Consider the following 144,179-nt stretch of genomic DNA (forward strand, 5'->3'; position numbering starts at 1 on the left):
TCTAAATGGCAGTTGCATCTGGCAGGGCAACAGAACATTTCACCTCAGTAGCCCAACAGAGAGGGATATTTATTGTGATTTGAACATGCAATCATGGAAAACTTGTGAGCCTACCTCTGCACAAACCTCTCTGTAGACATTAGACAACCAATTTCCATCTGCTAAAGCACTTAGTGCTCTGATAGCTCCAGTGCCTTTGCGTTGATCTCGCTCTTGAGACACACAGAGAGAGATATCCGTACCACAAATGCAAGGTATCGGCCTGTTAATGATTTTGACTTGCGTTTGGCCTCACCATCATGTTAATATTTCCAACACGACTTCCTCAGCAGGCTAGAAAAACTCAGTGGATGTGACCGCTGCCTCACTCTCAAACCCTCTGGACCTATTATGACGATTAACATCTGTGACAATACCATCTTAGATGACATTACAAAGTGATCTGCAGGCTGTGCAGCGAAGAGCAAAGCTGTAATCTGACGGGCTTGAGAAGGTTACAGAATTAGATCATGTCTTCATAAGCATCCAGCAACATAACTGTGGTGAGTCTGAGGAGCTCATTAATAAACATTTGAAGCCTTCTCAGTGGCCAGGTTGTCTCCAACACGTCATGTCTGTGGTTCGCAGACTACTTCACAGTGGCTGTTTGTGAGTTTGCTTGAAGTCGCCTGTCAGCCTCATTCAAACCAATGCGGGCCTGCTGTTTTTCATTTTGTGGTTACTATAACAGGATTTTGATAAAAGACACCACATGTGAACTATATGTGCCCCGCAACCAGCTCGGGGAAGACTATGGATTGTTCTCCCTCTGTAGTCACAATAATATTACATCAGACAAAAGGGAAAAGCATTTCAATATATGTGCAGGTCCAGATCACAGGGTGATAGCTCCTTATCTGTTATTCCGTTCCTCACAAAAAAAACAACATATGCTTTGCTGATCAGCCTGTTCACAGAGGACGGATTCTTGCCTTTTGTCTGGTTCTCTGTTTAGCAGAGACATTTTCATTTCAACTATAGCAGATATCAATGATGGCAATGTCATTAACCTCATGATGCTCTTCAACAATCATATGAATGTGATTGAAGCTGCGTTATGTAATATTTTTATACATAAGGGATGAAATTACTGCGTGTAATTAGTCCCAATTGTGACCTTAGCTTTCCGTGTGTTACTCCATGATTTAGTATAGCATTCACGCAAATCTTTGTGGAAAGATCGAAACGTTTTTTTTCATCCATTATCCAGCAGCTGATTGTATCTTAAAAGGTATTTTTGTGATCTCACAGATGTCTACTTTCTGCCCGGGAATGATAAAGTGCTTGCCCTCAATGAAACCAAAGTTTACTTTATGTATCTAGCATCTTTCATCCAAACAGGCAGCCCAAAGTAAAGCCCAAAGTACAGTATTTCCACAGACTCTGCCAGATACTACTGCAGCCTGCACAGCAAACCAAACTTATGTTGGATTTAAAGGATGGTTTCACCCTGGGCAAACATGCTATCATTCTGGGCAGAAAATATTTATGTGAGATCACAAAAATACCTTTGAAGACACCATCCACTGCTGGGTAATAGGTGAATAAAAAGTATTCCTTTCTCCTTAAGACTGAGGGAGTGTACACATAGCGGAATGCTAATGTGAAAGTTTCCAGACTATTCAGTTTCTTTCAGGTCTGTGGAGGTTTTTAGCATCTTTCAGCTTATTTTACGGCCTGCAACTTTACTGTTTTGGGTCAGTTTCACTGGTCTCATTGACCTTTTCCAGCCGGCAGCAGGACAAATTTTAGCTACAACCTGGTGAACACAGTGGAGTTTTTGGCAGCTAAAGAGCCAGTTGGTGACTCCAAACTCCAACTCCAAATAGGTGCTAATGTTTCCCCGAACCTGCTGAATGTGTAAACAGCAACTGTTTGCTAACAAGTTAGACTTAAAATGCCATAATTTGAAAAAAGTTATATTTGTTCGCTTAATCCACAAAAAAGCTAAAGAATGAGAATAGCCCTTTTGTAGGGGTTGTGTGACTACTTCTTGGCCAGGAGCCAGCAGTGACTCCAGGAAGTCACTGTACTCTCAGCAAGATACCATGAGAAGATCAGTCATTCCTTTAAAATTACATAACTATGTTAATTTCATTGCAAACATCTTGTCCTAGTGATGCATAGTCCAGATGTGTACCATGTAATTGCAACGTCCCTGGTGCAAATTGGCCATGGACCTTTGTGCACGTAGTTCTCTGTCTCTCTCCCACATGAACTCTTATCCAAACAGACCTTTTTAGATTAATAAAAATGTATTTAATAAAAATCTGTATTTTCAGATGTTATAGGGCTATGTTCATATTTTTCTTAAAGCTCACATCATTTAGACACACATCAAGTGTTTATAACAGTATATTCTTTATAATATGTGTCTTTTCTCTGTACGTTAAAGTATACTATCCCTCCAAAGTTTCAGTATTCTGTAAGAGAAGTAAAAAATGACAAACTTCAAAGACATCAGACCAAAATGATGGAGAGCCGACCTGTATAGAAGCAGTTTCATATTGAAAGGGCCACGGTATTATCCTTTTATTGCCTAGCGACACAAGCACAACAGTGTCTGTCTGTGAAAAGGAGTATTTTATTCAAATATCCACATTAATCACACAAGCAGTGAATAAAATCAATGCATTTGGTCACCAACTGGTCCCAGTATGAACCCCTGTCCCTGGAGTTTGCCCTCATGTAGCACTGAACATGAGTAAAAGGAATAAATTAAAACGTTCTTTTCAATTTAGAATTTGTAAACCATAGTGATTTTCCGGGAAAATATTTTTTTGTACATAAAATACAAGTGTTGCGTTACAGAAATAAAAATGCCTCAGAGGCACTTGTTACTCAATACTCTGTTCAATGAAATATTGACCTTTCAAAGCCAAAACAAAGTCTGTAATACCTTTTGGAATAACGGTCTATTCAGTAGCAGAAGATGTGATCCTCAAAGGACCAGAAACTGAATTTTGATACTAAATACATTCAGAACAAACTTTATTTTGTGAAAAGAGAAATGTCTTCATTTGTGAAGTTGAATACCACCACCCAAAGGGACAAATGACTCATGCAAAGCTGCATCAAAGCATACATTGCACTAGTGATAAAGAATATTTACAGAAGACAGTGCTCGTCTGTCTGTCTGTCCAAGACTTTAGTACAGACTAAAATATCATAGATTCAAGTTTTCACACATACAGTGAAACATATCCACATCTATCAGGTGGACTCGAACTACATTTTGTACCAACACTCATGTTTTCCAGACAATTAATCCCTCTGACTTTGGTGATCTCCTAACTTTTCATCTAGTGTCACCAGGAGATTTTTGGAGTTAAATATCTACACAAATACTGAATAAATTGCCATGAAATTTGGTGTGTTCGTGTTCCCTTGAAATGGTAATCCTCTTTTCCTGCACAATACCTGCAAAACGACATTCCCATCAGCTTTAGCTGTTTGTGTTTAGTGATGATTAGCAAATGTTAGCATGCTAGCACGTTAAAAGGTGTGTAAATGCATGGGCAACCGAGCAATGGAGCAAGTGGAACAATTACATCCTCATTGTTCAACTGGGGAGCAAACTTATGGTTCAGCTATCCCACTTTCTAAGGTGATTATATTTAAGCAGCCTATATCATTTATCATTTTACTATGTTTAAGCAACTGACAAAAACAAGTACTTAAAACAATCACATTCTTTTGAACCACCCTTTGAGTTGGCTCAGTCAAACCAGTCGCTGGTCGTTTGGCACAGCATGAATTGGCTGTCAACTGCATTCTGTCAATCTACACAGGAGTCTGATAAGCCATTTAGCCTATGATCATGGACTGAAAATTCAACATAGGAAAAGACTCCAGCCAAACTTTAAACGAGCTAAAAGTAGAAATCAAATAGGATCTGGACATTTGATCGACTCGAGACTGTCCAGAACTGAGCTGCCAGGCTTTTAACCAGAACAAAGAAATATGACCACATTTTTAGCTTCATTACACTGGCTCCCAGTATGTTTTAGAATTGCCTTTAAAATTTTAGTGATCACTTTTAAAGCTCTTCATGGCCTCTCGCCTTGTTATATTTCTGACCTTTTAGTCCCATACGCACCAGCACGTACCTTGAGATCCTCGGGCAGAGGTCTGTTGTCTGTTCCAGAGTCTCGACTGAAAACTAAAGGGGACAGAGCGTTTGCTGTCAGGGCCCGAGGCTCTGGAACAGCCTGCCCGAGGAAATCAGGTCGGCTGAGTCAGTGAACTCTTTTAAGTCCCTTCTTAAAACATACTTTTATAGGAGAGCCTTTCCCGATCTTATTTGATTTTATTTTATCCCTTTTATTTTATTATTTCTATTTTATTTCTTACAAATAAAGATTATTATTTTTATTATTTGGAGATGTTCACGAAGGAGCCAAAGAGTCTGCTCTTTTAAGTGTAACGTGGCATTTAATATTTTGCATTATCCCTGTTAATTTTATTATTTGGAATGTACTGTAGGGTAAATACACATAAACACAGTTTACCCACCTTTTTCAAATGCAACATAGTGTTTACTTACCTTTTTATGAGCTCACCATTATGTAACATTGGACAGTTTAGCCAGCGGACATTTATAGTTTACCTACCTTTTATTTTACCATTACATCTACTCTGTCATTTTGTCCAATTACTGCTAATATCTCAGGCTAATTTGCTGCCCTCTCTCCCTCGCTTCACACAAAAGCAAACTCTATTAGAGCATGCGCTCACTGTCCAGCATGTTTCCCATCCAACCCTGCTTTAACCACAAATGGCTCAAATGAGATTTTATGAGCCATGCAGTTACATTCAACAAACTGTAAGTAATTGAGTAGGCCTATACAATATCATGACTATTTTATGTTGGGGAATTATCCTCTGTTGTTTCCACAAGTCAGATTAGGTGGTGTAGAAATGCAGGAAATTTGTTATAAATTAGCTCAGACCTCCCACCAATTATGTATCTTTCCAAGTTTGCTCCCCCATTTTAAAACATAAACAGGCAATCATGTATAAATGTATATGCTGTAAAGTGCCACAGATTCCACAATGGAACGAACAATGCTTTCTACTAATGATTACACAAAAAAACAGTTGTGCGACTTTACAGCTGCTTATGATGACGCAAAATGATGATGATAAGCAAGTATCCAAAATCCCAATTTACTGGTCACTATAAAGTAAACTATTATGTGTTTGTTGTATAGAGAGTGGTGAATGTGCAATATGAATCTGGTGAAGAAATAAGGGAGCTTTAGGCTTAAGTTGGCTTGCCCTTGTTCAATCATTCAGTACCTTACCCTTAATTCCCTCATTGCTTTACTATATTTAAATTTAAAAAAGGAGGAATGTTTTGATATATACATATAATGTATATGTGTGTGTGTGTGTGTGTGTGTGTGTGTGTGTGTGTGTGTGTGTGTGTGTGTGAAATAATTTGAAATTAGTTTTATTTGCCCACAAATAGCACATAAGGTTTCAGATAGCATATCCTCTTTGACATTTATTAGCGCATCACACACCAGGAATCAAAAACCACACCATCTTTAAAATCAAGGCGTGTCACACCACCAGGATTTATTTTTCCCCAAATGCTCCCTTTAATGGAGCTATAATTATAGAATTCTCATTTCCATAAATCCATCGTAAAACCAAGCTAAACTTCGATGTGGAACAAAAGCTTTGTAGTCTGATCCTCACTGTGATGAATCAGTGCTGGAATTATTACTAATAGTTCGTCAGCTTTTGCATTATTCACTGGGATTAAATATTCTGACTTTCCTTCACTCAAATATAAGCAATTTAACTTTGCACCACTTCTTTTGTGGCTGAATGGTATAGTCATCTGGACAAATTGAATAATTATTTAGGTGTCTGTCTCCTACTGCAGCTTGAATAGAAGCAGGTATGACTAAGATGGTATCTGTGTCAGGAATGCTGCGGTTAACCACAGCCATGGATGGAGAGAAGCTTCACATAAACACAGTTGCCTTGTTTTCATCCAGCTTTATATAATTTAAACAAGGCAGCTTTAGCACTGTATATATATATATATATCATGTTAGGTTTCTCACTAGGCTCTGAGTCAACTGTCTGACTTTCCAACGTTTACAGGCAGACCCTCACAAATAGCAACCTGTCTGTTTTTTTCCCCTGGAAAATAGATCACTACACTTTTCATATCTTCAGATTAAATTTAAATTTTTAAAATCATTTTTCTACTCAATCATTCTTAGCTGAACTCTATGCAGTACAGTATGTGAGAACATCAGCTACCAGTCAAATTGTCTGAGTGAAAATAGTACCACCAGTCTTTAAGGACCCACCGGAGAGAAACTCTGAATTACAGCACTTCTCGCTCATTTATCACAGCCTGGGGTTCAAACTTCTGTTGGAGAGACCGTTCAGATCGCGGCCAAGATTCTTCTTAAGAAGAAACATTCTGCCAACAAGAACAGCCACAGCTGGAGAGGAACATAAAGCCTCTTTCTTCAACATTTTACTTTGCTTTTCTATGACTTGATGTAACATTTTGCTGCATTTATTTTCTAAAATAAGCACCTAGTTGAGCAGTTCCCTCTTCAGACCTAATACACAAAGTCACATCCCATGCTGAAAGCTATCTACACAAAATTATTTTCCAGTGTAAAAACCTGCGTAATAAACTGTATGTCAAAACAAAAACTGAAAACATTTCTTAAACAAGTGACTGTAATCATTAATTCTGTTTTAAATAATTTGTAATTCTCCATGCATTAAAAGTATGGAGATTAGTATCGGTGGTAATTTATATGGAGAGCCACACCAGAAATGACAGGACCATCTGACCAGAACAGGACCAGAATCTTGTGGGAAAAAACTGGTAGCCCATGTGCATCTGATTGTTCCTGGTTTCTTGATACATTGGTATATTCTTACCTTTTAAGTTGATGTGGCAACTTTTACACATCCAACACACATGGAATGATGTTTTCTGGCCACCTAGTGAATCTAAGTCCAATATTCACCCTGTTTTAGGTCTTTTTTGGTCTCTACCAACCCCTGAGGGAAATATCTGGTTCCTAGCTGCTAAATGCTACAATAGGTTCACCACACTAACTTAGTGTGTTTGTCGTTTGATGCTGGACAGGTAGTGTACAGATGTTTTAGGGCTTAAATGCTGAAAATGGCTGCCTTCTGCAGCAGGAGAGAACCCTGATGAGAGTAGAGAGGCGGAACGAAAACAGTAAATGTGCTGTTAAGAAAACCAGCAAGCAATGCAATGAGCTAAAATATACTCAAACACTCTGAGCTGAGAGGAACAGCAAAGTCAGACATATTTCTCTGTGGGTTCATCCCTACAAATGACCCCTATCTCATGTAATTCAGCACTTTGTAAGACTTATTAAAACTCTTATTCTTATTATACTCAACAACCATGCAACAATAACAATCCTATTAACGCTCCCGTAGAAGAACGCTCTGAACTTTTGGTGCTCCCTCACACAGCGGTTTTAGTTCAAGTGGATGGAGTTATAGAGAAGCAGTTCCGGTAATCAATGCTAAAATGACAAAAAGCCGGCCGTGCTCTCCCTTTCATCAAACTTTGGCAACTTTCATCAAACTTTGGAGTGACTTGCCCAATAAAAAGATGGAACATGTTTTTTAGTGAAACTCACTGTTGCGCAATCTGCATCCTGACCGGGAAACTTAACTTTCCATATCTTTTCAGGCCGCTGGCTACATAATGGTCTTTGAATGTAATTCATATTGTATGTTTAGTCAGTGTTGGAGCTCCTTAAATGTAAATAGCGACAGATTGCAAATTACCCAATGATTGGATCATTTAAAGTTGTCAGTCAGTGATGACCGACTGGCTTTGGAAAGCCTCAGGCTTTTATGTGTTTTGACATTTACTATCCTTAATGAAACAGATTTTTTTAAACCTGGATGCTTAATTAGATTTCAAATAAACTGTAAAAGTACCATTTTGTTTGTGTAATCTTATCACAGAACACAGGTCTATGATGTAAACAAGCGGAATCTGATGTAAGTCTCGATAAATAGTGTACATAGATACCTGAATAGCTGGAACAGCAGTTGTAATGTTTGAGGATTTTCTTCATTTATTGCATAGCAACCATGTTTACTCATGCCTATCAACACAGACTCTCAAAGGCCCCTCAGTGCTGCTAAAATGAATCTGGATTACTTTTTTTGGCTCTGTACTTATATGGCTAACTTGTTGCAGATGTGTGATAAGAAATGTAATTGTGAAGGGAAAAAAATCACACATTCTTCTCTCTGGTACTGAACAGAAAAACTTGCAATAAACAACATTTTCAGAAAGTTAGTATAATCAATTCTTGTATTTGGAATCAGCATCAATCTTGTTTTTACATCATTTATCATAAAATGACAAATCGCACTGTCAGTCCGGACATGTTGTTCCATATGGAGTGAATCAATCAGGTGCAAACACATAATCATAACAGGACGTTCATTTTTGAAAACCTCTGACTCATGGTGATTTCGGTAAACGAAACATCAGATAATCAAGATCCAAAGGGCCTCTTCAGATGTTGCAGGCAGGGTGGAAAAGCTTGATTGAACTTACTTTCCGAGATGTCAGTACACTGATTTTCGACTGCAGACGTCACGTCTTCACAGAATGATTATTGGTATCACTGTCGGAACAGTCTGGCATGTTCATTTATGTATATATGTCTTTTTGTTTGATTTGGTTACACAACCTCAATAATTCATTTTGGACAACAATAAAGGCTTGTTTGTTCTTTGCTGGATTAACAAATAGCAGATTGTTCTGATTCCTATGCTGGTGGTACCACCAGCCATACCAGACATTCCAGCCACCTCAATTGACAAATCCTGCACGGCTCAAGGTTTAAGTTTTTAGCATGCACTCTTTAGTCCTGCCAAGTCTGTTATGTAATTGAAGTCTGCTGTTTTGGAGACTTTCACAGTGGCTGTCCCTCTCAGCAGGACAGAGTATGAGGACAGCAGCCGCCATATAAGGGCAAGGCTACCGTGTCATCGCAGAGCTTCCCATAATCTCCAGAAAACACACTCCCTGGCAGGATGGTATGTCACGATTTCCACTTTCCAGCTGTCTTTTATCTGTGCTGGTATGTGTTTGATGTTTGCCATCTAGTGTTTTTGCATGTGTTTCAGTTATATCTGCGTATGTGTATTCACAAGATTTTGTCTGAAACTGTGAGAGCTGCGAGCCTGCAATTTGTTTATTTCAGAGGTTCTTTCCAGTGCAGTCACAGTTGATGTCATGGGGTTTCTGCTTACTTGCGAATGTACTGATTGATTGTTGCTCAAGTTGAGTCATATTCACTGTGGTAGCTGGAGATGTGCTACTGAGCCGCAGTGACATTTTATTGTATTGTCTAATGATGATTAAGGCATAGTATTTCAGGATGATCCCATCTTTGTGGTGGGAAGAGTTTAATAAAAAGCGACGTGTCTGTGATCACAGTCTCACTTTATTTAGGGGAAACAATGCGGAAAGGCCATGAAGTCAAGACTGTCATCAGCTGGAATAATCTTTAAAGATCCCGCACACACACTCACACGCCTCCCAGACTATCTGCGGTGAGGATTTGCCAATTAGGAGCTATGAAATAAAACATCTGGGACAAACGGCATCAAAGTGGAATCAGATCTTTAAGCCGTGTGATACTTCAATAATCCGCAAGTTTACAGGAGAAGATGCTTTTTTCCCGGATTTAAAAGGCAAAGAGGTCTGTGTCAAATTTGTGGTGTCAAACAATGTGTGAGTGTGTCGGAGGTGTGCCAGAGGTCATGCATTAGATTGAGCTCATCTGCTGTACCAGTGGATTTCATATGATGATATGATCTTTTCACTAGCAAGGACCACAATCAACAGATATGATTAATTGATTTATTGATAAACAAACAGAAAGATGTATGATGCTTGCAGTTGCTGAATAAACATTCGAAAGCCTTGTGGGGAAGCTACGATAGGGAAATTCGCCATAGCGCCCGGGCACGACGGACCCCTATATAACCCTATGGAGAGGAAGAAGGAAATGAGGAGACTGGACAAAGAAAGGGGTGGGTGGGAGGAGTGCGGAATGTAAGAGCGAAGAAGAGGATGTGTATTGTGTGGGTATTTATGGAAATGCCGGAAGTGACGTCATTTATGTGTGGTCACCACTGGTAGCACCACTTCACTAGCAAGGACCACAATCAACAGATATGATTAAATGATTTATCGATCAACAAACAGAAAGATGTATGATGCTTGCAGAAGCTACGATAGGGAAATCCACCATAGCGCCTGGGACCCCCAAAAGGCTTCCAGTTATTTGAGAGAACATTGCGTGATCTGGGATCTTAAGATCTGAAGTGGGTGAATCTTAGCTCAGATCCTGGAGGAGTGAACGAAGTAATGGATGGGAGAAATGCCTTACAAAAGAGTACTTTGGCTGAACTGCTTGCAGAACCAGAATAGAGTAGCTACTAGACCGGTCTCGAAGGTCAAGCAAAGAGGAGATGTAGTGAAATGAAACCGAAGAGAGCAAGTCAAGTGAGGGATGCTGTAACCAGCGCAGATCGTGTGGAAGCAGACGGACAGCGAGTCGGCTGTAAGAGGAAGGATACAGGGGTCTTAAGATGGCTCTTGACGTTGAAGACATCTAAGAAGTTGGGGTATCTGAGAATGCATTTGGAAGTTTGGAAAAGAAGCCAGTGCTTCCGCTAAGATGGACTTCAGTAGGGTGTGTTTTGTAAACAACTATGTCTCCTCATTCTGTCCAGTTAAATATGGTGTGCCTCAGGGGTCGGTCTTAGGACCCATTTTGTTTTCCTTGTATCTGCTTCCCCTTGGACATATTATCCATAAACTTGGCATTTCTTTTCATATTTATGCTGATGACACACAAATATACTTGCCCGTCAGATCCACAGACCCTGGAATGCTGAGTTCACTTAACAACTGCCTTTGTGAAGTTAAAAAATGGATGTCAAATATTTTCCTCCAGCTGAATTCAGATAAAACAGAAATCCTGGTCATCGGGTCTCTGGGAACCAGCAGATGGCAGTATTTGATTTGCCATCTGCTGGTTCCCTAGTAAATCACATTAAGCCTGTGGCAAAGAACCTTGGTGTTTGGTTTGATAGTAATTTAAATTTCGAGCAGCACACCACAAAGCTTGTTCAATCATGTTTTTATCAACTTAGAAATATAGCAAAAATTCGATCTATGTTAACTTTTAAGGACACCGAGACCATTTTACACGCCTTCATCTCATCACGCCTGGATTATTGCAACAGCCTTTTCACCTGTTTAACCCAAAAATCTATTGATCGACTCCAGACTGTCCAGAACTCAGCTGCCAGGCTTTTAACCAGAACAAAGAAATATGACCACATTACTCCTATTTTAGCTTCATTACACTGGCTCCCAGTATGTTTTAGAATTGACTTTAAAATTCTATTGATCACTTTTAAAGCTCTTCATGGCCTCTCGCCTTGTTATATTTCTGACCTTTTAGTCCCATACGCACCAGCACGTACCTTGAGATCCTCGGGCAGAGGTCTGTTGTCTGTTCCAGAGTCTCGACTGAAAACTAAAGGGGACAGAGCGTTTGCTGTCAGGGCCCCGAGGCTCTGGAACAGCCTGCCCGAGGAAATCAGGTCGGCTGAGTCAGTGAACTCTTTTAAGTCCCTTCTTAAAACATACTTTTATAGGAGAGCTTTTCCCAATCATATTTGACTTTATTTTATCCCTTTTATTTTACTGTATTTTACTAATTTTATATAAATTTTTCATGCTCTTATCTTGTTTTTTTGTATTATTGTTTACACTTGTTAAAGCACTTTGTAACTTGTTTTTGAAAAGTGCTCTACAAATAAGGATTATTATTATTATTATTTTGTAGCCACTGTGGGCGTGTTGATGAAATTAGACGTAGTGACGAGGAGGAATTGGCGATCGAATGTAAACCCAGAGATGACAGGGGGTGCCCAAAGCCTTTTCTGTTTTGAGGTTGTCAAAGAAACTTTCATTTGCACATTTTTTAAAAATCGCATGTATACATTTTTTTCCTCACTTAAAATAGTAGGCAGACTACTTAGTAGCAGGGCTGTAATGGTTCTGAAACAAAGACCAAAATCGCGACACATAAGTCCTTGATCTCGTGTTGCGGAGAAAGAACCGCGACAAACCCACTCATTGGACTGTTGACCTCTAATTAAGACAGAGCAACTGTGGCAGCGGCAGGTGGGCTTGGTAGCGGTGTATATTGTAGTCTATTTGTATTAACAGTAGGTTATTGTAGGTAATTTTCCACCTTATAGTTTAGTGTTTATTTACTTGAATCTGCTCCGCTGCGCTTCTCCCCACACTCTCACAACTGTTAGCTCAAGGTTAGCTCGAACGGCTGTTAGCTAGCTCAAAATGACTGTTAGCTCAAGGTTAGCTCCAACGGCTGTTAGGTCAAAGTTAGTAAAGTTAGCTCAAAACAACTGTTAGCTCAAGGTTAGCTCGAATGGCTCTCAGCTAGCTCAATCTTAGCTCAAAATGACTTTTAGCTCAAGGTTAGCTCGATCAGCTGTTAGCTCAAAGTTAGTAAAGTTAGCTCAAAACAACTGTTAGCTCAAAGTTAGTAAAGTTAGCTCAAAACAACTGTTAGCTCAATGTTAGCAAAGTTAGCTCGAAACGACTCTTAGCTCAAAGCTCGCAAAGTTAGCTCGAAACGACTCTTAGCTCAAGTTCGCTCAAAGTTAGTAAAGTTAGCTCGATACGTCTGTTAGCTCGAAACGACTCTTATCTAGCTCAAAGTTAGCTCGAAATGGCTCTTAGCTAGCTCAAAGTTAGCTCAAAATGACTTTTAGCTCAAGGTTAGCAAAGTTAGCTTGAAACGACTCTTAGCTCAAGTTCACTCAAACAGCTGTTAGCTCAAAGTTAGTAAAGTTAGCTCAAAACAACTGTTAGCTCAACACGACTACTAGCTCGACACGACTGTTAGTTCAAAGTTAGCAAAGTTAGCTCGATACGTCTGTTAGCTCAAAACGACTCTTATCTAGCTCAAAGTTAGCTCGAAACAACTCTTAGCTCAGTTAGCTCAAAACGGCTCTTAGCTCGAAGTTAGCCCGAAACGACTATTAGCTTGAAGTTAGCTCGAAACGACTGTTAGCTGTTAGCTTAAAATGACTCGTAATGATTGCGAACTCAAAACAATCTGTACTTAAGTGGTTAGCTTGTATGCTGCTAGCAACAGTCATAACATTTATAACCTTATGGAACTGACTGCTGTAGTTGCTGGAAGTGTCCAGCTGTGGCGCTGGCGTTCCAGTGCCAAAGGCCCCTAATGAAGCCTGCTGGTGTGGATGGTAGATGTAGATGGCTGGGGTGCTGGCATCCCAGAGCTGGGTACCTGAAGCCACCAGAGCTGGATGGCGGGATGCTGACGACTCAATGTGGTTTTCCTGTGTGATGTAGGCGGCTGGTGCGGTCAAATTCAATGAGAGGTGGAGGCCTTGGAATTCTGGTGTTAGTTGACGTCCTGTTTTGCTTTGGTATCGACTTTTCTGCTATCTTGAGATGGAGGTAATATGTGAACTGTCCCACAGTGGTGCTGACGTCACAGCGTGCGTAATGCGCCACCCGGAAAGGAGCTGGTGTTGACGGAACTGAATGCATGGCACGCTGAGATGACAGCTTGAAACGTTTGCTGTATTGTCTGTTGTCTAAATCAGGATTTTTTCATCTTTAACCGTTTTCTGAAGAGTGGCTATGGTTCGTGTCTAGATTGTTCGTGAAGACTGTTTGATTCGGGACCTCGCTAGCACGGGGTAATGCTGTGATCAGTTGTTTGATGAGAGGCGAAGGATTCTTCAGGTGCAATGTTTGAATCCTTCAAGTGGACCGTGGAAGGCAGATGGCGTTTAAGCTGGACTCACCCGCTTCCCGCCCGACTTTAGGACTGTAGAAAGAAGGGCCTCAAGCGTGGAGACGGAGGAGAGAATTCGGCTTCTGGTGCTGGGTCTGCTGAGATGAACATAGAAGATTTCGCGAATCTGTCTGAATAATTCATCGATGGGGATAGCTATGTGCCAACACTTCTCAAAGAAGTAAGTGGATGGAAGTAGCTTGTAATAATTCGCATTATAGAATGTTAATGTGGCGTGCTTGACACGATGTTGCTTGGTCTCGGTTCATGTGCGGAATGCGAGAGCGAAGAAGAGGACATGTGTTGTGTGGGTATTCATGGAAATGCCGGGAGTGACGTCGTTGATGTGTGGTCCTGCTCCTGAAACTCTGCTGGTAGCACCACATCTAGAGACTTGGTTACCTCCCAGAAGCATAATTAAATCTAGGAAGGTACTGTACCAGTTATTTAAAAGTTGCTGTAATTGAGTTTGTGTTGAATTGAGCTTTAACTACTTGTTGTACTGCTAAACAAGGGGGGAATTATACAGTAACCAAGTCTTCATCCATTTGGGATGATTAGGGACCTTTGACATGTCATAGCAGGAACAGCACAGGTGTAATTAATAACATTGACGATGGTTGGATTGCATTTAGGTGAGCCAGTTCCAAGTTCCTGTTATTGTTCATGCTGGTTCACTGGAACAGCTTACTGGGACACTTCCTGGAACAGAGCCATCATTGATGTTATTAGTTGACAAGTCAAACTGTCTGACCTGTCTTTTCTCTTTTAACTGAGCTTAACATTATTTTTTCCTCTTAAAAGAGATACCATATTGACAGCACCACTAAATGTAGTGGGACCTGTTGGTAGGATGTTTTCATCCTCAACATTTCTGGAACTAAGAAGCAGCCTTATTAAAATGGCAATAATATTTTTTTGGCCACTTAGGGGCAGCACAACAAGCTGTAAAAACAACAATAACACAATATCACCTTATAAAGTTGATATAGCTAACATGTTAGCAAACTAGCCTGCAATTATCATCAGGCACAGGACAGCATTAGCTTTCATTAGGAGTCATGTATCAGCCAACTTGATTACAATAAGGCCAGTAGTCACTCATCTTTTAGCTCTGCTTGGGTCTCCACCAACTCCTAATGGAAATATAAATTTTTCACCCGGCACCTACAATATATAACTGTGTGCAAAAGTTTGTTACAGTTGCCTACAAAAGAGAAATTACGAACTTTTGTTTGAACAATATAAGAATAAATGGTAATTAATCTTGTTTAATCCAAGTAATTTTACTTCTGCTTGAACAGTCTGTACCACTTATCTTTCTACCCCTGAATCTAAAGCCTGAATGCCAGGATGGAGAACCATGGATCCATTTTCATCGGTCAAAACATAGAATTATTGCTATTTCCAACAAAACAACACGGGCTTGCACACATAATTTTTGGAGCGAAACAGGGAAAGAGCGAGGAAAGAAAGAGAAAACAGATATTTGGGTTGCTGTCATTTAGCCACAAAGATAAAGACTACACGCAAAACCCTTCCTCCCAAGTTTCAGCTTTCAGTTATCCCACACTGATTACTGAAATAACTAAAAGATTAATACTTTAGCAATGATTGTTTTTGGCATATTTTGTTTATAAACCAAGTGGTTGCATTGCAACATGACTCAAGTGTGGTGCCAAAGGAAAAGGACGGTACAAACTCAAGACTTGAAATAGTTTGGCCACTCTCCCTGCTGGAGCTGGCTGTGTCTGTTCTTTGTCTGGGCAAGAGCTGCTGCTCACCCATTTCCGTCTCTCCTTCCCTCCTTCTCCCTACTGAGGTAAAAATGAGTCACTGAGTCAGCAGCTGGTCTCCGTCATCCCCAGTATCGCCCAGGATTCCACAGGAGACCAGCTGCCGAATCGCTACACTCTGACAACATCACTTCCCCTTTGCCTTTTTATGGATATGTTCACTGCCGGCAAAAAGGCCTGTAATGATAAGATCCATGGTGAGTTTTTGTTGATATAGGTCAATCTGTAATTTACATGTTTTGTTTAATGGCATTTTGTTTAAACAAGCCCTGTGTGTGCGACTTTGGAAAACACAATGCTAGAAGTTATTTATAATGCTGCCCCTGAAGAGTTTGTTTTCCCTATAGCAGCTACTGAAGATTTACATTTTAAAGATCAGTGCAATTTTTCTGTCAGAGGTCACCAACATCAGCATATACAGGCCGCAACAGCAAAGGCTGGGGTTTACAATAATACACACACTCTTAAGAAGCAAAAGCCTCAGTGACTCTTTTAGGACTTCTTTACAGTGACTTTGCATTTGCATCTCTTCAGTTGCCATGTGTTATATTAAGCATTACACTCATATTTCATAAGTTATGTGTAAAGGCCAAACACATAGAAGCATCGGAAACATTGTGGTTGTTACAGTCAGGTAGATGGGAACAATTGTCATATTGAAACATATTTATGTACAGCGGCGCTGTGAGCTAAATGTTTATTCTAGTGTTGATGTATAGCAGATATGTGCTTGTTCCCCACGTTCACCAACTTAGTTAGCATGCTAACATTTGTGAATTAGTACTAAAGACAAAGTACAGAGGGCTAGTTTTGCAGGTATTTAATCATAAACTAAAGTATTGGATAGATTTAAATTTTGACCTGATTATGACATTAGAGGAAAAATTAAGGGACTGTCAAATTTATTACAAGTATCCCTGGGAAGGGACATAATTGTCTATACCAAATATAAAGATAATCCATCGAGAAGTTGAGTAAAAGTCAAATAAGTCAAGAGGCTGGTGGTGCTAAAAGAAAAGTAACGGGGTTCTCCAAAGTCCAAAACCTTTGGAACTCTTTGGAAATAGATGTACTATTAATAGAACAAAAATTAATCCTAAAAACAAAAGGGAGGTCTCCAGTTTTGTCAGGGCTGTTGTTTATAGATGAGTGGATTCTGTCATTGAATGTTTAAACCAAGGTGTTTAGTTTTCCCATTCCACTGGCTGAAAGGACAGGCAGGTCTCTGTCTCGCTCCATCTCATCTTTCTTCCAGTTTTCCTCTGAAGGGAGGTGTCGTGCCGTGTGCTGCTTATTTGAGGAGTCGCTATGGAATTCCCTGTCCCTCCTATTTTGACCATGCAGCGGTGGAGATGAGAGCTGGATCTGTCACTGCCCACTGACAGTTCACTCTCAGACTGCCTGTTCTGCCTGATGTTTATCCACAGGACTCGGTGGAAAATACAGCCTGAATTCTTGGAGACATGCGGATGTTTCGCCATCCTTTCACCTGTTTTGCTTTCCAGGTGGAGTACTGTTAGACCTAGTCGAGGCCCTTTCTCCACTTCTTCTTGAGCAGTTTATCACTCCACCTCATCTATCCTCTGTTTTTTAAGAAAAACAAAAAGCCAGTGGAAACAAGCGAACGAGTTTCTTCTTCTGGAGAAAGGGAGATAAAATCTCTACAATGCATATTAATTTTTGCTTGGAGCCTCTTGTCTAGCTTTTAAAAATCTCGCTTTATTGACTTTGGCAAGCTGATGATGTTTCAGCATCCGAGGACAGTGCACCATTGTTTTTTAGCTCAATAGCGAGCCATGTTGCCTGAAGCAAAGACACTCATTGATCCAAAGCGTTAACTTTGAAGATGACTGGGCACAGTTTACTTCAACAGATCATTCCTTTCTGGTTGGAAGCAGTATCTAATGACTGAAAGCTTTGCAGAATTATCCCATAGCGAGTCAATATAGCCATTACTTCAAGTATAAGCATTATGCTTCAAAGAGGTAGCATTGTTCTTTATAATGCAAATCACTGTCTGAATATTTACACTACTGACTGCAGTTATAATCCTACATTCTGATAAAATCAAAATCCTGTTTTTGATGGGGATTACTGAAACTATTAACGCTTGAAGCCAAGTATGCCAAACTGAATGCACATTCTCTGCTTTGCACTCAGTTTGTAATTTTACAACACAGTTTTTGCAAAACTTTAAACACAACTCACTGCTTTACAGTCAGTTTTCAATTCAATAACGCACTTCTATTAAAACTGTAAACATTACTATATTTTTAGTTTGCATACCAATCAGAGCTTGAACACTACATGTAAATAGGCCACAGGTTAACATTTGTTTTGGCTTATAATGGAGGCTTTAGTGGGGGAAGAATTAGAGGAGTAAGAGGAGGACATGGATGAGGAGGTGAAGAAGTTATTTGCAATGACCATATTTACAATGTGGGTCTTTGTCGTGAACAGTCGACCTTTTCCACCAGACACCAGTTTTCTTGCAACTCTGTGAAAAACATTTGATTGGTTTTACAGTAGTGACACATCCTTGTCATTATAGTGCGTATCACTGAACCAGTACCAGTGCAGTACAACACTTAAGAGTTACTTACCGCTTCTCATTGCAAATAACCAGATGATACCTGCAACAGTAAAGTGGCTTAGATTTGGTGAAATCTGTTTCCCCGAGTTCCCCTAAGCTCAGCCCATGGTCTTCCTCTTTCTATTCCTGGTCCTCTCCTTTTCCCCCATCCTACTTGATCTCACTGTCTCCTATTCTTCTTTCTTCACCTCCTCGTCCATGTCTTCCTCTAATTCTCACCCCTCTAAAGCTTCCATTGTAAGCCAAAACAAATGTTTACCATTGGCCTATTACTATACGTACTAGTGTTCAAGCTCTGATTGGTATGTGAACTAAAAATCAAAAAGTGTTTTCACATGTGGAATGCCAATTAGCAAAATAGTGTAGCAAAATATAGTAATGTTTACAGTTTTAATAGAAGTGTGTTACTGAATTGCAAACTGAGTGTAAAGCTCAGAACGTGCATTCAGTTTGGCACACTTGGTTGATGATTTGACAAGTGTTAATGGTTTCAGAAATAGTGCTTCAAGAATGACTGTTAGTCTATAAGCATCAATCGACATTTATGATGGATTCAGAATCGTCCAAGTCCGCATCGCGATGCAGCTAAGAATAAATTATTTTCAACACCCCTAGCTCACTTTATTGACCGGTAACCTGTACGCACAGCCAAGTTGCCTTTTATGCACAGTGACATAAACAGTTGTTCCAAGTAGAACTGTAGCTGAATGAGCGAAATAGGCACAGGCACCTTGCAATTTTAGTAGCCCCACTTCGGATTCAAAATAATATGAATTCCATCAGATTATATTGCTTAACTCAACAACTGACCCACAGGAATGAAACGACATGGGTAACATGGGTATGTCAGAGTTCTTAGATAAATTGGAAACTGGAGAGGGAATTGACTAGCCACTTATAGACATTTCTGACTTTCATCATTAAAATGCAGAGTGGCAAGGGCCCTGGACAACCATCCTATAGAATTTTATTTAAAAAATGTAAAGGTAAATTAGCACCCCTTTTACTTGAAATGTTTAATGACTCTCTGGACTCTCTTTCTCTTGCTTCAAACTCTCACTGACACAACCATCAATTTCTTGCTAAAGCGAGGTAAGGATGCAACAGAGTGTAGTTCCTACTGCCCGATCACAGTATCACTAACCAAAACAGAAAAATGACTGGAAAGAGGAACTTGGAGTGGAGATTTCTGTCAGTATGTGGCTGCATGCCATGGACAGGGTAGACAGAAGTAGCTTTTGTGCTGTGTATAATTCAATTTAAAGTTCTCCACTTAATTCATTTGAGTAAAGTCAAACTATCTAAAACGTATATTGATGTAGATGAAACATGCAGCAGATGTCACAGTGCCCCCACCAATTTTATGCAGATGTTCTGGTCCTGATTTCAGTTATCTGGTTACTGGTCCACCATATCTAAGACCCTCTCTGAGGCAAATACTACCTTATCCTCAAATGGCCATCTTTGGGTCTATTAACCACTGACTAAAAGGTAAAAGGACATTATAGCTTTTGTGTCTTTGTTGGCCCATAGGAGGATTTAGCTCAAATGGAAGTCTGCCAGTCCACCCAATTTGTCAATACGGATACAGTTTACAGCCAGTCAATAGGTAAAACACTACAGAGCATTCTTTAGACTACATAAACATATTTTCCAATTTTAAATGTATAGTAATCACAACTTAGTACAGTAAATATATAGTATACTGTAAATACTGCAAGTAATACAGTATATCTATATCTAAGTATACAGAATATCTGTATATTCAAATACAGTAAGCCCAAAGAACAAAGAAAACTATAAATGAAAAGCACATTATACTCAAAAATGTTGTGCAACTGCAAAATCAAAGTCCATACAGTAAGCGACTTCATCCACATCACATGCAACCTTTGCAAGGTTGCAAGGTCCCTTGCCAAGCAAAGGAGGAAAACCCTTGGAATTGCTGGATGCAGCCTGACTGTAACAACACTCCACACCTGTCTCACCACAGGCCAATTCCATTGCCTGTAAGAGATTTTCCATAGTAAACAAGTTTCGGTCATAGACCTTCCACCATCAGGCAGAGAAAAATTCTTCTGTTGGACTAAAGTAAGGGCTGTAGGTTGAAGGTAAACATTTATGAATCACTGGTTGCTGGTTTACGTTGAACTACTAGCTTTGCAGAACACCACAGTAAAAGCTAACATTGTCCCATAGACAGGATGTACTGCTGGCTGATGATCCTGCTGCTCATGCTCAAACACAAAATTCCAACGACCACCCAGAAAAGTAACAAGAGGTTCAGTGTTGTATGGCCCCAAGGTTGAATGACAGTAGAGAACCTGTCCCTTACTTATAGCTTGGTCAAAGTGTGACATTGCCACCACACTGGCCAGGGACTTGACCACATTTTGGTTTGATCTCATCATTAGAAACAAGTGTGCAGAATTATGAGTTGTTGTGTGTAAAGATGACAGCTGTGTTGTAGTTGTGTTTAACTTTTGCCGCATGCATTTGCCATTTTGCCACACAAGTGCATCACAGTGCAAAATGTGTTTTAGTGAGTGAGAATGTGTTTAGAGTTTTGCAAAAAGAGTGGATGAGATTTGCAAACAGTGTCTTAACTACCTGAACCTGGTTAAGGTTTTGCCAAAAGAGTGACTGATTCGACAAATGGGTTTAGGCCATTGAGCATTGGGTTCAGAGAATGGGGTTTAGTGTTTTAGCAATTGTGAAAAACAATGTAAGTGGGGCACGTGGGGCTTTCCTGTGTGTTACTCTGCGCCAGGGCACAGTCACCAACTGTGCTTCTGATTGGCCTACGCATAATTAATATTTTTGCCTCCCCCCAGCATTGGAAATAGTTAAACTTCTTATGAATTTGATCTGATGGTGTTTCCCGAGATTATTTGTCTCACTGTCCGTCATAATTTAGCCTATCAGGCTACATGAGTCACTTAACGAGAAACGTTAACCAGGTGTGTTTTGGAGCAGCTGCTGGCAAAAGCCATCTCAGAGGTGAGCCAAACAGAGCACCAGCAAATTTCAAAGCTCAACTTAATTATCACTGTCAGTAAATGGTTAAACTGCTCACACACACAGTTGGTTGAGAAACAGCTGTGTATGGCACGCGCTCTCACACTGTGTCAACTGTAAACTCTGGTTTTATACGCAGCTGGTTTGGTGGTTTATGACCAGTGGGATATAAACCAAGCACTCAGTGTTTTGGTTACAGTTTGGCAAACTGTGAAAGAGCATATGATAAAGTGTGTACAGATTTTACTCATGGATAGGCGTTAGGCTGCTGTATGAATGAGCACTTTAGAGATATAGTGATTATAATTATATATATATGGTGGGTCTGGTAGTATACTCAGGAAAGATTGTGAAAATGGATGGATTTAGCCAGAGTAGTGGCTTAATCGAATATTGACAACATATTTCTGTGGTTTTTACATGGTTTGAATTTGGTTGTGGCTCCATGGGGCTTTATAGAACCATGATAGAGAAAGATCAAGAGGTGAATTTGTGCATTATACTTTGTCAATTAGAGCAAGTCAGGCAGCCTTCTGTGTTTGAGAACTGTGCTGTTTCTTTTTAAATCGCCCACTAGAGGGCTGCAGCGCCGCAATAACCAACCTGGTTAAAATAAACAAAATGAACGAAATGACACAAACAAAGATTAGTTCACTTTAATGAACGAGATTTGGTGACTCGAGTCTTTCAAAAGAGTGACTTTTACCATCACTACTATGGAGTGATGCATCTCACTTCTTCAAGATATTTGTTGGGAACTGCACATGTGCAGTACCTAGTTAAGGACTACTAGCCAATCATAAGCAGAGTAGGGTGGGCCCTGAAAAGCCGGTAAACACGGCTTCAGTTCAGCTGTACATGTTCCCCTTACCAGCTTAGCAACATGGACTGAAGCAAGAGTTTCAGAGTGGTGAGTTATTAATCTGTAGCAAAAGTGTCTTTCGTCCATAAAGTTTTAACTGAGCTCTGTCTCTACATCACAGTAATAACTTTATGTCCATTGAATGCCTGGAGGGTAGCTAGTGCTTGGAAGGGAGAGGAGCGGTGTGCTGCAGCTCAGTGTTTTGCCACCGGTGTTTTTGGTTTCTGTGGGAGATGGGAACTCCCTTTGGGGTGGACTTTGGGCGTTTTTTCACTTTGAAAACCTATTACATGCACAAGCTTTGTTATGTTTAGATCACACTATATTCAATCAACATAAGAAAGTTATGAATGAAGAATGATTTTATTTTAAGTAAATTTAGTCTGATCAATTTTATATAACAAAAATTATTTCTAATACAAAAGCAAGAGTTTAACAAATTAAAATCATATCTTGCATTCATGCAAACATCAATATTAAAAGGTTGCAAATGTAAAAGTTGTTTTGTATGACTTGAAGTCATTTTGTAACAGTAAATATATTGATGGAACCTATATGGGAACCCACTGTCCTAATTTGAGATCAGTAGAGTTCAGGTGCTGTGAACAAAGCAGTAATCTGCAAGATCTGGCAGGGCTACACTGGAAGCTGGGACTCTGGTGCTTCACATCTGGAATGATGCTGCCATCAGCTCCTCTGGCTCCTGTAAACACAACAATGTTAGAAAATTAGTGACAGATCCTTCTACTGCCATAAACCTACTGAAGTCTGAGATCGCCTCAGTATGATAATCTCTCTGGCATGTAACAGTAATTATGGCAATGTGAAATACACTGTGCAGTATTAATCTTGCTACTGAACACTTGAACAGTCAAGTTAGCTCTTATTGTATATTTATTAATTTTGCTCTTATGTGAAATTTACTGTTGAACTGGTACTGCTTGATATATATTTGTCGAGAATTTTAATGCACCTCAGGTTGTCACAATAGTAATCTGCTACACAATAACAAAAAAGGGCTTGAATCTTGAATGCAAGCAGGGCCTCACAGATTAAAAATACATGTAGCTGGAGAGTGTAGACAAACTCAGAAGCAGCTGTCAAACAGCTATTTTGTCTACATAACTAAATACTTGACCCAACTCAGGAACATGGCCATAGTTACAGCCCAGCTAACTTACCTGTCTTTATCGACAGAACAACCACCGTTGCTTCCCCCTCAACTCCGTCCCTCAGTCCAAGCAGAGCCACTTATTCTAGTGACACAGTGACTCCATTACAGTAACTTTAATGTTACTTATCCAAATCTAACAATGCCTGTTTGGCAAGTTTACCGTTAATATTGCATAACGTCAGCTAACTGACGAGGTGGGCCATTAACGTTAACTTACTTGACTTACCTACGCTTTTTGTTCCAAAGTTTTATCACCCTAAATTCAAACACTTCTCTAACACGTTTTGACTTGTGTGCACGCTTCTTTAAAAACTGCAGTTAGCACAATCCCGTTATTTTAGCATCATTACCAAAGCTTGAAGCTGGCTAATTAGTTTGTTAAGTAACGTTAGCTATGCTAACAAGCTAACGTTATGTACCCATAACGTAACCTGCTAATTATTATAGCAGATAATAAAATACCAGAATTTCACTCACCAACTGCAGCACAGGCTTCGTGGAAGTTCTCTTTCTCTCCAGTAAAAAACAGGGCAGAGGTACAGAGCTCCGTGACTGACTCTATTAGCTGAGCTAACAGACAGTTAGTCAGCTAGCAGTGACAGCGGCAGCAGTCACCTGTCAATAAAAGCGGCCACGCCTCTAATAATTCAGAAATTTAAGGCTTATTATAATTTAAACGAGTGAATTATAAAAAAATTCACCCTCCTCACAGTTGTCATGAAGGGCAAAAATATCTATTTAAACTAAAACCATTTTTTTTACCAGGCTGTAAACATTTTTTATTCTGCTGTAAAGTTGGGCATTTTAACATGGGGGTCAATGGAGATTGACTCCCTTTTGAAGCCAGCCTCAAATTGCAGTTTTAGGTCTTTCCGGATTCACATCACCCAGGAAACCGGAAGGTTGCTGCTCGGCTTTTTCAATTTGGATACCTATTACATGCACAAAAAGGTATAACTTAATAAAGGAGAGGGAAAAAGCCACAAATCATAAAATGACCTCTTTAAATAATTGGTTAATATTTTTATTTATGTTTATTATGATTGAATGGTTTGTGTTAATATGCTTTGGCAACTTTGCATTGTATGCAGTCCTGCTAATAAAGCCACTTGAATTGAAATTAAATGTAGATGGCGCAACTCTCTCTCTACATGGCTCTGGAACAACCGTAGTGACAGGGCAGGCTAAAGTAACTAGGGGTATGGCTTAGCCTATGGTGGAGAAACATGAAGTTTATGATGCGGAAGGTATAGTCAAAAAAAGAAAATGATAGCAAGGACAAACATGGTTACCAATTGGTGTAGCTTTTCCTTGTTGGAGAGCGCTGAGAGAATGGACTGGTGGCAGACATGGTTGTCGCATATTGCACAGATTGGTATATGTAAAATATTTGTAGTAGGCTATGTAGCTATTACATTTAATCTGCCTAAATAATGGTTTACTGTCTGAACGTGGTAATGTCTCTATTATGTCTGTATTATTGTAACTATTTCTGAACACAAGCCTGGGGCAAGCTCAGGCATACATGCGTCTACAGTGTTTGTGCAATTACCCTCACTGCCAGAGGGGCTGTACAGGATAGTGAAAAAGTGATGCACTCTTTATTTGACACATTCAATATTATTGTAACTAATAAGATCTGCATGTATTGTGTCTGTTTGTTGTCTTTTTTAATATACCATTTATATTTTTGGGGTTACATCAGACACGAACCAAGCCCAGAAGAATCTGTGTTGAGAGTTACTTAATAATAGCAATGTTAAACAAAAGTTTGACATCAGCATGGGTTTAATAATGAGGTCTGGTTTGATTTCCAAAGCTCTGTCATGCTCTGAGTGAATGCGGATTGCTCACAAATGTAATTGCTGATGCATTAACATAAATGAGTGGTGTAACTTTTGACTCTGGATGGCTGATTGTGTTGAGCTCTCCATTAACAACACTTACTGATAATCAAGATATTATTGTTGGATGTTGACTAGCATTGCACAGTATATCCTGAAGTTGGCTATTACAAATGTTAAAGGGGACTTTTCTGGTTCTTGTGGGATTTACAGATCCTGGACGCCCCTCCCCGTGTGAGAGCTGCACTGTGGTGTTTGGCTCCCAGGCCTACATGACACCATGACTCTGCATACTGGCCAGACTAACTTTCCCTCTCATTTGACTTCAGTGACTGCTTTTATTATAGTCCTACATTCTATTTTGGACAGCTCTGGTGAGAATGTGAAGAAATTTAGTTCAAAGCTCACTAGGAGAGGAGAAGGAAAGCTTTTTTTACAGCATCCTCACAAGTATCTCATTGGAAACTCCCAGAGCAAACTCTCCCTCTCTGGATTATGAGGTCATTTTGTTTCAACCTTGCCTCACCCTGGGTCTGTTCTGTCCAGGGGATCACTTAACACCCCATTTTAAATATGCTGCAGTGGTGAGTCCACTGAGATCAGTAAATAAAAGGAACCTCATCTTGCATAATCACCTTAAGCTAGTGCTCAATCTGAATTGATACTTACACAAATAAGACTCCAGGGCAGCCTCAACATCTGCAGCTCTGCTCCTCTTTTCCCATCCTCTCAGAAAATCGGAAACCCCATGGCTGAAAACACCTTCGCCCCATCATCTGGTCCTCTTTAAGAACCGGCAGTAGATCCGCCCGCTTGGGCCCAGTCTTTGTATGATACTTCAGCTGGACTTGGTAACTTTTTTTTTTTTTTTGTTGGACCAATTTGAAGGAATTTTTTTGTGACTGCCACCTCATGAAAGAGTCAGTTCTTCACTTTCCAAAGGCAACAATCTGCACGTGTTGATTCTCACTAGAGCTGACAGTGTTGGCCTGTATCAACTGATTTAGGGCCTTTCTTGGTTCGATATTGATTAAGAGTATATGGAGTCAATATGTAGAAAAGGGCAACCAATCATTTTATTTGGAAAAATGTAAATCACTCCACTTCCACAGCCATCTGTCTGTCATTATTGCATGTGTTTGCCTGATAGTGTGTCCACAAACTGTTGCTATGTAGAAATGCTGCATACAAGCCCACAGCTGACCATTGGGGGAGCATGTCCAAGTTTGCAGCCGGTCTAATGGCAAGTCCATGGAGGACAGTGGGAGTGAGGGGAGGACATGAAGAGGCAGGGAAGAGGGCTTTGAGTCACACAGCACAAAGGAGTGAATTAGGCCTCTCCGGGTGACTGACTGACTGGTGTTTGGATCCGTCACAGCCGTGGAAATGGCTGGAATCTAAGCCATGACTGGAGGACACTGCACATGTGTATACTTGACAGGAGTGCGCGCTGATGAGCCCACACACTCATTAAGTGAAAAGTCACATATGCACATGAGTAGACTGACACGTGCATCAAAAAGGTCTGAAAAAAAATTATAGGGTTATGCAAAGTCAAAATAATTAAAGATAAAGATGTGTGGCTTCTGGTTATGGGCTATTTGTAATTACTGCTCATCCAATGTTATAGAGTTTTGTGATCTTTGGATCTCAAGAAAGTGTATTTGTAGAGGAGAAAGAGAGCAAAAACCAGCTCAGTCTATGATGGTTTACATAACACAGAGGAGACAAATGATGTGGACACACAGCGCAGAGACAGGAAGTACTAAACCAAACACAAGAGGAATATCTCACCTTAATGCTAAACCCACACTGACCCCATGCCAGGTTCAGGTTGGGACCTCACAGAAAAAGCTAAAATTAGAATCTGATGGGAAATGAGAGGTCTGTGTTAGATGAGCTACTGACACTGTTTATTTCTCCCATCACTTCCTGTAGGCTGGGAAAAGAAAGCTCTTTCAGATATGTGTGTTTTACTTTCGCTGTGTAATGCTATCTGAAGTAGTTGCTTTCTGCTCACTGCTCCTCTTCATGTCTGATCCCTCATGTGCATCCCACATGATATACTGTGTCCTTGTTGCTTAAAGACAGCTGTATAACCAACCTGTTCCTTCCTTTACAATAACCAGATGTCCAGAAGTGAAGACAGACATCATATTATTAAACTTCTCATCTGAAGGCATATTTACTGAAGCGGGGGTCATACTGTTGCAGGCTGCTGAGTCTGGTACAACCGCTCATTGACCTTTGAGATAAAGCGAAACAGATTTCCATTGGCATAGGGAAACAGTTTCATCACAATAACCTTTGTGACTTTCTTTTGAAGGGCGATTGCGCTAACCACAGCAGGAAGGACAGCCAGCATCCCTCTCCAAAAGTATTTAATCTTTTTCTCTTATAGGCTGGAATGTGGAGGATAGGCATGATTATCCAGACTGGGAAGTCTTAAATCACCAACAGAAGCTTGCTTCTATTCTGCAGACTCACGCTTTCTCCTCTCCCTCCCATTTGTTCTAGCTCTTTCTCCAATGATGCCATGGCCTTACATTCTTCTGTTATGCAAAAAGCAGCTATGTTGTCACTAGCTTTAAAGCTGCTTGGATTAATATTTTTATATAAACAACGGTGTAAATGTAATGTGTAATGTAATGTAAAAGGTGAACCCACAGAGAGTTATGGCCCGACTGGAGCTTTTTAGCGTCTTTCAGCTCATTTATTTGGTTTAACATTTTAGTTCACTCTCGCCGCTTTCATTAACGTTTTTTCTAGATGAAGCAGACAGCTGTTTTATGGTGAAAAAGCTCAGGTAATGAAATGGCCGCTACCTGTCCAACACCAGACAAACAAAGTTAGCGACTAGCAGGTGAACATACATAGCATTTATTACCTAAAGAGGCAGGTGTTTCCCTCAGGAGTTGGTGGAAACCAAAACAGAGCTAAAAGGAGAGTAAATAATGGACCAACATTCATCAAGTGGCTAGAAACTTGACTCCAAGCTAAAGCTAACGTCAGTGTGTATTTACAGCTGTGCTGCACCCAAGTGGCCAATATAATAAATTATAGCAAATTTTAGTGTTCTATTTTCTCCCTACAGATTCTGTGCAGATTTCATAACTTGCACCAGTTATTGTTTTCACAAATGTTTGGTCAGAACCATGAAAAATTTAATTTCTTAATTAAATTATTTTAAGGCAAGATATATTCAAATTTGAACATATTTGTCTTGAATTTTATGATTCTGGCATAAACATTACTTTTGTTTTTTTGTTCATTTATCCATGAAGTCTACTTCGTGTGGCAGGTTGATGTTATACTGACTAGAGAGAAGACAATATCTTTTAAAAGTGAAAGTGTTTGGTTTTGTAACTACTGTATATACAGTGTGCCTGTATATAGATGAGGATCTTTTGAGAGCTTTTGATATCTGGATCCTCTTGTTTTCTTTGGCCTGGTCCACATCAGAGGGATCAAAATGTAGCAGCAGACCAAGTCTCTATCAGATAAAGAGGCCCAAAGACCTGAGGACATCTGCAGGGATAAAGGCTGGTGAATGACAGAATTTATGAAAAACAGTGTCTGAGATTATCAAGACATTTAAAGAATCTTTTAGGGTGAACATTCTGAATGTAGTTGATATAAATGTATATACACATTACCTGAATTCCTGATTGCAACAGTGCATCTTTTTCTAGAAAATGGAAAACAGTGGCAGCAAAGGTGGTGCAATTACAAAGAAGCAACTTCTAGACATTTTAAGAAATCTCAAAAAACTGTTTTCTCTACTTATGCACATCCATTGCTGGCCAGCACGTGTTAAGCACGTGTAAATAGCTCATGGGTTTTGTGGAATCAATCAAATCAGCAAAATGTACTCCAGACTATGAGCGATTATATTTAGGATGCAATCCAAACTCACCACTACCTTACAAAAACACAAACCTACTTTTAAGTCTGAGCTGTTCTCTGTCCACGTGCTGATGCTTAATTGAGATGACATTGGAGCAAATGGCAGAACACGTTTGAGGTGGCAGGAAAAACACAGCAGACTGCCATGGGACTGTATATCCTATATTCTGTTGGTTTAGGTTTGGTGGGAGAGCAAATATTGCATTTAAAAATGAATCTCAAGCGCCTCTTTTCTCTGGAGCTTACATAAAGAGACGGCAACCACAACATCCCTCCCTTTTTCTCTGCAGCTGTAGGACTCTCTCCCTCACAGCCACAGCACTCCAGCCTCACTAGACATCTCGAATGACTGCTGTCAGCACGGTCATTAAGTCTTTCAGTCTGGGTCTGTTTGAACAAGCTCTTCCAGCGGTCAGTGGCCACACAAAACTAGTTCCAAGCCATTGGATGATTTGCTTCTCTCTGCCCAAATTCAAGCCTTGGTCCATTTAATGGGTGGTCAAACATACTTATTGTAACATAGAACAACACTCCAAGTCATGGTTTTGTTAGCTTCCTTGGCTGCTTGGTTCAAAAACTGCAACCACCTGTTTCTGTTATCACCTAAGAAGAATGTAATCTGTTGTCAGTGTGTGGCTTACATTTGTTCTTCACTGAAAAATTCGAATCATTATATCATATCTGATTTAAAAAGTCTGAGAGACTACACAGCCACACTGCTATGTGAGGCTGTACTTAGCGCTAAATGCTAACAGGTACCAGGTATAATGTTTGCGATGCTCAGGAGGATCATAAAAGTCAGCAGTCGCCACCTCGTGAGGACCATGAGTATGTATCCAAAATGTCATGGCACTGTACTTTACTTGAGTATTTTCTTTTTAAGCCACTTTATACTTCTATTCCACTACATCCCAGAGGGAGAAAGCAGGTAATTTTGTACTTTGACCCAAGTAGAAATGTAAATTGAAGACTTTTAGTGGAGTAATATTTAGCAAGGGTAAGTTCAGGATTTGTGTACTTCGTCCACCATTTGTACTGACCGACATCGTGACCCTAGTCTCATACAGCTAACATGACTAAAACAGTGTATTAACAAATTGCTGCATACTTTGCAGGCTATTTTTTCACCAATAAATAGTGCTATGTCAATTTTTTTGGTTACATTATAACTCATCTATAGCAAGTGTCACCAAGCCTAATCCCTAGTTCCAAGCCAGATTCATCTAAATGACCTAGGTATAGAAAGATAAGGTATCCTCATGGGTCTAGACAGCGGACATATCTGTCTATCTGAGTCCACTTGTAGCATGATATCAGGCCAAGGACATGAATGTTCTCTATGGACAAAACCGCCTGCCATTGCTCGACAGATTCTCTGAATACATTCTATTCTGTGATGTGAGACATCTGTGTTTTTGCAGCAAGCCAGTCACTCGGTTCTAATCCAACAGGGTGGTGAAGAAAGGAGTTTTTTTTTTCAAGGTACACTGGAGATCTACATTGCCCATTCATTTGGATCTCCATAAACATTGAAAACCGCTTTAACGTCAGTAAGACAGTCTAGTATGACTCTTTCAAAAACAACACTGGATACTGTCTCCCCGGGATGATTACCTTTACAGCCTGAAATGTGGCTTTTAGGACAGAGACCGCTTTCATTGCTGCCCATCATCTATTTCTATTTTATCCCTTGCTCGGTTACAAGCAGCCCTCCTCCCTGACACGCACACATAGGCTTTAGGCTACGTTCCTGACCCCTTTTTGGCCAATGTGTCAGCCAGAACCAGGGGCCACACAGAGCACTCCTGAGTGCTCCAAACCAGGGGAGGTATTCTGTGTTGACACATGAACTTCAGGTCTTTTTGGTGAGTGCTGAAAGGTTCATCAGTGCTCGCCGCCCCAACAGTAGCATTGTGGCTGCCACTGGAGTTCCTACAGAAAAATCCTGCATAAACTCCCCATGGGAAATAAGGTGTTGAAATATTGTCTTATGTCTAGAGTCAGGTTATGCCCTTGTCATAACACTGTTAACAGAGCTAAATTATATCCTTTGGGCACTGCTGGAATTGCTTACTGCAATTGGGTGATTGTCATGTGAAATCGTAGCAGCAGGCATGTGTTTAAAATGCTTAGAAAGGCTTGCGGTTTCCACCCCTGTATTTGTTTCCCAATGCGAGGAGTGTGAAGTGTGGCCTCTACACGTGCCTAGAAGGTTGAGAACACTCGCAGAGTCCTCAGGCTGTCTTTGTGACATTTGTAAGGGGGCAAGAGTGGTTGAGTTTTGAATGCAAAATCCATATTCGTTAATCACCTCATTCCTATCTAAATGGTTTTAAAAGTAGAGCTTAAAAGGAGTTTTTGCACCGTTCCTGTAAAACACTTGACATGTATTGGAAACCACCCACTGACCTTTTCTTTGCTAGAGCTCAGATCTCAAGTGCTGACAGAGTGAAGCCTTTGTACCTGAAATGATAAAGGTGGGCTGTTCACCTCAACATAGCCTGTGCTCTACAGTAATGTGAAGTTCACAGTACAAGGATCAACAAGAACATTACATTGTTAGCAAAACTTCAAACAATGACAAGCCTCACTGATATTTGGAGCCAAGTGTGAGAACCTAACAGTAACCAAAGTTAAAGGAGACAGACTGTCTGGCATGCGCAACATTTAGGACACAGGGTAGGCATAATGAGCCTGGGATTGTTCTCAACAACATGCTGCATTCTGTGAGAGCATTTGGTCAGCAGTGCCAGCCTGTGAGAAAAGACAGCTCTACAGTGCAATTTGCCTTAATCAGGCAGGCATGACGGGACCCTGAGAGCATGTGCAGTAGTTAAATGAGTTGGATCTTTGTGGACTGACTTAGAGGACAGGGGTAAACATATTCAGCAGTAGTTGCTTTCGACAATAGGTGAGGTGTAATCACAAAACAAGTTGATGTTGTGACATCTAGGTGATAAGGAAGCCCACAACAAGACATAATTTCCATGAGACAATAACATCCCTTTGGAAAGTATACGAATGCATGCCACAATGCATACTCTTGCTCATTTCAGCATAGCAAGGCTTTCTTTGCAGTCACTGGCAAGAAGTCCAATGTCATATTGTCGACAGATCAGGCATGGCAAATTTAGTTTCCCTACACTAGGCAGGCTGCTGAATGAGAATTTTTTTAGGGGACATAACCCGAACACGGACTTCTTGAACCGAGTGACATGCCCCGGCTCTGCCTGCCAACAGCAGCCAATGTGGTATCTCTGTTGTCGCTCAGCTCTCAAGGCCCCTCAAGTGTTGAGGCTCAAAGTTAATGAGTTGAATCTCTGCCCCCTGGCACAAAGCTAGCACTTCCTGCAGACCGTGCGGAGTCTCAGGTTGGCCTGTTGTAGCTTTCAAAAACAACCCCGGCTGTATGCAGGACAACATAACCTGTGGATCCGGAGGTTCTTCTGCTTAGTGGGAAAGATTAATGACTTGAAAATGAGAAGATACACGGACACAAAAAATGTGGGGCCAAACCCTTTCACTGTTGCACGATGATGATGGTGGGTCTTATAGGCCCACTGCGTTCTTCTTGCTTGACTAAATAGTCTTCCTGATAAATTGCACCATTACTAATCAGGATGCATTACACCAGGAGCACTGCCACTGAAGGTTTCAAGCTACATATTTGGGTTGCCTGTTTATGTGCTTGTGTGGTCAGAACTGCATGGAAACATTCCATCTGTAATCACACATTGTACATTATAGGGGTGAAGGTTGAATGATATTACTATACAGTCTATTTAAAGTTAATTTATTACTATTTACTATCAGATTTATTTTAAGCTAACTATTTTAAGTATTTATTTATCACTTAAAGCTAACTATTTCAACCATTTGTCCATTAAGTAAAGTTAAAGCTTACTTTAAACGGCTATATATAGTTTTCATTGAAATCACTTATAAATTAATCATACACCTGTTTCTCTGTTGCTTCGACCAGCCACAATTCGCTTCTTATGTGAAGGAATCGGGTCTGGTTCTCTGCATGCGCACTCCCGAGCCTCTTGCCAATTACAGTGACAACACCGCAGCTAACGAAATTGCAGTCCACCAACACCAACGGCCAGCTTCCAGCACAACATAGACTACAACACAGACTCCAACACATTATCTGGTGCAAAATCTTTCAATATTACTTCGCCAGCTAACGTGATCCATGTTACTATCCTGTGTACCACCTGTAATATGTCAAATTGATTTTAGTCTGCAAAAAAAGGAAGTATTGTACAAAGCAAATGTGGAGTGATTTGTTTTTACTAGCCTATAGTAGTGCAAGGCACGGGCAGTCAGCTACTTCAGCACAGATCTGCCGCTGTTTGCTTCGTAACGTTCGATTTAGATTTATTTTGATTTTACCCATACTCAGGTACACAGCTTCTTCACCTGTCTCAGTTGCTGTAACTTACGTGACCCACATAATATACAATAATGCAAAATAACGGCACCGGACAACACCACAGTGGAAGACTCATTCACTATAGTAACGTTACTGCGGTCTAACTGTTAGAAAGTGTGGCAACAATCTCATTTATAAAATTCCATCTAGCTCACTAAACATTTTGTCATCGTCATCACATTGCTGAGCCTCCAGTGAAAAGTAAATAATAGCGTAAGTTACTGAAAAGCAGGCAGATGAGCTAATGTATCTCATCGGCGTAATCATAAACGTAATCATGTAATGAGCATGGATTACTTCAACCTCAAGCTCTTAAAAATATTTCTGTAATGTTGCAGTGGGAGTTTAAATGAGTTTCCAGCATGTTGTGTGTAGCTGTCTCCTGATGTTTCGGTCTAGGTGTGTCGGATTCTGCTTGCTCATGAGTTTGAGCACACGTACAAGCTCGCACTTGACTGTAATCTTAAAACCGCACCAATAGTGGCTGTTGAAAACTGCATATAGCCCCTTTATGCTAACTATTTCAACCATTTATCCATGAGCTACTATTTATCTTTATTTCCATTTTTTTTAATTAGTTGAACAACTCTACAATCCCTCCAAGTACTGCAGAGGTAACCCTTTAGGGTACAAGGAGCCTACCCTGGTTGGGAATCATTGCTCTAATTTATTCAGCTGGATCTAAAGGTTCACAGGGAGACTAACTGTAGCATTCAGTGTACTGACACTCGCTTAGTAACTTAAACAGCATCTGCTGTAGACCTTTTGGGTCTTACAAATGGTAACAACATACAGTACATGTGTTTATGGTAATCAAGCAAAACTGTGCACATTTAGAAAGTGGACATATCTCCCTGTTATACTAGTGTGATTTACACCTGTGTGGAGATGAGACACATGCCGTTTGACTCCCATTGGTGGTTCTTAGTAAGGATTCTTAAGACTTCACTTTCAGTGCTATTTCAACCCATGCAGCCTGCCGCCCATATCTCCAGAAATAATATACTGCTTTCATCAGATGCCCAGTCTTATCTATTGTGGTTTGCGCTTCTCTAATGGAGAAAATGTGTTTTGTATGTCCCTCAAACAATTTGTAAGCATAAAAAGCATAAAAACAAAACCCTGTTTCAGTGTGGGTGCTGTCATGTTTACCTCAGATTTACTGTGGCAATATACAGTGCACACGCTGTGTTTCTGTTGATGCCATATTCTGAAGCACTGTAAGTTATTGTGGTGTGGACGTTGAGAGTGGAATTATGGCAAGAATGTGCTGTGATGTTCCTAGGCAGACTGTACTTGGCTGTTTATTTTGCTGGTGGTCTGAGGCTGCTTAATAGTGGCGCTTTGGTTCTGGAAGAACACTGAGCTTCTGGATTGATGAAATATCCTCAAGATCCAGCATCTGAGGTCCTTGAATTCATTACATATGTCCCCCGTCTCCACAGTTTAACCCTGTGATCAAGTGCTGCCCCTTGATCACCCTTGGAAAGAAATACCACACAGAAGCAATCTCCTGTCTCCGTAGGGAGTTTGTTGTTGAATGTAAGAGCTACTAGAGACTCTCCAAAATAGATAAAAAATGTTGGTAAGCCACATAGTTTAACTGAAGGGGGTTCTGAGAGGTCTTATAGAGAGGCTTCATGGCTGTTTGGTGTAGAGAAAGAGACATCTGCTTCCCAATTTCACATGTGGTCTTAAGAGAGCTCATTACTTTTAGGGTTTACTGAGCCTTAATCTTGGGAAAGGATAAATAGCTGTTGATAGAAATTAGCCAGCTGCAATGAAGTTAACTAAAGTGGGAAGGCCTCGCGGTCATGTCAATGTCTCAGGAAGTTTAGTAGGCTTACCAGACAGCAGGTCATCAAGTGGCAATGGATTCCAATGTCAAACTAACCTTATGAGGACTAACAGGGAAAATTCCAGCCAAATGTTAACACATTAAACTGCCAGCAGGACTACTGATGTTATTTCAATTGGTTACCAGTCTGCTTCATGTATGAAAGAGTAAAGACAGAATTCCTCTTGAAGCAAACTAACAAATCACACTTGGTTGAGGGAGATAAATTGGCTAAAGGAAGTGCAAGAAAACCTGTAACCCCATTAAAGGCAAGAATCAATTTCTGTCAACAAAAGCCCTTAACCACACTACCACAGACCTGCTGTTCCTCTATCATAGGCACTAATAAGCACATCATATTTCAGCAAAAGGCATGCGATCTGAAGTGACATGTTATTTTCTTCTTGCTCTTGTTTTCCTGGATTGTGATCAATGTTTTTTTAATTCTGGATTTTTAGGAAATCACATGAACTAAATGATGGGGAACGTGCGTGCCACGTTACACGCTCATTATTTAAGGAAAGAACTTTCCAGCCATCCATTTTTGCATCATACATTGTACATAGATGACTAACTGGAAAACAACCAACTTTTATTAGACTATAAATGTGGTCACTGACAATTGCAAACAAATGCAGTGATTCAATCTAGGCTAAAATCTGGCAGCACATTCTCTTCGCTCCGGCCCCCCGCTGGTCTCTGCAGGCTGCACTTAGCGCCACTTTTATATTGTGTCTCTCACTCAGCGGGACACAACAATATACAAAGTACAGCATGAGCAGGTCAAAGGTTAAGGAACTCAGTGGTGTGGGCCCTTCTCCACAAATACAGATACTTTTACAACCATGAGGCTGTGCGTGAGTGGCATTTAGCAGTGGGAAGGCACACCAAGAGCATGTGAGTGTGAGGTGTGATCACTCTATGCTCGTGTCTCCTTCATCTGCTAGACACCACTGCGCTGCAGGGAATCGGGATCGGAGAGCGGTTCAACAAGTCCTTGGTTAGATTTACAGAAATACTACTGACGCCTGACTACACTTTCTACAAGAGCTTTCAGCTTCTTAGAGATTTGTCCAGATTTTACAGACTTGTCTGGCACATCTTGACAAAGTGTAAGCGGCTGTAATGTTTTGTCTTCTTAGCGTTTTTGGTCCTTCACTACAGTTTTTCCATCAGTGATTAACAAAACCTCTCATAGTATTGCATGCACTTAGGATAAAAAGGTCTGCCAAATAACCTGTGTGTTCAAATGTATTTTAACTCTGTGTTAACAAATCTTTTTGTATATGTAGACTACCGTTGTCTCAACAGAATTTTGCAGACAGACAATTAAACACAGACACATGCAGATCTGCGCTGGGTGTCTGCCAATATTCATCAGAGGAAGCATGCTGTTATAAGGAATTAATATCAACATAGTGGTGAGAGTCATGGCGTGAGCAACACTCCTCTGGAAGAAAGAGGGGGAAAGTCACAAGCATCCCTGAGTTACATAACAATTCTTTTGTTTTGGTGTACACTTCCATGTGCCTTTTTTGTCTCAGGTCCTGACGGCCACACAGACGGACATGGAAATGAGGTTCCAATATCGTGATAGGATTAGCCAAGGGAGAATCTGTCATCTTTATAGAATAACAGAAGGATGATCTGATCTGTGTAAGTGCATTTCCAGGTTTTTGAGATGAAAAATATACTCTGAATGGAATGGGGCCTGGTGTCTGCCAGACTCATGCGGTCTGTGTCTATTGTCAATAGTTTATTCAGCCAACATCCTACAGCTACCTGTTGATGAAAAGTCAAACTAAAAAAAGTAATGGTTTTCGAGGAAGGAATAATCCAGAGATCCACAAAAAGCAGAATTTATTCAAACAATAAAAAAAAATCATGTTTACAAAATACTGTCCTGTGACTTATATTGCATTCATTTGTAGTAGATGATTGTGAAGTGTTCTTAAAAACATAGTGGGAAAATGTTTGAAATCAAAAGATTCACTACTTTTTCATTTGAAAAGCTGAATGATGAGGAATGAACACTTTTCAACATCAGTGCATAACTGGTTTGATAAAGCAGCAAAAGTTCAAGTGCATTTATTAGCAGGTTTTTTTAAGGATGGCAGTCATCAAAACCAGGCAGAGAAGCCATGCTTTTCCTTCACCACCCATATGCTGTCAATCACCTTCCCATACTGGAACACACAAAAAAGTTTTTGTTATCACCTGAGCAATACCCTTTGACCTTTAAATGCATATGTTCACCTTTGCTGTGCTTGTGTGCGTGCTATTCCACGTGGGCTTACCTGGTCATCAGAGACCTGCTCCAAATAAATGTGGGTGGCGTTGACCACTTGCATGCGGGTGTAGCCATAGTCTGTGCTGCGGAAGGCACTCCATTCTTTGGGGTTTGGATTGAACCTATCGGTCTTCTCTCTGCAGCCCTGCAGACAATTGAGAACAATGATTAAACCAAATCTATTTGTGATGAGCTGAATGCCTCACTCTCTCTCTCTCGAGCTCTGTCCACAAAGCCCTGTGTGACATTTACAGCTGTGGCTGTGTTTCGGTGTGAGACTGGCCGCATTTTGATATGCCTATGACTAATCCCTCTGTGGTTGGATGACTAAGCATGCCCTGCTCTGCTCACCACCACATCAGAAAACACTTAACAGCTGGTACTAAACTCATGTGGCAGACCAACTGCTGCACAGAAAGGACTGTGTACAATGTATAACATTGTTTTTGTTGATGCCGCTGTCAATTTATGCATTCATCTGTGTGGAAAATGTTAACAGTGATGTGAAAGTACTTACAGCAGAGCCTGTAATAATGTGTACTGGAGCTTTTGGGTTCACATAAGGCTGCTCTTTGCTCCCATTGTACACCTAAAGAGAAAAACACAGCAAGTTTCTTTCACTGATTCAAAACAAAGACTATAGATGTAAGAATGATGGTGAATTAAGAATGCAGGGGCTGACCTTATCACCATAGACAGGCCAAAGCCTCTCATATGTGTGCTCATGTGCCCACAGCTCCAGATCAACTCCTGTGAAAGATATTTGATGATCAGCAAACCTTCCACAGAAAAAATAACTGCCCAAACAGCTCAATTAAACACATTCTGCTGTGTAATCGAATATTGCTCAGATCCTCTGCCATTTTAATTTTGAGATTTCTCAGCAATCAACAAAAGCTTAAGATCAGAGCAACCAAAACTCTCTATGCTCCACCACAAGTTAAATAATTAAATGCAACAAACAAAAGTCTGAGAAATGTAATACAGGAAAAACATTTGCAAATGGGCTGTTGGGATGTTAGCCAGACCAAAGGGCCTGCCTTTTTAATAAAAGATGTTTGTATTGCTGCGCTCTCTGCAACTGTGAGGACATTAGTCTGTCTGAGCACGCAAATTTGTGATCTTAAACACCCATTAGCAGCACACAGCTGGTTGTCAAATAGAGACCATACCGTAGTGGTAAAATAGATCCTCTAGACCAGGAGCTGGCGGTTTGGTGTCATTCCGTCCTAGTCGGACCTGAGATAAAACAGAAAGGAATAACGACAGCATGGACTGGCATTAGTGCCCGAAACACTACCTGCTACCTGAAACACTACCTGATAGAGCCCCATCATGCCCATGCCAGTCTCCCCTCAAATAGTGCCAAGTGCTGAGAGAAGTAAGTCTAAGTGGAAACCATTTGGTCCAAATTACAGTGATTATGACAGCATACCAAACTCAGTGTGCTTATGGGCTGCGATGTGGACTGGCCAGCTTGCAACATGCTTGACACGTCTTTTGCCAGGGGAAATCAAAATGTCAGGCAACACAGCAGAGAAGGAATCCTGCGAACGAGTCCTCTGTTGGCAATTTACAAAATAATGATAATGACAGAAGTTCTTTTGCTGCCCAAATCAAATAAAATGATGTTAGGTACACAGTCACATTACCAAAATGTTAATAATTATGCTTTGATAATAAAATGTCTGCCACCAAGAATGCAGCTAAGCTATAACAACAGGAATTTCCAAACTTGAGACCGAGCAGATGTGTGAGTGGCACCTTCCTCCTTCACTGAGCCAGACTTTAAAGTTTCTCTTGACTTCCTGTTCTATGTTCATGCTTGCTATAAAACTGTCAGTATGAGTTTGATCACAAGTAATCTTGAGGCCAATACTCTCTGGTAATGTGAAGAAACCAGTAGTTTAGGTTGCTGTGTACATTATAAAAGTGGTTTCTGTGGTTTACATACATAGGAGTCAAAGTTGGTACAGTCGTCCTGGTCGTCATCGGAGCAGTACATGGGTCTGTGCCCCATGGTGATGATCCACGGACGCAGTGCTCGGTTCTCTGGCTTGTTGGCCTCCTAGGTTTGGGAGAAGGAAGTGGTGAGCACATGCATACGTAAATGTTGTTGTCAGACTGGGATAGGAAGACAGAGGTGATGCAATTTGATGTAATGAAAAATCAATAGATTTACAATGGAGGAAGAGAGAATGGCTGTACGTTGAAAGACAACATTGTGCTCAAATGGAAAAGAAGAGAGAGTTAGAGAGCAAGTGTGGGAACAACGGAGAGCACTTAGCCATCATGAACACATGTAATTGGTGTGGTCGTTAACCTCCAGGTCTTTCTGCAGCCACTCATACTGCTTGAAGAGGAGCTCCAGGCCAAATTCGAGATAGAAATAAACCTCAGTGGAGAGGGAGATGATGTGCGCCGACCCCAGATTCCAGCTGTGGACACACGTCGTTAAAATGATACACAACCTTGAACCAGTCTAGGAAGCATGCTGAAAGTCGGCCCGTAAGCACGAACAGGCCTCACTTTAAACTCCAGATAGTGTGCAAAATACACCAAAATCCAGGCAACGCTTTGTCTCTGACATGTTGCTGGAGAATGCAGAGCCAGGTCCACTTTAGTGAATAAGGTCCTTAATGTACTGTGAGTGCTTACACATTCATCCTGCGGGGTTAATGGAAAAGTATGTGTTCTGTACATGTGCACTGTATGTTGAAACTGAACAGTTTCCAGTAGCAGTTGCAGGGTTTCAGATTACCTCTCCAGTGTTCCCCTAAGCCTCCCCTTGTTCCTAACCGTGCACATGAGGGAAGATCCATGGATTGAGGAGTGGGCAGCCGGCCTGTGGTCTAACAAGATATTATCTTACTGTCTGCGAAGAGGGGGTCTGTAGCGGGGTGTGAGTCCCCCAGTCAGATGTTTAGCTCCTTTGTGTAGTCCCTATGTCCCTGAGATAGGCGAGGCAAACTAAACTAAGAGAAGGGAGCTCTGCATTATCCTGCTGCCAATTCCTCTGGGCTGCTTCTTACAGCTCATTAATGCTTACTGAAATACAGTAGGAGGTTTGGTAAACCTTCACATGATACTTCACATGGGGCCCCTGTTGGAAAAGAAATGATTTCTCTTTCCTAGCTCTGTGTGTGTGGCTAGCATCCACTTTTGATTGGACGTTTTCTGTCCATAACTGCTTGTGGATCTTTCACATCCTCAAAGTCCACCTTAACTACAGTAACAACTGTTATTCCATAAGACCGAGATGTTTTCTTCTCCCTCACCTGTACCACAGGCTCTCAGTCTGGCCTGGCATGCTGAAGCGATTCCTGTAGTTGGAGAAGTTACTGTGAAGAAACAAGATAAGGAAAACCAGTTAGTTAGATGGACTGATCATACAAACTGCGTTCTTTGAATATCTAAGAAACAGCAATTATCACCTTCGACTTCTGCTCTCCCTTAGTTTCTGATGGCTACACAGGAGCTCAAAGAAAAGCTGAAACTGAATTTGCAATACACTGAAGAGAATTCTCATCTATGCTCTAAAAATCTTAAAATAACTGCCTATCTTTGGTGCTATTCTTTTGTTTTCTGCCACTTTTCAGTTTTCAGATGGACATCAAACTGTGGCACTGGCAACTGCTTCAAACATAAAAATATATGTATGTAGCTAGTTTTAGACATTCTGAGGAACCGTACACTTTGCTGCAGCCAGGCTATCAGTGGCTGCCTCTCCAAATTAAAGGCTACAGAAAACCATGGACGTAGCCTTTGCGACATCGCCCTATGCATTTCTGATGGGATATTTTGAAGCTTAGGATCATGGTCACTTTTTGGAGCCAGATAATCAAATTTTGGGCAACATGGGGGCGCCTGGGTGGAGCTGAGATGGGCTGAGCAAGTAGGAGCCACCATGGCTGAGTGTACTACACCTGTCAATTAAGAAAACACGCCTTTAAATATACCCCTCTTAAAACCATGACATCTTCTTTAAAGAACACTGTAATTTTAGATTTAGCGGCCATTAGAGGAATCACATCTTAAGGCCCTTCCACAGCTGGTTCAGAGTTGTGGCAGTTCCGACTTGATCCAGATATAGTAGGATGCTTGCAGTGATCAATCCGCCACTACACTTATCTGTCATTGCTAACACAATCGCCGCCACTAGTTTCTAAACTAGACTAGACTCTAAAAACGCACTGTAGCAGACTACAAAATCACACACAGACATGTCGATTTAAGACCAGTAATAATTAAAAATATTCTCTATATTAAACCAGTCCTCTCCAAATATTACAATGGCTGCACCGTGCAAGAGGGAAAAACTCTTTCATGGAAAGCTCTCACTAACGCCAACCCGCCAGTCTCTTTTAACGTTTTTTAATTTCAGCATGAAAGCAGGAGCCAATCTTCTCAACGGGCCATTAACTAAGTGAGGTGATGGGATTGATTATTTTCTTATCTTACATAAGGGGAAAAAAGGCGCTATTCCAGACTGCAGGGTTGGACGGTTCAGATCCCTGTGCTGACTGGGTTAATGTAGGGTTAGGGGTAATAACAGCGGGGTCAGAGGTCAAAGGTCAGCAGTTGGGACACAAATGGAAGATCACAGAAGCCTTTACTAATGCTTTACAAGTCTATGACTAATGAAAGTTTCTGTGGACACTGATTCAGGATTGACTTGTCAGGAGTTAATGGCCAAGGCCAGGGTTATCACCCAGCAGGAGCTAGTTTGTCCGAAGTGATCATTCCTCACAAAAGAGAATACTGTTTGACCTTCTCTCCGTCCATCCAACTTTGTTTAGGTGTCAATCAAATGATTATTACCGTAAATCAACATAATCCTTCACAAGATGTAGCTAAAACTTCAAATTTCATATTCAAGTGATGATTTTTTGGAAAAAAATTGAAACAGGTGCCACAGCATTTACAACAATGCATCAACTGAAATTTATAGCATATTTTCATCCAACCACCCCAGTAATGTAAGCCAAAGATACAGAGTGAGATCCGCTCCTGTGAAAATCAATCATGATATTGAAGTTCTCGGTCAAGGCGCTGAACCAGGCACAGTCATAAAATGGGCTCATACTCCCATCTTGTGGCTAGGAATTGTACCAGCAAACATGCAGAGGGATCTGGGAAGGCACTATCTAATTTGTAGAAATAAACAACCAATCTATTATTCTGTAAAATAATACATACACAATAATACACTTCTCTCTAGTAATCCAATCAGAGTGATATAACCAGACACGCCCTGAAGGAAAGGATTAGCCTGTAGAAATACAGTCAATCGCAGGCTCAAGTCTCTCGTTTTGTGGCTCAGTGGTGGAAAAAGTGATTGCATACAAATATGATATGATTATATTTGTTTCATTAATCTGCACTAGGAGTCCAACATAATTTGTGAGTCATCTTCTGTAACCCAAAGGACACTTTCCATGTTTCCATGTGCGCTTTGCCTTTCCATTAAAGGAACCAAGATAGAAATCTGCTGGCTGTCAAATTCAATGTGAACAACCTGACTCTTAAACTGACCCAACACGACTATCCGTCCGCATCAACTCTTCCCTTTCATCATCTGATGAGCTCAATCCAGGCCGATAGAGAAATTAAAAGGAACCAGTTGTAGTCTTCAGGAAGCATGTCAATGACTCCCATCGCAGAACACTGTCTTACATCCCTGTTCGTGTGACGGCCCTATGAACAGATTGTGTTTGGTGAACAAAGATGGTCTTGATTGGGGGCTCAGCATCTTCAGTGGATCCACTGTTCTCATCCTGCCGGAATGCTGACTGAAAACGTTTGTGGTCAGCCCTGTTTCAATTGCCTTTCACCCATTAGGTTTTGAGGTTGGAAAGTGAGAGGAACAGAGACGCACAGTGAGAGAGAGCACAACAGAGAGCGAGGGAGGAAAGTAGGGGCCAGCTGCTGGGAATATTTGGATTCTTAATAACACCGCAGAACAAAACACACATTTTGATATAGGAGAGGGAGAGAGTGGAGCTGGATTTCTGGTTATGTAATGCAGCAAGCTGGTTCTTGATATTAGGTTCTTATGTCAGGATGCAGCGCCAAGAAAAATTGACTGCTGTTTGCAGCTCCTTAATAAATAAAGACCAGGCAGTAGTCACATGACACACATGGCGAGGACTGTCTCACTATAGCAGCGGCAAGTAAATATTATGGTGCAAGATCAGGCACCTCTAAATGTTTCAAAATTCATGAACACACACAACTAATTCCAGCCAATGTGCATGAAATTCAGGGATCCGTTAGATGCTGATCTTCGCGATTAACAGCATCTGAAGCAGCTGAAGGTTTGCTCTCTCTACTTTGTACACCTCTTAAATCATCTTGTGACATCTTCAACAAAATAACACTGAACTGAACTCGGAAATTGGCTCTGAAATGGACAGAAAGCATTTGACTAACAAGGTGGTATTACAGTTGATTATATTACATAAGCGGGACAGATTATAGGCCATATTTCCTAGACAGTGGTACATTTTTGATCCATCTTACAAACCGCCCTAATTATGTATTCGATTATGTATTAGCAAACTCTGCTAACTGACTCAATCTAAAAATCAGCTAACAAGACAACACTGTTGGGAAAAATGGCCATGTGAATATGTCAAAATATCACTGTACAACTCAGTACAGTAGCACTGAAGGCTGCTACAACTTCATCTGCAGATTATTTTATTAATTAACCAATTAAACATTTTATCAATAAAATAACTGGCGGCCTGTCCAGGGTGTACCCCGCCTTTCGCCCGATGTCGGCTGGGATTGGCTCCAACCCCCCCTCCCACCCTACGCAGGATGGGCGGTTGACAATGGATGGATGAATGGATGGATCAATAAAATATAAATTGCGTGTATTGTCTGACCAAAAGTCCAGAACTAAAGATATTAAATTAACTATTATGTAACAAAAATAAAAGCATTAAATCCTCCTTTGAGATGTTGGAGCTAGCAGATGTTAGCAGGAGTTGCTGCATTGTTCTCTCCTTGCTCTCCCATGCCTCAGTCCAAAAAATTTACCCGGCTTAAATGCAATCAGTACATTCAGTGAAGATGAGTCAACCACCATGGGCCATCTCTGGGAACTCAAAAACAGATAGTGTGCTGATGACTCCCTGTCAGATAAATGTTTGTTTTGGAGAGCGTTGCCTTGTGTAGATGTTAGTGGTTCCTGACGCTGCTCCAGCCTTTAGAGACCAAAATAGTTCCCATCTGTTCAAATGGTACAGTGTTTTCGGCAGACCAAAGTGTGTTTATAGAGGAAAAACTGTGGCTGACCAGAAAGCCCCTCACCCACCCAAAGAACTGCACATACACACTTTACATTCACAGTAGCCAGTTCAGACTCCAATTTGTCATGGGGTGTCTGGCTAGTCTCTCTCACCAATATGGAATACAGCATGTAGCGCTGTTTTTGCCCCAAAACCCTGACCCTGTGCCCTAAGCAGAATTTGGTATAAAATGAAAACAAAAAGGAAAACAGTCAGACAGCTTCCATGTTGACTCACTTCTCTTGACATTGTCACTATTAAGAAACAACTATTCACTAATATCTGAGTTCTTTAATGAACAAATCCAAAAAGACTAAATGACCATTAGTCTTTTTGGATTTGTTCATCAATTAGAGTGGGGAAGAAATTCAATTCCACTTACTATGTGGCTTCGTGGTTTCCTGGACAGGTCATGTAGGGCACGTAGGCTGCTACAGACTGGACCTGCCTCATGAACTCATCTCCAATCCTGCCATTGTCCTGGAACAGTGTCATTCAGCTGTTAAACATGACGCCAAAGATTTTCCCATAAGAGAACAATATTTCATTTTTCTCCATTCACCAAAATTAGTTTAAAGAAGTATGTGGGCCCATTTTCCAGACAGCTTCAGGAATGTATCATCAGTCTACCAAACAAACCTAACTGAAAACAGAGGTATTTTTTATTTGCTTTTTTCTACCCATCTTTTTAAAACACCATGGCTGTACTGATTTTATGGCTTTTACCTGCCACAGCCATTAACGACCTCACAGACAAAATTCCCTTCCTCTGTTTTTCTATTTATAATATCAGTGAAGCCACAGCATGTACTTTCACATTCCAGCTTAAAAAAACAGCTTGCATGAATTATGTTTATTAATTTTTGCAGTAGCCTGCTGACTGCATTTAGCATTTCTCCATATTTGAATAATGCAGAAACACCATCCAAAAATAATATTAGCATCCAAGACAAGGTTAGGTCCACTAAATATCACAGATGACAGTAAAGGGGTTTTCGGATAAGCAAATTAAGACTTTGAATTGCGTAATCATGAGCTGCGTGTTTCAACCACAGCCGAGAGCCTTGTTATGCAATGATAATAAATAGTGGTGAGCATTGGGACGGGGCAGTGGAGAAAGGTAAAGGGGCTTATCTCATCTGTCATTATGGAATTAGAGGAATATCATCGCGGCTTTAAGAATATACAATATTGATCAAAGAAATTTACTGTCAGTGACCTCAACAGGGTAAGAAGTGCGATCAGAGTTCACAATACTGAAAAGAGTAAAATACCTCATGCATATCGTAGGCAAAGTCCCCTGTAAAACAAAAAAACTACTGATTAGAATGGATCTTTTAGAAAAGATTTTTTACTCTACCACAGTAAAGGGTAGGACTGGGCAATATGGCCAAAAATGTTAAATGTTTTTTTAAAAATCATATCATTCGATATTGATAATTATCACTATAAAAGTCAAATCGTTATTTCTTTCAAGTCTAAAAGGCAGGTTTTTGCTCCTGAGTGAAAGTTGAAGAAATCTGATGGTTGATTATGGTTCTACTATTCTTTATGGCCAGAACAAGACCAAACAGTGGATAACTGGCAGAACATTTAAAATTATTAATAAATATTTTATCAACAAATATGCACGAGTAAAATTAAGTAAAATCTTTTTTTAGTCCATTTTCCTCAACAAAAGAAATTTCTTAATAGAAAATTTAAGCGCTAATTTGTTCGTGATATAAATAAATCAAATCAAACATTTATTGAACATTTGTTGTATGTTTATTGAGGAAAGATATATCGCGATAATTATTATTATTGTTGTATTGCCCAGCCCTAGTACAGGGTAACAACAATATCTATGTTTGCTGCACTGTGCCAAAATTTGTTTCACCCGACAGATGTATTTACTTGGAAGTTAGACTATATTTAATTCTCGGTTTAATCATTTTGTCATGTAACACTGCACTTACAGTAGTAGTTCAAGATTTTGGGAAATACACTTAATCACTGTCTTGCAGAGTGTTAGATGAGAAGATCAATTCCACTCTCATGTTTGTATGCTATAATATGAAGCTAGAGCGAGCCGGCCGTTTTGGTTAGCTTAGCTTAATGACTGGAAACACAGGGATACTGGTAAATAAATCTTGCTACCAGCACCTCCAGAGCTCACTTATTAACATGTAATATCTTGTTTGTTTAAGCCTTACAAAAAAATGAAACGTATAAACAACAATATGTGAATTTTGCAGGGAGTTACAGGGAGTTTTCTTACACTAGCTGTTTCCCCTTACCTCGAGTCTGTTGAAGAATTATTGTGAGCCAGGTTCAGGTGTGAAGAAGTTTCAGAGACTGATGAAGACTTAACATAGGATGATTTATTGAGCCCATCCGTGGAGATACAGTGCCAGCATACAACATGTGAACACATCAAATGCCAACACCAAATCTGAAGGGTAACATCTTTTGGTCCATTTTATGTTTCTGTCTCCCCACTAATGCCGTAGGTTTGTAGGTATTAGGTCAACTTTAGCTGGTCTTAATCTGGAACACCAAATCTATCTGATGTTTAGACTCCAATGCTACGTCATATTGGAATCTATTACTACCCATGAGTTGTACTCTAATCTGTGGAGCTAGTGAGTTCTTGTAAACATTCTTTAAAAGCCCCAAACTTGAGAGATTCTACCAAGATCTGCTATCCTGACACCTGAGCTACTGTCTTTACCTTATCAGTCTAACCGTTGTCTCCCTATCAAGGACTGTTACATGTGAGAAATAACTAGAGCTTGAAGGTCAGCGAACACTTGTGGGGTCTCTAAGCTAGACCTGTCTGACCTTTCCCTGTTACATCAATTAAAGAGGTCATATTATGCTCATCTTCAGGTTCAAAATCTTATTTAGGAGTTGTACCAAAACAGGTTTACATGGTTTCATTTTCAAAAAACACCATATTTTTTGTCATACTGCACATTGCAGCAGCTCCTCTTTTCACCCTATGTGTTGAACGCTTCATTTTAGCTATGGAGTGGTACATCTCACCTCTACAAGACAGAGATGGGGACTCGAGTTAGAGACTCGGACTCGTCGCACACACAGTGACTTCAGACTCGACTTAAGACTCGTCCTCAAAAGAGTTCAGACTTGACTCGGACTCGAGGTGCGGGACTCGTGAACAATGTTTATTTTCAGGAAACGTCTGATGAGCTTGCTGTTATTCCCTGCGTCCGTTACCTATACCCTGCAAACGTAACACGTAACATCTGCTGCGCGCGGCCGCATGTGAGAGAGGACAGCAAACACCGGCAGCTGCTGAGCCATTCATCATAAACTTTGGCTTTAAAACTTCATACAGCAAGACCCAAACGCAAATAGGTTAGTAACCTGTGGTGAGTAAACATGTTAGCTCAGCATTGGCCATCTAACGTTAGCTTGCTTCTTGCTTCAGCTACGACCTACGAGAGGTTAACTCCGACTGTCGTTCCTTATGAAAAGACGAATGAGCGTTTGTTTACTTGCCAAACTTGTGGTGGTCAATAAACGTAATTATTTACGTCCCGCTGGCTGCCATAACGTTAATTATTGCCGTTGGCTAGAAAGAGGTTACAGGTTTATTGTTGAGTTACAGTAGTTTAAGCTGTCATTGATTGCATTGCACATTATAGTTGTGCTCTGTGAAAAACAGGTTACAGTTTATTGTTTTGAGAGTGGGGGATGTGTTGACTTACAGTAGTTTATAAGCTGTCATTAACTGCATTGCACATTACATGGTTGTGCTCTGTAAGTTAAAAACATGTTACAGCTTTATTGTTGACCATGTAACTTTACATTTTTATTTAGTTAACTTTACACTGGGTTTGAGAGTCAACAGGGTTTGTTGACTTACAGTAGTTTATAAGCTGTCATTAATTGTAGATGCATTGTACATTAGGCTACATGGTTGTGCTCTGGAAGTTAAAAACAGACAGGTTTATTGTTGATTATGCAACGTCACAGTTTTATTTAGTTAACGTTACACTGGGTTTAAGAGTCTAGAGAGTGTTCTGACTTACAGTATTTAATAAGCCGTCAATATTTGCATTGCACATTACATGGTTGTAATGGTTACAGTTACAGAATCCCTTATAGCTATGCAGTTTTATTAGCAACCTGGATTGAACGCAGCAGGTGATACAGCATTCATAATAACCACGAGAGACTTGAGACTTGACTTGGACTCTTGCTCAGAGACTTGTGAGCATCTCTGCTACAAGATCTTTGTTGGGAGTTCACATGCGCAGTTCCTAGGTAAGGACTACTAGCCAATCAGAAGCAGAGCACTTTTTGTTAATTCTAACTTCTTTCCCTATGTATTTACCCCATTGATGCGATATGTGCCATTAGCACTTACTAGTATTTATTGCTGCTTTTATTAATATGTATTGTCAGTTGTAGATCTCATGCTGTATTTTATGCTCTGTTAATGATCGTATGTTGTTCTTCAAATCTAAGTCGCTTTGGATAAATACGTCTGCCAAATGAGTAAATGTAAATGGTCATTCATAATGTTTTGACTGAGCACTGCTTCTTCATCACAGTAACAACATTACCATTGACCGCCTGGAGGGTAGTTAATGTTTGGAAGGGAGAGGTGCAGCTCAGTGTGTTTTTCCACCTGTGTTTTTGAGGGCGTTTCTGACTAGCCGCTTGGTGAACATTATAACATGCGTTTTGCTGTGTCGTCACAGGGATCAAAGGGAAAAGGCTGGACTACAAACAAGCTGTTTTCAGGCAGTACAGAGCAGTGTTTTCTGTGGGAGATGGGAACTCCCTTTGGGATGGACTTTGGGCTTTTTCAGCAACATGGACTGGAGCAAGAGCTTTTTCTTTGCAAACCTATTATATGCACAAAAAAGATATATAACTTAATAAAGGAGAGGATAAAGGCCAAAAAGCATAATACCACCTCTTTAAGACACCTAAGAATAGAATTCTTAGACACAGTCTTCATGTTAAACTAGGATAACTAGCTGCTGGATCTAACTTCATATTTAGGGTATAGTCATGCGTGTGGTATCAATCTTCTAATCTAACTTAGCAAGAAAACCATTGAGCATATTTCCCAAAATGTCAAACTATACATTCAAAGAATGACTAGAGGACTACGGTTAACCTCAAACTCATCTCACTCATGAGGCAGTCAATGAATTATATTCTTTGTGAACTTGTAAAGTATCTGTAAAACTGTTGTATTCATTTGACATGCCAACAACAGGAAAATAAACCTTATACTGTTTTAGACTTTATATACAGAGAGCCAGAGATTCAGTCTGATTTTTGGGAGAACACATTTTGGCACAACACAAAGCCATATTCTGTTTAGATTCTGCTCCCTGCCTACTCACACTTTCTACTGTAAAGTGATGGAGCAAGCGAGTGACCGGCATCCAACCCATATTGTTCAAAAGCAAAACATACAAATGGCAAATAGGTATTTGAATGTTGATTACAGTAATTACCATCATGATATATTACCTCTTCATTAGACATATCTGTCGGACCTAGCTAGCTTACTTGATTTGATTTATGTTAATACAGCCTGTTGCCAGGTATCTGTGGATGACTAATGCCTTGGACAACTCCTGATAAAACTTAATGCCTTTTTAATGCTTTTATAGTTCAAATTGTAATATTTCCATCAGTGTGAAGCTTACCAATGTGCAGGATGACATCGTACATGCCAAGCTGTGTCTCCTTTTGCAGTCGAGCCAGAGACTGAGGGTTCTCATTGCCCAGGTCACCATACAGAGCAAACCTGGGGCTAAAACTAGTGCTGTCATTCAGAGCAGTGAAGGAGAACAGATCGCTCCAGCCCTCATCACTCCCACAGTGGTAGACTGAAATTATATAGGAGGACAAAAAGCTTTTGAACATTCATATGGGAAAAAAAGTGAGTAATGTTAAAGTGTCAGCCTACCATAAGCAGCAGCAGGTTTGAGGTCTGTGAGCATGACTCTGTGGACGTACATCTTCCTCTTCTCCTCTCCTGAGTCCACAAACAGAGTAGTGTCCCCTCTGGCGCTCATCTCAAAGAGCCGACCACCCAGAAGGCCGTACTCCACCTCACTCTCAGTCTTATTGAAGGTGGTCCAGGTCACTACCATTGAACCTGGCACTCCTGTGATGAAAAGCCCAATTGTTGGAATCGTGATGTAGACTGATCTGACAGAACTACTGGATTCACTTAATGGTGCATTTATAAAAGAGATGTAGCCAACAGATACTTATGAAAAAGCTGACTTTGCACATGAGTACCACTTTTGATCTTGCCGCTGGCAACATATAACCACCAGAAAGCTGAGTTAAGCGGACGACTGGCCAGGTACTTATTACATCAAGACATCAATTCATTTAATGACTACCACATTTCACCTTCATAAGGAATGAACGAAAGAACCTTTATGCTGCATGAACCGAGAGTAACAGTTGTCTGGTGCCTTTAACCTAAATAACTTTCAGAGAGTATACAAGTAGTGTTTTAGTGCACTAGGAACAGGAAAATTTATTTTACATTACATTTACCTGACGCTTTTATCCAAAGCGACTTACAATTGCTATACATGTCAGAGGTCGCACACCTATGGAGCAACTAGGGGTTAAGTGTCTTGCTCAGGGACACAATGGTGGATGTCTCACAGTGGGAATCGAACCCACAATCATCTATGCGCCATCACCACTCTACTGAACTTCAGTGAACTTGGTGCAGGCCTCCAGAACAATAACAGAAAGTTCAGCTCCATAAATACACCAGCGCTATCAGTCATCATATTACTGAGTGATTTGTATAAAAACATCTGTAAATCTGAACTCCATATGATCTGGATTCTGGAATATATTACTAAGGGGAGAAAACATATCCCTAAATAAAAACACATGAGGCTGATGGGGAAAATTCAAACTTACCTGGATAAGAGAGGTGCACCTGCTCAGGTTGGGTGAAAATGGGAGGGACACCAAGCACCAGCAGGGGTGCAAGGCTGAACAAGACACAGGCAGCATGAACAAGAACCATTTTAACACTGGACTGCTGGACCAAAAGACTGGCTGAAGTTGCAACACACACCTAGAATATAAAACAATTGTGTAACTGTTATCACATGACTTTCAAAGCTTTTGTGGCAAACATCACATGACGCTGAGTCCACTGATTTGAAACCAAGTGGATCAATGTGTCTTTTTAGAAATGCTACACAATAGAGCCTCCTACCTCCACTTCAGAGCCAGTTTATGCAGTATTTAGTGGCAACAACACACACGCACACACACACACACACACACACACACACACACACACACACACACACACACACAGACCATGATTTGGTCTCAAATGAGGACCTCTACATCAGTCACCCCATATGATGAACACACAGAAGCAAAACGGCAGATTCAGCGAGAGTGACGGAAAGAGATGATGTGTCAATAAAAGCAGCTAATATTGTCCTTCATTGGGCATTCAGGGAAATTCTGCTGTCAAAGTGAGTTCAAGTGCAGCTGAGATTAGCACACACAAGCCACAGCTTGCCTCAGATCAATAAAGTGCTAAAGTAAACAACTGATATGCCTCACTGATCAGATAAAGGCATGGCTCATCAAGACAAAAGTACATTATGCATTACAGCCAAAACACCATACCAGCTGATCTCCTTTAATCAGTTATGGTAACTGAGATCAGCTGAATGGGAGCATGACTTACAACCACAAGTCTACACCACTACTTTAAAAAGTGTTTGGTTTTGAAAATTGCACCAATAATATCTCAGAAGTCGCTAGAGGGTGCACACTGCACAAGTTACATTGTGAATAGGGTGCTTTATTCTCTGATAATGGGTGGTATTAGTTGAAACTGGATGTTGGCTAAGTTAGTTAGCAGTTGCCTTAAACAATCAGGGTGGAGGTTTAACTATATTGTCTCTGCGTAGGAAAAGAAAACAAGGTGAGTAACTTCAACCATTTTGGATAAGTTATATTTCACGTTCAAAGAAGGTTGTGACGCTATGTCCTAGACCACTGGTTGTAACCATGTTGTAACCTGCAACCAGCTGTGTTTGACGTATTGCTTCTTAGTCGGCAAAGTTAGCTTAATTCTAACCACTGTTGTTATTGTCATCTTCAGTAAGTTACGTATAACGTTACGCACAACAGAGAACCCGTTTTATTTATTCTGCGAACAGTGCTTACCGTGTAACTGTTTAAATGCTTACTCTGGCGCACCGCACACGTTAGCTAAATGTGAAATAAGTGACTAAAAACACTCACAACACGGCTCAGCTGTAGCGTCCATGGTTTCTTATTGAACTGCGCTGGTTTGAGCAGTTCCTGACTACGTCATTGCACAGAACAACAACAGTGCCCACGTGGATTGTGGGAAATTGTGTTTTAATGTGCGGAGCCTGGAGAATCTGTAAGACTGGAGGATGAAAACGGATATATATATATATATATATATATTCTTTTTCCAACAACCTCTCCCTCAATGCCTGTTTTCTTACCATACTGGCTTAATATATATTTGCTACTTAAATACATAACAAAATGCCATGTTGATGCTTTGAATAATAGATTTAGAGACATGACTTTAACTTATTAAAGGGGTCTTCTCTTTCTCTAGGTCTAATGGACTCCAACAGTGAAGACGGAGAGTACCAAAATGCTCAATATGCCTTCCAGCAGGATGCAGCCCATTGCAGGGTGACATATCCTTACAGGAGAAACACAAACGAGGTGAGCTGGGTGACACATTATAATATATTAATGTATTTCTGTATGCTGCTTATAATTGTGTTAATTTTCACTATGCTCAATCTATTATTATATGCAGATGGATTATAATAAAAATGAGGAGTTCAACAAGAAGAGGTAGGTTGTGCATGTTTTGTGGATACATTACAGCAACTGCATATAATGTAATTTGGATGTCAACAGATTGAACATTTCACCCTGCCCAGGTATCCAGTGAGTCGCTCTGGCAACAACCCAGGCAGAGTGAAGCGGATTGTGTCATGTAAGAGGAAGACCCATCATCTGACGGTGGCTCGGAGGAAGCAGATCGGGACCGGGAGGGCTTATGATGCTGCAAACAAGGAGAATGAGATGAACTGCATGCAAGACATGCAACAGGAGCTATGTGACATGGACCCTTGGGAGTTCCCACTAAATGTCAGTTATAATCACAAGACTGGTAGAACAGGTTCTGAGCAAGCTGACTACTGTACACTCACTGAGGTTAGAAATACTATTACGGCTCAGACTGTTTCTTGAGGGTATTTTTAATGAATAACTGTGTTACTAATGTGCAGACAGAACCTGAACCTAACAATGTTTTTCAGCTCACTGGGGATCATGGCACAATGACTGATGTGCTCTTCGGAAGACATCTGAGACTGAAAGTGTCTCTAACATTGTGGCAGAGAAATGTCGGAGAGCTGTTGACATACTTTCTGAGGTATGTACACGTAGTGTGTGGTTGGTTTCAAAAATGTGACGTGCACTATGTTCAGTACTATGACCTGCACTATGTTCAGTAACAATACAAAATCACAATAATTAAAATAAAATAAAATAAAAAATAAAATCAGACACAGACTTCAGTGTAGACAACACAAATATACACACTATGAACAAAAACAATATAGACATATTGACAAATAGTGCAGTGAGCAGAGTGCAAAGGATGCAGGAGTATGTACATGTCGTAGGTGGATGTGATATACAGGTACATATACATGCATACATGTACACATGTACACAGTGCAATGAAGCATAGTGCAAAGGATGCTAGAATAAATAAGTATAAGTATTTTGTGCAGGAGTAATGACTTGAGGTAGGTGGATTTGGTATACAGTATCTATAATATGACAATATAACAGTATGAACAGCACTGAAATAGAGAATGGTGAATAAATAATATGTGTTAGCCAGTAAACAGGTGGCTGATAAGAGACAGAGTTACTGGGTTATTGCACAAGAATAGTTCCTAACACCGTGAGTCAGAGTCAGCTGTTTATCAGAGTGATGGCTTGTGGGAAGAAACTGTTCCTAAATCAGTTGGTTTTGGCATACAGTGCTCTGTAGCGCCTACCAGAGGGGAGCAGCTGGAACAGATTGTGTCCGGGGTGAGATGGATCTGCAGTGATGTTTCCTGCCCGTTTCCTGACTCTGGAAATGTATAAGTCCTGCATGGATGGCAGGTCGGCAGCGATGATCTTTTCTGCAGTCCTGACTGTCTGTTGTAGTCTGTCCTTGTCCTTTTTGGTGGCAGATCCAAACCAGACAGTGATGGACGTGCAGAGGACAGACTGGATGATGGGTGTGAAAAAACGGATCAGCAGCTCCTTAGGCAGGTTGAGCTTCCTGAGTTGGCGCAGGAAGTACATCCTCTGCTGGGCCAACAGCCGACACAGGGCTGTTGAGTATGGTGATGGGGGCAGAGTTTGGGGGGGCTCCTCCTGAAGTCCACGATCATCTCGACAGTTTTGAGTGGAGATGTGGGGCCCTGTGGGGCGCCAGTGCTGATAGTCCGGGTGCTGGATGTGATGTTCCCCAGCCTCACCTGCTGACTCCTGTCAGTCAGGACGTTTGTGATCCACTGACAGGTGGAGGCTGGCACAGTGAGCTGGGTGAGTTTGATGCTGAGGATGTCCGGGATGATGGTGTTGAACACCGAGCTGAAGTCCACGAACAGGATCCTTGCATATGTCCCTGGAGAGTCGAGGTGTTGCAGGATGTAATGCAGTCCCAAGTTGACAGCATCATCCACTGACCTGTTAGCCCTGTAGGCAAACTGCAGGGGGTCCAGCAGGGGGCCTGTAATGTCCTTCAGGTGGGCCAACACCAGTCTTTCGAAGGACTTCATGACTACAGATGTCAGGGCGACGGGCCTGTAGTTTTTTGGGGACCAGGATGATTGTGGAGCATTTGAAGCCGGAGGGAACTTCACACAGCTCCAGTGATCTGTTGAAGATCTGTGTGAAGATGGGGGCCAGCTGGTCTGCATAGATTTTCAAGCAAGATGGAGACACACCATCTGGGCCAGGAGCCTTCCTGATCGTCTGCCTTTGGAAGAGGTGGCTCTCGTCCTCTTCACAGATCTTGAGTGCATAGTGTTGGAGCGGGGGAGAGGTGTGACTGTGGGATATTCAAACCTACAATAAAAGCCATTCAGCTCGTCTGCTGGGTGTTGAGTACCAGCAGTGTTGGGGGATGGTCTCCTGTAGTTGGTGAGTGTCCGCAGGCCTCTCCACACTGACGCAGGATCGTTGTCTGCAAAGCTGTTATTTAGCTTTTCAGCGTAGCATCTCTTTGCTGCTTTGACCGCTTTAATTAGTGTGTTCCTAGCCTGGGTGTACAGGACTCTGTTCCCACTTCTGAAGGCCTCCTCCTTGGTCTGACGAAGCTGCCTGAGTTTCAATACTATTGTTACTTCCCTGTCTTTGTACAGAATCCAAGACGTTGGTGTGTTTGTTGACTTTCTCCCACTGATAAGCAAAAGGTGAGTGGATCTGGATTTTGCAAAAGTCTAAGGAATACTGACTACAAGTGGATTTTGCAAAGGTTTGAGGAACACTGCACTTCAGTAAAATTTTCTCTGCAGCATTGATGAGGATTCCCCCAGGATCACCATTGGCTGTTGTGTTGACATCTTTCCATTAGTTAAGAAAGTCCTCATCACTCCATATGAAGAGTGAGTACTCCTTTATTTATTAATTATTTGATTATTACAGAATGAAATACAGATTACTGCTCAGAAGTACAAAGAACTGAAGATTGTCTTTGATTCTCACAGGTACCTGATTGTTGGTTTAAAGTGGATAAATTCAGTTTTGAAAAACTGGTGGGAGGAACTAAGAGCAAGTGGCTATAGTGGATCAACTAAACCTCTGTTGGATAAGTAAGTGTTGCTGTGTTTTATGAGCTGTAAGATACTTTAAAGAGATTAAAGATGTGTATATCCAAGGAACATCAAAGCTGAAAAACAAGTTGGAGGTAAAGAAAATAACTTAATGCTAATTAATAAAAATAGGTGTGATCATCCCCATCATTTGTTCAGTCACTCAACATGTTACATAGATACATAATAGTCACTAAACTGTTTATTTGACTTTGTTACAGAAATTTCCAGGCCTTTAATCAGCAGTTATTGGGGTTGTGGTATCAGGAACCGTTACTGAAATCTGTCCCTGGAACTGCTGGAGACATGGCAAAGGTCAGAGCTGCATGTATAAATAAACCCTCACCACTGTGATTTTTGGCTTTGAGTTTTCTTTCTGAGAAATGTCTTACGTGCATCATCTCTTTACCCTTAGGTCATTGATTCTTTCCTGTCTCAACTTACCTGACGGCAATGAAGAGCTAGATAACAAATCATTCTCTGGGAGCAGACCCACAAAAATTACTAGAATCCTTAGTAGTATCATAAGATGAGGTGATGTCTGTAGAGCTTGATGTATTTATTGGCTTGCAGAGCAACTTGAACAGAAGTACTGAGAATTTGCAATATAAAGTAATTCAATTATGTACCAAATTTGATGTGATTGTTCTGTCATTGTGCATTTTTAGTTTTATCACAGAAACTCCAAGGCTTTTGTGAATTTAAGAATGAATGTTAGCATTTTGTTTCATTGATATGTTGTATCTTTAATTGCCCCATTGATGAATAAAGTTTGTTTAATTATTTTTTTATTTGTCTTTTTGTTAGTTGTAATTCCTTGATTTGTGTTCCATACAATATGATTGTGGTCCTGAGCAAATAAAATAAATGGATGAAACGATATGTTTCCATTTTAATTATGCAAACACAAAAACACACACTATCCTTCACACTGTGAAACTGTACATGCTGTACTTTAACACTCAACACTCTACTTTACCTCAAGTACAGTTGGGTGAAATGACAGGTAGAAGATGACCAGCAACACATTTTATTTGAACCCCTACAGTTCAGTCTCAACTGGACTTCAGCCTCATTCTGTGTTGATGTGATTTAAGTAAGGCAGAGATATGGGTTCACATAGCTCATATCTCTACATTTACATGTGGGTTTATCTCACTTGACACAGATAAGTAGAGTGTTGGTGTCATTGTGATGCGAACCTGAGGTTGAAGTCCATCTGTGGCTCACTCTGAATCTAAACAGTCGAGAGCACTGTTTGCATTCTGGTGCTCTCCATTCAGTCAGTGAGGTCTAATACAGTGGGAGTGTGGGAAAAGATTTGGGTACAGAGAACCACATATTTCTTTTGCCTCATATAGGGGGCTCAATAAGGTAAGCACATTGATTTTACTTTTCAAGATACCTTCCTTTTTTATAGTAGAGTTTTGCTGTGTGTTCTTCATTAGGTTCACCCAATTCAATAAGAAGCTTCCAGTACTGCGGCATTAACTAAACACTGTTGGTTTGACAGTAAAGGAAAGTGAAGGATGAAGTGTTTGAGATTCTGGCTGCCAGCAGCAGCCCTACTACTGCTTAGTGTGGCCGGAGTTGAGCATCTCCAAGCTGAGAACCTGAATCTTATTCCCCCAGATGAGCATAACATGGTCCTGAACCCTGGAATGAGAGGTATTTGTTTGTGTAGACTTTCACTTTCAATTTGACTTTTCTTTTTGCTGTCTATCTCAATAATGTGCTTTGATTGCAGTGGTTGGGAAATGAAATGCACATAAGTTGTGTAAAATCAAACTCTGGCTGATGAAAATGGTACACTGTGTGTGTGTGTGTGTGTGTGTGTGTGTGTGTGTATGACAGCCCTGTGATTGCTTTTAAATAATGAATTACCTTTATCTCAGATTATCTATGTGGATTCTCCTGTGAGTGTGGGTCAAACTCCAGGCTGTATACCCAAATTGCTTAGTGACTCATTAATGATAAGTGTTACCCGTGAAGTGATTTGTGTATGTGAGTAAGATAGTTTGTTTGTTAGTTGTAATAGTTTGGCAATTGATCAAGGTTTTACCATGTTTACCAGGGAAACATTGAGAAAGAGGGTTGGTGTGCTGTTGCCGTTCCTGCTTCTACCGTGGAGCTTTTGACACTCCCACTGGGAGTGCTGAAGTTGAATATTTTCAAATCTACTGATATGTTAATTTGATCAACAGTACTGCCTAGAGACTGCTATGAAATGCTGATGACCTCTTCAGGCCAAGCCAGAGACGGGGTGTACCTGATCCAACCAGGTGACTCCCCCATCGTGGCCTCCTGCGCCATGCAGGAGGGAGGCTGGACCGTGGTGCAGCATATTACTGTCAATAGCAGCGTGAATTTCGATCGTACCTGGGCTGAGTACAAGTATGGCTTTGGGGATGTAACTGGTGATCACTGGCTTGGGAATGAATACCTTCATCAGCTCACACGAGGCCCCGGGCGCTATAAATTGGGAGTAAAACTAGTGGACCGAGACGCCATCACCAAGACAGGGGAGTACGATCCATTCCTGGTGGAGGATGAATCATCAGCATACAGGCTGAGGCTGGGGTTGTTCCAGGGCACAGCTGTAGACGCTCTGACTCTGGACACAGAGAACTACCTGCACGACAACCAAAGATTCACCACTAAAGACAGAGACAACGACAACTACTTTCAAAACTGTGCTAAGCTGGAGTTTCAGGGGGTGCCAGGAGGAGGTTGGTGGTACGACGCCTGTGCTGGGGCCAACCTCAATCGCAGGAATGTCATCTACTGGCAAAAGGACTGCAACAAGGAGCGACTGTGTAAGTACGCATGGATGATGGTGAGACCGTCAGACACAGTGAAACTGATTCACAGTGGAGACTGCAAGAAGGATGAGCTATAAGGACATGATTTGTGATACTGTATCACAGTGGGTTTGGCATCTTTTGAGGGCCATTAGTTTAGTTTATTTGTTTTTTAGGTTTTCTTTTCAGCAAGCACTACAGCAGGCTATGTCAGTGATTTTCTCCAATAGTGATTAAGACCTTCAGTTCACCACATTTTATTCAGAAATGCATCGACATGATCACAAAATACTGAAAAGAACAAACAATTAATCACAAACTTGGAACACAGTATAAAAATGCAGTATGGGTTTAGCTCTATTTTTGTTTCCATCATACACCATGTCAATACATAAAGCAAAGCATTTCATTCCCCAAATTGCAAGTGCAGATTTATGGTTTATCACAGTTACAAAAAAGTTTTTCATGACATTATAGCTTATGACACATGTAAAACATAATTTGCATGTCATCTCCCATCCAATGCTTACAGAACATTTCACATACAGCTTCTTTGCCACAGTACATTACAGGTTTACCAGAAATAAAATGACGATATGATGAGATATTGATTTAGCTACAGTAGTTCAAAGAAAACAAATACTGTATTTCAATGCTCAAAGAAAAAGAAAATATCCTGAGGATGAAGAGTAATAAACAGATAATAATAAACAATTTGTGCTCTTAAATCCTCCACACTTTACCCATTGTAAACACTGACAATGCTTAGCAAGTTTGTCATGTAGTTTGAGTAAATGACTAAAATGAATTCTTAGTTTGTATGGGTTGTAGTATGAACCAGTAGGGTATTCGTTTTTGTAATTTAATTAATGCAAACTTTACTCTTTGTTTTACGTCGAGATTTTGCAGGACAGAAAATGCCAAACATGTAATGTGAAAACAGTGAGGTCAGACAAATGATATTGGCACATGTGAAAAGGCTTTGATTATCATCAAGTTACAATCTCGACTTAGCAAGCAGATCAGGACAACACATATTAGCCCTTTAAAAATAAAATAGCCATTCCAAAATGTGCACCCTCAATACAAACACAAATCATACAGAATAAAACATATCTGCATGTGTTATGATACTTTGGGTGTAAGAGCATCAACTTGGGGGAGGATTTTGGCAGTTGTTAATACTTTTAAACCAGTGTACATTATTAGATTGGTCTCCAGATATCACTCTGTGCATCTTGAATATAAATACAGCAAGAGTGTACATTTTGGGAGGAAATACTGGTGTTTTCTTAACATTTTAGAATCTATTTACAGTGTTACTGATTATATTGGGATGATTTTACAATGTTCTTCCATTCCCAAAGTTTGAGCAGTAATTAACATACACTATAGCACGCCTACTGATTAATGAGTAACACTTGCTCCTTGATATAGTATGTTTACTTTGAAATCACCTAATATGTAGAACTCAAGTTCATAAAGCCAAGATTGTTAATATATTTTATTTACAGCCATCAACTTAGAAAAATAATAGTTCATGTCAGTTTAGAGCTGACCACTGGATTTTGCCCATACCAGTATAGTTTCTCCTCAATCCTTTTCTTCTTCCACTGGCAAAGTAAGAGCATACGGAAGGTCTTCTGGAAAGTCTTGTTACAAAGCGCGTAGCACATGGGGTTGACGGTGCTGTTGACGTAGCACAGCCAGTAGCCCAGATGCCAGAGCGAGAGGGGAATGCAGTCTGAGCAGAAGGTGGAAATAAGCACCATGATGTTATAAGGCGTCCATGTTAGGATGAAGGCCAGCAAGATAGCACTGAGAGTCTGAGCTGCCTTCCTCTCCTTGATCAGCACCATCCGCTTCCTCTTCGTGATCTGGTTCTTCAGCGTGGCGTCTATGGGCTTAGATGCCGACGAGGTGGATGGAACGCTCATGGACTCAGCCGAGGAGAACGTTGACGAAGCCATTTTGGTGTCTCCGTTTTTGCTGTGGTGTTCCACGTGAGTGTCTTTGGCCACAGGCTTGAACTTGTAAGACACACACTTGCTACTCCTCTGAGAGTTACTTTTGGGTGGTGTCTGGAAGAAGCTATCCTCTTCATAGCTGCTGAGCTGCTCGTTCTCGCTGCCCACCCCAGTCTTGATGGTCTCACAAGCCTGGTTCCTGAAGGAGGGCACCTGGAATCCACCTGGAGACACAGGCCTGTCTTCATCCTCGGAGGAGGCATAACTGTTGAAGGTGGTCAGCTGACTAGCTTTGGACCACTCGTCATTGGTGGTGGCTGCTGATTTGGCAGCATTGCTTCTGCTGGAGGAAGACCAAGAGGCTTGATTCCTGTCATTTGAAGCCGATCTTAATTTACAGCTAAAACAGGATCTGATAATGGTCTTCTGAGGCTGGGTGACCCCTGGTTCTGTGGGATAGTTAATCCCCTGCAACTCCGCCAGATCTTTGGTTCTCTTCTCTGTCTCCTTGTAGATTCGACAGTATAGGATTGTCATGACAGATACAGGGATATAAAAGGCAGCAATTGCTGTCCCAAAGGTTATCACAGGCTCAGAGAAAAACTGGATCTGGCATTGCCTCTCAGGGACAGTCCTTTTTCCTACAAAGTACTGCCAGCATAGAATAGGGGGGGCCCAAAGGATAAGTGAAACCAGCCAGGCCAAACCTATCATGATCCCGGCTCGTTTGGGAGTCCGTTTGGCCCTATAGGTCAGAGGTCTGGTGATGGAAAAATATCTATCAAAACTGATCACCAACAGGTTCATGACTGAGGCGTTACTGGCTACATAGTCCACCGCCAACCACAGATCGCAGGCGAGGTTCCCTAAGGCCCAATAGCCCATCAGTATGTAAGAGGTATACAGATTCATGGAGAAAACGCCTATGATGAGGTCAGCAGCTGCCAGACTCAGCAGGTAGTAATTATTCACTGTCTTTAGCTGGCTGTTGACTTTAAAGGAGAGCATCACCAGGACATTCCCCACAATGGTGATGAGACTGACTATAGCTGACACAGTCGCAATAGTGATCACTTCCCAGAGACTGTGAGGAACTAGGTGGCTATCCATTGTACTGGCATTTACAGTGGAGTTCAGTATGTTCTCTCCTTCCATGGTCCTATTGTGTTTGATAGCATCCAAGAATGACAAGGGCATTTGGATTTGTCATTTTCAGGAGGATCTCCTGAAAAGAGAAGAAAGAAAAAGTTAGTGTTGATCCTTCCAAAAAGGTTCCTTTCATAGCCACTAGATGGCAGAAACTCAGCATGTTGAGCATCAAATTTTCATTTTCATAAAATATTCACACTTGGCTTGACACTAAGAAGGAGAATATAAACGTAATATATAATATAGTGTAATATATAATGGATGATACAGTGAATTATATATAAAGTTGGTTTTCTCTGTGATTTGTCATTGCATCTTCTGAATAAATGTCATTAAGCTATTGTCTTTACACAGTCATACACATCTGATCAAGCTTGTGGGTGTACCCATATGGAGTGTTTTAGGCAATCTCTGCAAACATCTGTGACACATTTAAAAAAATCCAGGTCATTACATAATGCTATTCCTTGCTCTAAATCTGTGCTGTTATATTAATAGTGCATAAAGTCTGTTCATAGTTCACTAAGATGTGCATGTCCTTAGTGCTTACTAGCTTTATAGCTTTTGGGGTTCTTCTTTTTGTGTACAATGTGATGCACCTTGTGATGTCCCTGGATAACATGTATGCATCAAATAGTAAGTGTGTAGATGTAGCATTATTTGAAATGTATCTGCTATAATTAGTTAATTGCTGTGGAAACGTTGCACAGAATCATTGGGAGATGGAAAAAAAATTGGTAATACCCCGAAGAGGTTACCAGTTTTTGCAAGATTAACACAAAGAAAGAACAGCTCATTCACAGCTATGGGCACCTTCCACTTCACCTGAGCTGCATGTTATTGGACTGTAGAAGGAAAACGTATTGCCTGGAGGATAAGTTAATCAACAGTGAGTATCAAAGACAGGTCATTACTATATCAATGTGAACAGTTGCACCCAACCAGTTATTAAAATACAATCTGCATGGCCAAGCATTGCCAAGTCAACCTATGTGAACATTTGCATCTCCTGATCACAGACATATTGTACAGTGGCAATCACAAAGGCTAATCAAATATAAATATAACAAGACATTTCTTTATCCTTATTAAGCCAAATGTGACTAAATGTGTTTCATTCAAATTGTTGCAGAACTATTGTTAGAAGAAATCATCTTTGGTGCACTTTAAGGGAGCCAACACTGTACATTCAGCCATGAAATATGTTGAAAGTGTATAAAATGACAGAAGTACCCAACTTTGAGGTTGATGAAACATACAAATCTGCCTACATTTCAAACTCACTGACAGCTAATTTGTCAGCCGTGCATTCACTTCCAATTTATACTTCATTTTTAAGAGTGATGTTCCTAAAATAACCAATTAAGCAAACATTTTCTGTGTGGAGAGCCTCTGCAATCCCCTAGTCATGCAATATACTCCCTTTCTGCAGCAATTTAGTCTATTAGCAGATGTGCATGGGTGGTCATTTCCCTCTTAAAACCATTGCTTGAAAATCTAACTTTAAGGTTGCTGTCTGTCATCAAAACCCAACCACAGATGCACATGTATACAACAGCAGTACATCAAGTTGTATTTTCTAGTGTTTTCTCAAGAAGATTTGGACTTGAAGCTTGGTTTACACTGGTAATGTGAGAGAAGTGGTGAAAGTATGACGGAAAAATCATATCTCTGTTTTAGCAGTAGCTCAGCCTGATTCTGAGTTTGCCATTACTGGTCAACACACAACGTTTAAGCACTGTCATTATGGATAATGAAGACACATCCGTGCTCACAGCAATTGTGCAGTTTTAAGTGTCAAATACTATCAAGGTGGTGCAGTACTTACATGCCTTCCACCAGTAGAGTGCAGCATACATCCTCCACACAATCCTTCACATATGGGCCCTTCACTCTCAGGTTAGAGCAGTGGTGTGCATGCACATTTTATCCCTGGCTGCTGGATGCCCCTATCAATAGTGGCTGAGGGACAAGCCCACTGGAAATTTCTACAGCTTGATGCCTTGCCTTTCATGTCCTACAAATACATGACAGTGCCATGTGGTCTTGCTCTTGCCCTAAAGGTTTTTATCAAATGTGTTGAAGCAGCATTAAATCCCCTGGCTTTGAGTTCATTTGTATATGCAGATGGACGATTAAACTCTCTGGAAAAGACACAGATTTGTACCCATTCAGACTATTCAGTGTTTGAGCGTGAGGTTAGTCTCTGTCCTACCGCTGCACGCTGTTAGTTGAGATAATAAATTCTTATTCCCTCCTTACAGCTTTTTGAAGAGAATGCTGCGCTCTCAGGAAATACCTCAGCCAACTGGGCCATTGGTATTTTCAGCTGTGCCGCTTGTCCTGTTCATGTTACAGTCCAGCATCTGCATCTGGTGTATAACCTTCCAAGCTCTAAATATTCACATTCTCCAGAATCATTTCTTACTATTGAAAATGACCAGTAAAACAGCATTGGCATAAAGGCATCACTAGAGAGTCACAGATGTGTGAAGCTCTCAGTGTGGGGAAAATTGAACTCTGGGGCAGAAAACCACCACAGAGGAAAAAAAAACAAACATGTGGGTTGAAGCAATTGAATCTTCAGGCCAGGCAGAACTGGCACTTGGGTGTGGACTGACTGAGAGGACAGTCAGTCTAACCCCTCAAAACATGCCCACAGAGAAGCAGGGCAAGCGGTCAACACATTCATTAGGATGCATAGGCTCTCAAAGAGAGTAAATCAGATCCCAGCTGACCAATTCAGGCTACTCCACAGAGACCTGGTGTGTAGAAGCGCTCTCAGTGAAGGACTGAAAAGCAGACAGTATGGTGTGTCTCAGCACACCACAGTAAGTTTTAGAAAACTGAGTGCAATCACAGACAGATGGCTACGCTTTCTCATTGATTGCTGAGATACCAAACAGAGAACCTAAGGTTACTAAATGTAGCCTAACTCTGGCTCTGTGGGGTGATGATGTATTTCATCCTGCAGTTTCCTCATCACATTGGGCATGAAATAAAGTTGGCTGAAGATAAAGCTGGATGAACATTTCTGAACTGCTGGATTTGCTGATACATGTTAATCCCAAACCACCTAACCTGTGAGTATTGTATTGTGCTCCTTTCTTTCACGTGATATCTTTCATGTCTTATGTGAAATGAAGAGCTCTCTTAACTGCTGTCTCCAATGGAGAGTTCTTCCTAAAACGTATAGCAATTTCAACCCACAGGGCGGCTGTGGCTCAGGCGGTAGAGCGGGTTGGCCGTTAATCGGAAGGTTCAATCCCTGGTTGCGTGTCGAAGTGTCCTTGGGCAAGATACTGAACCCCGAATTGCCCCTGGCTATTCCGCCAGTGTATGAGTGAGTGTGAATGTTAGTTTCCGTTTGAGCAGTGTATGAATGTGTGTGACTGGTGAATGCAGATGTAGTGTAAAAGCGCTTTGAGTGGTCGAAAAGACTAGAAAGGCGCTATACAAGTACGGAGCATTTACAATGGGAAGGAGAAATAACATCCTCACTACCTCAGTGGCATTCTTCTGACAGTGCCGGGTTAACAGGAGTGCCAGCCTGAGGCCCACACAAATAACATTCCAGTCACTGCGGGGGTCCTTCTGCAGGACTTGGATTGTCCCTCAGTGTTATAGTCTGGCATTTCATATCACATCACTCAAGTCCCCACATCGTTACACTGTTCAGCATAGGAGGTGCCACTAATCTCTGTTTCCTGGTATGCACACGTATCCTTAGTCGCTTTGTTCTTATTGTTTACCTTTGCAGTGTCAAACGGTAGACAAACTGAGGTGTGGACCCAAATGCAGACACTTGCAAGGTTGAGGTTTTAATGATTTATTAAAACAAAAACTTAGCTGAAACCAGCTTCCAAAGAGCACAAGGCAAGAATCCAAAAAAAGGTAAATCCAAAGAAAGATAATCCAAAGTAAGCAGGCTAATCCAAAAAAGAAGGAAAAATGTACAGGGCACAGAGAAAAGCAGAAAAATCAACATCAGACAAGGACGAAATACTGAACAGAACTAAAGGCTTAAATACACAGGCAAACGAGCAGGGAGGGAGTGCACAGGTGAACTACATGAGGAGCTAAAGAAACACAAAACCCAGAACCATAACAGACTAAAAACAGGGGAAAAAACATGAACACAAAACCAAAGTCCTAACATGCAGAGAATCTGAAAATGAGGTTAAATGGCACATTTTTTCCCCTTCCGTTAATAGGGAATGAATGATTTTACTTAGTCAGTGTGTCTCAGCTATTATATATATATATATATTATAACATTTTTAGCCTTGCTGGCTGGTTGGTCAGAGGGTCCACCACTTTTATCTTGACTGAAATATGTTAACAAGTACCGGATGGATTGGCACAAAATTTGACACAGATATTCACGTCCCCCTCAGAATGAATTGTTCTAACTTTGGTGATCCACTGACTTGTCATCTAGTGCCACTATCAGGTCAACAATTTAGGCTCAATGCTAGGGCAAATGCTTTGGTTTATGACCAAATACTTGCTTCAGCTGTACTCTGTGTTTAGTGCTAATTAGCAAATTTTAGCATGGTAACACACTAAACTCAGACTGTTAAAATGGTAAACATCAGCATGTTAGCATTGTCAATTTTTAGCATTTTAGCATGTCGACGCTAGCATTAAGGTCAAAGCACTCCTGTGCCAAAGTATTGCAACAAGAAAAATGCTACCATGGCTTTGTGTTGTTGTTTTCTCCTTAATATATTTGTATTTTTATTCTCATATTTAGTATTTTATATTTACGTTTATATTTAATATTTAAGTATATTTTTAGATTATGAGTAAGAACCTGTCTCGTGGCTTAAGTGCAATAACTGATGACCAATGACCTTTGTGCAATACATTTTACTTTATTTATTGTTACTGTGAGCTGCTAAAATGAGATTGCTCCAACAGAATTTCATTGTATGAATGCATGCAATGACAATAAAGATCTACCTATCAATCTATATCTTAGTGGTAGCAGGGAAATAACATACACAGAAGTATTTCAGGTGTTAGCCAGTCTGCTGTGTGTTTAATGCTAATTGAAATCTAGAATAAAAATATTTTGAGTGTTTTATTTTACTTTTTTCACAAAAAGTGAATAGGCTGGACCATCAGTAGGCCCATGTTCAATGCCACAAATATAATGAATTATTGATAACAGGAACAGCATTTGGAAATGACAAAATTCCTGAGTCACTGATGACTGTACTGTTAAACATACACACACAAACACGCACAAAGAATAGACTTGTTCTATCTCTTGACCTCAACCAAGAGAACAAGTCAAGCCTGCTAATAGCTTCTAAATCGAAGCAGGAAGCTCTTTAATGGTACACTCAGAGCTCAGAGTGTGGGGTTAAGATGGACTCTGCATCACTATAAATAGTGAATAAGGTCTGTTGTGCCCTGCATCTGGACTTTTTGTGGATGCAATTTGGTATCAAGTGTGACGCACAGTGGGGAAGAGCTTTGCCACTCTGGCTGGTCAGAAAAAAGGGGGGGGTTGAAAAACAAAGAGACTAGCATAAAATTTCTGGAAGCATACTGTCTGTATATGTAATGACTTTTCTATATAGTGTATAATATAAAAAAGAAAAATTACAGATGTAATTACTATGGATCATTTCTAAATAGTGGCTCAAAGAGGTCTTGCTCTCACTCTTACCAAGAAAACCAAATGTGTCCTCATTACACACATACATCCTAAGAGTATCCAACTACCTCCTGGAATATCGTGTTAGCTCAGTATGCATAGCTAATGGTCACTGATCCCGTGATTAACATTGCCCAATCTGTAACTGAGGACAGACCAGGTAGCACAAAGCCGTCCTGAGCCTCCACACTGAGTGCAGTGTGCATTTCGAGGGTGGCTTCCTTCAGGTTCTCTGGCACCTGGCCATCTATGCTCCTGAGCAGTGGCTCCATACACTGCCCCCCACCAGGCCTCCCAGTCATACATAACCTTTTTCTACAATCCCCTTTGGTTGCAGTGCAGCTGCTCTGCACAGCAGAAATGTGAAAGAAAATAATGTGTATGTGTGTGACATTTGTTAAAGAAAAGGAAAGAAGATGAGAGAGACCAAAAGAAGAAGAAGGAGGATGCAAAGGACACCATGTGTGTCTGCGTGGTATGTGGTATGTATGATGTGCAAATAAGCCCAGAGCTTTTTGGCACAATGGTTCGTGCCTCCTGTAGTCAGCCCATTCACCCATGGTTAAGATTCCTGCATATGTGAGGACCAAAGAAATGCTTGAATCAGTCTGCATATCAGAATATCACGTTTATAATTGTTCACATGTAAGATCTGACTATATTAGGATGGACAGTGTCAGGTGTACACAACTTGAAGTAAGAATATATGCTCTGTAATGCAGAGTATACTTCTCTGGTCTTTGTGTATTCACTGCCTTTAAGCATTTTTTTCTCCCCTGTGATTTTAAAACAAGTAGAAACTTGAATTACATTTTTTTCCGATGAGAGATGATGAATATGATCATTAGATGAATATTATGATCTGCTTATGGACACCCCAGTGGTTATGGCAGCTGCTGAAGGGAATAAAACGATGCCTAATGCCTCTAGAAATTCTTTTTTATGCGTGACAGCAACATTTCATTAATGCCCCATCATTTAGATAACGATCTGGCTTTAAACTCATTTGTGTTATTGTATGAAAGGTTTTTTTTAATATGAGTCTGTGTCTGTCGCTGTTTGTGGCTCTAGGTTGTCTGATGTTTGCTTCCCACTCATAACACGGGGAGTTTTCTCTATGCTGATATTACATTTGTCTGCAAAAACAAAGGTAGTGGTTTGCTGTTCAAATATTCACTTTCAGTTTATGGGTGAAGCACACATGGGGAGCACAGACTGCACAAAAACACACAGACAGTAAAACATATCTGTTTCTGTCTGCGTGTCTCCCTTTCAAGCTACTATCTCAGTTTGTTAACATGCTTAAAATGTTGCTCACTGGCATACAATATACGAAATGAAAGACAAATGACAGCAGGTTATGTAGTGAAGCCGGACAACTCCCAAACCACCATTTATAATTTCACCAATAATGGCATTTAAAGTAAAACTGCTGCACAAAAACAGCCTGGTCTGCAAATTAGACATGATTTTTACTAACCTACCAAACCATTACTGCAACTATGACCAGCTTTTTATGGTTTTTTTTTTTTTAAAAGGAACACCAGCACTTTTCTACAATTGTTGAAACACCTCTCAAGATCTGTGGGGATTGGATGGACTCGTTATAATCACGCTTCACTGCTTAATCCTTCCATGTTTTGTCATTTCCACTTAATCAAACAGAGGAAGGAAAAGGAGGTGAGAGCGGTGCGCTTTTGAAGAAAAATATTGATTGGTCTTTTGGAACAGAAATAAAAATACATAAAAAAAAAACATGAATTTCAAATTTTAGACCCATGCAGTTGAAATAAGGATACCATTTTGATTTTTTGACTACTGTGATCGGATTTTTCAAAGTCGAGAAGGCGCTAGAAGGAGTGGAGGGGAGACATTGTGTGAAAATTGGGCGTACAACTGAAAGGCTAAGAGTGTTCATAGACATGAATATGAAGATGGATGAAGGTTGTCACAGCAGCCGTGAATCTGAGATGAAGACTCGCACTATACAGAGAATGGACTGTATGAAACTGAAATGCCACAAAGATATGCCACATGTGAAGAGCAAGATATTTACTGATTTACTTCATATCCAATGTAATGTGTGGCACATTTCTATACACCAAGTCTTCCAGAAGAAAAGATGCTCTCAAATCTTTCTGGTAGAACAACCTCTGTTGCTTCCAAGGGAAGGTAAAATGCTACATTAAAAATGCATGGCAAGATCTCTCAGACATGCACTTGTGCACACATGACATTATTTCCTTCCTATCTCTTAAATCCAGGTCATGCCTTTGTGCATTAATCAAAAGTGCATATTCAATCACTTACGATTCTCTAGAGTCTGTGAAACAAGTCACTGATGTAAAGGTGGGGGGTGAATATACTTACAGTTAACTTTCATCAGATTTCACTGTCTTCCGTTTGAGGGCAAACTGTGTCTCCTGGTGGGAGCAGAGTTCATAGTTAATCCCTTTGTTTTGCCTGAGAAGCCTTCTGGTCAAGTGTGGCGATGAAGAACAGGATCACAACACAGTTGGAGGGAGGATTGAGGTGGATGAGAAATCCTGCTCACTTGACCTCCGCATGCCAGATGGGAGCGCAGAGGCACAGGAGAAAGAGGACGAACAGCAGGAGGAGGGTGGACACCAGAAGGCTTCGGTCATCCCTCCTCAAGAGGCGCAGAGCACAGCATAACATTCCTCTCAGCCGTACAACACAGCCACCGTGTGTCCAGATTAGAAAAGTATCCTCAAGTTGCAAAGCATCCTTCTTTAGTCATTCATAAATTAGTGGAATTTACTCAGGAGCCAAAGAAAGAGGACAAGAATGAACTTTTCCTCCCAGTCTGAGATGAGCGGGATGAACTGAGACGCCTCTCCGTCAAGTTAAGGCAGAATGTCACTGAGAGGATGGCTGACGCCCGAGCCAAGTCCCTGCTACCGCCACTCTGCTGCTGCTGCCGCTACTGCTGCTGTTGCATCCACTCTGGCTGACAAACACAGATGAAGCTGACGCTAGCTTGCTGGGAGGAGAAATTCCCATAGGGCTGAATGGTTCATCATGTTTCGGGACAGTGAGCATGCAGCAACCTGTGTGAGAGGGAGGAAGGAGGGGGTGAAAGGAGGTGGCTGTGTGGCTTCAAGGGGTTTGTTTTGTAAGGTGTGGAGGCAGGACTCAGAAGGAGTGTGTGGAGGTGGAGGTGGTGGTAAGGGTGGTGTTTAGTCACGCCAGTCAAACCAAATCATGTTTTTTGTGTGTGTGTGTGTGTGTGTGTGTGTGTGTGTGTGTGTGTGTGTGTGTCACATAAACTATTAATTATCTCTAATGGTATGTTTTTGTCTGTGTTTTACAGAAAGGCGATAAGAGACAGTAACTCTTCTTATCACCACTCCAGGCTCTCTCAGTGTTTGAACAGCATTGAAGCTAAACTACCATAACTATCAGTAAAGTCATCTACAGAGCATAAAACACCTCTGCTGCCTTTGTGCTCACATGGGAGAGCACTGACATGGCTGGGCCAGATAAGCAGACTACTGAAGTGACAGATGTTTTCACTGGGACCTTTGTATTTGTGTGCGCGCATGTGTATATACAGCATGCATGTCATTGTGCTGATTAGGGAATTATTCGCTTGGCATTAGGCGACTGCCCTGGATGGGTGTAAAGTCCATATATGTTTTAATCCGGATGATGAGCGCTCATCTGTCTCATGAGCTCTCATCAAATCACCAGACAGATACTCTGATAAATCCAGTTGCTGCCAATATATTTTTCTTTGGACTGTAGAATATACTGTAGATATTTTCCCTCACTGGATTTATGGCACTAGCTCATATTCACAAGGTCACAGGAAAAATTTGATGTTGCAGAGAATTATCAAATTAGCCTAAATTTTGAAGCTCTTTTTAAGGCTGTTATATTAGTCTTACAGTGCCTACAAACCCAAGGGTCCGGACCCTGCCAAGGATTAGCAAGACAAATCTTTATTTTTCAGACTTTTCTCCAATTTCGCCTAATTCCCACGCCACGTTCTTGTCAGCTTTCACAGAGGAGCAATAGAAAGCATCCTGACTGGAAACATCACTAACTGGCATTGGATGTGCACAGCCCAGGACTGGAGGGCTCTGCAGCAGGTGATTAAAACTTTTCAGAAAATCATTGGTACCCAACTCCTGAGCATCAGTGATATCGGTGAGGTGAGGTGCCTGCACAGAGCCCAAAGGATACTAAAGGACAGTACCCACCCAGCCACAGCCTGTTCACCCTGCTGCCTTCTAGGAAGAGATATAGGAGTTTCTGCTGCCACACCACCAGACTGCAGAGCAGCTTTTTTTTTTATCAGACTTTTAAACTCAAATTCATCCTCAGCACTGCTCCACTGAATATAGTTTATATCTGTTTACCATTTTTGTAATTGCTTTTATATTTATATTGTCTGCTACAGAGCAGAAGGGAGTTACAAACTAAATTTCACTCGACAACCTGTTGTAACATTACAAATAAATCTACCTTGTACCTCTCTCTCTAAACTCTATTCAACTGAAGCACTTTGATATATATATAGTTGAGTCACAATGGGTTGCATGTAAACACTTTGAAGGGTCTAATTTTTTAACTAAAATGTGTTTGCTTGCAAACTTCCTGGAATAAGTAAAAAAGTCAGTAAAATCTGTTTCTATAGCACCTTTCTTGATCAGATGTCACAAAGTGCTTCACCATAAAAGACACAAGTTAGACATTACATAGAGAATGATAATAAAAGAGAAATAACAATCAAAATAGACCTTAACAATCTGGCAAGTTGCAATGATAATAAGATGGTCCAATGTGTTGACACACACAATAAAAAGAACCGCACTCACCTTGCCCTGTGTAGCAGAAGAAGCTGGTTAGTGGACAACAGATGAAACCCCCTCCTATACTTCATATTGACATTTGTCATAATGCAGCCCTAAAGCCAAAATGATTTCAGTGAATGATATGCCACTGAAATGATTGATGCGTTTCATGAAAATCCTGTTACGTCTTTTCCACAGAGCATCGTATATCGCCATCCCCCTGCCCCTCCACCTCCCGCCTCGCTTAATGCCATAATCTAATGTCATTTCCAGGCAGCTGCCCAAAGGACAGATACCTGGTTCATCATTACCGTTGAATCGCTGACCTACACAAAGTTTCAAGCATTCTCATATTTTTTATGAGATCATCGACACATTAACACAAACACAAAAGTGCAGGTGGCGCCATTGCCTTTCAAGCTTGTTCATATTGATTATATTTGCAGGATGTGTCTTATTGATTAAATCCCAAAAGCTTATTAGAAATAATGTCAAGCTTATGCATTATTTCTAATTAAATGTGCAGTGGAAAACTAATAATAGATCGGTAACTGAAAGAAGCATATGACCTTTAACACTAAAGCCGAAAATAATGGTTTTCCAATACATCTCACTGAACCATGCTTTTTTTCAGATATCGTTTTGATTTTGATCATCCCTGCCTCTTAATGTCAGGAAAACAATATTCAGAAGGACTCTAATGACAGCAGATGTCAGGAAAGCACTGAAACCCGCTATCATTTTCAGGCATCATCCTCTCTGCTCATCTGCATCCTAAAGGCATGGCTGTTTTTTCCACAGGTCACTGTCTGATCACTGCATGCCTGTGAGAGAGACAAGATGGGGGAGGACGTCAACACAGCCAGAGATGGATTGCATCTGTCCACAGTCCACAGGGTCTTGCTTATCTCCTGACCCAATTGTGCACCCATATGCTGGCTTTTTTTTTTCTTTTTTCATCTCCATCCATGCTCAATCTGAAAGTATTAGTGCTTGGAGACTGTTCCTACTAAATAAATTTATTTTAGATGACCACTGCTCTCACTCTTTGTTGTTGATTTGTTATTAGCCAGATTAGAGATTAGCCTCCAACACTATTATCAATAAATATCCATCAGAATAATCTGTCTGACTTGATCAATGGCTCACTTTGGAGAGCCCTTTAATCTAGTTGATCCCTGGCATACGTGTCTCTCCACACCGGCTGAATGAATCGAATTTTCTGATGTCCATCTCTCTTCAAGGCTTTGATGTGCAACAGATGTTTATCTGCTGTCGTGCCTGCCTATTCTTTTTTTCCCCCTTTCTCCCTCCGGCCCCAAGCAACAACTCTTGTTTGACATAATGATTTGCCAATACATTTTACTGTTTCTGTGAATTCACAAGTCAGCATACTGTGGAGCTCGCTTTTATTCCTGTGTAGAAAAGACTGGTTTGTTTGGAACTCTTAAGCAATAAGATATGCAGGGTTTTCCTGTTTCAAAGCAATTAGTCGCACAAACAACAAACATTAAAGATTGTGTGATTTTTAAGAAAGTTTGATCCGAGCTACTGAATAAAAGCGACATTCAGGCTCATGAATAGGGCTTACTGAAAGCTACTTTGTACTCTTGTGCGGTGTAACAATGAATTCGGGCTGGGTGGCACATGAGCTCTCCCGCTCAACAATGCAACTTTAATGTTGCCTTGACAGCGGTGATTAGGTGGTAGGCAGCTCTCAAGCTGTGATGATAACCTGTGGTTTGCGCTCCTTTAAGGACATCCAACACCAACTCCTCAGACACTCATGCGTCAACAACAATGACCTTGTCTGGACGAGAACCGGGCTAACCTGTGCACCTGTGAGTATACCTGTGTGTGTATGAGCGTGCTCTGGGAAGAAGGAATAATAACTACCTCTCTTTAGATCACAGCCCATGGCAGTGTAATACGTGTCCTGTCAGATCATCACATCATTACAGTTAAGGAGCCAAATACACATACTTTTACCCAAAACAAATTTAAGGGTAGGTTTTAGGTTTACGGTCTTTTATGTATGCCATCTTAGATTATGGATGTTTAAAGTGAGAATGCACTACCATCAGGACAAAGCATTGGAAATAAGGCTGAAAGCTCCCTGTGTAAGTTTCAGAGTATGTTTGGGGTATGCACACTGCAAACTAAAGGAGTCCCTTGTTCACCTCTATTTCACAGTAATTACACTGTAGTTACAGGGTATACAGGCTGTAAAATCAAGCAGTCTTAAATAGTCGGTGGCCGTGTATACTGAAACTGAAATGTTAAGAAAGTGGTGTCTCCACGGACGCTTTGAATATTTTAAAAATAATGTTTCATGCATTCTTGCCATGAATCAGATGAGAAGATCAATACTACTCTCATTTCTGTTCAAAATACAACTAACACAAGATGCTAGTTAGCTAGCATAAAGACTTGGGGAACAGCTAAACCGACTCTGTTTGAAGGTAACAAATTTGCATACCAGCACCTGAGACCAAAAAATGACAATTTGTGGTTTCACGGTGGGCTGTGTGGGGGCTATTTCTTAACCAGGCATAGTGACCTTGAGCTGTTGCCAGGCAATTGATTAATTAGTGAGATTTAGAGGTGCTGGTACGCAGGGTTATTTTTTTCTACCTTTGGACAGTGCCAGGTTAGCTATTTCCATTTGTCCCAGTCTTTCTGCTAATAGATAAGCTAACAAGCTGCTGGCTCCATCTGCATATTTATCCTACAGAGAGTAGTATGAATCTTCTGATCAAACTCTTGGCAAGAAAGCAAGTATTTCTCAAAATGTGAAACTATTCTTTTAACATAAATGCTGTCAGGAATATTACAATATTTGGTTGTGGTAGCCATGAAATTAAGGTTAGATGCCATAGTCTAAATGATTGAAATAGCCTTTGCTGTCAAACACAGAATAAAGACAGAAGAAATTAAAGAATTAACAAATAGAATATAGAGAATATATACAATATATTGTGAGAATAGGGGGAATAAGGAAAATTCACTTTTATACAGCACAGGTGAATACACACCTTCACAATGGCAAAAATTTGGAAACAGAAAATAACAAGTAAGCAGAGCTAGATTAAAGTTTTTCTCCCATTTCACGGTAAAGACATAACTGCGTCACCACTGTCCTTGTTTATGCAGGTGTGTGATACTGTATGTCTGTGCACATTTGTACATACTGACGCAGATCTTGTTGAGGACATTGTGTACCACATGCCTATTCAACTGGCGGTCCGCAGGCCATCTACAGCTGTGGCTCAGTTATACAAATAAAAAATAACGAATAGCAGACATTTTTGGCACCCTTCCTGTGCTGTCAGCCAATCACAAACATGCATTATTGATGACAAAAGCCCTCGTTTGCATACTGCTGCTGTGGCATGCAAATCCAGCGAATCACTCACCATAAAAACGAATGTTCATGCCTCCTTGACAAATGAGCATGTGCATCATTTCATATGGACCAGCCTTCTCTTCCAGAGAAGGCCCGGTCAAAGAGTTGCAGTCTCTGTCATTTGTAGCCTATAGGCGTGTAGGCCAGGCCTATTTGTGCTTTCTGATTTATGAGCGTTAAAGAGAGGGGCTAAATCACAGCTTGTGTTGCAAAGAAAAAGAAGTTAAGCACATGACGTAATTACTTAAAGATAGCCAATTTATTTTCCTTTTTTAGTTTATCCGGCTTTTTTTGCAATGTAGCACAATAAATGTGGTGGCACATCGTGTCAAGTGTACATACATAACGAGAATAACAGCTCAGGGAAATGCTTGGTCCCAAGCTTTCTGAAAATGTGGCCCCCTGAACAATACAGCTGAATACCCCTGGTGTATAAGATGTCCAGACTCCTCCCTATCATGTTGTTCAGTCACCATCCATCTGAATCATTGGCCGAGGGTGTCAAGGCTTCAAATGAGCTCGACCAATGCAGCAGAGAATCTTATCAGCAGCAGCCAAATTTCCACTGTGTGAAGAGAGAAAAAAACATTTAAACGCTCAACAAAGCTTGACCCAGCCTGACCCCACAGAGAAAAAGTCAGCATTAAAAGAGACTAAAAATAATTGACAAAGGGTGTTCAATATCTGATCTCTCTGTGACTTTGCTTGTCTGTCTGGACACTGCCATGCTCTCACATTGGGCTGGCTTTGCAGGGCTGTCTGTGTCTTTTTAATTACTGTAATTCAGGACCACCCGCTGAATGCTTCCTTCTGCCTCTCTCTGAGGAAGATAGAAGGTGTGGGACATCCAACCTCCCAAACAGCAGTGAAATAGATCATAATGTTAATAATCACCCTCTGTGGACAAGGAGAAGTCTAGTACTATTGAGATGTTCTTCATTTGTGAGCTAATACTCAAAAACAAGAGTCTGAGAAAATTTGCATTCACGGTTCATCACAGTAACTCTACAAAGCTTGTTTTCATCCCTGATGAGATGAGCTCTTTTGTCCATCCCCAGGACATTGTTCTAATCTGCTTTATTCACATGCAATGTTAACCCTAATAGGGTGGCATTGCTCATGCAGTATCCTGAGGTATAGTATGTTTCATTCAAACATGCTATGGTGGATAAATCCACTATTTCTCAGTGTGGAAAATCTATAAGCCACCAGCCACAGTTTCTGCTAATGCTGTTTATGAGAGATGATGGTTTTCTCCAAGGGGGCAAAGTCTTGCAATCCTGTCTTCTGCTTGGTCAGTGGTGAATAAAGAGATGTATCATTTACACTATTTGGAGGTACAGAATATAGATAGTCATAATAATTTCATTGATACATGTCTTGCACGCTTGCACTTTAAAGACCACAACCATCTGTGGAATTTTGTTTATTGTTAGTATAATCATAATATCTTAATTTGTATTGATCTCTGTAGTACTGTAATTCCTCACATTCCTGCATTATTAGATATCTATATGTCTACTGAGAAACTATTTGACCTGACTATAAATACATTGCTGCACATTACATACTGTACCTGTGAATTGCATGTGTATTTATACAGCAGAATCATTGTATATTATATAGTATATTATTCTTAACGCTCAAACATTCATTGATGCAGTTCCAAGAAATAATCTACAACTGTGCAAACCATGTACAGCATATTACCAGGCATTATTGGTATTGTATATACAGTATACTGTATATAGAGTATGGTTTTATGTTGTTTTTTTAATCTTTGGTTCTGTTTTAGTTAAAAAAGTGTCATATTTTATTTCTTCCAGTATCTTTTATCTGCTTTTTTATTTGTTGTTTGTTTAGTGATTTCTGTGACTCGGTTACTGTTACACGGCAGTTTCCTTTTTATAGTTAAAGTACTCAATATCACTCCATCTCTTCATAATTAATTTGTGCGTGTGTGTGTGTGTCTTTGTGTGTTTTTGATGAGCAGATTGATACCACTCTCAATCCTGTCCATTAAATATGAAGCTACAACACGCCCAGGAGCCGGTTAGCTTAGCATAGAAACTGGAAGCAGGGGGAAACAGCTAGGCTGGCTCTCTCCAAAGGTAAACAAGTCTACATACCAGCAACTCCAAAGCTTAAACCAGTGTCCTAGTGCTTTTCAGTTCTCATGATCTTCACTTTTCATGATGATCAGAAAGAAACGGATGATGTAAACCACACCGTGAAGAAGAAGACAGTGTGCTCTGACATTTACTGCAATGTTATCTTTGTTTTTTTGACTCTATCAGAGAAACACCTTCGGTAGGGTAGGTGTTTTTTTCTGTGTGAACTGCTATTTCCAACCCAATGTCTTGTTGATCATATAATTCAACAGTGTCTCTGCTTACAATTGCATCGACAGTATATCTTCTAGCCCAGATTCAAAAACTAAAGTATAATCAAAACCTTATATGTCTACTTCAAAAACAAAACGCACTCAGAACAAACAAAATGGTCCGGCAATGTTTTCAGTAAAAATTATATAAATTATTGCTTCAAAGACAGAGCACATGCTCGCTGAAGACACATGTCACATCAAAGCATGTCTACATTTTACTAAATCAAAGACTTCTGTTCAACATCAGTTGAACAGAGAGAACTTTTCACACAAAACTCTCTGCTTTCTCAGAGATAAAACATTTTAATTTAAACATTCACCCTCAAAACTGTGTATGTGGCCCAAAGACACTTTAAGATCCTGCTACCAAAAACAGCCTGACCCAGTTTAGAATGTGGGTTTGAACACATGACACAGAGTTTTCTGCCTCCTACAATGAGAACGCCTGCTGACCCATAGGCCTAGTTCAGTATGAAGAGACTTAAAATTGCTCTGATGCCTCTACATTCACAAGAAAAATCCGTAACCCACTGGTACATGAGCTGTGAGGTAGACCTGTGATGGTTTTGTGTAGCCTGGTGTTATGTTTGTGTGAGAGTCAAAGAGAAACAAAGGGAGATAATTTGGCTTCACAGAAGAGTGGTGTTGCTCCATTAACCTGCAAGTATTAACACTGCAGCTCTGACATAAAAGAGCTCTGCTTGAAGGACCGATCTTGTACCCGATCCCCAGCGGTGACGGACTGCTGCGCCAGCTGCATTTGCAATGATGAGTCAGATGAAGGGCAGGCAGGAAGTGCATGACAAACAGATGTCTCACTGACACCGGACTGAGAATGTGCGAGTAAGTTTAAAAGTCGAGTTAGGAATGTAATTACTTCACTAGGAGTTATAAAATGGCTTTAAGTGTTGTCTACCAACATTTAAAACAGTTTTAAAGTAGCATCCCTTTATCAGAGAATCTACCCACATTTGATCACAGTTCTAAATGCTCCTAAACTGTTCTCTAATTTGAATGAGGTATTTTTCGTTCTATATATTTAGTTTTCACGATCATCGCTGTTGTCCCCCACATTTGAATCCACCCAACGCCTACTCGCACTAGCATTGGGGCTGTCCTCTTTACATAAGCTGACACAGTGCTGCACACCACTCAGTGCCACACATGCAGACTAGAAAAAAAATTACTGAAGAGTCCAACAAGTGAGTGATCAACCCATTAGTTTATTCACATAATGTACAATAATACAGACTCAATCATGGTGCAGTCGTATGAAATTTCAACAATTATTTTTGAACTGCAAAACAGGTTTTGTGTGATTGAAGATCTGTATGATCACTATGCCTTTAGTCCACTGAATCTGAGTGTTTGTCTGTGAAGATCCTCAGTCATCCAGGTCATAGTGAGGTTAAGTCAAGTCACGTTTCGCCTCTCTCCAAGAAGTCTCTTGGATGAGAGGCCAAATGCCCTCAAGTATCTTCAGACAAGTCCAGTTGCCCTTGATTTAATTTAACTTGGATAATTGAAGCATTTCTTAAAATTTGATTGAGTGACATCCTCTAAGTCAGGAAAATGACTGGACTGTTTGAAGTAATAGCTTAACATTTTGGGAAATACGCTTATTCGCTTTCTTGCCAAGAATTCAATGAGAAGATCAATTCCACTCAATTCCATATCACCTATTATAGCACTATAGTTCACTAATTAACACGTTTCATGTTGTTTGTTGATTCTGCACAAAAAAAGTAAATAGTTTTTAGATTTACACTTAGGCTAAAAGTTGTGGGAACTAGCTGTTTCCAGTGCATGTGCTCTGCTAAGCTAACATTCTGCTCAATGTGTTGTCATAATTAGCATACAGATATGATTGGCATCAATTCTCATCTAACTCTCAGTGAGAAAGCAAATTCTGTTAACTAACAAGGGACACATGTTTAATTGATTACATTTACAGTTTACATTTACAATATATCACTTTGAAATAACTATTGATAGATAAAAGACGTATTATTTTGGGATGGAGTTAAAAGTGCCTTGTTTAAAACTTAAGTGTTTTTAAAGTTTCACACTTCATAAGAAAATGATAAAGGCTAAAATTATTGATGATAAAATGAATGCGTGTGACTAGAGGTGGGGAAAGTGGATAGTACATAAATCATTTACAGCAAACAAACAAATGGTTGGACACATTTATTTGGTTAAATTGCCTTTTCTCTTAAACACGGTGAGCAAAAAATACTCGGCAATGTCAACCCCCCAAAAGGGCCATACAGAACAGAACTTAGGATTGCAAAGAACTAGCTCATTACTTTGATTTAATGTGATTGGGAAGTGTTTAAATGTGATTGATAATCAAAGAGTCAGCTGATACTGCTATTGTGATTCTTTATTCATCATGTGTGATTTGTAATCAATGGTAATGAACAGTGTCTGTATGCAGCCTTGTGGTAGCAAGAGATAAACAATCTTCTTCAGCGTTTGTTCTGCTGGCACATTTCTATCCCATTAATGTTGTACCTCATAGCAAACATCCCATAACAACAAGAACGTCCAGCCAACTTGGGCGGCCAAGTGCATCAGACGTTTGAAGCCATTTCAAATGGAATACCCCGCTCAGGAAATGCATCTTTGTAAAACGTTTCATTTCAAATCTCTGCAGTGGATTTGTGCCAGGATTGCTTTTTGTTGAGAGCAAAGCATTCAGGAAGTTCAAATTGTTTCAAATGGACTGTCAGATGATTCAAATGAAAGGCCATATCACAGTAAAATATTTTTCACTCTTAGCAAATGCATGTAGATCATTTGGAGAAGTCCATTTCTCAACACCGTGTTGTTGCTATACATTGCCACTCAGCGTACTGACTTTAAACATGCTTTAAGTTGATATTTTGTGCTAGATCAATAGTGATTACTTCCATTTAGCCAAAAAATATGCTTTATACATTTTAGTCAATTCTTTCCAAGTATTCAGTACATATATTATGTGAGTCTGGACAGACATGGATGTGCACTGCAACTTGACTGGTTGACGGAGGCATATAACCACGGCCCCCCTCGACCCCCCCATCCCCAACACATTGAAATGATCTCCACATTCAATATGATTGGGCTCAACAAAGCTCTAAACTCTGCACATCTGTTTTGCAGACACATGCCACACAGATGAATGATGCCCCATAATCAGTAGACTCATATTAGTCAAAACCAGACTGAAATGTAAACCAAGTGATGCAAAACTAACTTCAGCTACACTTGATGTTGCACACCCAGTTGAGCACTGTGGTAGTATTATTGTTTCCTATTTAGCATGTTAGCTTACAAAAAAGTAATCTAAAAGACTCCTTGATCGTGATTTAACTAAAACAAGCAAACAATGGATCAAATGGAAACATATATGTTTTACTGTAAGTCGTCCCTTAAAAATAAATAAATGAAATGAAATTAATGCTCAAAAGAGGATTTCATCAACTAAATGTCAAACAGTGAAGATCAGCCACACAGCTCAGCATGGAGCAGCTGAGGAAAATGGCAAGGCATGGACAACTATGACTGCTTGCTTTAAATGCTCAGATCCACCTTCAGGCAGTCTTTTCCCGACAGCTGAACATCTTTATTCATGGCAAACCTGTGGAGACAACACAACAGTAAGAGGAAGAAAAAAGTACCAGATAAACAAATACGAGGCCCACGGGCATTATAACATGCATGTCTAAATCACATACTTTGGAGATTTGTTATTTATTTTTATATTAAAATAGTGGTATAAAGAGATCTTTGTGTTCTGACAACAAAATAGTGCCACAATACACGAAAAACCTGCCGCAATTCAATCACACCGTACTATTGCAGAAAAGATCTGAAAGCGTGGAGTTAATATTTTTCAGAATTTCTGATGCAATTCTGGAAATTATGTAATATGGACGATTGCCTTTATTTATCAATGTGAATGGTGTAGTGATGTTGGTAAGCCAGAAATGGCCTGAAAGCACAAGAGGTGGATATTGAGCAGCAGTCAGTGGAATACTCTGCCATGCTTGTGCTGAATACCCAAATCCCAAGCCATAAGGAGGCTTATCACTATGCTGCTGTGCCAAGGGCTCTCGTCACGCTACTCTTAGCCTCTTGGGCTCAGCAGACCAGACATTTTGTAGGTATACAGTAAAAGTGTAGATAAATGTTTGCAAATTAAGTGGCATCTCTCCAAAACTGATTTTTACAGGACGAGATTTGACCCGCTTTAAGGCAAACATCATACGACAACATGACAAAAGGGTTAAAAGTCAAAAACAGCATTGTACATTAATCCAATGTGACTCATCTCCATGAGAACAAAACAATATGTTTTGTGTTCTGCATGGTGACTCATTCACTTTTCCCGCCTCCTCTTCTTTGTTCTGTCACTTTCATTCTTCATCTTTCTCCCTCTCCTCTATATCTCTGTCCACATTTCTTGGAAAGCATTTCATGCCTGAGCAAAGTGCATCTGCTTATCTTCATCCATGCCCCATTGCCCTTCCTTATGGCCCGAGGTCCACAAGCTCTGAATTTTTCCAGTGACAGACACATTAAGCCTTACCTCAGTTCATACTGATGCCCCTGTAGACCTATGTGCCGATGGGTACACACTTAAAGCACACAGAAACAGTGCAGAGGTACAGTGTAGTTACTCAAAATTTCCATCTCCCTGAAGCCTTGAATAACATGCAGGATATCCCAACATGCTATTCATACAGTTAAACATGTGCACATCTGTCACAACCACCGAGAGATGACGGACACATATACACTTTCAAGCCAGTAAAACACAGCCCAGACTCCTCTCTCCCACTCGTCTGTACATATGCTGTCTGGCTACTGACATTTGCTGTCCAGCAGTGGTGGAGTGGAGCTGTCAGAGCACATCTCATCTGCTTCCTGTCGCACTCACACAGCATCAATCCCCATGTGACGCCTTACAGCTCAATGGCAAAATGCCTGCAGAGGAAGGACAAGCAGAGTTATTCTTTAATGGCTCAGTCAATGTCAGTAAAAACCTTCAAGTTTTAAATAAATAGTGTCAAATTCAAGCAATGTAATTTACTGTATAATTGATTTTCATTCAGCAAAAGAAGGACATCGCAACATCCCTGAAGTCAAATGGACGGTGGTGATGTTGCTGATCCATTCATTTCAACCCTGTATCATAAAAAACACCATGTTACTGAAGCCCAATTTTAAATTAGGTCCCTTTCCATGCAGAAGTTGCCTCCTGCTCTACACATATATGCAAGGTTTCTTGTAGGCATATTTATACTGGGAGGAAAAAACATTATTTAATAATATGGTGACTTAAATTGATTTATGTCCAAACGTGTGGCATTCACCCCTAGAACTTAAAAAGAAATATCAATATTGATCATAAATCAGCTATTAACAGACATAACACTGCCTATTGCAAGACATTGTATTGAGCATAAACATGATATTGGGCAAGTTAACAGCACTGGGATTAGAGTAGTAGAAATTAGCAAGGAGGAGACACGGAAAAAACTAAATTCTCCGTATTTGTATAGCGCCTTTCTAGTCTTTTCGACCACTCAAAGCGCTTTTACACTACATCGGCATTCACCATTCACTCACATTTATACACTGAGCCTAAGTGCTCAAACAGAAACTAACATTCATACACTGGCGGAACAGCCGCCAGGGGCAATTCGGGTTCAGTATCTTGCCCAAGGACACTTCGACATGCAGCCTGGAGGAGCCGAGGATTGAAGCGCCGACCTTCCGATTAACGGGCAACCCGCTCTACCTCCTGAGCCACAGCCGCCATCATACACAAGTGCAAATGTTGTGTCTCTCTCTGGCTTTAATAAAAAAATTTTACCTCACACCATGTCAGTACTTTATTCATTGCCTTACTGCAACAGAATATTTAAATGAGCAATTGAAAACCATGCTCATTACATGTACCCAGCAGGTACCCAGTTATGGTTCAACTTTAGTTGTTTTTGTGGAGGTAATGATGGAATTGGGCTAAGTCATTGTTTGCACTTGTGGAAGGTTAGAAATGCTGACAATTCTTCTGTGCCAAGCAACACAGTGAAGAATCTCTGGCCCTGACCCATTATTGGCCCTGAAAAAAAAACATATCATTTGACCCCTAGACTCCCAGAGAAGGTGTAACACCAATTATGTCGGAGGAAATTTAAGATGTCTGTCACTCCAAAACGCAAAAACAAGAAGCAGGTGGAGGAGAAGCAGGACCAGGACACATATACGTTGTAAAAAAGCATCAATTCTTCTGGATACACTTGTGCAAAGTCAGGCATTTGATTAAACAATTCTACCTAATACGTTCTGAGAACTGAGAAAAAAAAGATATTTACATCTGATATTAATATTCGTCCGCATTGATACAAATTTAATCTGCAACTATGATATTTGGAAGAAGGGGTAGAGTGGGTTGTTCCACTAACAGGTCGGTGGTCCTATCCCTGGCTCCTGTAGTCTGCAGTGTCCTTAAGTAAGATACTGAATGAGATGGATTCAAGAAAATAAACCACCATACTTTATCAAGAGCTGGGTAATAAAACTTAAATTTTTTGTTGAATTGAAAGCCTATAAATATGAAATTATTGCAGAGAAATTTCATGTCAATACTCAATATGTACAAACTATGGTAAAGCAGATGACTCAAACTTAGGAATGATTTAAAGGTCACATATTATGCTTATTTTCAGGTTCATACTTTTAGTCGGGGGTCAAATGGCAAAAGTTTATATGGTTTATGTTCCTAAAACGCAATATTCATCCTCTGTCTAAAACAGAGTCTCTGTAAAGCCCCTCTAAAAAAGCCCAGTCTGCTCTGAATAGCCAGTCGCTTAAGCAGCAGGCACCACTAACTCTAAACACAGAAGGCCGTATTTCCAGTCTTCCACATCTGGATGCTGGCATCTTTGCTCACCCCAGCAAACATGCATGTGCGGGCCCACTGTGAGCAGGTGCAAACCCACACTAATCCAATGTGGTGCCAAAGTAGGTTGGCACAACAGCAGTTTTCACCGCTGGCGCACCCGCTGAGGGCTTTCTGTGGGTTGAGGATTTTCTGTGGGCTCACCATGATTAGTACCATTCAATTCAACCAAGTTCTTTCCAGGAAATGTCTCGTAAATAATAATAGAAATTACGTAAACCTGTAAAATAAAGCATTACAAAATATTGTACTAATAAAAAATTTGACTTGATCATGGCACTGGATGAAAAGTTCATCACAAAGGGACATAAATGTGTATAACAAGTTTCATTGCAATCCATCTAATAGTCTGGACCAAAGCGGTGGACTAACCAACAGACAATGCATTTATACTGCGAATGCAGACCTGTGTGATAGCTATGGTCTATGCATGTGTGTTAACAAAATCTGTTAAGGAAGGAAATCTGTGTATACCTATCACCTATACATTCCACCAGTATTTTTTTAAATCTCTGATCTGCCACCTCTACCACACAGACCAAAAAGAACAGAAAGGGCCTATTTTGAAATATATGAAAGACTGATTAATTATTTCCAAAAGGAAACACACAGCCAGGCAACAGCCAAGAGAGGGGGTGCAGCAGTGGAAAGGTATTTTGTGTGACATAATATTCTGGCATTAGTACTGTGGTCAAAAGCATGTGTGCAGTGGCAAAGTAAAAGGCAGCACAGAAGCTTTTGATGTCAGGTTCTTTTGTGTGCAAGCCTCATGGCTTTTAATGAGGCAACTGCCTCATTATCAGAGCTCTGCGAGGCCCTGACACAGCCACATGGTGGGACCGCCTCTACTCACTGTTCTGAAGCCACAAATTACAGCAGCTTAGCCCCTCACTGGGACTAGGGGCCAACCTAGTCGCCCTTCCTAATGGCACCCGAGGGACACAGAATTGCACATACACATAGGTATAGTTTGGCCAAAACTAGCTTCATAGGCGATTCCTTTGTCAGGCCAATTAGAGTGAAAGTTTGAGATGTGAGGCATGAATGTGGGATGTGGTCCCTATCGATTGAGTGCAAATATTCAGCAAGTTGTGACACAGAAGGCAGCAGCCTCTACTTTCAGCTCAGCCTCTGTTGTGACTTATCTCTCCTTGTGTTTTGCAGTAAATTGCCGGCACAGTTAGCTGGAAATGAAGGTTTCCCCAGTCGTGTCAAGACTGTGGCCAAACTTTAATTTCACCTGGGGACACTTTAAAAACAGCAAAGCCCAACAGGGATGGAAATATCATCAGCAGAATCAAATTAATAGGCTTCACAGTCTGTTAAATTCAGATTAACAGTATTTCATTACCTGTTCTGCAGCTTTCCTTCAGTTGCTTTAATTTACCTTTTTTAATATGTAAATATCAGTTTGTTCTGTATGTCTCGCAAGTGCTTTACACTCACACCTTAATTAACCTTGCCATTATTTTGTTAATGAAGAATAAATTCAGTTGGAATTCAAATTTTTAAACAAAAGCTTATGAAAGAATTGTGTTTTTTTAGCAATGGAGCGCCCCTTTCTTATGTGTTCTTTTTAATTTTCTCTTCTTATCATTCAGACCTTAATTTTGACTTTATTTCATAGAATGAGAATAATACATTAGTTTAATGAGGGAAGAAAGGGATTAAATAATTTCCATGTTTGGGGATGTTAAGTCAGGGAAAAGGTGGAGGATATTTATGAACAATATAGACTGGGCTATAGTGCTAGATAAAAAATAATTAGTACTACGGGAGATGCTACTGACATTCTTTGCTTCTTTCTCTTACCGTTATCACAGTACAGTCAAGTGAAGCATTTCCCGGTGATCTGCCCATTTACAAAATTATGTAGCTTCCAATAACAACATTACTGTTGAACATTCTCCAGAACATTAGTTATGCTGACTTCAAACGTTTAGACAGATAAATTATCATAGATATCCATATGTTTTTTGTGAAAGCACTGTTAATATCTCATGGCAATGCAGCATGGAGCAAACAAATAACCTTACTGGTGCCTTTATAGACACTCTATCATCAGGTCAATAATTTTAGAGTAAACTGCAGAACAACACAAGTTTAATGTAAGACAAATTATCTTATTCTCAAAATTCCCACTTTGTGTTTTGGGTTTCTTTCCAGCTGCTGACTCACAAATTTTGGATGCTGATGGTTAACAAATTCTGTGGCTGCTTGGGGGCAGCGTAACAAGCTGTAAACACAACACCGACATCTTACAAAGACGATATTGCTAACATGTTAGCAAACAGCTGCTAATTCACACATCCAGCAGACGTAGCAACATTAGCATTCATTTGGAGTTGTTTTTGGTTGTTTTTGACCACTTAATGAATGTTAGTCCAATATCTAATCTCTTTTCAGCTTTGTTTTGGTTTTCACCAACGTCTGAGGGAAATAGCTGGCTGTTAGCTGTTAAAACTTCACGAGCTAGTCACTAGCTTTGCCTGTCTGCCAAGCTAGTAGCAAACAGTGAGTTTATCAAAGCCTTTCTACTAAAAAAAAAACAGCGTTAATGAGAGTTCTGAGAGGGAATCAAAACAGTAAAGCCAAAACAATACGTTTAAAGCTATAAAGCTCTCTTGAGCTCATTTTCATATCATTCAGCATTAATTATAACCAATGGCTGCCAGAGAGTTAGGTAATCAACCTAGAAACTGTATGATATGCTTAGAAAGATGGCACGATGACAGTATAACAGTATGCACAATCTGGAGTTCAACAGGCAGAAACAGCTGTAGCCATAATGATCGACAGCAGCTAAAGGAACAATTTAACTTAACACTTTTTTGTGTGTGTGCACAGATGTAGTCGGAAACAGATGGTTTTGTCCAGTGTCGGCACAACCACAAAAACATTTTTTTTAACTCCAGTAGCCTACTTTATTACTTTACTCTTTATTCCAGGTGATGTCCAGTGAATGGGAATCTGTGAGGAACAGACCTGAAAGAGACATTTGCAACTTGTCATTTAATCCATTCTGAATATTGTCATTGCTAATCTAATCAGTTTTACCGCTGAAGACACAATTTTTTCTGTGTTCGTGTGCATATTCAAAATCTACAGACTGTTAATGAGGGTTAACCAAAATAATTCCAAAGTGAGTGTCAGCGTGTGTGTTTGAGGGCATGCATGGGCTTGCTGAACTTCCTTACCTAATACACACAATAATCACCCTGCTTGTTCTTGATGAAAATTGCGCTACATTAAAATAGTGTTTGTTGCCTAAAGCAGTAGGCAAGGTGTCAAATGCTAATTGGGTGAGACGTCTGTCAGGAGTCCTGATGCCTGCGGGCCGTTTACCCAGCAACACCTCAACTCTCTGATAAGGTGTTTATTTTGGGCGCATAGCCAGTGCCCGCCATGTGGTCCCTCATCCTCCACACAGACAATTCAGCATCCCGCCATACACCAGCAAATGAATTGCTCTCACATACACACCGTTTCCCATTAATTTGGCATTCAATCACTCAAGCCCTGCTGAATTCCCCATTTGTGTAAACCATGCTGTGTTTTGCCAGAAGCAAGTCTTTGCATATTGTTTCAGCTCCATCACTTTGCATGTATGTAGATGATTTGAGCATGTACGACTCAGACGGACTGTTGCTTGGCTTTGTTGTGAATATGAGTCAGTACAGTATGTGAGGTTCCTTGTTGTTCATCAGTGAGATCCGCCCCTTTCAATAACCTTGAATAATTAATTGATACATATAACGTAAAGTGTACCCTTGATGAAGAGAGATGAGAGAGGGGAGATGAGAGAGCCACTCTTAATGGAAAATAAACACAGATGGCCTCCCCAACTGCTGAGAACTCCTGATGCATTTGCTGTCAGAAGTATGGTCTCACACAGCTGGGCCACTGAGTAAATATTAAAAGTGACATCTCCTCAAAAGTTTGAGGATGAATCAATGCTAATTCATAAAGTGCACTTTGATGGTTTCCAGTGACATACTTGTCTTTTTAGGAGTCTTGAGCTTGAATCTTTAATTTCCACCCTAAATAGTGTGCCATGGTTTATTGATGAGATTCACTTTCCTGTGGTGCTGTGTGCTAATTGCTCGAAGTTGCACTAAGCTCCCGAGTTCAATGAAAATGCCAAGGTAGCTACTTTAGATAAATTAGGCAGGTTGTGCTTCTGAAGGTCTTTCTACACTTGCAACATAGTTGCAAGTGTACCAAAGTCTTTGTCAGACTTCTTTAGAAGTAGTTGAAAGCTGCCACTTGTACATTGTACATGCATTACTGGTAGTAATACTAAATGTAAATGACCTTCAGAATGGTCCAGCATACTAAAACATTTTTTTGATGTAGTGTTAAAGCTGTGTTATTATTTCTCCTGTTACATTATGAAAGCTTGAGTGCTCATTTGGAAGGTGTAGTTAATGTATTTGGGTATGTTAGCATTTTGTTTATGCTTAATATTATAGACGTTATGAAGCCTTTTTACATTTTTACTAAGTTTGAATATGTGCATAAGCTAGCAAGCCTGCTATATTAGCCCAATACACAAAAATAGACTATTTATATAAGTTAAATATGATTAACTGTAGTTGTTTTATAATGCAAGATCTCATAATTTGGTCTAATAGTTTTGAAAGATTATAAGGCTACAGTGTAATATTAGGATGTTAAAGGTCTTCACGCCCATCTCAGTACCTCATGTGCATAGTGCAATCAATTCAATGAAGTTACTGGTCAAGACAGGAAATAAATATAGCGATATCCCCACTCATTCCCTGGTCGAGACCAATCCCCAGGAAGTGTGCCAGGCTTTAAAGCCAGTTTGACATAGTGGCCAAACCATGCAGTTACAACTTACAGGTCCATCACTTGATGCACACTGGCCCAAAAATACCTTTTCCCATGAACTTACATTGTGAAACAGATAGTAGTAGTATGTCATAATTTTTTTCAGGTCCTTCAACTTCCCACTACGAACACTTAAATAGCCTTATTTAAATGATTACGTTCCAAAAGTTGTAAAAATCACTAGCCGAAGCCAAAGTTATTTTTCTAGGCATACTGGACGTGCATCAGAGGCACAGGACTGTGTTTTTTAATCTTTATAATGCTGAGTACTGCCTTGTTTTTAGCTAACTGCTTTTGTCCTTTCGATCGGTTAGTATTTTAATTCTGTATATTTTATTGCATTTTAGCCTCAACCATTTGTTCCTTTAGACTGCTTGCATGATCACTACTACTAACTTAAACAGCAATTGTTACTTTAAAATGTGTGAAAATTAAGACTACTCTCCTCCTGTCAAACGCATGCCCAAAAAAATTTTATAAAATAGGGGGCAGCATAAGCTAATAAGCTTGTTAGCTTAGTTAGCCGTGCACCTAACTTCGCAGTCCCATTAGCTCACTGAGTCCAGAATAAATTTTTTGAATCTTTTAAACTTTACGGCAATAACAAGTATGCTCTTGTGCTTTCCCCATCTGTTTAAGTTATTGCAGTGCTTGTGTGTTTGAAGTGAGTAATCAGTGGGCCAACAAAATAAGTTGACTCCTGACTTGTTAACAGCTCTGGTGTCTGTCTCTTTGTGCTGACGGGAATCCTCTTGTTTTGTGGCTGGAAAATCAAGTCAGAAAATGAGTTCCTTGGGTGAAAGTCCCATGGTGGCGTAACTGATCCTTTTTCCTGTCCTGGTCGAGCTGTCTTCCCAGCTTGGACACAGAGATTATTAAAGCTGATCTGATCTCAGGTGATGAAAGTTATATTTCAGGTGTGAGACATGAAGCAGCTACAGATGTGTGAGTAAAAAAATGGGTAACGTTACATGAGTAAGAGCGGTCAGAAATGGTATGGAGTTTGTTTTCAGCCATTGTGGTAGAAAGGACACTCATGGCAACCCTTTTATCCCTGCACGCACTGTTTCGAAGATAGGGAGGTCAGAATCAGAGGCAATGGCAGCACACCCAGAATAGCCATTATTACAAGCCAAATCACAGCTGGTCATGCACCAACTGCAGAGATGTAGTGGCTGGCCATCACGAATCCCATCTCTAACAATGACTGGTGGTTGTATTAAAATCCCAATGTTTCATCTGCAGTCAAAAATAACAGTATTAATAGATTTACAAGGGGGATAATACTGCTGCGATTGTATCTTTAATCAATAACTTACTGTTCCATTTATCTCAGTGCAAGATAATCGTGGCAACAAAAAACCCATTTCAGATAACGACAAACTTTAATGCTGGATTTGGACTCTGGTGACAACTGCCTGCATTGTTTTTATGTGCACAATATCCTAAAGCTGTCTAAGCTAACAGCCAAGTCCTGGGGCACAAAATTTAATAAAGCCGAGTGAAAAACAACAGTAAATTACCTTTATAAGCTGGTGTCATGTTGAAATTACCCGTGGAACACACTTGAGGCTTCCACACAGGATCAATGACATTATTGTATCTGTTTTCCCTTTTCAGTGCTGTCTAGAGCAAAATTATATAATGACGCACGTTTTTATTAACCTCAGGTCAGTCAAGAGATATAGAGGGCTACTTCTACCATGTGCTGTAACTGTTCCATGTTCAGCCTCTCTTCAGACATCTCTCAACAGTCATGCCTCAGGTGCTCAAGCAACTCCTGTACACAATAATTTTTTTTTCGCACATGTCAAGTTGCCAGCAACTTAGCTGTATAATCTCATCACACTGCTTACTAATATAAAAGTCACCATGAGGCTGACATCTGAGTGGTTGCGCTCTGACTGCCATATCAATGAGCCTGGCTCTTTGTGGTCATAGTTGCATGTCTGGTACTCTGCAGACGAATCCAGGTAGGGTGACTGCTCTCACCCTTCGCTGCATATGGTGTCAGGAGTGGAATGGCTTGCCGTGAGGTCACTGGAGACATGCCCAGTGTGTGAACTGTATGAGGGACCCCCCGCAGCGGTAAGGACTCAGGCTTAATGGTACACGCTCTACCAGGTGAGCTACCTGGGCATCCAAACATTTGTGTTTTTGAATGAAATGTTTGTAAAGGTTGCCATGAAATTGGGTTCATAAATTCATGTCCACCTTAGGATGAGCTGTAATAACTCTGGGGATCCACTGACTTTTCATCTAGGGCCAGCATTGTTTTAATTTCAGTGTTCATACAGTTTTTTAAGAGTAATATTCAAGCACTTTTTTAAGCACTTTCAAGTTACCTAAACAAAACATTTCCAGACTCTCAATGTCTTTGTCACAACCACATTACTATTACTGTATTACGAAATGCAACTGCGACAAATAAAGTTTACAGAATACCTTTATACTCACAGCAATCAACGTTTGTCACTTTGTTTATTTTACCAGCTGTTCATCTTTTGATTGTATGTTTTGATCATGATTATTTATGCTAATTATGACGCCAGTAATACGCTACATTTAGATGGTGAACATGGTAAACATTATACCTGCTAAACAGCAGCATGTCACTGTGAGTACGTTAACATGCTGCTGTGCACAAAATGTTGTTAGCACTATTAAATGCTGTGTGGTTTAGTCATGCACTTATTCTACAACAACCAAACTTTCTCTGATCTCTCCATGACCTGTACCACCATTATAAAAACAACCAAAGGGCAGACATTTTTATCCACTGCAATGCACAGGCCTACAGTCCATGACAGATGGTCCACCGGGACTCCCATTTCCCTTATTCAATACACCCACCACTCCAAATGACACTGGCTGATTCAGGATAACATCCAAGGAAGAGTAAATGGGCCGTGAAGTGGAAATCCAAAACTGCTCAGAAGAATGCAGGGAGATCTTGAAAAGCTTTTGACTTACCACTGTGTCCTTCTGTGACTTGCATTAGTCAGCATCGGTGTCAGCCCCATTCATACTCTTCCTTGATAATAACATATATTATTCATAAATAGGAGGCGCAAGCGAGATTAAATTATACAATCACTGTCTTCTTCATCATCATCTGTTTCTGATTATGCCATGTGCGATTGCAAATTTTCTTTCCAGTTTTTCATTGCTGCTCACTCAGTGGGAATCACACGGTGTGATCGAACCATAATTATCTTCATCTTTATAAAGAGGTTGCATCCTGCTTTGAAAAACTATATTCAGGAAGCTTGCGGCACTTTGAATGACAACCTGGTGATTGGAAACAAATGGCTTATTATTGTACATGTTTATACTCGTCAACTACGACCTCCAGCACGATTACCTTGATTAGAGCCATCCATTTGTTTCTGTGCCAGGAAGAAGATGACTCTGCCATTTTTCTTTGGGCTTATTGTACTAATTGGAACAAAACTTGTAACTTTTTCCATGATTTCCTCCTGTGTCGCAGAAAGTGTATCGCTTTGCCTGCTTGTTCTTTCTTTCTCATGTTCTGTCTGATCCTCTGTATGATACTCTTATCTTCCCCTCCTGTGCGCTTCAGTTTGTCTGAGGCTTAAGCCCATCTATCTTTGCTTACCAGCTAGCCGGTTAGCATAGCACAAACTGGGGGAAACATCTTGCCTAGAATCTGGCACTTAACACTTACATTTAAACTTTTGTATGGATCGAATAAACAAGATGTAAGTAGTGAGCCAAAGTTTGCTTGTGCAATCTGTGTTTATTTGCCCCATAGAAATGGTAGCAACTGTACTGACGCTAGCTGTAAGATAGCTAGCAACTGCTTCAGACATGTTCCGTGTCCCTCTCTTCTCTCTACGATTATGTAGGATTATTATAATCCATGTCAATTTATTTTTTTTGCACAAGTTGAAACAGTTTAACATCTAATCGTGCCCCTCCAGCTTTACCTTGACTTTCTATGCGAGCACACACACACACACACACACACAGACACACACACAGTTGCTGGAAGGAGGATTTTGCCTTCAGACAAAGCCAGTTCTGCTTAACTGGCTGGCTGCTAGCTGTAGCTTCATATAAGATATGAAAGAGGTATTGATCTCCTCATCTTACTCTCAACAAAAAAAGGAAATAAGCATGTACCCAAAATGGTAACCTTTTCATTTAAGGGCTACAATACAGATCTTCCACTTGATAAACAAATTCTATCATCAAAAGTTTATCCATACACATAACATACAGGCCTGGAAAGTCACATTTGCACACTATTTCTCATTTGTCCTTTCCAGGTACGTTTGGCCTGGTGTCAGAGCTGGATCTGCATTTGACTTGTCCCCTGCCGTATCAGCGCAATAGAACACCCGTGGATTATGAAGCAGCCTGTTCAGCTCACTTCAACCCTCGCTCAGCACCGTTCACCTCGCATCACTGTCTGTCTGCACTGCTGGCCCTGCAGCATTCTGTTACTTAACAGCCACGGGCTAAAGTGCCTCTGTCTGACCTTGGACATGAAACAGATCTCTGGGACAAGAACCTAAGACCTGGTTTTGCTGCAGACATACCAAGGACAAGACTGGCCATTAAACCAGAGATGATGTTCAGGTACTTGTACGGTGCTGGAAATATAAATGGATTGTTTAATCTGTCAGGATTTTAGTACAACAAGAAGGTTTGTGGTTTCATTTTCATGTAGAACATTGTTTTGGCAGTTGTAAAAGTAATGTGCAAACACATCAAATGCATGTTAGTTCTTGTAGGGGGGTCTGTCTGAATCTCTCTTAGGAAGATGAATTAAATAGGATGTGACAAAAGCAGCTCTTTTCTCTCTCAGACAATAGCTAGTGAAGGGTTTCCCACTCATGCTTTCTAAACCTCAACACTCTGAAGAGTGCCTCAGTTCAGCATGCATGTCCCAGAAAAACAACAGAAGAGACTTCACCAACAAGTGCCCCTCACTTTGTCAATTTAAACAACCCAGATCTATCAATCCAGTAGTTTCACAGCTAGAAAACCTTAGATGCTGAAGATATGAAACGTTATGGTTGATGTGTCATTTAAACAGGTTTTGAAGGGAACTGTGGTCCTCACATAAACACAGGCCACATCAGACCTGGCCTCAAGCCCCCCAATAAGGCTTAGTGACATCAATAGATATAACAATTTACCCCAATCTTTTCTTATCAAAGCTTTCTTGAGGCTGCAGTGCAGTTTAATTAGGTCTTACGAGTGCTGCCGACTTATTAAATTCACACACTGTTAGTTCACTTTTCGCCTTAATTCTCAAACTCCATCTGTCCTTCTCTGTCTCAATTTCTCGCACACACACACACATACACACACACATACATACACACACACACACACACACACACACATGCACACACACACACATACACTTAAAATTGCACATAAACTCTAGTGATGTAGAGTGTCCTTCAGGGAGAAACACATCTGTCAAGAAGTGGACACCAGTGCTATAGTGTGGAAACTGAGACACAGGGTTTTATGTTAGCATGGAGAGTGCTTACTGGAACCACACACACACACACAAATTCAAAGTAAAAGTGCTTTCCCATTTAGTCTGTCAGAGGTGTTTGTCTGATAATAAGACTGGTGATTTAATAACACAACTTCAGCTTTTAAACTCTCAGCCATCTTGAAATCCATGACTGATTGCAAATCATCCAGCCTCGGTTGCTTGTTTCTGTTCCGACAAAACAAACAATCACAACTAGGTAAGCTATTTTTTTTTTTCTTTGACCACAACACATGGTCCGGGTCAGCAGATGGAGTTGCTCAGTTGTGAATAGAGCTGAAATTATTAGTCGATTAACCAGCAACTATTTTGGTGATCAGGTAATTGTTTTTGTCATTTTAAATAAAAAATGCCCCAAATTCTTGCAGTTGCAGTTTCTCTTTTTTATGAGGATTTGCAAAACTCTTTCACCTCTTTTCAGTTTTTTTTCGCTTAAACTGAGCTAATTGAAACCATCCTGAAAACGACCAATTTATAACGTCTCATTTTGAACAGATGGCACATAATTTGGTATCTTTGAAATGACAGAGAAGCAGGTCATCAAATTGGATGACAAGTAAGCTGAAGACACAGCTGAAGGTAAAGTGGCATGCTGTCCTACAAATCTGTAATACAAAGTGGAATTCAGTTATCCATTATTGGCATTGTAAAGGCCATCAGAGACAATTAAGCTTGTGTAATGATGAAATTACCCATAGTGCTCCTCTTCCCTCTGCATACCTGGCTTGACTGTAAAGGGGTTGTTTGTTGTGTGATTTTGCATGAAAGGCTCAAACACTGACAAGATGCATCAACGGGACAAAATGCAGTGACTTGTCACCAATTGGTGGTTTCTCTGCAGGTTGCCAGCTGCAGGTGACAGCACGGATTGTGAGTCAAGCTGCTCTCTTTTTTTCTCCCAACCTATCTGTCACTCCACAGTGCCGTGCGCCATGCAGGGTACAGGATGAGAGGCCAGATACGACTTTCAGCTGCATTACATCAGCAATATCTCCAAATTAGCATTCCAAATTTAATAGTCATTTTAAACCACAGAAAACCACACAAAAACTATAACTTTGTTAGTTGTAGAATCATATCAATTATAAAAAGCTGTCAGGTCAGTGGTGGAATGTTCCCTGGGTTGTGTCATTCCACCTCAAGCCTCTGGCCATGTGTCCTGTTTGATCATGGCTCTACATCTGATATCAATCCACTGGAGTCTATGTGTGAAGAGCTGTCAGCAACAAGCTGCCCACTAAATGACACCCTCTCTCCAACTTGTCCCATATTTTCAGGTAATATAATGGAGTAACTATGTAAAGGCAATTTATTTATAATTCATTTCTTCTCTCTATTACACTAACATGTAATACACTGGGTACACTATGTACTTACTTGCGTAGTGTGTGAATTTTGACAGGGTAGTGTTGTCTCTAATGAAACATGGCCGTTACTTACCGGTAATGAAATTTCTCCGCTTCTTCTTGTTCTTTATAATGACAAATTATAACCGGCCAAAATATCTGCCAGCTTGTTTGCTCACTTAACTTCAAATTCATTTTTATTAAAAAATGAATATATATGAACATACTTTCACTTTTACCTGCCTGTGTGCCCAGCGTTCCACACTCAACATTTTGACTGTTTTGAGTACACCATCCGTGTAGTCTTAGGACACTGTATTTTGCTCACAGCATTAGCAACAGGGAGACAGCTACCCTTAAGTGTGTTCACACTAGTGTGACCAGACGTCCCTGTTTTCAAGTTTTGGTGGCCTGTCCCCATCTGAAGCTGTCCCCGGAAATTTCCCGTTTTTAACTGTGTTAATCAGCTGTATAAGGTGTTAACAGACTTCACCTTTTTACGTGGCCAGAAAGACTGGACAGCAGAGCATACAGGTGTTGTGCCGAAAAGTGATCGCCAAAAATTGATTGCGCGGGAGTGCGTGCAGCATGTTAAAGCTGTACCGCCCAGTATCTTTACATCTACAGCTGCTTTTTATCTGGGTCAACTTTTCTTAACGGATTATCACAATTGTGGCCAAAATATTTTTTGCAATTTATACCATAACCAGGCCTGACATTTAAGTGCTGATAGCCAATAATAGAAGCCTGTTGTTGCCGATGGATTATGTGTTTGGTAGGTGTACGTCTAAAATCCTTGTTTATATTTGGAAAACGAAATATAGCCTATAATTAACATGACTTCGTGCTGAGTTACAGTAGGGAGATCAAGTATTTGATACACTACTGATTTTGCAGGTTTTCCTACTTACAAAGCATGTAGAGGTCTGTAATTTTTATCATAGGTACACTTCAACTGTGAGAGATGGAATCTAAAACAAAAATCCAGAAAATCCCATTGTATGATTTTTAAATAATTAATTTGAAGTATATAAATATGTAATAAGTATTAGTCCAGCAGAACTCTGGTGCCATCCGACGCTAACAACAACAGTGGAACTGGATGTGCACGGAAGCTAGCTGCCAAGAGGCGCAAGTGAAGATAAATCAAGTTGTAATCCCAAAAACTAAAGTAAAAAGCTAATTTAATAAAAGCAGTTAACTCTGAGATCCTCCCATGGGTAAACGGCATAGTTGTTAGAGCAGAATCCAGACCGACTATGGGTGTTTATTTGTCCGAAAGCTACAGCGCTGCTTCCCGTACACTTCCCCATTCTTTAGCAGCTCTCCGTCGGCCAGTGGATTTTCATTACACCACTCGCCTGTATGGAGGGATTATTTGGTCAGAACTAAAAATAAAAGTCGAAAACTAAAAGTCGAAATTGAAAACTAAAAGTCGAAGTCGAAAATGAATTTGGTATTTAGGATTGGACATTTAGTCATTTAGCCATTTAGGATTGGGGATTTGGTATTTAGGATAGGGCATTTTGTATTTAGGATTGGGGATTTGGTACTTAAGATAGGGCATTTAGCCATTTAGGATTGGGAATTTGGGGATTTAGGATTGGGGTTTTGGGGATTTGGGGATTGAGTCGTGTATGCAAATGAGGAGGCGTGGCCCAAAGGCTGCAGGGAGGGTTTGGAAGGACCGAGGCGCAGAGGCACTTTATGGACTGCAGAGGGAGCTCTGACTGCCAGCACACTGCCAAGGTGAAAGCAAGCAGAGGAAGTGAGCAGGGCTGGAGAGAGGACTATCCTAAATACTAAATGCCCTATTCTAAATACAAAATACCCTATTCCCAATCCTAAATGACTAAATGACTAAATGCCCAATCCTAAATACCAAATTCCTTTTCGACTTTGACTTTTAGTTTTTGATTTCGACTTTTAGTTTTCGACTTTTAGTTTTAGTTCTGACCAAATAATCCCTCCATACGCCTGGTCCTCTCCAAACAACGTTCCGAAGCTGCTGGTGACGTTTGGACAATCTCACTGCTGATAGGCTTTCGCAAGCGAGTTTTTCGCCCAAGTTGAAAAATTTGAACTCGCGCGAACCAGCGAATTTCGCGACAAACAACAAACAAGTCTTTTGTGCCGCCCGGAGCATCTTTGCGTCTTTGCATTGACTTTGTATATAATCAAGCCACGACAAAGCATCTGCATAAATTCCCTCAACAAGCCATTTGAGAGGGAAATTACAGACCTCACCTCATTTTGCTGCCACCAGACTTAACCATGTAAAACTAGAATTTAATATGTCTCCAGTTATTTGATGGCTTAATTATTGCTATTTGAGTTGAGTATGGCGTCCCACAGCGTTCATTTTGTCAAATTATTGAGAATGATTGTATTGCATTATATGATATCACACATTGTTTTCTTCGGGTGCCATAATGGCCACATGATATGGTAAACAATGTAGGAGCCCCTTTGCTTGTTAGAGAATACAATATTTTTAAAATATATTTCCTCTGATATTGCCTTTGCTTTACACAGCACCCTCAAAACAATACTTACTAAATATTTACTAAACTATGACAGTGACAGCTTTTTAAAACAATTAGTGATGAATGTGGCTTTTTAATCCTGCAATTAGTGTTCATTGTTTGAAAGAATTATGTCTATGAGTCACTTTTTAATTTTAAAATTATAATTTCCTCACAGTGTGCTGGAACCATAAAAACCAGTCAACATGTTAGAGCTGTTACAGGCGCAGGTTGAGTTCAGGAGGCAGAGCCGCTCTCACCAGCAGGCTGCAGCACTGTGTGGTGCCTGAGGTGTGGTGACATGATGTGAGCTGACAGGTGGCACCATGGGTAATAGGGCTAAAACTCCCATTATGCAGCCTGCTGAGACCTTGTCCCACCTCTCTGACCGACCAGAAGTGCATATCTACTCAGCCACTGCTTTTTGCTGCACTGTAATTAAAGGTTGCTGAATGGCCACAGTTTTGATTTAGCTTTGAGGTTTAGGGTGACAGAGACAGATGTTGTACCTTTTTGTGGGTGAATTTAAAATATCAAATTTAAGTTCACAGATCCTAAGTAATAGCATAACCATTAATATTTCTTGCATTGATTTCTTTATTTTTTCCCATCAAAAGAAATGCACAGATCAGCAAAGCTACTACATACAAATGGCCATACAATAGCAATTAAATTTTTGTTCTTGTTTAACGGTGTTCAGTAAACTCTGATGTGTTATTTTTACACTTTGTACCTTAAACATTTGCAGGTATGCTGCATTCAGCAAAATCAAATAAGTGCTGTCCCTCCATGTTCAAAAAGTTCAGCCACAAACTACCTATCTGGACAGCTACGTGTTTCCGCTCCAGGAAAATTACTGTACTTACATACAATAAAGAAAAAACAAAAGTTTTGCATAGCTTCATTGTAATGTAGATACAGTACTGTAAGGCACTTCATGAAAAAATTAGGCATTTTCCTATCCTACATAATACACTTTTTTTCCACTTCATTCTAAAACTTCGTCTCAATATGCAGGGTTACAACATCTGAAAAACAAACACTTTCTCATATCACGTTTTTGCAAATGTAAATCTACGGTACTCCTTGTACACTTTTCTTTTGGCATTAAATCTCAAGTTCAACATTCTCAAAATATTGAAGTTGGGTTCTTGTGCATAATATGACTGACACATTGTCCCATAACCCCACACAACCCAGTGTTTCTTAAAAAGACCCAAAAAAAATTGTGCAATGATTTGGGGTTATGTGGAGTAAAAGGCAACACGTTGTCAAAAACGAGCCCCCAAAGTAAAAAAAACAACATGTCTGGGCAAGTTATAGGTCATTTCCTCATAGACTGGCACTGTACATCTGACATGGGTAGGAGACGTATCTCTTTTTTAAGATAAAAAAGTAGTCTTGTCTTCTTTCAGGCCAGTTTGAAACATTGGTGGAAGGGCTGTGTGTGTTGTAGTCCAGCAGCTGTATTTGGGACTAAATGTTCGAGCAGCCCACTTAACATAGATAGAGGTAAGAGGATGCATTTGCTCTATCCAAGCTGATCTTCGTACTGTTTGCGGAAGCAATCTCCAGCTGGGAAAAAATCCCAGCAGCGCTCCTGGTACATCTTCCACACATATGACTCCTGCGGTCAGACACAGATAAATGGACGTCAAAGTGTTACTCAAAGTGTTACTCAAAATTAGAAGTAATTCCTTTTTGGACATAAGGCAATATGTACATGCATACAAAAATATGCTGAGACTAGGGCTGAACAATTAATTTTATAGATTGTGATTTGAAAAAGTGAAATTTTTGTCTTAACAAGCTATTAGAAAGTTAAAAGTGACATTGACTTTCCTGGCAATAATGCCAACTGCCATTATGGGTGTCATTATAGCAGTTGTTATCAATAGTGACAGCTGCCATTAAAGCCAAATTTATGTCACATTTACTCAGCTGTAGTCAAATAACTCAACAAAAACAACAAACAAAACTACAAAAAATAAATTATGGCTGTTATGTGGCCTGGTTATTATACTCACTCTTTGAATGCATGTGGGTGTACATTTGGGTAAAAGGTAAAAGGTGTTTATGAAATAATAATTACTTAATAATTCATTAATATATTATATAATATGTCCATTTATCATCTATACTGTCCTCGATTCTGATTTATTCAGGACCAACTTATTTACAATGAATGAATTATCAGGTCGTTCCGGATTTGTTCCTCACTCGTTCCTTAGTAACTGCTAAGTGTTACCGTTAAACTTGTTTTAAGCACATTATATCATTGTTTTAAGCTCTGAATTATGACCTCCAGGATTCATGGCTTTGAAGGAGCTCATCCTTTCATGCCGTCATTTAGATATCAAAACTTTGTTAAACAAGTCTTAAACCAGCATTTTCATATTATCATAAGTGGAAAACTATGAAGTTGTCATAATACAGTTTTAACACTTTTTCATGAATAGATTTGAATATTATTAAGTAATGTCAGATTTACCACAAATAAATGGTAAATTTTTTATAGAACACTGGGAGGACTGAAACAAGTGGAACAACGACTGAAGCAACTGGATTATTTTATCTGATTCTATTTATGTGTTTGTATTTGTATTAGCTTGGTACAATCATATCTTCTTAATTACTAAGTAGTAAGTTAAGTTTAATTGAAAGAACATAATTATAATTGAAATACAACAGCAACATTGGGTCTGAAAAAAATGCACCGTATCATTGACAGTGGCAGCATAATACTTGTTTCACTGTTTGTGATTGATTGAAGATTCCTCAGAGAAAGGTCATTACTGTAGAGTTAAATTGTACCTGGCCAGTGTGCTCTGTCTCATCCTTGTTGATAAGGTACATCAGGAAAAACCTTTAGAAAAAAGGCCAATGAGACGATGTCAGGTCACAAAAAAAAGCATATCAAGCTTTCACATTCTTCTACCTGAACACCCGACCACAATTAAAACGCAGAGCAGAGCAGAAAAAAGGCTTTGCATAGGCACATTTTATTTCTATGACACTGTATTAACAGGAAATATCACATTCTGTGTTACTAGGAGATTTCTGGTGTCAAAGTAACACAACCCCGTCTCCATCACTGAATCACCTGTTGTTTCCCAAATCAAGTGTTAATGGCAATGGGCCGCAGTAACTCTGTGGGCATCACAGCATGCCGAATCATGATGAATACTGAATGAGAGCACGCTATCACAAACCTATTTTCCAATAAAGTTCATGGCATTAAATAGTAATGAAGCAACATAATGAGGTCGCTCTCATATCCTCTGGCCAACAGACTGTGAGCGCAAATGGACTGAGACTTTCTATTGTCACGGGCATTATAGAGAAACACTGGATAAGCAGGGAGTGCAGGGGAAACATAGAGACAGATGGAAAGAATACCTGGAGGGATCTAGTGTTCTGGATCACTGGCGCTATTAGTGACTATGGCCCTGATGCTGTGGTAATGTGCTAAAGCCATCAATCATGTGGTTAAATTACAGAAAAGAGGCAATACATGTTGGTGACAGATGGCGATAATGATTAATACATAAGTAATAACATGTAAAATTAAAAAGAAATAAAATAAAACAATTTATAAAATGCTTGAAAGCAGGATACTTACAGGTAGTTGGCCAAATTGTGCTCTTGTAAGGTGTGAGTTTCAAAGCCGTGAGGTGTTGTGTCAAAGTAGTCATTACCAATCCCACAAATGAAACATTTGGTCTGAAGATAGAAAATAAAAAGATAATTAGAGCACATGCTCTCATTTGTTTTTCTTTTGGCTTCGTTTTACGCACTATAGCAAACAAGGGGAATGCCACTGATTTTACACAAAAAGATCAGTTTCTTCATCATGGTTAGTACTAGCCGGACATGGAATTTATGAATTTCCAAGGGGCGTTATCAATGTGCACAGACCAAAATGCCTCTGGACGCGACCGGATGGACCTAGAGCCAATCAGAGCAACGAAACATGTGATGTAGAGTAGTTGGTAAATTAAACTTACCAAATCCTGTTGGCAAACAAATCTTTCTTATCATCTAAAGGGTTTTAGTTCAGAATGTTCGTTCTGCTTTTAGAGAAAATATACTGTCCAGTTTAATACTGGCGGATTCAATAGAATGTCCACATCAGCCATCTTGAGTCTTTACAAAAATGCCTCAATGACCAGTAAGGTTGCGTTCCTCTGTACAGTCATCATATCAATATTAGGCTGGAATGTTTCACCAAAACATGTAACTTGACTCGCTCATATTTCCCCTGCCATTGCAATCTTCTAACGACCTAAAAAATGTCCAAAAGTGTGCTCCGACCTTCATCTGGCCTGACTGACTGTTATTTAAAGGACTGAAGAGAGATGGAGAGCTCAACACACAAAAGTAGGCCTAATGTGTAAACTCAAGTTGACCTGAAAGGAAAGGAATTTCTAACAGACATGTTCAAGTTAAGATGTTTACCTTCTGTAAAATATACCAGACTTATTATAATAATATGGCAATTTAACAAAAATATACGCATGCCAAAGATTTACTCCTTCCTTGTCTTTTTTTACTTTGGTGGTGTTATGGAAGGAAATTGTGTCCTCTTACATTTGATCTTTTATGCATGTTCTTTTATTATTACTATTACTATTATTGTTATGTCTTATAGATATATATTATTTCTATCCCTTACCTTTCCTTCTTCTATACTCCTTATGTTAGTCTGTCCACATTTACTAGGGTTTAGGTCAAAGCTGTGATATTGTTTTAGTGTTTTCCTCTCTTGCTGTTCTCTCCTTTTCTTGAATGTTCATTCAAGGCCGGGAGAGGATCTCTGTTCCCCAAAACATAGAAACCTAGACTGTGTAAATGATTATGCATCCCTTTGCTCTGGGCCAGACGCCTGAAGCTACCCTAGGCGGCAGGACTCTGGACAAGCTGATTTTCTGTTGTAGTACTTTTCTGTTATTCTCTTTTTATTAATACATTTATCAAAGACAGTGGTTGGTTGTTACTCAATTATTTGCTTAATCCCTCACCAGCAATATACGATTTCCACGACAGGTGGTAAAGTCAAATGCTCGTTTACAACTTAGATCAATATATTTATATAGCACTTCATATCATATGATATGTATTTCAGTTCATGTTAAAAAATTACTTTATACATTAAAGGCAGAATAAATAGGATTTTCCTCAAAAACAATGTATAGTCATCCAAAAATAATCCTTCATAATAATCCCTTATGACCCCACTAGAAGTGTGTGGCGGTGTCAGTACCTGCAGAGACCCTGCCGTCTAACTGTATTTTCTTATTTTGCTCTGTTCGGGATGTTGCTGGGCATCAACCTTTCAGCAGTGGGTGTGTATAGCAAATATAGCAACAAAATGCCAAAAGGACAAATCTCGTTGCAAAACACCAATGAGTGTGGGATTGGCTTTCACCCGCCGGAGAGCACTAAAGGAGAGGATGGGGATTATGAGCGAGTCACAGTTGGCCTGTTTTTTCTGATGGAAAGGTAGGTGCCAGCGGTTAGCTTAATTACCTTGCTAAAGTATCGTTTTTTTTATTATTACAACAAATGTAATGTTCCAAAATTAGTAGCTAGCACACTATCAAATTTTAAGTTTTAAGAAAATAACCCTTGAGGTCTGGAGGACTGAGTTTGAGTCATTTTCTGTCTAACACAAGCCACCGCGGCAGTCCCACACCAATGAACTAAGTTGATCATCTGAGACTCAATGCCAGTGTCTGAATCACTGTTGGCAACACTGAAGAAGTGATACAGCAACGTTGTCATTGGGCGTGCACTTCTGGTTTTGTTGAGCCGGGGCCAACTTTTAATGTTTTGTTTACAAACCACAACCAAGCTTTTTGCCACAATACGGCAAATAAGGTCCTAAATCGTATCATATTCCTTGAGAGGACAAAACCCTAGCCCCCCTCAGCACCACTGGTTCCATTGGTTGGCACGTATAGGTGAGAATGAAATCTACTCTCACCTCCATGTCTTCTTTGACTTGTTCTTGCTGGTCTCTCAGCTCTCCAAAGGCATCAATGATCAAACCTGCAACCAAGAATTGCTGTGAGCATATCATATATTCTGTATCTGTGTAATCAATGAGATCACAATCTTACACCCCTAATTTCTATTCCTAGTGTAATGTGGATATACTGCTGTGATGGGGAGGACTGCAAAGTCTGTCAGGAACATCAGTTTCTTTGCATTCACGGTCATTTACGGAGGCTAGAAAACGGGTAGAGTACTCGATGTAGAGATCAGATTAATTCAAATACTCATACTGTAAGTTTTACTGAAGTAATCTTAGAGGGAGTTTGTGTGGTGGGGAAAAAAAGAACACTAAAAAGTGTGATTTCAACGCTGGAGTTTACCCTGGATGATGGCCAGAAGGATGACGATGACGAAGAAGAAGAAGGTGATGTCAAAAAGGATACGGTAGAGCTCATAAGGGTCACCGGCTGGGTCCTCGATCTCATCCCCAATGCCCCCTCCTGCTCTCACCCCAACATACATGTGGAACAGGTAACACTGTGCAAACACAGAGGCAGGGTGAGTCCTTTTAAAGTCCGATTATTGGTGTCTGGGCATGCCTATAATTAAATACACGTTAGAGACACTTACAGTCATCATGTCATCACATTTCATATCTGGCTCATCCTCATCCCCACTCTTGTTGTAGAACTTCCTGAAGAAATTGAAGGCCACCACAGTGTAGAGATAAACCACGACTGCCAGCAGGCCCACTGTCAACACCAGCTTAAGGGAAACACAGACAGCAGTCGGTAAAAATGTCATTTCAGTTAAACCCACACGAGGAACGTGATGAGATTGCTGCCGACGGAGAGGGGAGCAGGCGGTGAGAAGGGAAATGTTCAAATGAGTGGAAAGGATGGGGAAGTTCAGCTTTATACTGACATAAAGCCCCACTCAGACGCAGCTCCTGCACTGATTTACTTATGAATCTAAAACAGTGGAAGCAGCAGTAAACTGAGGTGACATTAAATTTGGATTTGTGCCTCTGGTCAATTGACATGAGAATCCCTCCAAGAACTGACAGACAGAATTGGGGCTGAAATGAAGGCAATTCAGCCATTTGAAGTCAAATGTCAGAGGATACTGGCTGCATCTAAATCCCCATTAATGCATCATCACTTGCATCTCTTCCTTTTTGCCTTAGTTCTCCCAATCATCCCATGAGGAAGAGATGCACATATTAGAATAAATAAATAATTACTCTGTTCATTATGTTCAAAATCAAGCCCTAGATCACAGATAATAGATCATGAGTATGTTTTGTGTTGCGATCCATTGCAAAATGAGACCTATTTACTAATACGTTCTTTCTACAGTATTTGGCAGAGCTGACAACAGGCTGGACACTAGTATTACCCAAGATGCCATCAGTGGGGCAGGAGCATGGAAACTGTGATAAAACTGGCTTGTGGTTGCACAACAGGGAATAAACAGGCTGTGGTTAAAACCCAACCACCACCCCCCTCTTACTCTGCAGTGACCCCTTCTGCTCGGAAGAAGACCTGCATCCTCCTCATCCTCACCTGTTTGCCGTTATGTGTGACAGAGGAGAGGATGGTTCGAAGGGTCTTGAACCCCATGGCAATGTCCAGCAGATGAGCAGCAAAAAAGAAGTTGTTGTAGTGGCCCAGGATGGACATGGTGGTGTACCACACCAGATAGAGGAATGACTGGCAAAGAAACAAAAGTGGCAAGTTGATCAGAATCCATTTATCCGGTATTTTAATTTATTAAAATGGGTAGGTGAATGGGTTGATTAATGTCATCAATCAACCCATTCACTCATCCATCAAATCATCCACTCACTCATCAATAAAACCACATGCTAAACAGTATTCAAACTTACATTATCTGTAAACACCACTCCCATTTTCCAGACATGATACTTTGTATCGATTGAGCTCAACCTAGTGAAAAAGAAAGGTTGATATGAGGATGACCTCTATTTTTTGCTTCAAGGAGTTCCAGCCTGTCTGCTCTTTATCCGTCTAATCTCTCACCACGACACCAGCGAAGCCTCCTTGACGACAGTCTCCTCTGTAGGATTGAAATCCAGCGCACTTTTATCCATCCCCAGCAGCTCTGCTATCCTCTCCGCTCCATATAGGTCTCCATACTTCTTGATCACCTACAAAAAGCAGCAAAACAGACACAGAGGACAGGATGACACTGTAGCTGACATTTAGTAAATATCACCACATTTGGGTTTTGCGGTACGTGTACACAACAGACTACACGGAAATTTACATAAGCCACTTACTTTGCGTTTGACAAATTTATCCCAGTAGTTGTTGGGGAAGGAGCTGGTAAAAACAAACAAATCAGCATTAAATATTTGTTTTATGACAGCTTATGACACAGAGTTTCATTAATTTAATAACCGTACTCTAGTTAACTCACGGAGTATTGATAACCAGTCTGTCCCACTGTCCTTTGATGTCATCATCCGACGGCTGCTCTGTGATGTAAAGGCCGGCAAACTCCAGCTTCCTCGCTATCTCCTTCTCACGTTTGAACACTACCAGGGGCACCTTGGACAGAAAGGGAATTTGGCTGCCACATTAGTGCAACAAAGGAAATGACGCACAGTGATGTCTGCATATCCAGTCTGACAGGAAGTGTATGAGTGTGTTTGTTTGCAATCAAAACATACAAGTATTCTAAATGAAAAATAAATATTACACCAATTGCTTAAATTGTTATTTAAAAAAATGTACTAGATGTTAAATGAATATCTAAAAATAATTTGTGGCTTAACCTTTAATAAAAGCCACCTTTGCCAAAAAATTCTAAATCTAAAGCAAATCAAAGCTTGAGTGTGTTTTCTTGTCTGGTGTTACCTTACCTTCAGGTAGTAGTATCCCACTACACACAGGAAAGATATGATTGTGTGCAGTATGGCCAGACAGCGAAGTGTTGGCGCCATGTAACCTGTGCTCTCCTGCAGAACGAAATACTCAAGTGCACCCTCATCTTCCTCCTCCCCAGCTCTGCCTCGACCATTCCAGGGGTCTTCATCGTCTGAGTAATCGCCCGTCACCTAAAAGACAATGAGACATTTAAAGCCATAACAACAATATTCAATATTTATACTATATAAATGATGATACCCTCGTTCCAAACTTACTTTGTAAAAGAGCAGAATGAAGTTGATAGCAAAGGCGACAAAAAGCGCCAAGAAGCGGAGGTTGTAGAAGTTTCTTGCCAGGTAATTCTGTGAAAACAATCAAAGTTGAATGTATGCAACATGTTCATTTGTCTCTTAAAGTGCTTAAGATAAAAGTTCTGATCTTCATTTTTGAAGACAACTGTGAGGGAAATATCTGACCAGCATCTTGGTCTGGTAGACTTCCAAGCCAGCGAAGAAGCTGGCCATGAAGGCCTCTGGTGGTTCTTTCTTCGGGCCGAGCCTCTTCTTCGGGGCTTTCCTCTCCTCCACTGAAGACTGTGGAGGGGCTTCATCTTTGGCCTTATCGTGGTCCTTCTTCTCACCATCTTCTGAACTGAAACAATAATTGCTCTATTAGTGATGGACAGATACGCACACACACACACACACACACACACACACACACACACACACACACACACTCTACACTCTATGTGACCTATGAGGAGAACTAAACCACAGAAGCACTGGTAATACATCCAGAGTCTACTCACATCCAATCAGGAGTTAACTTAAATCCTGTTTAGTAGAGGTTTTCAAAGTTGGAGGCAGGCCCCCCTAGGGAGCCTCCAAACTGTTTCAGGGGCGACTCAGTGAATGGAAGTGAAAAAAATATTAGTTAATACATTAGTTATCAAAAGCAGATCACATAGAATAGCCTAAGTATGTGATTAGGTTAAAGAGATGCTTCAGAGATACAGTGGTTTTGTCACGCCTCCCGGACCCTGATCCCTTCCAGTGACAGTGTGTGTATGGGTGAACGATTCTTGATTTGTTTTTTGCCTTTTGAGTGTTTGCTGTGTGCTTGGTGTTTGTCTGTGTCCCCTTCCTTTTTTCCCAGAGCTGGTGGGCGTGGTCTTCAGTTCCTCGCGCTGTGGCACACCTGTTCCCCGTCGGTATCTAAACACCTGTTGGGTATTGCCTCATCACCACTACCTATTTAAACCTGGCCAACTCTCCAGTCCTCACTGGATTGTTGTGTAACCATAGTACGCTTCACCCCAGCCTCAGATCAGTCTTGTCTAGTTATCCTGTGTTTCTGTTTGCCCGCTTACTCATTCTGTTTCTCGTCTTCAGGAAACCCGCTCTGCTCCCCTGGATCTCAGATCTTCCCTGCCAGTCAGCACAGTCCTCAGGAATGTCCTCCACCTCGCCCCGTTCCCCCATCAGTTTACCATTCCCTCTGTCATTTTCTAAATAAAACTCTCTTGTTCATCTCCAGCTCCGGTCTGCTCTTGGGTTCTGTTACCAGCCCTGACAGATTTTGGGTTAGGATTGTTTCCACTTTCCCAGAGTCAGAAACTAATAAATGCTTTAGGATAGACCTTAGTGTATGCAATTGTTGGAGGTCTTTGAGATCAAATAGCACAATCATGACCCCATAGGTCCAGGAATTAGAGTCATTTTCTGTCTAATACACAAGCCACCGCGGCAGTCCCACACCAATGAACTAAGTTGATCATCTGAGACTCAATGCCAGTGTCTGAATCACTGTTGGCAACACTGAAGAAGTGATACAGCAACGTTGTCATTGGGCGTGCACTTCTGGTTTCGTTGAGCCGGGGCCAACTTTGAATGTTTTGTTTACAAACCAGGAATTAAACTAAAGCAAGTAAACTAACAGGGTTTTTCCAAGCTTTGTTTAAGGGGAGTCCCACAGTCTCAGGCTTCGAAAACCCCTGCTTTTAAGCATCTGACATTCGTCATAATTAAAGCCCCTTTGTGATGAATATGAAAATATTTGACTTTTGATACAAAGACAAAATAGAAAATGTTTAAAGATACTATAATGCTCAAAGACGCTTTAATCACATAAAAAATAGAAAGAATGACAGCAATTCCACTGGGGATGGACAATGAAGAAATTAACACTCACTCTCCTTTCTCTGAATCAGATTTGTATTCTCCATTTGAAGCCCTCTTCTTTGCAGCCAGCTATAACAAATGCATGATAAAGTTACTTTGTAACATTGTAGCGTATTCTGGTTACGTCATGATTAGAAATAGAAATACCCTTAATCAAATGGATTTACTGACCTGTGCCTTCTTCTGCTTGACAGCACTGGCAATGGACGGAGCATCTCCCACCACCACCTCAGACACATCCCCCAAACCTGGCTCTGCCCCATGCTTTCCCTCCTTCTTGGGCTGTATGTTCAGCAACTCGGCCATGAGGTCTGCCTCCGCTGCATCTCCCTGAGCCATCTGACCCATCTCCGCCAACGCTGACGCTTCGTTCGCCTCCATCTTCTCCATCTCTAACGCATCTCCGTGGATTCCAAACTGAGTGGGGTCTGGCATGTTTCCCAAAATGTCTGTCACCTTCATGTTCTTTGCCCCTTCAACGAGGCCGCCCCCGAACATAGTGGTCCACAAGATATGGAAGAAACCCCAAACCAGGCTGTAGACAAAGTGGAACAGGCCCGTGATAATCATCCAGAAGAAAGAGAAGAAGCCTCGCACCAGCTCCCTGACACTCATCTTCCTGAATTTTCTGTACTGCCGCCTCATGCTCCTTAGAGTGAGCAGCTGGCGGAAATGGCAGAGGCTTTTTCTCATGGAGATGCAGGCGACTGTAAAGGCTGAGGACGACTCCAACATCATGCTCTCCTCCTCTTCCTCTTCATGGTTCTCCAACACACTCTTGTTGTCGTCCTCATCTTCCTCTGGACGCTCGACTGGGTCTGGCTCTGAAATTTGAGAGGCCAGCTGCATCTCAAAGATGGTGTCCTCACAGAAGTTGACAAAAAGTTCCATCTTCTCACTCTCACCGCCTTCATTGACGACATCGAAGATAAACTGCCGCTTTGACTCTTTCACCTGAGGCTTTTCCCACTGGGTACGACTTGACTCGCTTATCTCAAAGTAGACTCTTTCGATGCGCTTGGCTCCACCCATGATCTCAATGCGACCCAGATATGGCTCGAAATAGCTGAGGACGCTCTCCGCCAGGTCGAGGAACGTCGAGAGGCGAGCATCGTGAGGCATATGCTCAGAGAGATTGGTCAGCAACACAGCTACATTAAAGCCAATGTCCTTCGCAGGTTCATGAAATCTCTCCACAAACTGCTCGTAGTTGAACATATCATTCTCATCCGCCTCAGCACAGGAGAGAAGAAACTCAATCTCAGCTTGGGAGTACTGTTTCTGGTTCTCCATGGACTTCTGGAAATCTTTCTTTGAGATGAAACCTTTGCTCTCGGGGTCATACTCTTTGAAGCTGTCCGAGGTAGTCAGGTCCTTCAACTTGAGGAACATGTCGAAGAATTTTAGGATCATCTCCACGTTGCTAGAAGATTCCACCAAGGTGTCCACCATTTGTTTGCCAATAGTACCATTGACAACGTTACCTGTGAAGGAATGGAGATAGAGACGAGAGCAAAGTTTGTCAGCACACACAATAACAAGCAACACTCTCCATGCAGATTAAGAAAAGCTTCTTTGGGAAATATTTGATTACATTCCGAGCAAACAAATCTGTTTGGTGAAAGTGATAAAAGAGACAATGTCCTTGCAAACTAATGCTGCTGGCACAGCACACATGGCGTCAGTGAGTCAAACCTTCGAGAAGAGAGAGCATCATGACGATCATATCCTTCTGCAGGTCCAGTAGCTCCTTCAATAATTCAATCTGACTGGAGTCCTGTTAGGAGAAGACAAAAAAGGGAGACCTTGTGACTCAGACTACACAATATCACACAGACTACTGATGGCCTTCCTGTAAGGCTACAGCTATCCTGTCTGATATCCCTGAGAGAACAAGGCTGCATCAGAATGTGGGGACCCACAATGGTCCTGCTGGGGCCCATAAGGGCCTTCTAGGTAACATCCATCCATCAGCACCATGGTTAATGTTATTTTACTGTCTAGGAGCAGATGGCTAGGTCAGTTTGACTCATTTAGGGTCTCTATGGAGCCTGTATTCAGCATGCCATAAATCTGAGGCGTACTTTGATGCTCCAAATTCAAACGCCTCCACCTGTGCTCTGCTTCATCCTGGCTTCTACTGTCAGACCAAGCCCTTTCTGCTGACCATGAGATAAGGTTCAGTGGTGGAGAAAATGGAGAAAACATGTAGATGTAGTTATACATTAAATAGCTGAGAGGGAGGACATATGTAATTGTACTGCAGTATCCTGAGGTTATCCTTGAGCCTGGAGAGACCTCTAGTGGCTACAGATATGTTAAGGGAAGCTCTGGCTGTCAAAAACAAATACCATTGGTGGATGAAGTATTCAGATTTTTACTAATAACAAAACTACCATTCAGTATTTAAGTACTAAACTAAAGACGCATACACTAAAACCCCTTACATGGTATGTGTCTTAACCACTTGGCTGTTAAATCCATGAAGTGGATTAAAAATGGCAATATTTCCCTCTGTAATATAGTGGAGTAGATGTATAAAGTAACATAAAATGGAAATACTCAAGTACAAGAACCTCAAAACTCTACTTGAGCACAAATACATAACACCACCACTTTATTGCAGACAAAATTACATACCTGGGATAACTTCATTTGCATGTTGGCAAAAACATGCAAGAAGCCCACCACCGCGTCCCACAGCCTGCTGTGAGCTAGACTCTGCTGGTTCCCGATACATGGACCCTGAAGCACACAGCACAGAGTTAGGTACAGAGAGAGAAGAGATTATCACGGAGCATCACGATCTGTTAGTTAGTGCTTGTTGTGGTGAAGTGTGTGCTGATATGGTACCTGTATATACTCAGTTAAAGAGTTGAAGACTTGCTTGGCCACCGCCAGTGCTCTGGAGAAGTTCCTCTGACCCGCCTCATCTATAACATCCTTACCAGAGTAGTACCAGTAGAAATCACTGATGGATTCCTAAAATAAGAAAGAACCAACATTAAAGAACATGAATTAATATGACATTTTTCTACATCTGTCTATAATTATATCATACCTGGAGTCTTAGTAGATAGTCTACAGTACTAATGATGATGTTGACTGTAGTTGTGTTTCCTGTCTGAGTCCTCAGGAAGTTCTGAAAATCTAAAACAGACGAGACATTTTTATTTGACTTTTATAAAGCACTTGGTTACTTGTGTAGAAATTTTATATACATATATATTTATTGTTATTGTACAACCCAGCCTACTCTAAAACTGTGTTGTTCAGTTACATGCAGCTCGAGTAACATCTTCTTTAATTCTGGTTTATGGAAAAGTGTGTACCTACCATTGTTGTGGCCCTCACAGAGAAGCTGCAGAAACCTAAAAAGATCCTTAGTGAACTCATCATTCTGCAGTACCTTGGAACCTGAGGACAGGAAATTAGATTAACTGTCCCTTTCAGCGTTAAGAAGGTCAGAGACCCATCATTTTAATGTCAGTACAGGCAACAGGGCTTGCATAGCTTTCGCTTCATAAAGCTGCTGTCTAGATGTCAAACGGCATTATGTTATGTGCACTATATTTGAGGTTCAGAACACACAGCCATGGTATAGTGCAACATTTCACAAATTAAAACGGACTTTATAAACTGAGCTTTCTTATTTAACACCAGCAAAGCTTTGTTGTTTCTTACAATCAAAGCTTTGGGAGATTTATTTTTTTATTGCACGCTGGTTAGTATCATCAAAATAAATAAACTTCAAAGGTCCCACACAAATGACAAGCACTGACTTCTTCTAAATGAAGCATAAAAAATGTGGAAAGTGGTGAGTCAGTTTGGCACCTGATGCTGGACTGAACAATCTATCCAGATGTCATAAAGAGCATGCATGTGTTCCTTCAGTCCAATGTAAAAAAAAAAGAAAAAGGTGGTTTTATTGCATTCAGGGCAAGGGAGGAGGTATGGGGGGGGGGTTGAACAGAGAGCAATCAAGTGTCAGCATTGCACAGAATGTGTAGAATCTAAACCATGTATTTACCCCGCTCACTCACGTTGACTGCGACCGATGAGATAAAAACATGATCAGAGGAAAACAAACAAACAAACAAAACAAACATAACAAACAAAACAAAAGCAGACATAAGCAAAGGAGAAGACATTGAGATTCAATCAGAAGAAGTAGGAACAGGAGAGAATGATAGCGCTATAGAAATATATTTACATACATTGATTTGCGACATTGACATGCGGTTACAATTAAACAGTCTTGAAGTACAGTCTGCTCGCTAGGCAGGTGTTTAGACTACAAGTTAGACAGAGTACCAGACTAACAGTTACCATTACTTATGCCTGGGTTTATGAGGTGATAATGAGCTGGAATATGCATGAGAAAAACATATTTATATACTGTATGCTACCCATCAGATCAAATAGAGACCTCTGATTACATGTGGATATTCATGTGGATGTAGTTGTGACTGCGAGTGTTTTTAAGTAGCAGACACGGCCCGGACAGGACATAGACATACAGTAGCACAGGTTTACCTGCATGATGGTGACGTACAACACGACACATACGTGACATTGGGATGGGTTTGTACGACAACAAACTAAAGAGCACATGTTTCGTCAAGCGAATGCTGCATCATTTGTCTAGCAGCCAATTTACAAGCCTGACTGAAGAGCAGTGACGCCATAAGCCTGAATGAGACAAGATTCTTACATGTGTCCTCTGTGATATGATTTATAGCTCGTGCTGTGGTTTGGGCCACATGTGTAACACTGACTGGCTGAAAACTCTTAGTGCTTTCTCTCAGATCTGCAGCAGGTCAGCATTTAGCAACAACAGAGACTGTAGCACATAAATGACTGAACTTTCAGTATTGAGGTTCTGTCTATGTTTTATCTACAATGAATGATAAATCATATTATGGCACAGATATTGACTTGTAAGTTTTTTATTCAGTACCACATAAACTGGTAGAGGACAAATCACTCACTCATATTGTTGGTAAATGAACAACTAGGACAGCTTACTATGCCATTATCCTCACTTACTTGCTCCTTCTTCAGTAACCATCCCCAGACCTTCAGCTTTATTTTGCCTTTCAAAAGCATTCAAGTCCAGGACACTGTAGGAGATAAATGTGTGTATTTAAACTCTTTCTAACATTGTCATATTTGTATTTGTCAAAAAATGGTATGCAATATCCTGACTTTGAGTCCCCAATATAGGTTAAGTTCCTACACTTCCCATAATGCAACCAAAAGTATATTTTCATTAGAGTCTCCTTGATTGGTAAGATCATGTTTGTTTGTTTAACTCTACATCCGCAGTTTGTAAAAATTATACAGTTTTTTCTCAGACTTGACAAAGCTCCACCAGAGCCACAGAAGACATTATACAACTGTTTTCAGAGGCTGCGTAGTACTTCCTGTGACTAGTAAACTGACTGAAATAATTGGTGGAGTTCCCATTAAAATCGCAGTTGACATATAAAACAAAAAGTAAATCATCTGTTTGGTGTGTCATAATTGGTTTTGGGCTATATTACCTGCAAGACATCATCAGTCCAGACAAACTTTTGAAAAAGCCAACATCTCTTTTTTCCTTCAGGTAGTCCAGCATTTTCTGCATGAAGATAAAAGCACAGTAAATGGTGGGCTGGTGCTGTTAACGATCCAAATTCTGCATGCAGATTGAAGTGTACCTGCTGGACCAGTATGTTTCCCCCGTTGAGGATGGAGATGCCAAGTTTGAGGGTGAAAGTCACCATGGCGCCAAGTCGACCTGACAAACCATACATCATACAGTCGCTATACCAAAGGTGGCAGTAATAAGAAGGCAGACAGGTGAATGTGTGTTTTCCTACCTTTGCTGGCACTTATCATCTGAAGCACCATCTCTGCAGCTCCTCGATCATGTAGTCTGGCTTGTTGGTACAGCATCTTCTGCTTCTCCATTTCCTTTTCCTGTATGAAATGATAATATAGTAAGCACCACTCCTGAATATAAATGCAAAAACAAAGCAAAATGAGAGAAATCAGTAGCACCTCAAACGTTTTCTCCTTTCCTTCCTCATCTTCCTCTTCTTCACCTTCAGCACAGCTCTGAAAGAGAAAGTAGAATGTCAAACCTGCAAGATTTTGCTGAACAGCATACATTGCAGTAAAAGCAATTTAGAGAATGAAGTACCTTAGCCATCATATCTGCATATGCAATATACAAGGGATCCTCTTCCAAAGAACTAACAAAAAAGGAAGATAAATATCTGGTGGTTAAACCTTGTATAGCACACAATCACATCTTATCTTATTAATAATATGCAAGATTCAGCGATTATATTTATAGCCACTGCAATGTATGTACAGTGAGCAGCGAGTTTACAGCAAGGAAACTGCTTGTTTCTTTCCTAGTATAAAAGATAGCGATGAGGCGATGATTTAGCGTAATGCAGCTCTTTATTAGCTAAGAGGCAGGCCAAAACTATTATGTAGCACAGATGGAGCAAAGCGTGTCGGTGCCAGGTGGTCAGGTGTGTGACAGTGAGTGTATATTAACCTGCACTCAGTCAGAGCGTTGTGGCTGAAATGCAGAATGAGCTGGTGAAGAGGGTCTGGCTGCTTCCTGACCTCCTCCTCTTCCTCCTCCTCCACTTTGGGCTGCGTTTTCTGGACAAACCCATACAAGTAAATACTGGAGCTCAGGCCTGTAGTCTCAATGTTAACTATATGAGCCCTAAACTGAGAAAACACTGTATGAACAGTAGTTACAGTTATATTTAACTGTCACTTAACTAAACATCACTTACCTTAAGAAAAAAAGACAGGGACAGGATGCACTGATAGCATGCAGACAATAAACCACAGGCACGAGCATTGACACAATGACAGGCACATGCCAGCAATCACACACACACACACACACACACACACATCTCACTGACATAATGCATTCCCTAGCCACTTACCCTAACCTTAACCATCACAACTACTTGCCTAACCTTAACCTTTATCCTAACCCCAACCTTTAACCTTATTAAAACCTGAACCCTAAACCCTCAGCGTAACCCTTAAAAAGCCCTTTAAACTTGTAGGGTCCAACATTTTGGTTCGCACAAAAATCCTGCTTTTTGGACCCCATGAACATAGTAAAACACACACACACACACACACACACACACACACACACAGCGGATGAAGTTCAGCCTTGTTAAAAGGTGGAGATTGGAGTTAAGCATGACTCTCCATGAACCCAGTTTACACTTTATCATAGACTTTTTACCATTCCACACCAGAGCAGAGACCACTCATGATAGCGGACACACTGGAACTGCTTTTCCTGCAAATATGTGCACGTGGTTGGCTGGAAAATGTGGTGCCCTGTGGCTTTGAATTCCAATATTGTGGGGAAGATCTGACTATTAAAACGGCTAAAGGAAGATTAGATTTTCAAAAGTGGTATTAATTCAAATTTTATCTTTATTTCAATATTGAAAAAGAGAAAAACAACACGCACCCAGGGTAATTTATTCTGCTCCGTTTCATGAATCCTTCAAGCATTTTTAATCAGTCTATGCGTATTAGGCTGTAGGTTATCATGGGCTACAAAGTGCAAAATATTTTTGAAGCACTTTGTGAAGTTGTAAGAAAGCAGCTACGTGCTGTATTTCTTCTGCTTTCTCTACAAACTCAATGCATGACTGTGATGTTTTATGATTATCAACCTTCAGAAATTTCATTGGTAAGTCGTCACATCGTGGCGGGATGCCCTCTTACCGATGTTGGATGGGACACACTGGTCGAAATACACCAGCTGGCTCTGACATCAGCGGTGATGTCATGCGTGCCAAAAATGGGCACGAATGACATCATGAGTTGAAAAGACGTATGAATGACTGAGTGCGACCCAGTGGTACGTGGTGGAAATGAGGCACTTTCAAGCACTCTGAACAATGACACAAGTAAAGGAAAGTGGTACTGTAGGGGTGACGCTCAGCTCCCCAAAGCACATGGGTACCAACAAGGGGGCACCTGGGGGATGACACAAGTACTTACTGCAAGATCCTGCACTAGCTTCTCCTCAAAAGAGTACTCCTCTGTTTCTATCCATATTCTCTGATAGGCCTGGAGGAAGAGGTTAATAGAGCGATGCCTGAGGAAGGGTGAGAGGAGATTAGCCCGGGTTAGATAGAAGCAGAGCAAAAGAGGGGAAGGTCCCTTTAGTAGAGGTTAATACTGGTTAGTTTAGATTACCGGCACATCCAACTGGTCAACTGAGAGGAAACCGTCATGTTACTTATAAATATAGAGCTGTGACGTAAATACTCTCCGCCAGGCTAGTGTGATCTAGTCACAATTTTTTTATTATTATTAAATCTAGTCCTAAATTCTCATCAGCAGGCAGCAATTATAAATTCAGACTATATCCAATGACTGATTATATGAAGTACCCATGTATCGTAAAGGAAATACACTTAATAGCTTTCTTGGCAAGCTTAGATGAGAAGATTAATACCACTTTCATGGCTGTACGCTAAAAATGAACTTGGCAATTAGCTTAGCTTAGCATGAGGACTGGAAGCAGCTGGAAACAGCTGGTCTGGCTCTGTCAATAAATCTGCCTACAAGCACTTCTAAGGCTCATCTGTTTTTGTACATATTATTAAAAGAGTATGCAGACATGAGAGGTGTATCAATCTCATCTGACTCTCAAAACGAAAGCAATTAAGCATATTTCCCAAAACGCTGAAACATTGCTTTAAAGCATTTGGTATAGATTCAGTTTGCTGCATTACTGCACAGATATGGACCAGTGAATAAACCAGTGGGGATATCTGAATGGGAGTTAAATTTGTAGCATAAACCGTGCCTGGAGGAAAGCGAGGGGTAGTTCAGAAAGGTATGCAAGGTCATTCAGTAGCAACGTTGGGTCAGCACTACGTTACCGTCAGCATGGAGAGCAGACTGTCATGGTCTGTGTTCTCATGCATTATCTCCAGCCAAATATGTCGGTAGGCATTCAGGAAGTAATTATTATTTTTGTGCCTGAGGGGACGAGGTACAATAGAGTGTGACATTGAGGAGAGAACAAAGGCTGAATAGAGAGACAAAAGAGAAAAATGACGTCTGAATGTGTGAAACTCGGGAGAGTCAACATTATCCAGAAGCTTCACATCCATCCCTCAAATACAAATCTACGACTCCCAATTCAAAACAAACAATTGCGCCTGCATTGTAAATACTGTCTAACAATTATAAGCTATGCAGTGTCATATTTCACTGTCAATAACTCTGAATAAATGAGTCATGCTGTCAGGCAGGCGGGCGGCATCGTCTGAGCACATTTTGAAGATGGCCACTCCGAGGTTGGGCCTCCTAATTGTTTTCCTCCCTACTGTAGCTCTCTGCCTGACTTCCTGTGATTGAGTTACAGAGCAGCGGGGCATGAAATTGCTTGTGTCCCTTTTTTTCTACTCCTTCATAACAGCTGCAGGCAAGACATTTGTCCTACAAATGGACGGAGGGAGGCTGTGCATTAATGCAGGGTCAGAACCCAGGAAGAGAGTAATGAGAGTTGTGAGTCAGACAGAAGAAGAAGAAAGTGTGGTGATATTTGGCCAGAAAACATAGAGGCAATGTGACAGAACTTTCTACACAGTTTCCCATCTGGTAGTAGTACCACAGGGGCTCTCTGCAATTGTTGAATGTTGAGTATCTTCTTGGGTTCATTACAGTACAGCAAACCTGTAGAGACTATTGGCGTAATGTATACAGTCATACAGTCATACCTTGGCAGATTATAAAGCGGAGCCATGCGGAAGCAGGCGACGACCGCTCGCTTCCTCTGCTTGGAAAGCAACTTCTGCCATACACATTTCTTGGATCTTAGAGGCTGCTCCACCTAATGGGATTAGAAGAAGTCAGTGTTAAGATTACATCATTAATCAACACACTGCAATGGCAATCTCTACCAGGTAAACTTGAGGGGGGGAACTGAGAACTGGAAATTTCACCAGGTTTTTCCTCTGTCATGAACCTGACTGTGAAAGGAGAAGCGCTGTAGAGGGGGAGTCAGAAACAATCAAGCAGCCCAGTGCAAGTTTGCTGTCAAAGGATCAGGGCGATTTGTGTTTCATCACCTACGTCAAAACAAGTAAAAAGCGGAGGGTGCAACACACAGCAACAATGGAGGAAAATATAAAGCTCAATGTTTTTTAATCTCACAATATGCTCTGTACACAAGGTTGTGAATGCATTCATTATGTGCTTTGACGAATGGAGAGATGTGTGTGTGAAGGTGACCACACCCTACCAAGATGTCAAGGACTGGCTTATGCATGCCATTGTCTACACTGGGCAACAGTTCTCCAGGGACCCTAAAAGAAATGCTACATCGTCTATCTTTAGCACAACTGGGTGTCATTTACAGCTCTTCGGGTATGTATAAATTTTTGATCCTGACCTGCTCCAGGTTGAAGACAGCAGCAGAGATCCTCTGGATACGGTCCACCACCCTCTCAGGGTCTGGAGGCCCCTCAGTTCTCATTGCTATGTCCCTGTACAGGTTTAGCTGCCACCTCACTGCAGGGTCCTCTGACTGAGAGTGGGTTACAAAGAAGGATGTGAAATACAATATATACAGTCTTTGGAGGCTAATAATCACTTCTAGCGATGATAATGATTTCGACATGCTCACCTTTTCTCGAAGATGCAGATTCTGCCGAATATGATCTTTGACCTCTTCATCTGTATCTCTCTATTAAACAACAACAGGAATGAGGAGGCACATGTGAAGCTTTATTAATGTAGCTGTTTCAAAGAGATGTTCCTGTTTGAGTGGAGGATAAATGTCAGAGATGGGGACTCGAGTTTGAGACTCGGACTCGAGTCGCACTTAAGTCGCGCACACAGTGACTTGAGACTCGTCCTCAAAAGACTTCAGACTTGACTTGGACTCGAGGTGCGGGACTCGTGAACAATGTTTATTTTTAGGAAATGAGTTTGCTGCTTTTCCCCTCCCTGCATTACCTATAACCTACCTATGTAACACAACTACCTGCTGCGCGTGGCCACACGTAAGAGAGGACAACAAACACCGGTGCCGTGCCGAAAAGTGATTGTCTGCCAAAAACTGATTGCTGTCCGTGGGAGCATGCGCAGTTTGTTAAATCTGTATCACCCAGTTTCTTTACGACTACACCTTCATCTGGGTAACACAGACATAATGTGCAAATAAACATCACTTTATGTCCGTGGTAAGAGCACAGCTATGTCTTTGTGAAACCTGTTTTGTTTTTACTGTTTCCTTTAATGGAATAATCACAATTGTGGCTAAATAAGTGTTTGCAGATTATAGCGTAATCAGGCCTGACATTTACGTGATTATAGGCAAAAACAGAAGCCTGTTGTTGCTGATGGATTATATGTTTGATAGGCGTATGCCTAACATACTTGTTTATATTTGGAAAACAGACTGTAGAATATAATTAATATGACTTACTGCTGAGTTATATATAAAATAAAGACATGATCTCTTTTGCAATTATCCTTATGTCTCTACATTATTTTACTTGCTGTGTACCAACCAATCCAGACCTTTTTTCCTGTTAAAATACCTTTAAATGGCCAAACAACTCATAACATGCAGTATTTCACTTGCCAGAAAGTGATTGCAGCCTCTTTTCTGCCCTGAAAAGTGTTGATTTCATTAATGAGACACTGTTTGAGAGTCTGGGGGATGTGTTGACTTACAGTAGTTAATAAGCTGTCATTAATTGAATTACACATTACATGGTTGTGCTCTGTAAGTGAAAAACAGGTTATAGTTACAGAATTCCTTATAGCTATGCAATTTTATAAGCAACCTGGACTGAACGCAGCAGGTGATACAACATTCGTAATAACCATGTGTGACTTGAGACTTGACTTGGACTCTAGTTCAGAGACTTAAAACTTGACTTGGACTCTATGAGCATCCCTGATAGATGTTGCACTTGGGTTTTGATCTCATAAGACTCATGTCAAATGTGTGGGCAGTACGTGGTCACATAGTTGTCTCACCAGGAGGTAGCGGGTCTTGGATAGAGTGATGAGTTCCTGGTCTCCTGGGGTACACATGTTGAGGCCGATGGGCAGCATCTTCTTCAGTGCGGCCACAATCAGTGAGGTCTGGATAGAGTAGAACTCACCACGCCTTTTCTTGTGTCTCCTCTCCTGGTCTTGTCCTCCAGACTGAAAAAATCACGATATTAACCTCAGACAAACACAAAGCGGTGAATTAAAAGAAGCTATGGCGAAATACTATACATTTTGCTATATTTAACCTTGCACTACATCACTTCCTTTCAACATTTAAACTGATGCCATAACAGTATTTCACTGGAGCTTACTTCACAGTGGGAGCACTCACAGTGTATTGAACAAAACCCAGAGGCGACTGAGGCATTTATTTTTCAGCCCTGGCAAAAATCTGTGACCAGACTTAATTTGTGCTACTGAATCATTAAGAAGTTTCACACCTCAGCTGAAAAGTAGAACTAGCAGACTGCCGCTGTTGGAGCAGCAAGGTGCTACCCGTGACGGAAAACTGCACTTCTGAGCCAAACTGAAGCAGCTGGCTCAGTGAAAACACTCATTTCCACATTATTATGTATACACTGACAGACACACACACACACACACACACACACTTCACTACACACCAACTACAACATAACACAAATAGCTTAAGGTAACTGTTAGCCAAAGACACCACGGTACCACAATCCATCAACTACAAACACACCGGTGGCATGTGATCACATGATTTGCTCCAGGAGGGCTGGACTTCATTACTCCAGATGAGACGTGTTCCGCCCATAAGGGAATGAGGAATGACCAAAGTTACCATGTCACACATGGTGATGAATGGATACCACAAATAATCAGGTGACATGATATATAACTACACTATAGACTATATAGCACAGCGGCACAAGCTATTGGCTTTTCTGCTTGAGGACTGGAGCATTTAAGCCAATAAGCTGGCAGGTAAACAGCTCATGCACTGCGTCACTCTACCTTTTCCTTAAAGGACTGTTTGAGACAGAGAGAGACAGAAAGAGAAAGGCAGATAGAAGAAAATGAGGAGAGGGCAGTTAATGGAGGCACACAGTCCACACATGGACGTGCGCTGCAATGAAAACCATTTGTTTGCCTTTAAACAGCTAAACCAGGCAGACAAGAAATTAAATGTTCTAACGCAAGTAATGCCGACAAGGGCTGTAGGTAGGGAGGAATATCTGTCTACTGAGGGATGAATGTTAGTTTTCTGCCATCTATTGTAACAAGCATACATGCATAAATTCATACACACACACACAAGTCAGTTATGATCCTGCTTATTTCTACATCTTTTTCAGCTTTCTCATATAAACATGTACACATGTTTGATGGGTCAACATGACTAAAGAAGTTTAAATCTGCTGCCAGAAGAAGGAAATAAAGTTAACAGTGTCCTACCTTTGACATCTTGGTCTTATTATCGCCAGTCAAGAAGGAAAGGTTGTTGATTTCATTCTGGACCACAAAGTTCTGCTCCTCTCTTTTGAAATTCTAGAGACAAACACCAAGGAAAGCTTTATCAGAGCTCTAATTCATAGAGGCTGCCTCTTTTTTGTTGTTGTTTTTTTGCAGCTAAACAAGTATGGAGATGATTGAACTTACATGTGACTTGCACCAGAGGATAAATATCTCAGCAACCATTCTGAAGAGATCATTTGAGTCAGCGTCTGGTTCCTTCAGCCACCTGGACCTGAAATAAAGGGAGAGATTAAATACACCCTGTGCATTTTTTCTGCAAACACTAACATCGGCGCCATCTCCTCCTAAATACTCCTTTAAAACAACTCCATCACCTACTGCTCAGTGAGCTCACCTGTTGTTGTCCACATAGCGGATAAGCATGGGGTAAAAGGCATACAGGTCCCGGCAGAGTACAGCAAACTCATCCAGGATGAGCAGCTCAGCCTCTTGGGTGTCTCCCTTACTGTCTGCCTTCAACAGCTCTTCCTCAGCCACCACCTTCACTGTCTTCTTCTTCAGCTTCTCCAGTGTAGGCAGGAAGTGGCTCTTCAGCAGGTCTGCACGGGCCTTGCTAATGATGGGTTGCACGTACACTGAACAGTGAAAGAGAGAGAAAATGTCACTTTATGAGACTTCAATGTGACTTAAAATGTGTGTGTGGGGGGGAGGTTGCCAGTATTTTAGGAACATTTTTCTTCCTGCTCTAAACTCAAAGATGTCGCTCCTTTGCTGGTGTTAGGGTTAGTTGTTGCATTTGAGTGGGAGCAACACCATTTTGTGGAATAAATAAAAGAAACAGAATCAGAATCAGAAATACTTTATTGATCCCCGAGGGGAAATACTGTAAAGAAAACAGGGTAGTCAGCATCGGCAGTGATAGCCTAGTCTGGCAATACAAAGACATTTCAGTTATGTTAGACTGATGTGTACTGTGTGTGATGCGATGTCCGTACTCTGCACCTGTCAGTTATTGTTTATGTGTGCACTCTCATTATGAGCCTTTGGGTTGCATGTTGCATATTTTTCAATAGTACTTCAAAAGTACACAAACTAAGGACATGAAGAACTATTTCAGTACTATGTCTGGATTAATATTTGCTAAATTAAACTGAATAATAAAATTCTGGACTGCCTATAGAGGCTGACATTGGACTAGTAATTCTACATGTCCCTAGGTTCATGCAGGATTCCTGTAAGATGGTAACAACACAGTCATTTAAAAAAACATAAAAACATTTTTTTTTAAATGAGGCCGGCATTTATGTGAAAGGAAAGTGAGGCAACCTAGAGTGAGCTTTTATAGCAACCCATGCCCACCTGCAATCCTCTTCATCCAGGAGGCCTCATCAATGCCCAGGTTGTTGTTAAGGATCTTGAGGATGTTGCCCAGAATGAGGCTGAGGTGCTCTGAGGTGACGGTGGTGCAACAGACGCTGCCCCCACTGGCAGGCTGGTTCTCGGGTCCCCTCTCCCACCAGTATGACAGATAGTTACACAGCATGGGCAGCACTACCTCGATAACGTGAGGCATCTCCGTGTACCGTGCTCCAGACTCAGCCATGTCATTGATGTCCTTCATCAGACCATCCAGCCGCGGCATCCCGGGGCACATCTCCTCGACAGAGTCTGGTATGCCAAGGACTGAAAACATTACAGTCCTTGGTTACAACAATGCACTGTTGTTTACATTATCAGATAAAAACTTTCTTATTATATATTTTATAAAGGGGATTTCTCAGATTGCACAGTAAATGTGCTGCCGATATGTGAGAAGATTTCATACACATACAGTACAGATAAAAGTTTACAGAATGTATACTTGAACATATGATTAAATATCTGAAAATATATGTATCAGCTTTTTGTAGAACATGTCAAAATGAGTAATAGACATACAAGTTCATTATCCATAATAACAGCTGTTTGATTTGCCACCTTGGTCCTGGTAATGAGCTCTTTTATTTTAGAATAATTACTTATGACTCACTGGCTCGTTCTCTGGCACTCTTGGTATTAAAGACAGAGCAGGGGTTGTACGTATTGAGTAGCGGCTCCAGGAAGGCCACAGGCATGGCTCCGGCCAGGGTGGCGAGACAGTGGCCGAGAGCTGGTAGCTGTCTGAGGGACACAGAGAATATGAGAGTTGGTGAGCATGCTGCATTGAATCTCAGTGAGCTTTAATCAGTGTTAATGCTTAGATACCTTTCTACATAGATGTTTTTTCCAGTACCCAGCGCGTAGAGACTCGTCAGGATTCGATAGCAGGACACTTGGACATCATCCACTGGAAAAAATAAAGAAAATTAGAACAAGACTCTGGAGATCATGGCTGCCAAAATTGGGATGGGAAATGAGATCTAGCCATCTAACAGGAGTTGAGATATTTAAGTCTGGAAATGTGGATGTCTGACAACAACCATCATGATACAGGAGGAATGTCACTGCACGTCTAAGCGACAGATATGTTCCCAGAGGTCAGGAATCAAGAAGGATGTAATCACTGTATGCCAGTAGACTTAACATTGACTCTAGTTTTTTTTAGCAGCCTCTCGCACAATGTGTTTGATCATTCCTTCGCTGTCAGGACTTACAAAGCAGGTCGACTCCAAAGTGGTGCTGAGTGATGTGTTCAAACAGAGCGGTTAAAATGGGGAGCAGAGCTACAGTGGTGTAGTTGATATTCTGCGACACCCCTTTCATCTGTGAGCGAGAGTGAGTGAACTTCCCCAGCTTCAGATTCTCGAACGTCTTCTCCAGGTCCTCTGCGGCATTCTCAAAGAACGTCCTCAGCCCCACCCTCACCAGCTCTGAGCCCGACTTCATCACCGTCCTGTTGGAGTGAAAGAGGGATAATTGTCAGATAAACGACTGAATGAGGAGATAAGCAAAGGCAGGTGCTATGATAAACCACTGGATACCCCTTGGTTTGAAAAGGACAACCCTGTTTACCCATGGTAGGACACACTCACATATGCAATTACTCCACTCTTACAGTCTGTGAAGGTTTTGGTCGTGAAATATGAGACTTAAGTATCAACCTGACCGCACTCACACTGAAACATCAATGATTTATTTAATGAATATGGTAGATATTTAAATCTAGGGTGAGTTTGCCAGTGTTGGAGCTTAGACATATCGTATGACACTCTGAAAATAGCACAACGTATAAATATGATTAGCCTGCCTATTTTCAGCATTTCACAGTTCATAACATTTCTAAATAAATTACCCATTGTTAAGCCTTGATATGGTCCCAGTAGGAAGGATAAATGAAAGACAGAGTCTATGGGAGCTCTTTAGCATAAACAAAACACAATAATGTATTGCCGATTCAGCCTCATTACGTGTGAGCTGTATTAACAAACAGTACATTGTCTTTTAAGAACACTATAAGCCTCGGGCAACATGTTGTGTATTAAATTTATTTGCTTATTTAAATGCCAGAGGATGTTTGTTGTTAATGGCTCCCATAAGAAACTGGCGTAATAACTGTTTAAAAGGAAATGTTCATGTCAAATATGCTCCTCATCAGGGTCCTACAGAGGTTAGGTTCAATGTCATTGCTTACACTGGGAAAATGGAATTGTCATCATCAAGCTGAGGGCTTTGGTCAAAATTGTCCTTTTTTTTCCTTTTAAGAAAAACTCAAAGGTGCCAAGTTACTTGTAAGACTTGAGTGCTGCCAAATGTGTACTCACCTGGTGTCCAGCGTGTGAGCCAGAATGTGAAGACAGCTGACAATGGTAGTGGAGTCACTCCCTACAAGACAACACAAAAACTAAAGCGATAAATGTGACATGAACATGAACGGAGTTTCTCATGGCAGCAAAGATGTCTGTGTACGTACCACACCCAACAGCCTCCAATCAAATGGGCAGGTTACAGGGTTCAGTTAGATAAGGTTAGTGGATCAATATCTAGTTCACCCCCTTAGTTGGATTTGGGATATCCACTGTGGTTAAAGGCACGATGGTTAAAGTAACCTAATGAACTGATATAAATATCAAAGCCTCAAAATCGAAATAATCAATCATCATTTCAGTGGCGGGGATTCAATTTTCTGTTGTTTTAATGTCTGTACAGTAAATATGAAGCTTAAGATAGCAGCCCAATAGCTTAGCTTAGCCTAGCATAAAGACTGGAAACGGGGGTTAGTAGCCAGCCTGGCTCTGAACAAAGGTAACAAAATCAGTCTACCAGCACCTCTACAGCTCACTAATGAACACGTTATATATTGTTTGTTTAATGTATAATTAATTAAAAGGGCAGTTTTACAGATAAATGCTCCAGAATTTGGTATCTTATATGTTAACCAAAAGATTCTAGGTTTGCTTTTCTTTAGGCCAATGTTAAAAAGTCCTTAAGACGAGACACTTCAGTTCATGAGAACCAAAAGACATGAGAAAATGACAAGCACTCACTTTTACACACACACACACACACTGCTGACCAGTCAGTAGTAATCAGCTTACCAAAGAGAGAAATCCTATGTCTGACAAGAGCTGCCAGTTTACAAAACAGGCTGGAGGTGTGATGGATAGACAAAGGAAGGAAATCAGACAATTACCATGAGTACATTCTAGGAAAGATTAGAGATTAGATAGATAATTAAGATTATTTAAGAGTTTAGGCTTTTAAGTAAAGAATGATAAAGAGTTATTGTCATGCTATATTGATGCAGGTAAAGGATTGTTTTCATTTTGCACCTAGTGACCATCTCCTTCTCCTTGTTGGAGGCGTAACCGCTGCTGCTCAGGTTCTTGTTAGGGGAGGACAGGAAGTAGAGAGAGTGGTTCTTGAAGTACTGGTCGATGAGAGGAAGGAGAACCTGAAGGAGGACATCGTCAATGACAGGATCAGATTAGGCTGATGGAAATTCAGTTTTAAAGAGTGATCTGTATGTGCACATAACATCCTTACTTTGGCAAAAAACTTGATTTCCTGTTCATGAGGGGACCTGTCTGTTTTGCCGCTGGCAGCCATGGCCTCTGTATTGGGAGCATACAAATATATATTTAATATTAAGTAACATGACTACTTTAAGTCTCTTGTAGTCATGACCTATGTAATGTTACCATACCCAGGTGAGCGATGAACTCCTGAGCTGAGTCGACATACTTGAGCAGCTTCTTTAGGAACTTGTAAGCAAACCTCTTCTCCATGGAAGAGGAATCATGCTCTAAGTCCTTCAAACCTCTGCAACACAATAAGATATTAGCTACATATCAACACTTTAATACCACAAGATTTTCTTGTAATTGCATTTCATAAAGGGCTCTGTTGACCACAGATAGTGGAAATGGTTAAAATGGAAAAGCTATTATGTAGCGTAAAGTTTCTTCAAGACATGAACATGATAATTTAATGACCAACATCCAATAATTGACCTTGTGATGCTGTAGCCATTGATCTGCAGGAAGCGGAACAGGTCCTGGGCCTTCTCTCGATCACGGGCCTTCTCCTTGGCTGTCAGCGTCTCATAAGGCACCAACAGAGGGTGTGTTCCCCCTCCTTAAACCACATACAGCCCAGTGTTAAGTAAGACTTGATAAGTCATGGCTCTCTACTGTGTTGCTGTGTGAAGGCAGATGGTGACATGAAGTGGATGCACAACTCAGATGAACCTATTTAATCAAGACCGGCGAGGCAGACACATGCATATGCTTACAGGCACATATAAACACCGCAACAACGAGCAACACTTCACATCCACGCATGCACACATACTGTCTTTTCTTCTCTGTTTTGCAGGTATCTCTATGTAATATGTGTCTACGAGTGAATTCATTAGCAAATCACCTCTGCTTCCAAGGTCACTCTTTTTCTTCTTGGCCCAGATGTTATGGTAATTTTCAGCCACCACCTCCACCATCCCCTTGAACCAAAGACAAACAGTACATCTCAGTAAGCAGCATCTCCCGCCCACGTTACTCATTCACATTCAGGAACTATTGCTTTTCATCCCGTATTCAGACTGAGAGATCGTTTGATTTAATGAAGAAAAAAAAAAGGATGGCAGAACAAATGTGAGGTCACTCACCTGCAATTCTCTGGATAGAACCACGTTGCTTGTGTCAGTCGGGCTCGGATTGAAGCCGTTTGCCTAAATATTCAAGAAGATGAAGATTTCCAGTGAGACATAGTGTGTTATTTGTTCAACACTTTGATGACATACAATTTCTGCTTTAACAGCATTTGTTGAAGGATTATTCTGTCTACAACCTTTCACTCCTTTATGCAGGGAGAATAGCAGCAAAATCAGCATTGTGTCCACAGTAAATAACTGTCTGATCTGAATGTGTACATCTGCACACAGTAACTGTCCTCAAAGTAAGACTATTTCATGTAAACTGATAGCAGCTATCACTATAAACCAGTGATTTCCAAACTGAACTACAAAAAGTTGTTAAATTAAAAAAGCATATCCAGATGATTGTGTTAAACAGCCAAATCTTTACTCTCTCTCTCTCTCTCTCTCTCTCTCTCTCTCTATGTATATACCATAAACCTCTGATTAATAGCCTAGGCTAAAATCACTGAATTGATCCTGCCTATATTTGGGACAGGGGTCCATATGGGACAGGCCTTTAATTCCTCTTGCACAAAAGTGAAATAGGCTACTATGAAACAGTTTATTTATTTCAAACAGAATATTACTTGTACAAAAATTATCCAATAATATCAAATGCACGTCATTCATTTGATCTAGCTCCGACAGACGGCTTATGCGATTTTATTTTGAAGGCAGCAACATATTGAAAACAACACGCTGCAGGATGAGAAAAGTGTGGCAGAAGTTAGCGGACAGAGAGCAATGGACTTCACATGACAGGATTCATAACTTTTGTTGGAAACAAATTTTTATGAAAAGCTGTTTGGATTCTTTTGATCGGTGGACCCTAACAGAGTTAAGGAATTTAAATAATCAAGAAATGGACACATTCAGACTTAAGGAGCAGACTTAAGGTAACTTCAGTCTGCACTTTTCTTTTTCTTTTCATCTCTTGTACCATGCCAGTTACACTGGTAAATTTCTAAGAATTAGACTTTGGGACATTGTTGTTTCCATTAATTGAACTAAAAGATTGAATTGTGGAGAAGCTAACTGATCTAACGATGTGTAGCATGCCCATAGTCCTACTGACATACTGATCATACGTTTAAACATTAATATTTGTGTTAACGATCTAAGCAGCTTAGAAGCAGCCTAAGCAGGTGACCCCAGCAGGGTTTAAGAGGTTTTATACATCTGTTTAATGGAGACCTGCGTTTATTTGTCAAAATGTGTTCCCACACCAGGCCAGTAAATGGGGTAGAAGGCTATTTGGGACTCGGCTATTAATTTAAGTTTTACGCTATATAATAAACAGCTTTATTCCAGCCGTCATCACTCAGAATGGAACCGTGAGTACTTTTATTATGTTTTATCTACAGTATACTGTTTACTGTCTACTGTCTATTGTCTGTGTTTGTTTCTAAATGTGAGGATGACTTCTCCACTGCAAAGACAGGAAAGCAGAAAGGTTTAAATAGTTAGCTAAAAGTAATAGATAAAAAGCTGAAATTCTTTTCTAAAAGTATGGATTTGTTTGTTTAAAAAAATATGATATTATTTAGCTAAAAGTATTGGTGAACAGTTGAAATTGTTAGCTAGACGTGACGGTTAAAACAATTAAATTAATTAGCAAAAAGTAAGGGAAAAAAAATATTCAAATAGTTAGTTAATGGTAATGGATATAAATGGTTGAAAGGTCCAGCGTCTGCCACTCCAAGTGGTCGTAATATAAACCAGTTTAGAATCAATACCTCGATGATTGGCTCATTTTAATGGCATGTATAAAGCTGCTTGTTTAAAGGTCATATTTGCTGAAACTGTCACTAAATCCTGACAGCAGTATATGAGACAGATAATCTGAATAAAATCAGGTTCCTCTGACTCCTCCTACTGATGTCATGTTGCTCTTATGGACGAGTACCAAAGAGGCACGATGACAAACAGTGGGTAGTAGTGGTGTACTAGACTCTCATTCCACTATTAGATGCTGTCGCAGCTGCCTCTGAAGTCTGGGGTGTAAGTGCAACCAGGGTCTTGGCAAGACTCTCGCCAAGGAGAGCGAGCCCTATGCGAAACGAGGTATCAAAGGGCAATCGCCTCCTTCTTGTGGGATTGCTGGAAGGGGTTTAGCAGAGTGATACAAACAGCAGAGAGAAATGCAGAAGGTTTTGTATATTCAATTATAAAACTGCCGCTTTAAGAGATTGGCAAAATAGACAAACAAAAACAAAAAATGTTGTCTCAAAAAGAATTAAGATTTTATTTTCATGCATTAAAAATATTGGAGTATGAGTATACTTACCATACCAGAGAAAGAACATTTTCTGGAGAAAGATATAATTGTATGACCCTTCTACTCTTAACATACCTTATATGGTGTGGTAATGAGAAGTTTCGAAAGTGTTTGGAGGACAAGCAAATTAGATGTTAGTGTTTGTCTTTGTCATATTCTTTGCACTGTACCTGAGAAGCCTGAGAGATCTTTCGCATTTTCTCACTCTCTCTCTGTTGAGACATGCTTTCTCCATCCTTGGTCCTGTCAATGCTCCAGCCCATTGCCAGCATACTCTTCAGGGACTCTCTAATTGGCCATCTGTAAATCTCTTTCTCCTGAAGCACAATGACAGAAATGGGGGACAAGGAATAAGACCAGAGGCCGCAATCTTTAGGTTATCTCTTTAATGTTAATCTTCTTCACAGATCTCACATTCACCATTCTGTACCTTCTCTGTCAGGGCTTTGTAGGTCCTCAGCTGAGGGTGAGTCTTGGCCTTCTCATCCACACAGTCTCCATATTTCCAACCCAGCAGCACCTGAGGCGCAAGCACAGAGGGATGTACAAGGGTGAAAGCAATCTAAGGACATGATTTATTATTTGGAAGACTGGGTAAGAGATTAAGCACGCATAACAAATTAAGGAGTCATGGTGCATTCAGTTCTTGCTGTTCTCAGCTCTTGTTAAAATTTCTGACAGATGCAACAATGCAGGCTAAGCAGTTGGCAGAGAGTAAGGGCTTTCTACACAGAGACTAGCACAATTATTGTCAGCATGCCCAGAGTATCCATTTCAGTAATAACAAAAAGTAGGCATCACCAAAGGAAACAATGCTGCGATATTGGAAAAAAGAACGATCCCAAAATATTGATTTGAATATTGATTTTTCTTTTTCATTTTGAAATGACTGAAATGCTTTCCTGCTGATTTTGCGTGTAGTATTTCCTCAAGGACAGACATTTTAAGTGTCCTTTTCTTACAACACTCGTAACTTGTTCCAAGTCGAATACTATGCAATTTAATACTCATTTTCCCAGGTGAAAGCTCTTATCTTTGGCCTTACCTTCTCCGCTGACCATTTCTCATGGGAATGCTCTGCGTATTTGTTGGCAAAGTGCTCAAGCTTCTCTGGAAGAGAAATGCTGAAAAAAAGAGAGTGTGACGTTTATGCAAATGTGTGTTACTGAAGTCATGTACAGTCATGTACTGTGCATATTATTGATAACTGGCTCCGACATGGCTTACTTAGCAGTATTGACCGGTCTGGGGTCAAAGTTGCCCTGAGCATCTACAGAAACTGGCTTTTCGACAGTGGTACTAATGGAGGCGTCCACGTAGTCCGGTGGCAAAGCTCCAGCTATGGCACTGAGGCAAGGCATGGCCATCTTGAATAGTTCTGGGTCATATTTCTGCACAGTGAGAGAAAGTAAGCAAAACTTAGCTCTTAAAATTCTGTTTAAGTACAGTCGTGCAAATGGTATTCTTATTTAACAAATACAAGTAATGTGTTTGGTTGTTCATGTACGTGGGACAGGCAAAGTGTATCAGTGCAGGGGGCCAGCAGAAGAGATGTTTAATGAAGAATTATTCAAAAAGCTGAGGAACCAGCGTGCTAGAAGCTTTGGATCAATAACAGCTGTCCAGATATTGATGTTTTCAGGCCGGCCCTTTACAAGGCCTCCGTTCAAGAGTGCGCATTTAGAGAGATGTGCTGAGTCCAGCCATCTGCATCACCAATAGTCCTCAACATATTTTTGCCAATAAGTCCCTCGCATACAGGTTAATCAAGACTGTGATGAATAAGGTGTCTTTTATTTAACTGCTTATCCCTTAGTTATTAGATGTCAAATTTAGATAGATAGATGCTCAAAATTGCAAAGGACCCCAATAAGTAACTTTGTGCAACACATGAGTGGCCCCTCACCCTCTGGGACAGAGAATCAAATACTCCCCAGAAGATTTTCTTGGTGAGCAGTAGTTCATCCTCCGATGCTGTGCCGTAGCTACCCCAGCCCGAAGGGAGGCAGTAATACTTCCAGTTCTGCTCATAGTGGTTGGTTAGCAGCTGGAGGACACAGACAGAGCAAATGTCAAGACAAGCAGAGGGTAAATACACAGAATTTGGTAAACAGGACAGCTAACTGGCAGGCAACAAGCATGCAGCCTGTACACATACTCACAACACACTGGCACTGGGCCATGCATAGCAAATAGCCCCTCAGAGGAAATCCGTTCTCCCACACTCAGCACAAATGAAATCCGAATGTGTACATGAAAGTATAGAACAAGTGTGTCCACCATTTCACAGGCTAGTCACAGTCTATTAGTACCAGTATTTCTCTGTGTGGCCAGACAGATGCAGTGGAGCCAACAAGCCTATAGTCACACAGTCCAATACTTCATCCCCTTGTTTTCCCTCCTGTAGCTGCCCACTTCTTACACGCCAGATGATTAACACCATGGGTGTGTTAAAAATGTGCACCTTTTGAGTGTGTGTGTCTGTGTGTGTGTGTGTGCGTGATTGAGAGAGAGAGGTAAACATTAGCACATTAAATGTACACCTGCAATAGACCTGCTGGTAACTCCTGACAGAGCATTAACAAGCAGTGACCAGACAGACAAAAACAAAGGTTAGATTATGAAGAAAAGTAAAAAGAAACAAAAAAAGAATTGGCAGAAAGATAATGCGGCAGAAAGGAAACAACTAAAACTGAGGCATGCAAGCAGAACAACAGGCAAAATGAGATAAAGACAGGATACAGGATGGCAAAAGGATTTAAAAAGAGTGAGAAAATTTGAGAAATTGTTGCCCACCCTGAGAGGCATCTTGCAGTAATCAGTCAGCAAGGGCACATCAAAGACGAGGCGGTGCAAGAGCTGCTGCAGCATGGAGGGGCGAAGGTGCCTGCAGAATAAGGTGAGAGAGAGATAAGATTGCCTGTGTCCTGGCCTGCCTTTAACTATAACATCTTCAGACTCTGACCACTTTTGTCACAGGATATTTAGGGAAACCAGGCCTCGAGCTATAATGGAGTTTTGTCGGAAAGCAGATAAAATCTACCGTTGGTATTGCTAGTCAAAAAATAAAAGCGTACAACCTTGAGAAAACGTTTAACTCTACTTCTAATAGAGAGTTTGGTATTCTCCTCACTTGCAGACAGCCAGCAGGCACTCCTCTATAGCATCTCTCTGGGCCTTGGTGAGCGAACGGCCCTTGGAGAGGCGGTAGATGGTGTGCAGAGTGGAGTCGATGAGGGTGGCGTAGTGCTCGGTGCCAGCAAAGAGAGGGGCGCAGCGGGTGAGGAGGGGAAGCAAAGCGGAGCCGATGTAGCGGTTCATAGCCAGGGCTGTCTCTGTGGTACATAGACCCTCCTATGAAAAGAAAAGGTCAGAGGTCATACAACATGTGACAGTGGTGACATTACTTCACAGTGAAATAATGTAACATTAGAAAGAGCAAATAACACATTCTCCCTCTGAAAAGTTTTCTGTTGCTAGCAGTGTTGCTGCTGTAGACTGTTATTTGGTCTGGTATAACTAGCTTATAGTGGCTAATGTTAGCAAACTTAACATAGATATTGCTGTAAAACTTACATTACTGATTCAGCCCACTGATTTTCTTTTCTACATGGGCTACTCTTAAAGTGATGTAGCATTTAAGATTATCCCTTAATTGTTACTTGTGGTTATAGTGACCACTGTTTAACAAAAGTTACATAGTCTTGCTCTAAACATCTCCAGAAAATTCATAGATATTGAAGTCTTTACCAAAGGGCTCTCCTTGCCGTCTATAGAATTACCAGAGGTTATCTCAAAATAACTTCTGCATTGTACGCATCTTAAGCATAAAGGGGGACTCCAGCTCACAAAATAGTTGACTCCCTTGTGTGGTGCTGTCCTTTAAATACACTTTTTAATGTGTTATGTTATAATAGATTCATTTTAGCCAAAAGTCTGCACCCTATGCATGTGAGAGTTTAGAGTCGAGCAAGCAACGGTTTTCTTCATCTACCTAAAACTCTATAAACTTTTTGTTGATATACAAGTCTAAAGAACAGTTACATTAATCAACCTAAGAGAAACATGAACTGAGGGCTTAATGAGGAGTTCCTCATTAGTATAAAAGGTTACCCAATATTATTGATCACGAACCTCCTTGATTACAGAGGCTGGCCATTCATTATTTCTCTTCCGTGTTGTTGTTGTCAGCTTTACCTACCGTATCGAGAGAGGTAGCAGCCCTCAGGTCAGGAAGGAAGCCCACTTCGAGCAGGTGAAGCAGAAAACTCTGGTCCTCAATACCATACACCCGGTCCAAAAACAGCACCATAGGGGCCTTGTGATCTGGACAGAAGCAGGCCGACATGTCCGGCTCTGTCACCGACCCATCTGAGAGTGATTTGGACAACGCACAACGCAAAAACAGTAAACCACACAGGTGTAAAGCAGAGAAATACCCAGAACAGCCTACAGTACATAATGGCAAGTCGTTTCTGATTAGAGGTGTCATGTATATTCATTAGGCAGGATGCAGCAGTATTTTCTGCTGTATTCTTGGTGCTGGAGCCGCCACGGCTTGCTGTCTTCACTCTTGGCCTGCTGACACAGCCTGTGTGGCAGTGGTCTAGGCAGCAAATTTAAGAGGTGAGTCTTGCCATGCTTATGCCGATCAATCAGTAGAGCAAGACAGCTCACTATAGAAATGATTTGGCTTACTCAGAGCTATTGTAGTGTGCAGTAAAGTGGTGCGCTGATTAAAAAGGCATGAGCAGTGAAATTAAATCAATAACCTTCTGCCTTACACTGAATGTGCAGACTTTTGTAACCATAATACTTTCACGTGAGCTAGACATCCTGTAGTAGCATGCAAATGAATAGGATGTGTGCTCTGATGGAACCAATACCTTTGTTGGTGATGGGCATTTTGAGCGGTATGCTGATAATTCCCACAAGGTCTTCAGTAGGCACCAGAGAGCGCAGGATTGCGCGAATACGCAGAGCTTCACCTTTGCCTTTGTTGATAAGCTAAAGAAGTGAAAACGGGAGTGAAAAATGGAAAATCTGAAAAAACAACAAACAAATAAATTCGGTTACTATTAGACCTACATGCATCTCTGGAGCACAACGTCCCAACAGGTCAATGAGCGCAGAGTAGAAGGACATGATGGCGTTGCCCATGTGTACCACCTCCTCCTCATCATCACCATCAGCAGACCTGACAGCGGAAAAAGTGAAGTGGTGTTAAGGGAGAACATAAAAGAGGACGAACATTTTTAAAGGGCATCAGAGCAAAGCAAGCGGGATAAGCAGCTAATCTTAAGGTAAGTCCTCAGCATTGATTTGATAAGCTTTGCTTGATCTTTATGGCTTACACGTCAGAGCTCACTCCATGCACTGAGCCCGGCAGGTCCAAAGCCGGCGTCTCAGAGATCTTGATGGCTTCCTTCATGGCCGCAAGCAGGCCGTTCCCTCCCTCTCCCCTCAGGGCAGGTCCGAAACACTCTGGACGACGGATCAGCAGCTTGACCACAACGCTGGAGTTCTCCTCCACACTCTCGCCTGGAACACAAATATAATATGATATGAGTACAGACAAGAAAATACATAATTAATGTCAGCAAGAAAATACAGCACATGTCCATGCACATGTCTGTAGCTCTAACATATACACAACACTATCCCTAAGACTCAGGAAACATCTCCAGCCTCAAGCAGCTGGACAATTGCTAGCCTTATTCTATATGTTTAGATAGAGATACAGTAAAATAAGAAACAGAATGAGAAAGTGAGTGACAGAAATAAAGAGAGGCTGGTGGATGGTAACTGCAGTTGTACCGTTGACGAAGACAGCAAACCGCAAGAAGGAAAGGTAACGCTCCCCCTCAATTGGGTTCCAGCCGATGTCTGGATAGCCTTTAGCCAGAAGCATTGGACAACTCTGGAGACCACAGCCTGCTAGGTAGGTGACCACCTACGGGTACAGCACATACATAACATCAAATATAGATCAACACTTCATCCATCATCAACATTGTCTTTCCAGTCTTACCTTGTCCAGATCAGGTTCTTCCAGTGCCAGAGCCAGGCCATTGTTGTCCATCACAGAGGAAGCAGCCACATCTAGAGGAGTGGAGCCCCTCATAGCTGGTGAAGCTACAATACAAAGCACACTCATAGAATCTAACCATTTCCTCTATGCACTGGATGCATTTTATATTAGCCTGTGTCTGAGTTCATGTTTCAATGAAGTGCAAACATCAGGGGGTGATGTTTCCAGTCCTTCCAAAATACCACTGACAAGTGATCTGCCAACAGCTGATTAACATCAGTGTTATTCATTTTAGGTTCCACAGGGTTTATGGGAACCAGCTTATGTAGCACTGTGCACACAAATACATCATCAGTCTCCAAGAAGAGAATCGTAACAGTAACAGCCAAACAGAGAAACAGAGAGGCGTACCCACCTAGGCCCACACTGCTGTTCTCCAGCAGGTAGCTGAGGTGGTCGAACATGGCTTTCTGGTTCTGACGGCTGATCCGGCAGAAGTAGCACAGGAAGCGACAGCAGCTTGCTACCATCTTGGGGAAGGCAATTTCCTGTGGAATGGCACATAGAGACTAAGTAGGGTCAAACATCTCCACTGGTTGGATTAGAAAACAAGAGAATTAGAGAAAGAGAAATCACAACCAAGAAACCTTTTCGTACAAAGGGTTCATCACAAATTGAAAAGTGCAAGTTCACGGTCTTGAAATATTTCTCCGGGCAACGGTCTCATCTATTTATGAACAGAAATATAGTAGACTATCTTGACAAATTGAGGTTGCTGGTTTATTCTGGGGTACTGAGTTTATTGTTGTAATGACTTTCCCCAGGCTTGTTACAATATAAAGTCCACCGGATGTCTTCGTCCCTAATTAACGTCTAGGCCTGACACCTTCACACAGCCAACCAGCCATCCTCACTCTGCCCTCTTCTGCCCTCCCACCCAGACTGTGATGCTGTCAGCCTGAGGAAAGAGCCCACCTACTGGGACCACGTCTTCATTAATGCACGCTCACCCTGCGTCCATGCAGCACACACAAATGATAACACGCAAAAGTGGACTGAAAACACAAACTTTCTCAGTGAGCAACATCATTTCTGGCGAGGTGGTGTGGTGAGCCCTGTGGGTGCCTCTTTAATAACCTGTGTGAGCAGAAATACATTTAGAGGTAGAAGTTGTTAAACCTGGGACTTGTCTCCTCCAAGCACATTGACCATGACCTCCATAACAGTCTCATGCATGCCCAGTATTCTCATTAGGTTGGGGTGCTGATAGAAGACTTTGTTGTTCATGATGTCACTGGAAAGGAAAAGAGACACAGTGGACGCTTACCATTAACTGAAAACACAGTTTTAAATTGTGTGTCTAACTACTATGAAACTAAGGATAGCAATACCAGAAAATTATGATTTGTATAAAAAGGTAAAATTGAGCCAATAACTTAAACATATTTAACGCAAGTAGAGCTCCTCTGATGCAACCACAACCTACCCAAGTCCATCAATCATGAGCTTCTCCTCCTCTTTCCCCATACGAACAGATAGCAGAGATCTGATCTGACCGAGGGAGGCCAGGAGGTTGATGGTGTCCTGGACCGAGGCAGCACTGATGGTGTAAGTCTTCCTCATGGCCCGGAGCAGCTCCCCAATGCTGTCATACTGCCTCCTCAGTAGGCTGAACATCTTGCGGACCAGCTCTGGATCCAGAATGTGACACTCCTGGGCCCAGCTGACCATCGTCTGAGAGATCAGCTCCTTCAGGTTAGCTGGAGAGAAAGTTGGGTAAAGATGATGGATAATTTCCTTTTATAAAAGGAAACTTGTTCTTCCATGACAATTACTTTATTTGCTAGGAACAACCATCTATTTTTTTTCAGTGGAACAATCAAGAAACTGAATATGTCTTAAACACATATTTATGACCATTTAACAAAGTAAATCATATATGCCTGTAGACTGACTAGACTGAGGGTCAGACAAAATAAAGTTAAAATAAAGTGGTGGACAGATAAGAAAAAAACAATGAGATGTTCTTCTGACTATTGGTTAGCCTAAAAACTGTAGAATTTGCAATTCAACTCATGACATGTAAAATAAGTGGAATGGCCCTCTATCATTACAGACATCATACTCTTTCTCAGAGACAACATACAAACTTAAAGATACTCAAACATACTTAAAGCAACAGCATTTGTCTTGGAGGCAGCAGAATACTCTGTAAATACCGTTTAATACGTTAAAGGTGCAGTGTGTAATATTTAGGAGGATCTATTGATTTAAGAGCACATGAACACCCCGAAGTCGGAAGAACAACTTTCCAACTCAGGAAATAGGACCATCCAAGGAGCATGTGAATGCAACGTGAGATGTTGGTTGCATTTGCATCTTCAAAACTACATTATTACACTGAACTTGAAGATTGTAATAGAAAACATGCATCTGGGTTTAATTACAGATGTATTAATTATGAGGGTTACTGGTTAGAACAAGAAAGGACTTTTATATTTACAACAGCAAGTTAAGATTTGCCTTAAAAATAGCAGAGAAAGACCTTCGGCAGTGAAAAGCTCGCTGCATTGTCCTGTAATCCTTACTGCATATTACTGGCCTTAGGAGGAAAATATACTGTAACCTTCCTTTCATTAACTGAGGCCACACTAAGACAAAGCAACGCTCCTTATGGCATTTCTCCCTTAAACACACAGACACATACAAAGATACACACACACACCCAACACAATGTTCTATTAGACTGATGTTAAAAGAGCTTCCACTTGACTGTGTGCTCCCATTTTCACTTAAGCCATGCATTATAAAAAAAAGACGCCCAATTCAAAGGCTGTAGTCCCAAAATGATGCAAATAAGACCTTGAGCACAGAACACAAAAAGACAGCTCCTTCATAGTCTTTTGTGTGGCTTGAATCAAGCTAATAAGACTGTATGTGTGCATCAGCCACATCTACAAGCCCCATCTTCTAAAGGAGAGGTACTCAGCTGTGTTTCAACAATGGCAGAGTTAATTTTATTCTATTCTATGGAAAAGAAAACATAGTGCTCATTCATGAAAAGGCACATTTTCAGCAGAGCGGAGATGAAGCCCTGTTATGTAACAAATAAGGTAAGGGAAGTAGCAAAGGTATTAATAGTTACAGTATAATATTCTGCTTCTGTGGTTCAATGGAGGTATTTGTCTGGACAGCTCGTATGTAGGATATCCTTAAAGCTTCATTACAGCTGGATCAATAGTGTGCACATGTGGGTAAGCGCATGTATTTATGAGCCTGTTCTTGGGTTATGAATACACACAGGAGGGACAAACATCAATTAAACAACTCAGAACCATAAAAGAAGCAATTTATACAGAATCGATTTCCTTAAAAGTATTGCAATTAGGTGATTGTATTTTTAAGACCCTTGTATCTGTATGGCTGATTGAATCTGTTGGTTTTCCAAAGACTACTTGACACAAAGCTGTCAATCAATGCAAGGTTTCAATGCAAGGTTTTGTGTGGTGGGTGGGGGAGCCAGTAGAATGTCACAGTCAGCGGTAACTGATCCTGCCGCCGAGAGATGCGTGGGTGTCAGGGAAAGGGCAGAAGCACCAGCTTGCTCCAAAATGAGAAGAGACATTTCTTCCTCTCAGCCAAGATGCTTCACAACACCTGACACTCGTTCTGTCACAATATCAAACACACTCGTTCGTTCCCTCTCTGTCTATTTTGCTCTTAAATACACCCCTGCAGCCCTTTCTCTTCCTCTCAACACCCTGACAAACAAATCTGAACGGTGTAGTGTTACACTGATGGAGGCCAGCAGTTTTTATTCTGTGAGAGTCCACACACAATCCCTGTGCTCTCACACACAGATTTCTTCCAGGCAAGTCGTCATGTCTGAACATTAAATGCTTCTGGTGGATAAACCATTCATCAGAAGAGGAAAACCGCTTCTGCGCTCCTTTTACTTCATTCCCATGAAATAATGGCACTGACAACGGCGCCTTTTGTATCTTCATGGTCTTATGCAAGATGATGTGATGGGAGGAGAAATTATAGCTGGAGTAACAGAATACATCATGTCATCTTCACTCCGGCCATTCGCCTGCCTCCTGGCAATTCCTTCTCCTCTTCTTATATAAGATTTTCATTTGGTTTTCAAAATATACACCATTTGTCGCATACACTTTTCACATACAGTATTGTAAAGTACCTACAAGGAAATAACTCAGACATGACTAAACATGCATATAAACTAAGCAAATCCAAGGTAGGTTAAAATCAAGGGCAACTGGACTAGGTTCAAGATACTCGTGTTTCACCTCTCATCGGAGAGGAAGACATCTATACTAAGCAAACAAAGCAAAACACAAATAAGCTAAACTAACAGTACTTGGGTGATCACTTTGGTGCAGACTGCATTGGCATGAAATTTTGCACAGACATTCATAATCCCTGGAAGGGTGAATCCTTCTTACTTTAGTGATCCATTGACTTTCCATGTAGCAATACCAGCACGGTGACATTTGTGTTTATGAGTGTAATGTCTCAACAACTACTGAATGGATAACCATGGAATCTGGTGCACAAACCCATTGCCCCCTCACGAAGAAGTGTTTGGTTATAACACTGGAGATCCCTTAATTTTTCACCTAGCACCATCATCAGCTCAAAAGTTGTATTTGTCCAATACTTTGGTTTGTGAACAAAAACCTGCAAATCAGTCTCTCCTGTACTTTGTGTTCAGTGCTAATTAGTACATTTTAGCATGTACATGTTAGCATACTGTGTTCCAATTTAAAAGCAAATGCCACTGAAAGAAAA

General features: G+C 40.8%; 5 protein-coding genes across 10 annotated transcripts in view; 2 read left to right on the forward strand and 3 right to left on the reverse strand.

The window, feature by feature from the left end:
* The first annotated feature begins 9,025 nt into the window (after positions 1–9,025).
* LOC119910885 (KATNB1-like protein 1) lies at positions 9,026–57,821 on the forward strand. 4 transcript variants are annotated; one of them, XM_038729714.1, is made up of 10 exons: positions 9,026–9,126; positions 53,662–53,774; positions 53,872–53,909; positions 53,999–54,275; positions 54,380–54,495; positions 56,492–56,542; positions 56,645–56,734; positions 56,837–56,941; positions 57,163–57,256; positions 57,357–57,821. In XM_038729714.1, exons 2-10 carry the CDS (start codon positions 53,667–53,669, stop codon positions 57,387–57,389), a joined length of 912 nt encoding a protein of 303 aa, XP_038585642.1. In that variant the 5' UTR covers positions 9,026–9,126; positions 53,662–53,666; the 3' UTR covers positions 57,390–57,821. The 4 variants fall into 4 exon arrangements, with proteins under 4 accessions (XP_038585642.1, XP_038585643.1, XP_038585644.1 ...); XM_038729715.1 differs by lacking the exon at positions 9,026–9,126 and adding an exon at positions 9,136–9,170; XM_038729716.1 differs by lacking the exon at positions 9,026–9,126 and adding an exon at positions 36,987–37,094.
* acp7 (acid phosphatase 7, tartrate resistant (putative)) lies at positions 37,282–53,409 on the reverse strand. Of its 2 annotated transcripts, none has more exons than XM_038729711.1 (14): positions 53,310–53,409; positions 51,954–52,113; positions 50,968–51,168; positions 50,705–50,887; positions 46,301–46,326; positions 45,409–45,506; positions 41,007–41,069; positions 40,052–40,166; positions 39,683–39,796; positions 38,901–38,967; positions 38,411–38,478; positions 38,246–38,317; positions 37,736–37,873; positions 37,282–37,624 (listed from the first exon to the last, which is right to left on the reverse strand). In XM_038729711.1, the coding sequence occupies exons 2-14, from the start codon at positions 52,060–52,062 to the stop codon at positions 37,559–37,561; spliced, it is 1,320 nt and encodes a 439-aa protein (XP_038585639.1). In that variant the 5' UTR covers positions 52,063–52,113; positions 53,310–53,409; the 3' UTR covers positions 37,282–37,558. The 2 variants fall into 2 exon arrangements, with proteins under 2 accessions (XP_038585639.1, XP_038585640.1); XM_038729712.1 differs by having other exon boundaries at positions 53,232–53,380.
* A 338-nt stretch (positions 57,822–58,159) lies between the features above and the next one.
* On the forward strand, positions 58,160–59,865 carry zgc:194887 (uncharacterized protein LOC571819 homolog). 2 transcript variants are annotated; one of them, XM_038729717.1, is made up of 3 exons: positions 58,160–58,315; positions 58,455–58,609; positions 59,146–59,865. In XM_038729717.1, exons 2-3 carry the CDS (start codon positions 58,471–58,473, stop codon positions 59,838–59,840), a joined length of 834 nt encoding a protein of 277 aa, XP_038585645.1. In that variant the 5' UTR covers positions 58,160–58,315; positions 58,455–58,470; the 3' UTR covers positions 59,841–59,865. The 2 variants fall into 2 exon arrangements, with proteins under 2 accessions (XP_038585645.1, XP_038585646.1); XM_038729718.1 differs by having other exon boundaries at positions 58,201–58,315; positions 58,390–58,609.
* Positions 59,866–60,148: 283 nt separating this feature from the next.
* chrm5a (cholinergic receptor, muscarinic 5a) lies at positions 60,149–64,158 on the reverse strand. The gene has a single exon (XM_038729710.1). It carries the CDS (start codon positions 62,904–62,906, stop codon positions 61,281–61,283), a length of 1,626 nt encoding a protein of 541 aa, XP_038585638.1. The 5' UTR covers positions 62,907–64,158; the 3' UTR covers positions 60,149–61,280.
* A 36,778-nt stretch (positions 64,159–100,936) lies between these two features.
* LOC119910706 (ryanodine receptor 3-like) overlaps positions 100,937–144,179 on the reverse strand; it is a 123,569-nt gene continuing 80,326 nt past the window's right edge. Inside the window, 65 exon segments of the mRNA XM_038729443.1 lie at positions 100,937–101,984; positions 103,172–103,223; positions 103,980–104,080; positions 106,344–106,408; positions 106,735–106,891; positions 106,985–107,119; positions 107,920–108,066; positions 108,243–108,303; positions 108,397–108,524; positions 108,657–108,699; positions 108,797–108,927; positions 109,242–109,436; positions 109,524–109,610; positions 109,725–109,899; positions 111,442–111,500; positions 111,603–112,915; positions 113,127–113,208; positions 114,072–114,176; positions 114,285–114,413; positions 114,493–114,581; positions 114,768–114,848; positions 116,481–116,554; positions 116,978–117,054; positions 117,134–117,213; positions 117,296–117,395; positions 117,477–117,533; positions 117,619–117,670; positions 117,985–118,094; positions 119,481–119,577; positions 121,214–121,326; positions 121,888–122,022; positions 122,122–122,181; positions 123,486–123,656; positions 124,485–124,499; positions 124,926–125,018; positions 125,130–125,217; positions 125,341–125,581; positions 126,306–126,629; positions 126,976–127,106; positions 127,191–127,272; positions 127,580–127,818; positions 128,687–128,747; positions 129,461–129,510; positions 129,695–129,816; positions 129,909–129,976; positions 130,069–130,184; positions 130,376–130,499; positions 130,788–130,863; positions 131,029–131,091; positions 133,507–133,653; positions 133,767–133,856; positions 134,382–134,460; positions 134,564–134,727; positions 135,243–135,383; positions 136,133–136,223; positions 136,470–136,690; positions 137,538–137,707; positions 138,223–138,343; positions 138,425–138,533; positions 138,691–138,877; positions 139,154–139,289; positions 139,368–139,471; positions 139,783–139,915; positions 140,547–140,661; positions 140,854–141,127. Of these exon segments, the coding sequence (XP_038585371.1) occupies positions 101,889–101,984; positions 103,172–103,223; positions 103,980–104,080; positions 106,344–106,408; positions 106,735–106,891; positions 106,985–107,119; positions 107,920–108,066; positions 108,243–108,303; positions 108,397–108,524; positions 108,657–108,699; positions 108,797–108,927; positions 109,242–109,436; positions 109,524–109,610; positions 109,725–109,899; positions 111,442–111,500; positions 111,603–112,915; positions 113,127–113,208; positions 114,072–114,176; positions 114,285–114,413; positions 114,493–114,581; positions 114,768–114,848; positions 116,481–116,554; positions 116,978–117,054; positions 117,134–117,213; positions 117,296–117,395; positions 117,477–117,533; positions 117,619–117,670; positions 117,985–118,094; positions 119,481–119,577; positions 121,214–121,326; positions 121,888–122,022; positions 122,122–122,181; positions 123,486–123,656; positions 124,485–124,499; positions 124,926–125,018; positions 125,130–125,217; positions 125,341–125,581; positions 126,306–126,629; positions 126,976–127,106; positions 127,191–127,272; positions 127,580–127,818; positions 128,687–128,747; positions 129,461–129,510; positions 129,695–129,816; positions 129,909–129,976; positions 130,069–130,184; positions 130,376–130,499; positions 130,788–130,863; positions 131,029–131,091; positions 133,507–133,653; positions 133,767–133,856; positions 134,382–134,460; positions 134,564–134,727; positions 135,243–135,383; positions 136,133–136,223; positions 136,470–136,690; positions 137,538–137,707; positions 138,223–138,343; positions 138,425–138,533; positions 138,691–138,877; positions 139,154–139,289; positions 139,368–139,471; positions 139,783–139,915; positions 140,547–140,661; positions 140,854–141,127 (8,732 nt within the window). The 3' untranslated portion in view covers positions 100,937–101,888.

Source organism: Micropterus salmoides, unplaced genomic scaffold (genome assembly GCF_014851395.1).
Source record: "Micropterus salmoides isolate LMB-PRFRI ecotype aquatic unplaced genomic scaffold, ASM1485139v1 Ms_hic_scaffold_19, whole genome shotgun sequence".
NCBI lineage: Eukaryota > Metazoa > Chordata > Actinopteri > Centrarchiformes > Centrarchidae > Micropterus > Micropterus salmoides.

Excerpts from the sequence above, each read along its gene's own strand:
- acp7 (XM_038729711.1), bottom strand. The coding sequence starts at position 52,062 with ATGGTTCTTGTTCATGCTGCCTGTGTCTTGTTCAGCCTTGCACCCCTG. Across the intron at positions 50,888-50,967 it reads CAAACCTGCTGCTGCTTATG|TCTACCACTGTGGGAGTGAT; the intron begins GTAGGCTGACAC and ends ATATAATTTCAG. Across the intron at positions 40,167-41,006 it reads ACTGAGAGCCTGTGGTACAG|CTGGAATCTGGGGTCGGCGC; the intron begins GTGAGGGAGAAG and ends GTGTGTCCACAG.
- zgc:194887 (XM_038729717.1), top strand. The coding sequence starts at position 58,471 with ATGAAGTGTTTGAGATTCTGGCTGCCAGCAGCAGCCCTACTACTGCTT. Across the intron at positions 58,610-59,145 it reads CCTGAACCCTGGAATGAGAG|TACTGCCTAGAGACTGCTAT; the intron begins GTATTTGTTTGT and ends TTTGATCAACAG.
- chrm5a (XM_038729710.1), bottom strand. The coding sequence starts at position 62,906 with ATGCCCTTGTCATTCTTGGATGCTATCAAACACAATAGGACCATGGAA.
- LOC119910885 (XM_038729714.1), top strand. The coding sequence starts at position 53,667 with ATGGACTCCAACAGTGAAGACGGAGAGTACCAAAATGCTCAATATGCC. Across the intron at positions 53,775-53,871 it reads ACAGGAGAAACACAAACGAG|ATGGATTATAATAAAAATGA; the intron begins GTGAGCTGGGTG and ends TATTATATGCAG. Across the intron at positions 54,276-54,379 it reads ACTACTGTACACTCACTGAG|CTCACTGGGGATCATGGCAC; the intron begins GTTAGAAATACT and ends AATGTTTTTCAG.